At 49.6% G+C, this 137,471-nt stretch overlaps 5 protein-coding genes across 17 annotated transcripts; 3 read left to right on the forward strand and 2 right to left on the reverse strand.

Moving 5' to 3' along the window:
- Positions 1-4,439: 4,439 nt before the first annotated feature.
- Positions 4,440-21,347, forward strand: UBE2L6 (ubiquitin conjugating enzyme E2 L6). 4 transcript variants are annotated; one of them, XM_063671816.1, is made up of 5 exons: positions 4,440-4,941; positions 5,662-5,779; positions 12,688-12,783; positions 18,375-18,561; positions 20,500-21,347. In XM_063671816.1, exons 2-5 carry the CDS (start codon positions 5,732-5,734, stop codon positions 20,649-20,651), a joined length of 483 nt encoding a protein of 160 aa, XP_063527886.1. In that variant the 5' UTR covers positions 4,440-4,941; positions 5,662-5,731; the 3' UTR covers positions 20,652-21,347. The 4 variants fall into 4 exon arrangements, with proteins under 4 accessions (XP_063527886.1, XP_054294292.1, XP_054294290.1 ...); XM_054438317.2 differs by lacking the exon at positions 5,662-5,779 and adding an exon at positions 16,520-16,637 and having other exon boundaries at positions 4,838-4,941; XM_054438315.2 differs by lacking the exons at positions 4,440-4,941; positions 5,662-5,779 and adding an exon at positions 5,057-5,204.
- Positions 21,348-22,715: 1,368 nt separating this feature from the next.
- SMTNL1 (smoothelin like 1) lies at positions 22,716-37,702 on the reverse strand. Its single transcript, XM_054438312.2, has 8 exons — positions 37,666-37,702; positions 29,619-30,367; positions 29,237-29,369; positions 29,074-29,125; positions 26,948-27,103; positions 26,637-26,751; positions 26,333-26,484; positions 22,716-23,020 (listed from the first exon to the last, which is right to left on the reverse strand). The coding sequence occupies exons 2-8, from the start codon at positions 30,363-30,365 to the stop codon at positions 22,876-22,878; spliced, it is 1,500 nt and encodes a 499-aa protein (XP_054294287.2). The 5' UTR covers positions 30,366-30,367; positions 37,666-37,702; the 3' UTR covers positions 22,716-22,875.
- Positions 37,703-40,885: 3,183 nt separating this feature from the next.
- Positions 40,886-44,652, forward strand: TIMM10 (translocase of inner mitochondrial membrane 10). Of its 3 annotated transcripts, none has more exons than XM_054438319.2 (4): positions 40,886-40,971; positions 42,066-42,420; positions 42,844-42,959; positions 44,206-44,652. In XM_054438319.2, the coding sequence occupies exons 3-4, from the start codon at positions 42,889-42,891 to the stop codon at positions 44,405-44,407; spliced, it is 273 nt and encodes a 90-aa protein (XP_054294294.1). In that variant the 5' UTR covers positions 40,886-40,971; positions 42,066-42,420; positions 42,844-42,888; the 3' UTR covers positions 44,408-44,652. The 3 variants fall into 3 exon arrangements, with proteins under 3 accessions (XP_054294294.1, XP_054294295.1, XP_054294293.1); XM_054438320.2 differs by having other exon boundaries at positions 40,887-40,971; positions 41,507-42,420; positions 42,785-42,959; XM_054438318.2 differs by having other exon boundaries at positions 40,887-40,971; positions 41,507-42,420.
- A 12,476-nt stretch (positions 44,653-57,128) lies between these two features.
- On the forward strand, positions 57,129-88,285 carry SLC43A1 (solute carrier family 43 member 1). Of its 8 annotated transcripts, XM_054438323.2 has the most exons (16): positions 57,129-57,153; positions 57,361-57,623; positions 58,938-59,104; positions 71,768-71,945; positions 72,054-72,109; positions 72,242-72,318; positions 75,254-75,346; positions 76,932-77,065; positions 78,963-79,141; positions 80,954-81,100; positions 81,190-81,225; positions 81,454-81,592; positions 83,428-83,569; positions 83,831-83,904; positions 85,603-85,726; positions 87,570-88,285. In XM_054438323.2, exons 3-16 carry the CDS (start codon positions 58,951-58,953, stop codon positions 87,714-87,716), a joined length of 1,680 nt encoding a protein of 559 aa, XP_054294298.1. In that variant the 5' UTR covers positions 57,129-57,153; positions 57,361-57,623; positions 58,938-58,950; the 3' UTR covers positions 87,717-88,285. The 8 variants fall into 8 exon arrangements, with proteins under 8 accessions (XP_054294298.1, XP_063526972.1, XP_063526971.1 ...); XM_054438321.2 differs by lacking the exons at positions 57,129-57,153; positions 57,361-57,623 and adding an exon at positions 57,654-57,967; XM_063670900.1 differs by lacking the exons at positions 57,129-57,153; positions 57,361-57,623 and adding an exon at positions 58,203-58,255.
- Positions 88,286-95,281: 6,996 nt separating this feature from the next.
- RTN4RL2 (reticulon 4 receptor like 2) lies at positions 95,282-112,376 on the reverse strand. The gene is made up of 3 exons (XM_054438327.2): positions 111,970-112,376; positions 104,767-105,248; positions 95,282-96,654 (listed from the first exon to the last, which is right to left on the reverse strand). Exons 1-3 carry the CDS (start codon positions 111,998-112,000, stop codon positions 95,905-95,907), a joined length of 1,263 nt encoding a protein of 420 aa, XP_054294302.2. The 5' UTR covers positions 112,001-112,376; the 3' UTR covers positions 95,282-95,904.
- Positions 112,377-137,471: the final 25,095 nt, after the last annotated feature.

Below are 137,471 nucleotides of genomic sequence, written 5' to 3' on the forward strand. Positions count from 1 at the left end.
ATGCCTGTAGTCCCAGCTACTTGGGGGACTGAGCTGGAAGGATTGCTTAAGCCTGCGAGGCTGAGGCTATGGAGAGTAGTGATCATGTCACTGCACTCCAGCCTGGGTGACAGAGTAAGATTCTGTTTCAAAAAAAAAAAAAATCTGGTAACAAGAAAAGAACCTATTTTAGGAAGTTAGAGAGAAAATTAAGCAAGCATTATTGAATGGATCAATTATGATACTGCATGGCAAGCACTTAGCACAAACCTATGTTATGGAATAAATGTTTGTGTCCCTCAAAATTCACATGTTGAAGCTGTAACCTCCAGTGTGGTTGTATTTGGACATGGGGCCTCTAAAGAGTAATTAAGATTAAATGAAGTCATCAGGGTGGGGCCCCGATCAGACAGAATTCGTGTCCATGTGAGAAGAGACACTGGAGAGCTCACTTTCTCTAATACCAACACTGCCTGCACAAGCACCTGAGGAAAGGCCATGTGAGGACATAGCAAGAAGGCAGCCGTCCACAAGCTGGGAAGACAGCCCTCATCAGAAATCAAATCAGTTAGCATCTTAATCTTGGACTTCCAGCCTCCAGAACTGTGAGAAAATAAAACCTGTTGTTAAAGCCATTTGGCCTGTGGTATTTTGTGATGGCAGCCCAAGCTGCTGATACTTCCTTGCACATCTAATATACATTAGTTATTGTTGTTATCTGTTGTTACTGTTACTTCTCATGTCCAAAGTCCCACAACAAGGAAGACAGCGAGTGGTTGAGCCCCGCTGAGGAAGCAGGTCCTTCACTCATCAGGCCACCTTCCTGCTCTTGTGGCAAGAATACCCCCAGCTCCCCTCCTGGGACTCCCTGACTCCATGATTGCCTCTATCCATCCCTCCACCTCAACCACAAGGGCAGGGCTCATGGTACAGGAGGTGTGTGTGTGTGTGTGTGTGTGTGTGTGTGTGTGTGTGTGTGACTAACCCAGAGGAAGGGGGGTGTGGGGTAAGGGAGGTTCCTTCCCTGATCAAAAGAAGCAGGAAATTCTCTTCTGTCTCTGGTTCCTGGGAACTTCTTCTTCTTTTTTTTTTTTTTTGAGATGGAATTTCCCTCTTGTTGCCCAGGCTGGAGTGCAAATGGCTCGATCTCAGCTCACGGCAACCTCCGCCTCCCAGGTTCAAGTGATTCTCCTGCCTCAGCCTCCCGAGTAGCTGGGATCACATGCATGCGCCGCCACACCTGGCTAATTTTGTATTTTTAGTAGAGACAGGGGTTTCTCCATATTGGTCAGGCTGGTCTTGAACTCCCCACCTCAGATGATCTGCCTGCCTTGGACTCCCAAAGTGCTGGGATTATAGGCATGAGCCACCGCACCTGGCCTGGGAACTTCTTTAAGCTCTAGGAAGATGAGGAGAGCTGGGGTAGTTCTGAGATTAACCGTCCCTACTCCAAATAGGAACAAGCCCAAGGAATGGGCATGGAAGGAAATCAACTGATCCTTCCTGATCCAAGTTCTTCCCTTGAAGATGCACTGAAGGTTCTTGGAGACATTTGAAAAACCTGAAACTCTTGCCCAGAACTCTAGAGGCATTATAAATAGATAACATACTTTCACACCTACAAGGTGTCTCCTCACATACACCATCTCATTTTATCCTCATAAGAGACTGGCAAGCCTTACAGCTGGCAGAGCTCAGTCTTGGAAGAGACATACCTCATATGTGCACGTCACTTAAGAGGCCTTTCTCCTACCACCTTTTGTCATCACACAGATGTGTGTCTCTTCCTCTCAATGGTGAGGACGAGCCAGCCTAACCCATGCCTGAATCCCATAGAGTACCCCATACAGGGCCTTGTATAAGTAGGTGCTCAATAGATTTTGTAGACGGATGAATAAATGCCAGTGACCAGATCAGAGAGAAGTAAAACAGGGTCTCCTATTGGAGAAGATAGTGTTGCTATTGTTCTAAGGGAGCAAGCTCAGGCATCTGTTCCTGCAGCCTGGTACATTCACTCCTAGGCAGGCACCTGACATCATTTTAATATTTATTATGTTATCATTATTATAACTGTCACTTATTGTCCACCATTCAAAGTTAAGTTCTTTGCAAATGTCAACTCATTGTTTCTCACATCCACTATTATGAGCTCCATTTAACAGATGAGGAAGTGGAGGCACAGACAGGTTATGTAATGTGCCCAAGGTTATTTAGCCAAAAATAGTGGAGCTGGGATTCAAAACCTGATTGTTTATATCCTGGACTTACAATTTTCTTGTTTTTCTTTTTGAGATGGAGTTTCGCTCTTGTCGCCCAGGCTGGAGTGCAATGGCGCGGTCTCGGCTCACTGCAACCTCTGCCTCCCAGGTTCAAGGGATTCTCCTGCCTCAGCCTCCCCAGTAGCTGGGATTACAGGCACACGCCACTACACCCGGCTAATTTTTGTATTTTTAGTAGAGACGAGGTATTGCCATGTTAGCCAGGCTGGTCTCGAACTCCTGACCTCAGGTAATCCACCTGCCTCGGCCTCCCAAAGTGCTGGGATTATAGGCGTGAGCCACCATGCCCGGCTTTGGACTTAGAATTTTCTTTTCTTTTTTTCTTTGAGACGGAGTCTTGCTCTGTCCCCCAGGCTGGAGTGCAATGACGTGACCTTGGCTTACTGCAACCTCTGCCTCCTGGGTTCAAGCGATTCTCCTGCCTCAGCCTCCTGACTAGCTGAGATTACAGGCACCCACCACCATGCCCGGCTAATTTTTGTATTTTTAGTAGAGACGGGGTTTCACCATATTGGTCAGGCTGGTCTCGAACTCCTGACCTCAGGTGATCCGCCTGCCTCGGCCTCCCAAAGTGCTGGGATTACAGGCATGAGCCACTGCGCCCGGCGACTTACAGTTTTCAAAGTTCCTCCACTTCCCTCAGCTTAGCCTCACAATGGTCCTGGGAAGCAGATAGGAGTTTCCGCCGACCACCCAAGGCCATAACTGCACGTGGGGGCAGATGTGGAACTAGAACCCAGGTCTCCCTGGGGCTTGTTCTGACACACAAAGGTCTGCATTGTGAAAGGACATGAAAGTCACACCTGTGGGCTGCCCCACTGTGTGGGGACTTAGGACCCAGCTATATCCATGACTGTGAATTCACCTCGGGATGCAGCGTTCCTGTAAGAAAAGAAAAGGAGAGCTACGATACGTGGACAGAGGCTTTTGCTCCATTTTCCATAGACACTGCCCCATTTGCTCATGCTGTTCCCTCTTATTAGAACATCTTCATCCCACGCTCTTACTCTCGCTGACTCATCATGTTTCACAATACACTTGGATTTTTCTCTCTTCCGGGAAACCTCTGCCCCTCCCTGAAGAGGGATAAAGTGACCCTCCTCATACTTCCAGAGTACCAGGTGATTTTCTGTAGCATTATCATTAAAAATCAGGTGCTGCATTCTCTCCCTCTGTCCCAGTAGTCTGGGAACTAACTCCTCAGGAGCAGGGACTCCCCTTTCTCATCCTGGTGTTTCCTATTGGCAATGCCTGCCACTCAATAGTAGGCGCTTGTTGACTGAGACAAGGTCTCAGTCAACAAGGCAGGTTTGAATGTCTTTGTTCCCTCATCTCTACCCCTGTTAAGGGATTACGGAGTGTCCTATTCATTTCGGGCATATAGAAAATGCTGTTAAAGTTTATTGAATTGAATGAAACAATTAATCGTTCTGCAAAATCTGAGCAGAGAAGTCATTTGGTTTCAAAATACTTGGATAAAAACATTACGGTGGCTCACGCCTGTAATTCCAACACTTTGGGAGGCCGAGGCGGGTGGATTACTTGAAACCAGGAGCTCGAGACCCTGACTCTACTAAAAATACAAAAATGAGCCGGTCGTGGCGGCGCGCACCTGTAAATCTCAGCTACTCAGGAGGCTGAGGCACGAGAACAGCTTGAACCGGGAGGCGGAGGTTGCAGTGAGCTGATATCGCCACTGAACTCCAATCAGGGCGACAGTGAAACTCTGTCAGAAAAACAAGAAACAAAAAAACTGTGAGGTACTGAGATCACAAACTGATGCTCAAAATATACTGATTTCCCTTCTCGTCTGGACTAAACGGGGGTAGGGAAGGGTGAGAAGGAGGGGATCGGCCCTCCCAACAAGTCTCATCTTCCCCAGATGCTGCTCGGTGCTCAGGGGCTGCAAGTACTCTGTCCTTGCACAGAGGGTAGGGGACTCCAGCTGTGCATGGGGGCACACATTAGGCCCACAGCTTGTAATGGACCAGTAGTAAAGTAAGGGAGGGGAAGCAGACTTTCTCTTGGAAAGGAAGCTCCTGAGTCCGTCCTGGGGCTTCCCCCACCAACTGTTTCCCAAACCAGCATACAGTAGGCACTTCGTAAATACTAAACCTAGTAAAGGACAGAATGATGGTAGACCGAACCCCCAAAGCAAAAGAGAAAGGGTCCAACAGCGCCTCCTTGCGGTGCTCTGCCCCAAGCCACGGGGAGAAACGTTGCAGCCCGCGCCGAACGCCGGGCAGCACAAAGGATCCCCGACTGCCGGGGAGCGGTGCTCGGAGGGCACAGGTCTACGCCGTCCCCCATGCAGTTTCGGAGATGGAGTGCTGGGCCCATGGAGGGAAGGCAGCAGGCTCGGCGGCTCCGGAAGCTCGCTGGGGCAGGGGCTCAAGGCGGCGGTCTGATGGTGGAGGCCGCCGAGAACTGTCACGGAGCTGCGTCTGCACAGCGAGCATCCCTTATTTATCCAGGGCGAGTGTGTATTTGGGGCGGCGTGCAGGGGGCTGACCAAGACCGGAGAACTCCCGGTGCGGCAGCCGGCAGAGCGAAGACTGGAATCCGTATGAGCGCCCCCCAGCGCCCCTGAGCGCTCGCCGCCGGTGCACGGCGCCCCCCACGGGAGGCAGGGATCAGCAGAGCCGCGCGCCCCGAGGCCCGCCCCCGTCTCCACACAAAGACCGTGAGTCCCGGGTCCGAGCCTTCCGGGCGGGTATCAGACGGTTGCCCGGCGGGTCGTCCCTCGGCGGCCTCCTGGCCTCGCCGGAGCGGGTGCGGGGAGGCCCACGCAGCGACGGCGGGAGGAGGGGTGGGCGGGGCTGCCGGGGTGGGGTCCCCGGGGCGGGGCAGGGCGCACTGTGTCGCGGGTAGGAGCTCGGTCCTGCTGGAGGCCGCCGGTGCCACACACGCGGTCTCGAGATGACGGCGAGCATGCGAGTGGCGAAGGTAAGCGGGTGTAGGATGACCCCTTTCTCTTGGCTCCCCTCGCCCCACGCATTGCCGCCTCCCTCCATCCCCTCCGCGGCTCTCCGAGCACATTTATTTATTTGTCTGGGCACCAGAGCTAGCTGAATCCCTGTCCTCCCCGCCCTCTACTCAGAGGAGGACTGGCTTGCAAGAGTGGCCAGAGCTGGGGTTTGGGGGGTTTGGAGGCCTCTGCTTGAGCTGTTCGCGTGGTGAAGATGAGCCGGCTCCCCCAAAACTGGTTTCAATTTCGCTTTTCCTGCCTGAAACTTGTGATGACAACTGGGTGCATCTCCAGTGCAGGAAACGTCCTTGGCACCTTGGTGCCAGGCATTCTGCTACTGCTGGTGGTGGGTTATGAACACAGATGACCAGGATGAAGTCCTTGCCTTGGAATAAGCCCATGGCCCATCCCGTAATTTGATGCCTGTATTACTAGAGTCCTGAGAAACACGGAATGCTGATTAGAATTTGGGGCAAAGTTCCCTGGGTATTCTCTGGAGGAAAAGATGCGGAGGTGGACCTGGAAGGCCTCCTGGAGTAGGTGGCTTGCATTCGTGAGTTCTACAAGTGTTGAATGCCTGCATGTGCTGGCCCTGTTCTAGGAGGTGGGGGGTGGGGCGGGCAGAGATGAACACAAATCCGGCCCTTGTTGAATTTTATTCCTATCAGGGACACAATTTGAAATAAGATCTGGAAGGATGGGGAAGGGGCAGTTTCCTCCAGAAGGTGGGAAAACCCAGGGTGTTTGGAGATGGATTAGGGAGGAAGGTGATCCTGGTGAAGTGAGTCTGGCGCCCCAAGTCTTTCAGAAGTGCCCCTTCCAGTCTGCAGGGTGGAGGGGCAGGCTCTAGGGGAGGAAGAGGGTGCCTGCTACCCTCAGCTTCTGAGAAGAAAATGGCCTCAGACTGGGATGCCCAGAGCAGGCTTGGCCTAGATACTAAATCTGGAGGTTGGCAGCAAAATGAGGCAGAGGGTCTTTCCAGCCAAGTGGAAGAGAGATGGGAGCCAGAATTTATTGCATTGGAACCGTTACATGCCAAACGGTTTACATGGTTATTTCATCTAATTCGCACAGCAGTTCTGTGAGATAAGTAATATATACCCGTATTTTACAAATGAGGAAATTGAGGCGCAGAGAAAATAACTTGCTTGTCCAGAGTCTTTCAGTAAGGAGCAGTGGGACTGGAATATGAAACCCGGTCCACAGGCCTCCAGCCTGCAGGCTCTCTTAATGGCCTTTCTACTTTCATTTTCTGTTCCTCTGAGTCAGGTGATTTCCTAGTAGGCAGTAGGAAAGAACTGTGTGTTTTAGGTTGGGTTTCAACTTCCTCAGGCTTTGGGAAAGTTTTGGCAGAACTCATCCTAAACAGATAAAGTCCAAGTGTGCCCAGTTGTAAAGTCAGGAAAATGTCTATTCCAGATCTTCTCCGGTCAGCCCTGGGCTTTGTTCTTGCCAAAGAGTCACAGATGATAGAGAAACTCTTACGAGTGCAGATGCGTCTAGTTTGGGATAAAGATAAATGAAGGGCCATTGACTCTGGGTGGAAGGCACCAGAAGCAGCTTATTGGTTGAACAGAAATAGAACACAGGCTGATAGATAGGAGGGGGGCATGGGATGTGTTTATATTATATGTTGGGGGTGGGGGGAAGGCAGAGAAAGTTCAAATGGTCCACAGTGTTAAAGGACCCCTCCCCACTTGTGCACTGGGTTTGGAGAGCTTCAGTTTCTCAACCTCATCACTATTGACATTTTGGGTCACATAACTCTTATGTATCCATTGTATGTTTTTAGATTTGAGGTTACTACAAGGTTTATAAATAATATCTTATAACCTGCTATTTTAAACTGATGACAAGTTAACACTGATTACATAAACAAACAAGCAAAATGAAAACTAATAAAGGCCAGGCGTGGTGTCTCACTCCTGTAATATCAGCACTTTGGGAGGCTGAGGTTCGCGGATTGCATGAGCCCAGGAGTTAGAGACCAGCCTGGGTAACACGGCCAAACCCCATCTCTACAAAAAGTACCAAAATTAGCCGGGCATCGTAGCACACTGCTGTAGTCCCAGCTACCTGGGAGGCTGAGGTGGCAGGATCACCTGAGCCCAGGAGGTTGAGGCTGCAGTGAGCTGTGATTGCGCCACTGGACTCCAATCTGGGTGACAGAGTGAGACACTGTCTCAAAAAAAAAAAAAAAAAAAAAAAACCTAATACAAACTGTATACTTTAACTTCGTCTTTCCGCTTTTTAACTTTTTGTTGTTTCTATTTCTTTCCTTCTTTCTTTCTCTCTCTCCCTTTCCTTCCTTCCTTCCTTCCTTAAGATGGAGTTTTGCTCTTGTTGCCCAGGCTGGAGTGCAATGGTGCCATCTCAGCTCACCGCAACCTCCGCCTCCCGGGTTCAAGTGATTCTCCTGCCTCAGCCTCTTGAGTAGCTGGGATTACAGGCAGGCACCATCACACCTGGCTAATTTTGTATTTTTAGTAGAGAGGGGGTTTCTCCATGTTGGTCAGGCTAGTCTCGAACTCCTGACCTCAGGTGATCCACCTGCCTCGGCCTCCCAAAATGCTGGGATTACATGAGCCACTGCGCCCGGCCATTTCTATTTATTTCTTATTGTACTGTCTACCTCTTGAAAAATTGTTGTAGTTATTATATTTAATTGGTCATCTTTTCCTCTTTCTGCTTAAGATATGAGTAGTGTACACACCATAAATACAGTGTTATACTAATCTGTGTTTTTCTTTCTTTTTTTTTTTGAGACAGAGTTTCACTCTTGTTGCCCAGGCTGGAGTGCAATGGCACGATCTCAGCTCACTGCAACCTCCACCTCCCGGGTTCAAGTGATTCTCCTACCTCAGCCTCCCAAGTAGCTGTATTTTTAGTAGAGACGTGGTTTCACCATGTTAGCCAGGCTGGTCTCGAACTCCTGACCTCAGGTGATCCACCGGCTTCGGCCTCCCAAAGTGCTGGGATTACAGGCGTAGTCACCGTGCCCAGCCCTAATCTGTTTTTCTGTGCACTTACTATTGCCAGTGAGTTTTGTACCTTCAGATGATTTCTTTTCTTTTCTTTTTTCTTTTTCTTTCTTTTTTTTTTTTTTTTTTTGAGACAGAGTTTTGCTCTTGCTGCCCAGGCTGAAGGGCAATAGTGCGATCTTGGCTCACCACAACCTCCGCTTCCCAGGTTCAAGTGATTCTCCTGCCTCAGCCTCCCAAGTAGCTGAGATTATAGGCATGCGCCACCACACCTGGCTAATTTTGTATTTTTAGTAGAGATGGGGTTTCGCCATGTTGTCCAGGCTGATCTCAAACTCCTGAGCTCAGGTGATCCACCTGCTTCACCCTCCTAAAGTGCTGGGATTACAGGTAAGCCACCGTGCCCAGCCCAGATGATTTTTTATTGCTCATTAAAATTATTTTAAATTTCTGATTGAAGAACTCCTTTTTAGCATTTCTTGTAGGACAGGTCTGGTGTTGATGACATCTCTCAGCTTTTGTTTGTCTGGGAAAGTCTTTATTTTCTCCTTCATGTTTGAAGGATATTTTCACGGGATATACTATTCTAGGGTAAAAGATTTTTTCGCTCAGCCGTATTTCATTTAAATATGTCATGCCACTCTCTCTTGGCCTGTAAGATTTCCACTGAATAGTCTGCTGCCGGACATATTGGAGCTCCATTGTATGTTATTTGTTTATTTTCTCTTGCTGCTGTTAGGACCCTTTCTTTATCCCTGACATCTGGGAGATTGATTATAAGATGCCTTGAGATAGTCTTCTTTGGGTTAGGTCTGCTTGGTGTTCTATAACCTTCTCATATTTGGATATTGATAATCTTCTCTAGATTTGGGAAGTTCTCTGTTACTATCTGTTTGAATAAACTATCTAGCCCTGTCTCTCTCCCTACCTCCGATTTAAGGCCAGTAACTCTGAGATTTGCCCTTTTGAGGCCATTGTCTAGATCCTGTAGGCATACTTCATTCTTTGTTCATTCTTTTTTTTTTTTTGAGATGGAGTCTCGCTCTGTTGCCCAGGATGGAGTGCAGTGGCACAATCTTGACTCACTGCAAGCTCTGCCTCCTGGGTTCACACCATTCTCCTGCCTCAGCCTCCTGAGTATCTGGGTCTACAGGCGCCCACCACCACAGCCGGCTAATTTTTTTTTTTTTTTTTTGTATTTTTAGTGGAGATGGGGTTTCACCGTGTTAGCCAAGATGGTCTCGATCTCCTGATCTCATGATCCACCCGCCTTGGCCTCCCAAAGTCTTTGTTTATTCTTTTATTCTTTTGCTTCATCTGACTGTATTTTCAAATACCCTGTCTTTAGGCACTCTAGTACGTCTCCTTGATCAATTCTGCTATTAAAAGACTCTGATGCGTTTCAGTATGTTAATTGCATTTTTTTCTTTTTTTGAGACGGAGTTCCGCTCTTGTTGCTCAGGCTGGAGTGCAATGGCGTGATCTCGGCTCACTGCAACCTCTGCCTCTCCAATTCTCCTGCCTGAGCCTCCCAAGTAGCTGGGATTACAGGCATGCATCATCATGCCCGGCTAATTTTTGTATTTTTAGTAGAAACGGGGCCTCACCACGTTGGCCAGGCTGGTCTCGAACTCCTAACCTCAGGTGATCTGCCCGCCTTGGCCTCCCAAAGTGCTGGGATTAGAGGCATGAGCCACTGCACCCGGCCTCAATTGCATTTTTTGACTCCGAAATTTCTGCTTGATTCTTTTTAATTATTTCAATTTCTTTGTTAAATTTATTGATGGGATTCTGAATTCCTTCTCTATGGAGGAAATATTGAATTTATTTGAGTCTCCTCAAAACAGCTATTTTGCTTTCTGTCTGAAAGGTCACATATCTCTGTTTCTCTGGAATTGGCCCCGTGTACCTTATTTTGTTCGTTTGGTGAGGCTGTGTTTTCCTGGATCATCTTGAAGCTTGTGGATGTTTCTTGGTGTCTGGGCACTGAGGAGTTAGGTATTTATTATAGTCTTTGTAGTCTGGGCTTCTTTGTACTCATCCTTCTTGGGAAGGCTTTCTAGTAGGTATTGGAACGGGCTTGGCTGTTGTGATCTAAGTTTAGGTCACTGCAGCCATGTCTACATTAGGGGGCACTCCAAGCCTAGTAACACTGTAGTTCTTGCAGACTCTTAGAGGTTACTACCTTGGTGGTTTTGGATAACATCAGGAAGAATTCTCTGGATTACCAGGTAGAGACTCTCATTTTCTTCCCTTACTTTCTCCCAAACGAATGGAGTCTTACTCTCCGTGCTGAGCTCCCTGGAGCTGGGTGAGGTGTGACACAAGCATCCCCACAGTCACCAGAATTGGGACTGCACTGGGGCAGGCCTGAAGCCAGCACAACACTAGGTCTTGTTCAAGGCCCGCTATAATTACTACTTGGCTATGCCCTACGTTTGCTCAAGGCCCGAGGGCTCTACAATCAGCAGGTGGTGAAGCCAGCCAGGCTTGTGTCCTTCCCTTTAGGGCAGTTAGTTCGCTGCTGGGCCCCAGAGAGGTCCACAGTTGCTGTCCACGGGCCAGGGCCTGGAGTCAGAAACCTTAGAAATCTATCTAGTGCTCTGTTCTACTGCAGCTAAGCTGGCACCGAAACCACAGGACACAGTCCTTCCCACTCTTCCCTCCCCTTTCCCCGGATATAGGAGTCTCTCCCCTTGTCCACCACCACACGGGTCTATGAGGAGTACTGCCAGGGTACTACTGCTGATGTTCACCTAAGGCCCAAAGGCCCTTCAGTCAGCTTGTGGTGAATGTGAGCAGGCCTGAGACTCACCCTGCAGGGCAGCGGTCTCCCCTCTTGTTGGGCCAGATAATTCTTTGTTAGGATGTTTATCAGCATCTCTGGCCTCTTCCCACTCTCCTGATTTTTGACAACGGAACAATGTTCCCAGATATTACCAAATGTCCCTGGCTGGGTAAAATCGCCCCTGGTTGAGAACCACTGATTTGTACCAATTCATTGTTCCAGAGAAATGTAACCTGGCCTTGAGTGTCTTTTTTTCTTCCCCAACAAGAAAAGGCCTATAGTCCCACAAGATGGACCCTAAAAGAGGGGCAGCATTCCTTTGTCAAATACATTTGAGAAGTACTGCATGCCGTGGGCCCACAGCTTGGTCAATCACCATACACGAGAGCATATTAAAGCCTCTGGGAAGTTCTCCAGTGAAGAAACCTCTTTACCCTAGATTTCCCAAATGTACTTGACCTTGGAACCCTTTTCCTGTACTACCTATTAACCTTCTGCAGGACATACTGTACATATGTGCCCCATCTGGGCCCTGTGCCCTGGTGCTTCTCGCCTTCTCTGCATTATGGATTCCTGTTCATTCTGCATGGCCCAGCTCACAGAGTGCTCCCTCTGTGAAGCCTTCCTTCTCCCCTCTCATCTCCTTCCCTGCTGTATATCCATACACATTCACATAATCACATCCATGTTTCGTCCATTACTCTACTGAAATTCTTGAGGACTGGTCCTGTCTCAGTTAAATGTCAGTAGAAGATGCTCAGTAATGGCTGTTGGGAGAATTCAAAAGGGATATTCAGGTGCTTGGGCCACAGTTCTGGGAAGATGAGTCACTCCTTGCCCCCTTGTTTCCCCGCTTGGTGTGTAGAGTTCTTCTCTGCTATGGTCTTCCGGAGTCATTTCGCTTCTCCAGCCCTGATCTGGCAGAGTTTGAAGCGGTGGGGTCATGTCTTTGCTGTAGATGCTCAGTCGATGCTTATGGAAGGAAGAAAGGACGAGAGGAAGGGAATTAGAACCTAGTGACTTTCTAGGAAGAAGGCTAGAGAGCAGAGGTTAAGTACCCTGCTTTCAGGAAAAAAGCCTCCTAAGAGCACTTACTCCCAAGTTTTCATATCTGGGAGAAGTGATCTATTTTTCCCTGCACCTAGTACCTAGGTGTACCAGAGTTGTGGTGAGGCCACAGTCAGAAAATTCACTTAAAGCACCAGCACTGGCTGGGCGCGGTGGCTCACGCCTGTAATCCCAGCACTTTGGGAGGCTGAGGCGGGTGGATCACAAGGTCAAGAGATCAAGATCATCCTGGCTAACACGGTGAAACACCGTCTCTACTAAAAATACAAAAAATTAGCTGGGCGTGGTGGCGGGCGTCTGTAGTCCCAGATACTCAGGAGGCTGAGGCAGGAGAATGGTGTGAATCCAGGAGGCGGAGCTTGCAGTGAGCCGAGATCGCACCACTGCATTCCAGCCTGGGCAACAGAGCGAGACTCTGTCTCAAAAAAAAAAAAAAAAAAGAAAAAGCACCAGCACCATGCCTGATACATACTAAGTGCTCAGTAAATGTAGGCTTTGACTTTACCAGCTTCTGCCCCTAAGATGGCCAGTTTTGAACTTGGGGCAGCTTGCTGCTGGGGCAGGGGGAGGGGGCTGAAATAGGGAGGACTAGGCCAACTGCCTACTCACTTGTGTCCCCTGCAGGAGCTGGAGGATCTTCAGAAGAAGCCTCCCCCGTACCTGCGGAACCTGTCCAGCGATGATGCCAATGTCCTTGTGTGGCACGCTCTCCTCCTACCCGTGAGTATCCATGGGGACCATGGCTTTGGATTGTGGCCAACTTAGGCCAGGGACATGGGCAGGGAGGGTTAGGACTAGGCAAGAATTTTCCCTGCTTGAGATCCTTTCACTGGAGGTTATCATTGCTGGAGGGGGCCTCTCTCTGAATTGATTGCTTCTGAGATCCAGATACTTCTGAGGTTCATCTTCTGATAAAGATGCCAAAGGACTTTTGACTTAGTAGGAGACCCCTTCCTTAAACCAGTAGCCACCAAGCCCACTACAGAACTTCAGGAGACAAACAGCATCAAAAAGAAGAAGAAATAAAGATTTCTTGGACCTTTGTCAAGGGATAGGGATAAACTTCCAGGCTCTCACAGTTGGTAGAATTTGCTCCCACAAACCTAAATTGTATTTTGTTTTTCTTTAGTCTTATTTCAGAAAATTGTTACATATGAAAACACAAATAGCTCATTTCTACTGTTCTTATTTTTCTCTGTTTATTATTTGGTATTTTCTTGATAAAGTCTCTCTGAAAGCAGTATTCCAAAATAGTTTTCAGAGTGCAAGATCTCTCTTTTTTTCATCCGATTATTAGTGACTACAGATACTTTGAGAAATTAATCTACACTTTCTGTTACTTGGAAATAAAATTTAAGACATTGAACTTTTTGTTAGTCAAAGCTCTTTGGAATATCGAGGGAACAGTTCATCTTATTATTTAGGATTTCGACTTTTTTTTTTTTTTTTTTTGAGACAGAGTCTCAGTGTCGCCCGGGCTGGAGTGCAGTGGTACGATGTCGGTTTCCTGCAACCTCCACCTCTGGGGTTCAAGCGATTCTCCTGCCTCAGCCTTCTGAGTAGCTGCGACTACAGGCATGTGCCACTATGACCAGCTAATTTTTGTATTTTTAGTGGAGACAGGGTTTTGCCATGTTGGCCAGGCTGGTCTCAAACTCCTGGCCTCAAGTGATCTGCCCACCTCGGCCTCCCAAAGTGCTGGGATTACAGGTAGAGCCACCACACCCAGCAGGATTTACTTTTTATTGACAATGCAGTGGCATAGGTTGTGTCATCTTCTCTTTAAACTGACCTTTAGTCCAGAAAAGTAGAGAAAGGCCTGAGTCAGGTCAACATGGGAACCTCTGTCAAGTCCCTTGGGTTACTGTGTTGAAACGATCCACTTACCTGGCTTAGAGTGAGGATACCTGTTCTAGGCCTCAGGTGCCGGGAGAAGATGCTCAAAGGAGCTCCAGGGACTGATTATATCTCCAAGGAGACCAACTTTGAGATGATGAAAGCAGGGGTGATAGGAAAACCTAGGAAATGTCTCGTTTGGCAGAATACTATGAAATCAGAGGACCTCAATGGTTGGCAAGACCAAGGTGGTTAAGTGTGCCCCAGGAACTGGCCACAGACCTTCCAGCCATATAGGAGTCCTGAAGAAACATGATACTTGGGAGGAATCCCAGAGCTGGAGGACCAAAGCTTGATGTAAGTCATCAGCTAAGGGGGCCTGAAGGTGCCTGGTGAGGCCATAAAGGAGGGGATGGCTGACTGGCAAAGGAAAGGTCCTTTGGAATAGCAGACAAATTCCTCCTCAAAGGCTCAGTCTCAGTTTATGTATTCACCAAAGTGGCCCCACTTGGAACATCTTGGTCATGGAAGGATTCAGCTCGATGAGTCTTTCGAAGCTAATAGTAAAATTCTCATTCCTTGAGAGTCTCCCGTGGACCAAGTGCTGTTTTAAGTACACAACATACGTGGTCATATTGAATCCTCTCAACCATCCAATGAGGAAGGTTGTCTTCCTCTTAAAATTGCAGAGATGGAAACCAAGGAGGTTAAGTAACTGGTCTGTGGTCACTCAGAATAAGGTGGCAGTAGTGGAATTCAGCGGACTCCAGGGTCTCCTCTTTTAACCACTCCATGAAAAATGAATAGTTTTCAAAATTTTTTAAAAAGTAGCAGGCCGGGCATGGTGGCTTACACCTGTAATCCCAGCACTTTGAGAGGCTGAGCTGGGTGGATCACCGGAGGTCAGAAGTGTGAGACCAGACTGGCCAACATGGTGAAACCCTGTCTCTAGTAAAAATACAAAAATTAGCTGGGCATGGTTGTGGGCGCCTATAATCCCAGCTACTCAGGAGGCTGAGGCATGAGAATCACTTGAACCTGGGAGGCGGAGGTTGCTGTGAGCTGAGATTGGGCCATCGCACTCCAGCCTGGATGACAAGAGCGAAACTCTGTCTCAAAAAAACAAAACAAAACAAAAAAAAGTAGCAAAATGCTTTATTTAACCTAGAACTTAGAAGGTAGTGGGACTTTCTCAACTGACTGTAAGATACAGCGTGGAATCCTCTGGTCCAACTTCTCCATTTTACAAACGAGGGAACTGATCCTCAGAGAAAGCTTAGTCATACAGCAAGCCCGAGGCAGAGCTGGGACAGGTCCCCAGAGCTCTCAGCTCCATGGCTCTGCTACCTCCTTCCTCTGTTAAGTCCTATGAAGCCCAGAAAGAAGCCCCTTCAGGCAGGACACACTGATACCCCTGTCTTAGTCCATTTGTGTTGCTGTAAAGGAATGCCCGAGGGTGCATAATATATAAAGAAAAGAGGTTAATTTGGCTCAAGCTTCTGCAGGCTGTACAAGAAGCATGGCACCGGGCGTGGTGGCTTACGTCTATAATCCCATCTCTTTAGGAGGCTGAGGAGGGCGGATCACCTGAGGTCAGGAGTTCAAGACCAGCCTGACCAACATGGAGAAACCCTGTCTCTACTAAAAATACAAAATTAGCTGGGTGTGGTGGCGCATGCCTGGAATCCCAACTAGTTGGGAGGCTGAGGCAGGAGAATTGCTTGAACCTGGGAGGCAGAGGTTGCGGTGAGCCGAGATCACGCCATTGCACTCCAGCCTGGGCAACAAAGTGAAACTCCATCTCAAAAAAAGAAAAAAAAAAAAAAAAAAAAAAAGCATGGCACCAGCATCTGCTTCTGGTGAGGCCTCAGGAAGCTTCCACTCATGGTGGAAGGCAAATGGGAGCCACGTGTACAGATCACATGGCAAGAGAAGAAGTGAAAGAGAGAGAGAGAGCGAGCAGGTGCCAGGATCTTCTAAACAACCAGCTTTTTCAGTAAGTAATAGAGTAAGAACTCTCTTATTACTGTGAGGTTGGCACGCAGCCATTCGTGGGAGATCTGCCCCCAGGACCCATACCCCTAGGCCCCACCTCCAACATTGGGGATCAAATTTCTTTTCTTTTCTTTCCTTTTTTTTTTTTTTTTTTGGTGACAGTCTCGCTCTGCACTCCAGAGTGAGACTCACTGCAACCTCTGCCTCCTGGGTTCAAGCAATTCTCATGCCTCAGCCTCCTGAGTAGCTGGGACGACAGGCGCACGTTACCACGCCCAGCTACTTTTTTGTATTTTGGTGGAGGCGGGGTTTCATCATGTTACCCAGGCTGATCTCAAACTCCTGAGCCCAGGCAATCCATCTGCCTCAGCCTCCCAAAGTGCTAGGATTACAGGGGTGAGCCACCGCCGTGCAGGTCTTGGGGATCAAAGTTCAACCTGAGATTTGAGGAGACAAACATCCAACCACAGCACCCTCCCATCCTGCCCTGAGGCCTCAGCTGTTGGCCTTCTCTGACTGATAGGCGCAGCCTTTTCTTCTTACTGAGACCATAAAAATGAGATATTTTCTTTATCTTCCTACTTTTTTTTACTCCATCTCTTTTTTTTTTTTTTTTTTGAGACAGAGTTTTGCTCTTGTTGCCCAGGCTGGAGTGCAAGGGTGTGATCTCTGCTCACCACGACGTCAGCCTCCCAGGTTCAACTTCTGCCTCTCAGTTCTTGCCTCAGCCTCCCGTGTAGCAGGTATTACAGGCATGCGCCACCACGCCCGGCTAATTTTGCATTTTTAATAGAGACAGGGTTTCTCCATGTTGGTCAGGCTTGTCTCGAACTCCCGACCTCAGGTGATCTGCCCACTTTGGACTCCCAAAGTGCTGGGATTACAAAGGTGAGCCACCGCGCCCGGCCTAGTTAGATCACATGGCTAGTGAGTGTCAGAGTCTGATCACACCCAGGCAGGGTGGCTCCGGAGTCTGTGTGACCCCTACTCTGTTGCACAGGCTAATGCATGTCAAGCCTTAGCGCAGGACAGCACAGATAGGTGCTCAGAAAAGTGTTCAGGTGGCTCAAAGTCTAGAGGGTCTTCTGCTGGCTCCTTGCAGCTCCCAACCCCTAGGTCACTCCAGACCCTGAGTTTGTTTGTTTTTAATCATAGTAAAATAAACATAACAAAATTTACTATCTTAACCATTTTTAAGTATATAGTTCAGTGTCATTAAGTAGGATTACAGCTGGGCATGATGGCTCATGCTTATAATCCCAGTAATCTGGAGGCCAAAGCAAAAGGATTGCTCAAGGCCAGGAGTTCAAGACCAGCCCTGGCAACATAGTGAGACCCTATCAAAAAAAATTTTTTAATTAGCCAGGTATGGTCGTGGGCCCCTGTAGTACCAGCTACTCAGGAGGCTGAGGTGGGAGGATCACTTGAGCCCAGAAGTTTGAGATTACGGTGAGCAATGATAATGCCACTGCACTCCAGCCTGAGTGACAGAGTGAGACCCTGCTTCAGTAAACAAACAAACAAACATTGTTGTACAGCCATCACCACCGTTCATCTCTAAAACTTTTTGTCTACTTGTAATGAAACTCTGTACCCCTTCAGTAACTCCTCATTCCTTTCTTTCCCCAGCACCTGGTGACCACTTTTGTATTTTGTTTCTATGAATTTGACTATTCTAGGTACTGCACATAAGTGGTATTTTGCAATATCTGTCCTTTTTTTGTCTAGCTTATTTCCTGTAGCATAGTGTCTTCCAGGTTCATCCATGTTGTAGCATATATCAGAATTTCATTCCTTTTAAGGCTAAATAATACTCCATTGTGTATATATGCCACATTTTGTTGATTGATCCATTGATAGACACTTGGTTTGCTTTCACCATTTGGCTGCTAGAAACATTGGTATACAAATACCTGTTTGCTTTCAGTTCTTTGGGTATCTACCCAGAAGTAGAACTGCTGGATCATATGGTAATTCTGTGTCTAATCTTTTGAGAAATGACCATACTGTTTTCCATCACAGCTGCACCATTTTATTTTCCTAAGCTCCCGAGTTCTTAGGATTTCCTCATTTTCTCCGTTTCCTCACCCCCATTCTAATGTTTTAAGAAAGGATGTTCCATCCTTTTCTTCCATAATCTCAGAAAGTCTTGAAAGCTGAGATGGCCCTTAGAGCTCATCTAATCCATCTTTATCCACTTTTCAAATGAGGAAACTGAGGCCTAGAGGTGGGAAGTGGCTCACCCGTGGTCACACAGCAAAAGCCGGGATCAGACTTCTCTGCCTCCCAGGCCAGTGCCCTTTGGTGATTTCACATTTTCACTAATCCATGACTCAATTGTCAAATGAATGCAGAAAGCTGTGTGTATCCCGGCTCATGATTCTTCCTGGGAGTGAAGCAGAGGATGCCTAGGACCCTCGAATTGGGGCAGGAAGGGAGGAAAACCAGACTGGAGCTTGACCCCTTTTCTCTCTGCACAGGACCAACCTCCCTACCACCTCAAAGCCTTCAACCTGCGCATCAGCTTCCCGCAGGAGTATCCGTTCAAGCCTCCCATGATCAAATTCACAACCAAGATCTACCACCCCAACGTGGACGAGAACGGACAGATTTGCCTGCCCATCATCAGCAATGAGAACTGGAAGCCTTGCACCAAGACTTGCCAAGGTAGGGCTGGGCTTTGCCTGGAGGAGGGACTGATACTGGGTAGAGATTACTGGAGAGGGGGTTCACAGCTTATTCTGAGCTTGAAAAGCCCCAAAGAGAGGAGATAAAAATTGTGAGTCTTGGCTGAACTTACTATGAGATAGAAGGGATGCTTCCTGGACAGACTGACCTCCTCCTGCGTCTGTTCTTATACCTGTGCAGTTGTGACAGAGGAACATTGCTGCGATTCATGGGAGAGACAGCTTGACTGCACAGGGAAGGGGTTGGGATAAGAAAGCCCACTGTTTCCTCTGTGGACTTCGGGCAAGTTTTTGTTCCTTTCTGGGACTCGGTGTCCTAAATGACAGTGGAGGGAACTGGCTTCATAATGATAATACCTGTCACTTGACTGAGCACTTTCGGCACTGTGCTAAAAACATCACATGCCGACTTCATTTTTATTTCCTCCACAAGCCTGTGAGGTAGTGTTGTCATTAGCCTTGTTTAATAGACCCGGACATCTGAGGCATGTGAGAGGTGAAGTGGTTGCCTAAGGTCATACAGATGACAAACGGCAGCACTTGGCTGACTTGCAAGCCACATGTGGCTGTTGCAACTGAGGAACTCAATTCTTTTTCTTTTTTAAGACGGAGTCTCTCTCTGTCGCCTAGGCTGGAGTGCAGTGGCGCGATCTTGGCTCATTGCAACCTCCACCTCCCGGGTTCAAGCGATTCTCTGGCCTCAGCTTCTCAAGTAGCTGGAATTACAGGCGTATGACACCACACCCAGCTATTTTGTATTTTTAGTAGAGAGGGGTTTTGCCATGTTAGCCAGGCTGGTCTCGAACTCCTGACCTCAGGCGATCCGCCTGCCTCGGCCTCCCAGAGTGCTGGGATTACAGGTGTGAGTCACCGCGCCTGGCCAGAACTCAATTCTTAATTGTACTTAATTTTAATCCTTTTTGTTTTTTCTACTGAGACACGGTCTGTGTCTATTGCCCAGGCAGTTAGTTCAGTGGTGCAATCTTGGCTCACTGCAACCTCCACCTCCTGGGCTCAAGCCATACTCCCACCTCAGCCTCCCGAGTAACTGGGACTACAGGAGCGTGCCACTACACCTGGCTAATTTTTGCATGCTTTGTAGAGACCAGGTTTTGCCATATTGCCCAGGCTAGTCTCAAACTCGTGAGTTCAAGCCATCCACCCATCTTGGCCTCCCAAAGTGCTGGGATTACAGGCGTGAGCCACCGTGCCTGGCCTGATTTTAATTCATTTAAATTTATATGCCTGCATGTGGCTAATGGCTACCATATTGAACAACGCAGCTCTAGAGCCTGTGGCTGAATCAGTGTGCAATCCTCCACCTGGACCAGCTCAGGAGTTTTTAACTCAGGAAACGAAAGTCCTTAGGTTGGTGGGAGTGGGAGCAGGGAGAGGAGTGGTCCTTGGATGAGCTTCAGGGGGTCTGGGAACTGTCTGTTTTGCATGTGGATGTGCGCATCTGTCTCAGGAGATGGGCTGCTGCCTTCACTAGGTTCCCAAAGGCATCTGTGAAAGATGAAGAGCCAGGGGGCAGTGGTGGTTTTCAGTCTTTAGCCTTAGACCCCTTTTGCCCAAGGAAAAGTTTATTTGGACTATCAATATAATGGAGGAAAACAGAGTAGTTTTTGTTGAAATGGGGATAAGACCCAGAAACCTCACTTATCTCGTGGCCCCCGTGATGAGGAGCTTCTCTGAAGCCATGGAATGTAGTTGTTTGAAAACCACTGATGTAATCAGTCAAGGTCTTGGGTGTCACCAACCAAGAATGAGCGGGGCGTTTGATCTGGTCATAGAGTAACCCTAAGCGATGGAACCTTTCCCCCAAGGAGTGGGTGTGGCGTGTCAGGACACTGGGAGTGGGCAGCCATGACTCCCTTCCCTCTGCCCTGATGTCCTGATCTGGCCTGTCTCTCCCCAGTCCTGGAGGCCCTCAATGTGCTGGTGAATAGACCGAATATCAGGGAGCCCCTGCGGATGGACCTCGCTGACCTGCTGACACAGAATCCGGAGCTGTTCAGAAAGAATGCTGAAGAGTTCACCCTCCGATTCGGAGTGGACCGGCCCTCCTAACTCATGTTCTGACCCTCTGTGCACTGGATCCTCGATAGCGGACGGACACACCTCATGGACTGAGGCCAGAGCTCCCTATGGCCCATTCCCCATTCATTTTTCCCTTCTTAGGTTGTTAGTCATTAGTTTGTGTGTGTGTGTGGTGGAGGGAAGGGAGCTGTGAGTGTGTGTGTTGCGTATGGACTCACTCCCAGGTTCACCTGGCCACAGGTGCACCGTTCCCACACCCTTTGCATCCCCCAGAGCCAGGGGAGTTTAAGTTTGCAGAGTTACAGGCCAGTTCTCCAGCTCTCCATCTTAGAGAGACAGGTCACCTTGCAGGCTTGCTGGCAGGAAATGAATCCAGCAGCCAACTCGAATCCCCCTAGGGCTCAGGCACTGAGGGCCTGGGGACAGTGGAGCATATGGGTGGGAGACAGATGGAGGGTACCCTATTTACAACTGAGTCAGCCAAGCCACTGATGGGAATATACAGATTTAGGTGCTAAACCATTTATTTTCCACGGATGAGTCACAATCTGAAGAATCAAACTTCCATCCTGAAAATCTGTATGTTTCAAAACCACTTGCCATCCTGTTAGATTGCCAGTTCCTGGGACCAGGCCTCAGACTGTGAAGTATGTGTCCTCCAGCATCCAGTCCAGGGGGAGCCACAGAAACCATGTTCTTGCTTAAGCCATTAAAGTCAGAGATGAATTCTGGAGTGCAGCTGAGTCTTTGATGAGGGGATGGGGTGGTTTCATCAGGACCAGAGAGGACTAGGGATTTAAGCATAAATTTCTGACCTTGCTTCCCTTGGATGTTCCCCAAACATCATAAGGAATGTTGGTCATGGAAAAATAGGCCATCCTTGGACAGAGGAGCTTTCAGAAGGTCCACAGGGATGACGTCCCCATTTTATTTAATTAATTAATTTATTTATTTATTTAAGACAGAATCTCACTCCGTCGCCCAGGCTAGAGTGCAGCAGTGCGATCTCGGCTCACTGCAACCTCCGCCTCCTGAGTTCAAGCGATTCTCCTGCCTCAGTCTCTTGAGTAGCTGGGATTACAGATGCCCGCCACCACGCCTGGCTAATTTTTGTATTTTTAGTAAAGATGGGGTTTCACCATATTGGCCAGGCTGGTCTCGAACTCCTGACCTCAGGTGATCCACCTGCCTCGGCCTCCCAAAGTGCTGGGATTATAGGTGTGAGCCACCATGCCCGGCCAACACCCCCATTTTAAAGATGAGGCAATTGAGGCACAGAGCACTTCAGTGAATTGCTGGGGTCCACTCTGCCAATCGATACCCCTGCAGGTGAACCAGGGTTATGGCTGGGGTGTGTTTTGTTTTCTGTATTTTTCATGAGCTGCTTTCATCAGCACACATGCCCCAAATGGCTGATAAAGCCAGACTGGATAGTTAGCAGGAAATTGTAATCAGCTCAGGGGTTTGTATCTCATGAGCAATGGAAAAACAAAAACAAGCCAAAACTTCAGCCAGATAGAGGGATTAACTTAACCCAGAAGAAGAACTTTCTGGTTGCAATTGTTTTAAGCTCCTGGAATGCTGCTGGCTTTTCAGAGATAGAATATGGGGTGATTTGAGTCAAGGAAGTCACTCAGATCCCACTAGTTTCTAGAGAATCTTCTCCAGCTCCTGCCCTGGAGTCCCCTAACCTGAGAAAAAGTGTGGAAAGAGGGGAAGATAACCAGAAGAAGTGCCACCAGAGTCAAAATGTAAGTTTGTTTTTTATTTTTGGCGACCACTTACTGAACACTTGAGTGGCAGGACTGGGCAAAAAGCTTTGCCCATTTCATTATGTCGTTTAACTCTCGCAACACCTTCATAAGGTTGGAACTCTCATTATCCCCTTTCAGACTGTAAACTGAGGCCCAGAGAGGTTAACTGTATGTGTCACACAGCTGGTTAGTGATGGGACCCAGGCCATTGTCCTTTCCCAAACACCTTGCGCAGTTATTGAGACCTCAGTAGGTGAGGAATCCCCTATGGCCAGAGTTTATTATCCCAGAGTGCAGAGGTTGCTGGGCCAAGTATGGAGAGAGCACTGAGGGGCCGACAGGATTTTACAAAAGTACTTTTAATGCAGTTAAAACCAACGCCACACACCCTTGCTTAAGCCCTGGGCTCTGGTGCCTCCATGGAGCAGAAGGGAGCTCCCGGGCCGTGGCTGGTGAGCTGGGCACCCTGCCCATCTCTACCCACAGAGCCAGTCACCTCCTCACTTCTTCTTGGTCTTCACCAGTCCTTTCTGCACAAGGCTGCGGTACAGTTCCTGGATGTAGGTGTAGACGCACTTGGAGTCAGGCACAGCCAACCGCACCATGTCATCCACATCCAGCAGCTGAGCACAGTCAGCCAGTTTCCTAAGGAATGGGGTGGAATGAGGAGCAGAAGGTCAAAGGTGAAGGATATGGGAGCCAAGGGGATGGGTGCAGGCAGCCCAGCAATGACGAAGCCCATAGGATGGGCTGGGATGTTGGAGCTGGGAGATCATCTAAGCCATTCATCCCATTATATATCTAGATGAGATAACTGAGGCCCCAACAGAGTTAAGACAAACCCAGGCCAGGTGCTGTGGCTTCCTTTAGGTAGGTCACAGGATGTTGATAGGTAACCCCAAAGCCAACACCAGTGAATACTTCAATAATGAGTTTTAGGCCAGGCACAGTGGCTCACACCTGTAATCCCAGCACTTTGGGAGGCCAAGGCAGGAGGATCCCTTGAGCTCAGTAGTTTGAGACCAGCCTGGACAACCTAGTGAGACCTTTTCGGAGAATGGGAGCTTCTCCAAAAAATAGAAACAAAAATTAAAATAAAAAAAGACTCAAACCCAGCTGGGTCTGATTCCAAAGCCCACATTTTCATTGCACTTATTGTCCTCACATGGAAGCAGGACCCTCTGGTCTCTAGTTCTGCATTAACCCACCACTTTCACATGCGTGTGTATCTGTCCTCTGGAACCGGGGAGCTTCTGTTAGACCAGGCCCCTCAGGAAGAATTTAAGGGGCCAGGTGCGGTGGCTCATGCCTGTAGTCCCAGCACTTTGGGAGGCTGAAGCAGCTGGATCACCCGAGGTCAGGAGTTTGACACCAGCCTGGCCAACATGGCGAAATTCCATCTCTACTAAAAATACAAAAATTAGCTGGGCATGGTGCCAGGCACCTGTAATCCCAGTTACTCGGGAGGCTGAGGCATGAGAATCACTCGAACCCAGGAGGCGGAGGTTGCAGTGAGCTGAGATCATACCACTGCACTCCAGCCTGGGTGACAGAGTGACACTCTGTCTCAAAAAAAAAAAAAAAAAAAAAAGATAAAGGACAGAAACCAAACCCTAGCCAGAGTCCTGGCTTGCAGCTGCAGCATCTCTAGGAGCATCACTCATTCAGTCTCTATGTATTTATCAGGAGCCTATTATGTGCCAGGCCCTCTTCCAGGCTCTGAGAATTCATCAGTGAATAAAACCAAAACTTCTGCACTCTCATGGCATGGAAATTCTTGTGGCAGGAGACAGTAAGCAACACACAAAGTAGATGGTACATCAGAAGGTGAGAGGTGCTAAGGAGGAAAATAAGGCAGGAAGGGAGACAGGGTATATTCTTCTGTTGGAGGAGATCTGGTATTTTTTATTTATTTTTAATGTATTTATTTATTTATTTTTGAGACAGAGTCTTGCTCTGTTGCCCAGGCTGGAATGCAGTGTCGTGATTTCGGCTCACTGCAACCTCTGCTTCCTGGATTCAAACGATTCTCCTGCCTCAGCCTCCCAAGTAGCTGGGATTACAGGTGTGTGCCACCACGCCCAGCTAGTTTTTGTATTTTTAGTGGAGACAAGGTTTCACCATGTTGGCCAGGCTGATCTCGAACTCCTGACCTCAAGTGATCCCCACGCCTCGGTCTCCTAAAGTGCTAGGATTACAGGTGTGAGCCACTGCACACAGCTGTGGTATTTTTTTAATAGGGTGCTCAGGGTAGGCCTCTTAGAGTAAGTCATGTGCACATCTGGGGAAAGGAGTCCAGGCAGAGGAAACAGCAGGTGCAAGGGCCCCGAGGCAGAAATGCTTGGTGTGTTTCAGGAGCTGCTGGCACTTAGCAACAAGTCCTCTTTTTCTAACTTCACAGCTGCCCTTTGGGGCTCTGTGGCACCACTGGCTTTGCTGAGGCCAATAATCTGAGCTAATCAGTGTTGGGACCTCACTCCCACCTCATGCTTTATGAGATGCTTCCCCTTGGACGTTCTCATAGACTCCTCCCCTCCATCCTCAGCCAGCAGAAGAGGAAGCGGAGACTCAGAGTGTTTTGGTGGTTTGCCCAAGGCCAAAGTGAGCAACACAACCCTGAGGGCCTGTCTGACACCTCTGGCACCCTTACTCTGAAGCTGGGTCTCAGCAGTCCCTGCCTACCAAAGCCAGCCATAGGTGCTGGCATAGGAGAAACCAGGGCCCAGAGGAAATCCTGCCTTAGGGCTGAGACTGCAGGGCCAAAATCCACGTCAGACTGGGAGCTGTGGGAAGGACACACACTGGAGGATTTTGGAGAATGGGACAAGCTCCCTGCAACCAATGCAGTGCCCCATGGTTGTGGGTTAGGGTGCTGTCCCTCTATGTGGTAGAGGCAAAACCTTCATTCTCATTGAGCCTGGGGAGTGGGTGGGGAAGGGCTCCGCCACTGGGGGCTTCGGCATTGGCCACTCCCTCCCCTCATCCCCGGACTCCATGGGAATCGGAGGAGAGTTCTGGAATGGGCAGTGGGGTATGATGGCTGTGGCAGACATTCTTTCCTCTTCACACTTAATCTTCACAACAAGCCCTGTGATGTGGGGCCTCTAGAGAGGTTAAGCCAGCTGGGGAGGGTCACAGAGCTAGGGAGAAGGAGGCAGGATTCAAACCCAGGCACCTCAGCTTCTATTCTCCTCTCTCCTTCTCCACACATCCCCACGACCTCCTGGGCTTTCAGCTGCCTGATGCCTCCTGTCGGCCTGTCTTTGTCATCTGATGACTCCTTTCACCTTCCAGTAGCTCTGCCTGACTCAGAACCAGAGTCCAGGCAGCTGCAGGAGCAGGACAGTTGGTTCACAGCCTGCAGGTCAGGAGCACTTGGTGAGAGCAGAGCTGCCTGCCCTTCTGATATTCACTTAGAGCTGTAAGTCCAGACTGCAAGTTTCCCTTTCATTTTTTAAAATTGTACTTTTTTTTAAAGACAAAGTCTTGCTCTGTCACCCAAGCTGGAGTGCAGTGACTCAATCATGGCTCACTGCAGCCTTGACTTCCTGAGCCCAAGTGATCCTCCCATCTCAGCCTCCCGAGTAGCTGGGACCACAGGTATCCACCACCATGCCCAGCTAATTTTTTGATTTTCTTGTAGAGATGGGGGTCTCACTATGTTGCCCAGGCTGCTCTTGAACTCCTGGCCTCAAGCGATTCTCCTGCCTCAGCCTCCCAAAGTGCTGGGATTATACAAGTGAGCCACTGCGCTTGACTCAAGCAGAGATTTTTGTCTTTTTCACCCACTGCTGTATCCCCAGGGCCTGAAACAGTGCCTGGCCCTCAAAAAATGTCTGTTGGATACATGAACGTGTGGCACCAGCATCAGTATAACTGCCTCACTACTCAACCCCTGTGAATCCAGTCCTTGCCTAGGCTCCCATCCAGCTTTGCCAGCCCATGGCTATGGCTTACTCTGCTGTGGAGAAAGCCAGGGTGAAGTTGTGCCGGCGCTTTGCGGGGTCCAGCTCTGCGTAGTCAAAGGCGTCAGGGAAGAACTTGTGGATGAGGGCACAGAAGGCCATGCCACTGCTCCAGCTGGAGGAGAAGTTCTGGATGTCCACATGCTATGGCAGGCAGGGCACAGAGGAGGCCTCAGTGAGCCTCAGCCAGATGGCCTGGACTTGGCCCCCTTCCCACCCTCCTACCTTTTGGGGTTTGCACCACTTGGACCCTCCGTGGACCCCTGCCCCACCCATGCAGCTCTGTTCCTTCCCACCTCGTATTTTTTTGTCATGGCTCGGCACCACTCCAAGAGCATGTTCTTGACACCACCAATGGCTGCCCCGGCTGCCTTAGTGTTCCGGAACAGGGCCGTGGGGCCGGACGCTGCCCTGTGAGGGGAGAGGGGTGCAAGGCCAAGCCAGAGAGGCAGGAGGCCATGAAGGGCCCCACTGGGAGGATCCCCAGCCCCCAGGTGTCAGTCCTCCTGCCTTGGCCTGGGCTGTTCCCACCGCCCCTGAGGCCACCCTCCCACCAACCCAGGGTTCCTACGGGAAAGCCCAGCCCAGCCCCTGGCCTGTGTCCTACCCGCCAAACTTGTCCACGATGGCTTTGCGGTTCTGTGCCCGGGGCCCCCGGGGCCGAGCAGGGGCTGATACCCTGCGCTCTGGTGCCTTCTCCTTCTTCTCCCCTGAGGGAGGGGACTCAGGAGGAGTCTGGGGCACGTCGCTGGGTGAAGACTCACTATATGGAGAAGTCCAAAGAAGTGTGAGAGAGGCTGGGACCAGCACTGCAGGACACAGGGAGGGGGCTGTGGGGCTGGAGGGTGGGCGGCACTGCAGTCTAAAGGGTTGTGTGCAGCTGTGCCCAGCACTGGGAGGACATTGAGAAGGAATCGTGAGTCTCGGTGTAACTTGGGGGAGCATGTGGTCTGGTGAGGACATGTGGGTAGAGCTAGGACACCTCTGAGGTCTGACCTGAGTTTGGAACCTGGTTTGCTTCTCTTTTTTTTTTTTTTGGGACGGAGCTTTGCTCTTGTTGCCCAGGCTGGAGTGCAGTGGCGTGATCTTGGCTCACTGCAACCTCTGCCTCCCGGGTTCAAGCAATTCTCCTGTCTCAGCCTCCTGAGTAGCTGGGATTACAGGCACCCACCACCACACCCAGCTAATTTTTGTATTATTAGTAGAGATGGGATTGCACCATGTTGGCCAGGCTGGTCTCAAACTCCTGACCTCAGGTGATCTGCCCGCCTCAGCCTCCCAAAGTGCTGGGATTATAGGTGTGAGCCACTGCACTTGGCATGGCTTTGCCTCTTATTTGCTGTGTGATCTTGGGACTGTCACATCGTTTGAGCCTTAGCTTCCTCATTTGTAAAATGAGGACAAGAATACCTACCTGCCCTACATAAGAAGGTGAATGTAAAGCATCCATCTGTGCCTGCTCGGTGACTATTCACTGGTTATCTTTCCCTAAGAAGGGGACAAGGAGGCCGGGCACAGTGGCTCATGCCTGTAATCCCAGCATTTTGGGAGGCCAAGGTGGGTGGATCACCTGAGGTCAGGAGTTCAAAACCAGCCTGGCCAACATGGTGAAACCCCGCCTCTAGTAAAAATACAAAAATTAGACAGGCGTGGTGGCGCGCGCATATAATCCCAGCTCTTGGAAGGCTGAGGCAGGAGAATCGCTTGAACCCGGGAGGCAGAGGTTGCAGTGACCTGAGATCACGCCATTGCACTCCAGCCTGGGCGACAGAGCAAGACTCCATCTCAAAAAAAAAAAAAACAACAAAAAACGGGGAGGACAAGGAAGCAGATTTCAGCTCCAGATAATCCTTCTAATGACTGAAGTTGTGCAATGGCAAGCATAAGCCTCTTATTTTATCCAGCACCTGCCATGGACAAGGCACTGGGCTAAAGTGCTTTGCACTTGTTACTCATTGAAGCCTGAGAATAATCCTACGAGGTAGATACAATTGCTACACCCACTTCACAGATGAGAAGAGGTTCAGTGACATGGCCAAGGTCACACAGCTGGTACATGGCAGAACCATTGTCCCAACTCAGGCTTTCTGATCATGCTTTTTGGATGACTGGCACCATGGAAACATGTTCAGCTGAAAGATAAGGAGCTCCTGTGAAGTGTCAGGGATGCCACAGGGCAGACTTCAGCCATGGCATGGGAAGTGGATCAGGTATCCTTTGCGCTCCTTTCTGGCTCTGGTTTTTTGTTGTTGCTGTTGTTGTTGTTGTTGTTTTGAGACGGAGTCTTGCTCTGTCGCCCACGCTGCAGTGCAATGGCACGATCTCGGCTCACTGTAACCTCCACCTCCCGGGTTCAAGTAATTATCCTGCCTCAGCCTCCCGAGTAGATAGGATTACAGGTGCCCACCACCACGCTCAGCTAATTTTTGTATTTTTGGTAGAGACGGGGTTTCACCATGTTGGCCAGGCTGATCTCGAACTCGTGACCTCAGGTAATCCACCCACCTCGGCCTCCAAGAGTGCCGAGATTACAGGAGTGAGCCACTGCGGCCGGCCATGCCTCTGGCTTCTTTGGCTTCCTGGGCTCTGCCCTGGGATAGGAAGCTGAATGCCAGGAATCCTGGAATATCTTGAAATCAGGTGCTGGGGGAGCCCAGACTGAGTTGATAGTGGATGCTGAGGGAAGCAGGAGGTAGGGGGAATTGAAGCTGGAGCCCCAGAGTTTGATATTACCTGGCTGAAGGACTGGTCTGTCCGGAAGCTACAGAGTCTGGACCCAGCCCATCTGGAGGAAAGTGAAAGGAGGGAGGGAAGCTGGGGCTATCCGTGCATGCTCCTTGCGCCCCTCCCCCAGGTGGCCCCTGCAGCATCCCGTGGGCTCTGGGCTCTCACTCACCTGTGCTGAGGTTGTGCCTCTCCCCAGTGGGGCTCTCAGGCCACTCCTCCGGGGAGCTGGGAATCACCCCTGCCCCTCCCTCTGGTTCTTTTTCCACATCCTGCTCCTGCTCTTCGCTGGGACCGCCTGGCTCCTGGAATGAGCATGATCTGCATGAGCTCATGGTCACACAGCACCTGCCCTGGCTTCATGAGGACTTCAGAAAGATCTGAAACGCAGCCTGGGACTACGGTGCTTCACCCCTTACTCCCCCTCCCCCACCCCGGGCTCTGGAAATCATCGGGAGGAAGACTGGACTTTCCCAACTGACTGAAGCAGAGGGGGCTTGCTTCCAGGAGCAGGAGACGACAGAGCCTCCTTGCCCCTTTCCTGCCTCACTCACTGCCTCCTCCGCCTCCTCCACCTCCTCCGCCTCCTCCTTTGCATCAGCCTCCTCTTTTGCATCATGTTTGGCCTCCTCTTTCCCATCGGGCTCCTTGGGTTCAGCCTTAGCCTCATCCTCCGCAACAGTCTTCTTCTGCGATTCAGCCTTGGCCTCTTCGTCAGTAGCCTTCTCCTTGGGTTCAGTGCTGCGCTCTTTCTTCTGGCCTGTCTCCTCCTGAGAGGCTGTCTTGGCCTCCTCCTCCTCAACCATTGCCTTAGGTTCAGGCTTGTCTCTGTCGTTGGCATCGGCTTTCTGCCCAGATTCAGGTTTGGCCTCTTTCTCCTCAGCCTTCTGCTTCTCAGAGGCCAGCGTGCTCTCCTCCTTTTCCTCAGCCTCCTTGGGTTCAGATTTGGTCTCTTCTTTCCTGCCAGTCATCTCCTGAGAAGCCACAGTGGTCTCTTCCTTCTCACCATCCTCCTTTTTAAGTTCAGCCTCAGTGTCCTCTTTCCCACCAGCCTCCCTCTGAGATTCCACTTTGACCTCATCTAATCCATTTGCTTCCCCCTGGAGTTCCGCTGACATGCCATCCTCGGCTGGTGCCTTTTCCTGCTTTCCTGACTCAGCGGGAGGCCCCTCATTGATGGCCTTTCCAGCTGTGCCTTTGGTCTCCTCCGCAGGGGCTCCACCTCCTGACATCTCCGGGTCGTCTGCAGCTGGGGAGACGGTGGTCCCATCCTCAGAGGGCTTCCCTTCCTTCTGCTCCATCTCTGGAAAGAGAAGACAAGCAGACCTGGTCATGCCCCATCCCAGCATGAGGTGAAGACCCCACCCTCAGAGAGCTCTGGCCTGGGAGTCAGGAAGTCCGTGGTTCAGTCTTAGCTCCTACTTGGACACGGGGCCCAAGCACGAAGGACAGAGAAGTGCTTCCCCAAAGCTGGGATGGTTGGGCTACGTTGACATGATGTCAGATGGTGTTCACCTGATGCCCCTCTGTAGGTTCTGGTTTTGGCTTTAAAGAACATTGAATCACATAATGCCTTTTCAGTCATGTTGCCTCTTTTTGATTAAGCAACTGAGGTGGTCACAATTTTATTGTATTATTTATTTTTTGAGACAGAGTCTCGCTCTGTCATCCAGGCTGGAGTGCAGGAGCACAATCTCAGGTCACTGCAACCTCTGCCTCCTGGGGTCAGGTGATCCTCTAACCTCAGCCTCCTGAGTAGCTGGGACTACAGGTGCTCACCACCACACCTAGCTAATTTTTGTGTGTGTGTTTTTTTTTTTTTTTTTGTAGAGATGGGGTTTTGCCACGTTGCCCAGGCTGGTCTCAAACTCCTGAGGTCAAGCGATCCACCTGCCTCGGCCTCCCAAGGTTCTGGGATTGCAGGTATGAGCAGCGCCTGGTCACAATTTTATACTGGCATCCTAGAACACCTGTGGAACAACTGCTACTCTCCCCTGAGAGCCTAGGCAAGCAGAAGTATCTAGATAGAATTGAATAACACCATTTTGTTTCCATTGTATTTATTTTTACAGTTACTTTCTATTTCTGGTAAGTGATATTGAGTTTCCATTTCCAACAGTGATACAGTGTCTTTTAAAAATACATTTACTGAACTTAAAAATAAGTTGATTCAAAGGAAGTAATTCAGGAAACTGGAATATAGGCGGTGCAGATGTAGCAAAATCATAGAGGTGGTGTATAAAAATGGCGGAAATTTGGGAACCCCAGGGCCAACTGGTCTCTGCAGCTTTGCCAGCTCTGCCAGCCTGTGGTTTTTGGAAAAGGTGGGCCTGGGCAAGGAAGCGTTTCCTTGAGTGAAGAATGGAGCCGTACTCTCCCTGGCCTCTGCTGGGCAATCTGACTCTCCGACTGCCCCCGGGAGCATGGGGGTAGATTATGACATCTTAACTCGGAGTTTCCTATTTAAGTACTGTATATACCAGAGGATCTACAAAAACAGGTGTGTGGGGGCCCTGGGTTAGCTGCTTCATGCTCCTGCCCTACTTGGGGGGTGTAGTTACAAAGAAAACAATCCCCAAATAGGGCTCAGGGCATGACTCAGGCAGGAAGAAAAGTGGACACTCCTGTCACACACTAAAAATACCCCCTGCCCTTGGCAGTACCATCTTTCTCAGTGATAGTACCGAAGGCACCTGGGTAATTGGGCAGAGGACAGGAGGCAAGAAGATAGGGACAGGGCTCTGTTCCCACCACCCACTCGGGTCTTACCCAGAGTCCTGGGGTTCCTGAATTCGATGCCCTCACTATTTCCTAAAAGTAGGCTGGGATTTGTAAAGATGCTCACACTGTCCTCTGATTCCTGCTAGAGCCCCTTCCTGGTTCAGCGGCTCCAGCAATGTCTTAAAGTAAGAGGGAAGATGACGCCCGGCATGGTGGCTCATGCCTGTAATCCCAGCACTTTGGGAGCCCGTGGTGGGCAGATCACAATGTTCGAGACCAGCCTGGCCAATATGGTGAAACCCCATCTCTACCAAAAATACAAAAATCAGCTGGGTGTGGTGGCAGACGCCTATAATCCCAGCTACTTGGGAGGCTGAGGCAGGAGAATCGCTCGAACCCGGGAGGTGGAGGTTGCAGTGAACCGAGATCGTGTCACTGCACTCCAGCCTGGGCAACAAAGCGAGACTCTGTCTCAAAAAAAAAAAAAAAAAAAAAAAAGAGGGAAGATGAGCCGGGGGGATGGACGCACATCAGCAGAGATGCTGGGAGCTGGGAAGTTGTGGAGCTGGCTGTGACCTGCATCTTCCAGTCCCCACTGAGACCTGAGCAAGTCGTTTTCCCTCTCTGGGCCTCAGTTTCCACTGACAATGATGGGTTTCATCTGGATCAGGTTCTCCACACTGTGTTCTGTGGAAAACTAGGGTCTCCCGTGACATGGAGAGGGTTTTCTGTGGGGTTGGGAGAAAGAATATTCTCTGGCTAAGGTTGCTCCACAAAAAAGCCTACTCTTTACCCTCTTAGAGATATACAGTTTCAGCCAGGCACAGTGGCTCACGCCTATAATCTTAGCATTTTGGGAAGCCGAGGTGGGAGGATTACTTCAGCCCAAGAGTTCAAGACCAGCCTAGGCAACATATTAAATTCTGTCTCTATAGTAAAGAAAATAAAATTAAACAAAACAAACCAAAACAAAAACAGATATACAAATTCATTAGCATTTAAATAGATTTTAGAAACCAGATAGTCAAGAAACCTAAATCTTGTTTAAACTTCATTTAACTTGCTTTTCTCCAAACCTATTTGACCATGACTTTTTTTTTTCCTCCCTTTGTTTTCTTTTCTTTTTGCTTTGTTTTTCCTGAGGAGCATCTACTACTCTCTCTAGCAGCAGAAGAAAGCATGGCAAATGCTGGTCTAACACAATCCCTTCCCCTCTTGCTCTCTGCTCTTGTTTGGAAGGTGACATGGACTAGTGGTGAAAATCATTGATTCTGGTGTCTTCCTGTGATGGGATCTCAGCTCCCATGGGTTACTAATTGTGTTAACCTTGAGCAAGCTATCCATCCTCTCTGTGTTTTGATTTCTGCCGACAACAATAGGTCCCATCCCATAGGGATGGTGGAGGATTAAAGAAGCCCATGCTTAGAAAATATTTGGAGGATTAAGGAAGCCCATGCTTAGAAAATATTTGGAGGATTAAGGAAGCCCATGCTTAGAAAATATTTGGAGCCAGGCGTGGAGGCACATGCCTGTGGTCCCAGCTACTCAGGAGGCTGAGGCAGGAGGATCATCTGAGGCCAGGAGGTCAAGCTTGCGGTACTCTATAATGATGCCTATGAATAGCCACTACACTCCAGCCTGGGCAACAAAGTGAGACCTCAGCTCTTAAAAAAACAAAACAAAACAGGATTCAGAGGCATGCTTGGCATGAATGAGTACTCAGCACCCATCAGCTTGTATGGTGTGGGTTGGCTGTGCCCAGCCCTGTGCCAGGGCAAGGTCCTGACCCAGCCTTGAGGGCATTTATCAGTGAGTCAAGGCAGAGAGAACTGAATGCCAGTAGGATGATAACAAGCCCTTTTTATACCTCAAAGTGTGACACTATTTGGCTAAGACATAGCTGAGTGCTCCAGTCATCTTTTATTTTTAAGAGACAGGGTCTTACTCTGTTGCCCAGACTGGAGTGCAGTGGCTCAATCATAGCTCACTGTGACCTCTACCTCCTGGACTCAAAGGATCTTCCCACCTAAGCCTCCGGAGAAGCTGTGACCACAGGTGTGCGCCATCACACCTGGCTAATTTTTTTTTTTATTTATAGAGATGGGGTCTCACTATGTTTCCCAGGCTGGTCTCAAACTCTTGGCCTCAAGTGGTCCTCCTGCCTCGGCCTCCTAAAGTGCTGGGTTTATAGGTATGAGCCACTGAGGCTGGCCACTCTAACCATCTTTCCTTCTGTCTACATGCTGCATACTTAGGGTGGTGGAGGGGAAGGTAGGTGCACGCACATGCACACACACCTCAGCTATCCTGCGTGTTTATCACCTCAGCTTTCCACCCTCCAGGCTTGTCACAAATAGAAAAGGAGTGAAGATGCTCAGAATGCTGAGAAACCAGGACGCCACCCCCACCCCCTGCCCCCAGCATTCACAGCCCTGCAGCAGTTTACAGCTTATGCTGCGGGGGCCCTGCTTTCTCTTGGTCGTTTCTTGTTCCCACCCTTCAGAATAGGTTATTGGCCCCATTAGGGAGCCAGTAGGAATTTCAGGCTCAGGGAGTTGAAGTCCCTTGACTAAAGTTATAGGACAAATGGCCTGGCCCTATCTAGAATCCAAGTATCCCAACTTCCACTCCAGAGCTCACACCAAATATATGCTCCCACTAGCTCCTCAGCTCAGTGTCCCTCCAAAAGCCCTGGCCCAAAATGGGGGCACCCCACCAGTTGGGAAGGGCAGTCAGATTCAGCCGAGGAGTTCCTCTCTCTTTCTTCTAGGTGCACAGTAGGCCCTTCATGAAAGTTTCTCTGCCCCCACCTTCCTTTCTTACTCTCTCCTTTCCTTCCTCCTTCCTTCCCCAGGAAGTCTCCAGACCATCCCTGTTTTGTGTCCAAAGCAGCACTGCAGATATCTCCCCTCCCTCTCTCTTCCTGTTTCTTCTGGCAGACCAGGAGGAAAGGGACTCAGGAGCCCAAGATCCAAACCCCCAGTAGTATAAACACTGGATGTTCTGTGATGCGTCTGCCACCCACTGCAGCCTCATCTGTCATCTGGTTGTCCTAAGGCTTCCACCTTCCCCACTCAGCCAGGGGCCCTCCCTTGGAGAGGCCAACCTCAATTGCTTAGACTAGGGGTATCCAATCTTTTGGCTTCCTTAGGCCACACTGGTAGAAGTAGAAGTGTCTTGGGCCACATGTAAAATACGTTAACACTAACGATAGTGGATGAGCTAAAACAAAAATTGCAAAAAAAAAAAAAAAATCTCATAATGTTTTAAGAAAGTTTATGAATTCATGTTGGGCCACATTCAAAGCCATCCTGGGCCACAGGTAGCCTGTGGGCTGGACAGGCTTGGCTTAGACAGTCTACCCCCCAACCCAGCTTGACTCTTGAGACTCCCAAGGTCCCTTCCCCTGCTCTGAGGCCTCCTCGTGGATGGCCACTTGCAGTCTGCTCTGTAGGTGCTCTGGTGCAGGGCTGAGACCCCTGGCATCTACAGACAGTAGACATCGTGGTGGAGAGAATTAGAAAGGAGCCTGGATTTCTCCAACTGGGGGGCCCTCCTGGGAGGTTCTGGCCCTTGGACGGTGGGAGTGAGAATTGGCAGATGGGGAGGGACCCTTAGAAAGGGTCCCAGGGCTTCTCCTACCTGTGGTGCTTCTGCCTGTGGCTCGGGAGCTGTCTCTTTCCTCCAGCTGAGTGGCCTCACTCCCAGGCTGCCTTTAAGCCCTAGTGGCCTCTAGCCCCCAGCTCTTTGGTCCCGCCTCCCCCCTTCCTCTCCCTCTTCCACCCCACCCCCATTTCAAGAGGCTTGGGCTGCCTGAAAAGCACTGTTTACTGGCCTGTTGGTACAACACTTTACCCTAGACTGGGAGGCTCGGATTTCCCGTGGAAGATCTGACAGGTGGCACCTTTCAATCACGGCACGTCCCTCCCGCCCTGAGCCTGGCAGCATCCGTCCTGTGGTCACCTTTCTCCCCAGTGGACTCTCCTAACCCTAGGGACCTTGACAACCATCTTCAGGGCCCATTTGGAGCACGGCCCTGGCCTCCACTGCTCATCCAGAGCCCAGGCGAGGCCTCTTGTGCTCCCTTCACACCCGCCCCGCCACGTTCCTTACATAGCCCCTTTCCCTCGTCCTCAGACAAAAGCAGCTGCTTAAGGCTGGGCTAAGGAGGGGGCGAGTAGGGCAGCTGCCAACACAGGGGATGTGTCTTGGGGCTCACAGTTGACTGAGAGATTTGGAGGGGGAGGGGCAGAGAGGGCAAAAGTGATGGGACAAGCTGACGGATCACTGGACGGAGCCTGGAAAATACAAAACTCCTGAGTTCTATTTTGAGCTGAAGTGACAGGTACACAGTAGGCTCTGAACACATTTTTATACTGAACTGACATTTTGCTAAGAAAAAAACAAAACAAGCCTGGGCATGGTGGCTCATGCCTGTAATCCCAGCACTTTGGGCAGCCGAGGCGGGTGGATCACTTGAAGCCAGGAGTTCAAGAACAGCATGGTCAACAGGGTGAAACCCTGTCTCTACTAAAAATACAAAAATTGGCCGGGCTTGGTGGCGCATGCCTGTAATCTCAGCTAGTTGGGAGGCTGAGGCACGAGAACCACTTGAACCCGGGAGGCAGAGGTTGCAGCAAGTCACTGCACTCCAGCCTGGGTGACAGAGATTCCATCTCAAAAAAAAGTCTTCACTTTCTCTGTGTGTTTTACGATCTAAGAAAGGCACTGCTCTTGGAGAATGGGTGCAGGGGACACTCCTACGAAGCTTGGGACCCCCCAGTCCTCCTACCCCAAGCCCCACCACTGGGCCACACTGGCCTCCTTCCTATTCCTTAAATAAATCCATCCCTTTTCAGACTCAGGACTGGTTTTTCCTTCTACTCTTTGTAAGACTGACTCCCTCTCATTCTTCTGGACTCAGCTGAAATTTCATTCCCTCAGAGAGATTTTCCATGACCTTCAATTCCTCTCCATCATTTCAGCTGGTTTTATTGCCCTCATAATACTAAATCTAAAATTACCTTATTCATTTCCTCATTATCTGTCTCTCTCACTAGGCTTTAAGCTCCATGAGGGCAGGGATTTTATCTACCATACTCATGGCTGTATGCCTAGAGCCTAGCAGAATTGCCTGGCTCATATTAGGTACTTGATAAATACATATTGAATGAAATAACTAATTAATTAACAGAAATATGACAGGAACTTGGAGGTCTTGCCTGGGTTGACCTGAAAGAGAGACCTTTTTGTGCATCTAGGTTTGGGTACTAGTCATTAAATAGTCTAATATTAATGGTTGCCAGCCGGCTTTAGTAATACTTGAAACCCAGCTGGGATTATAGGCATGAACCACCATGCCCAGAGTATTTTGCTCTTTTCAATATCTAATGACAGTAGGATAAGAGAAATGAATTTAAACAAAAAACCAGCAAGCCAGAGAGAGATGTGGAAGAACTCGCCAGTCTTGGGCAGATACACTCTGGATGGGTGCTGTTTTGAGAATAAAGTGAAGAAGCATGGATAGAAGTGGGGAGAGCAGTCCAGAGACAAACTCAGTGACCCTGGTGCAGGATGGTGGTGGCTTGGACCAGAGTATCAGCCATGGAGGTGAGAAGAAGTGGTGGGAAACGGTAATAGTACCGACAGTGATTAAGCCAGGGTCAGTTTTTTCTTCAAGCGAATGGAATGATGTAAGCCATTTCATCACAAGGAAGGTTACAGGAAACCTCTGTTTTTGTATTCTCTGCACCTGTCATGAGTGGTCAGGGCCCACTTGAAGAGATTCTAGATGAAAATTCTGCATCTCTTCTTCTGGGGCTGGGGACCCACCCAAGAGGACAATACTGACCCACAATGAATGACAAATATACAACTCACCTTTGCGAGGTTGGGAAGGAGTAGAATGCAGGGTAGATTGAGGAGCCAGAGTTTCAGCATGGTGTTGACCGAGATCAGTAGCTTTGGATGACATATCTGGAGTCTAAGGATATCTTCAAAGTCTGAGGCTATCTAAACTGTCTTCTACAAGAAGCAACTCAACTGGGACCATTGGAGATTCCTACCTGTAGGTCCCCACGTAGAGGAAAGACACAGTCTCATAGTAAATAATCATAATAACAATAGCATCATCATCAATAAGAGCAATGGTTTTCCAGAGGCTGAACAGCTGGGGAGATGGGGAGCTGCTGTTCAATGGGTATAAAATTTCAGTTATACAAGATGAATAAGTTCTAGAAATCCGTGTACAATATGGTACATATAGTTAACAATACTATTTTGTGCACATAAAAATTTGTTGGCTGGACGCGGTGGCTCATGCCTGTAATCCCAGCACTTTGGGAGGCCAAGGCAGGTGGATCATGAGGTCAGGAGACTGAGACCATCCTGGCCAACATGATGAAGCCCCATCTCTACTAAAAACACAAAAATTAGCTGGGTGTGGTGGCATGCGCCTGTAGTCCCAGCTACTTGGGAGGCTGAGGCCGGAGAATCCCTTGAACCTGGGAGGCAGAGGCTGTAGTGAGTGGAGATCGTGCCACTGTCCTCCAGTCTGGTGACACAGCGAGACTCCGTTTAAACAAAAAATTTTTTTTGTTAAGCAGGGCCCAGTGTGGTGACTCATGCCTGTAATGCCAGTGCTTTGGGAGGGTGAGGCAGGAGGATCGCTTGAGGCCAGGAGTTTGAAACCAGCCTGGACAACATAGCAAGACCCTAACTCTACAAAAAATTTAAAAAACCACTCAGGCATGGTGGCCTGTGCCTGTAGTCCTAGCTATTCAGGAGGCTGAGATGGAAGGATTGCTTGAGCCCGGGAGTTTAAGGTAACAGTGAGCTATGATTGGGCCTTTGCACTCCAGCCTAAGCGACAGAGTGAGACCCTGTCTCAAGGAAAAAATAGATAAATAAAAGGGCTTTATCTGTTAGAGATAAAAATAGATGAAGAAAATATGGACAAATGTTAACAATTCCTAAGTCTTGGTGATGAATATATGGAAGCTCAATGTCCTGTTCTCTCTGCTTTTCTGTATGTTTTAAATATTCCATCTGGGCATGGGGTGGCTCATGCCTGTAATCCCAGCACTTTGGGAGACCAAGAGGAGGATGGTTTGAGCCCAGGAGTTTGAAACCAGCCTGGGAAACATAATGAGACCCTATCTCTTAAAAAAAAAAAAAAAAAAAAAAAAAATTAGCCAGGCATGGTGGCTCACGCCTCTAGTTCCAGCTACTTAGGAGGCTGAGGTAAGAGGATTGCTTGAGCCAAGGAGTTCGAGATTGCAGTGAGCACTGATCATACCACTGCACTCAAGCCTGGGTGACAAAGCAAGATCCTGCCTCAAAAATAGTAAGTAAAAATAAAAATAAATTTGCCCTAACGAAAGTCTAAAAATGAAAAAGAATGAAAACGATTTATTTTTATTGAGCATCTACCATGGACTAGGTACTTTACTTACACAATCTTTTATATAAATATTTTTCTTTCTTTCTTTATGGCCAGCTCTTACTCATACTTGTATAATCTTATTTCTTTTCTTTTTTGTAGAGATTTTTAAAACTTTTTATTTATAAATAATTATAGGTTCACAGGAAGTTGCATTAATAGTACAGAGAGGTCCTGTACACCCTTTAGCAACTGCCACTCAAGGTTAAATCTAACATAACTACATTCAATATCAAAGCCAGGTAATTTATATTGGTACAATGTGTGTGTGTAGTAGTTCTATGACTTTTTTTTTTTTTTTTTGACCGAGTCTTGCTCTGTCGCCCAAGCTGGAGTGCAGTGGTGCGATCTCGGCTCACTGCAACTTCTGCCTCCTGCCTCCGGGGTTCAAGGGATTCTCCTTTCTCGCCCTCCCAAGTAGCTGGGACTATAGGCGCGTACCACCACACCTGGCTGATTTTTTTTTTATTTTTAGTAGAGGCGGGGTTTCACCGTGTTAACCAGGATGGTCTTGATCTCCTGACCTCGTGATCCACCTGCCTCGGCCTCCCAAAGTGCTGGGATTACAGGCGTGAGCCACTGCACCTGGCTTTTTTTTTTTTTTTTTGGAGACAGAGACTCACTCTGTCACCTGGGCTGGAGTGCAGTGGCACAATCTCGGCTCACTGCAACCTCCACCTCCCGGGTTCAAGCGATTATCCTGCCTCAGGCTCCTGAGTAGCTGGGGTTACAGGTGCCTGCCACTACACCCAGCTAATTTTTTGTATTTTTAGTAGAGACGGAGTTTCACCAACAAGGCTGGTCTCAAACTCCTACCCTTGTGATTCGCCCGCCTCGGCCTCCCACAGTGCTGGGATTACAGGCATGAGCCACCGCACCCTGCCAGTTCTATGACGTCTTATCACCTGTGTAGATTCTTGTAAACACCACCACAATCAGGATACAGAATTATCCATCAACACAAAGATTTCTCTTGTGCTACCCTTTATAGGTACACTTCTATCTCCCCATCAACCCTAACACTAGGCAATCAGAAATCTCTTCTCCATCTCTATAATTTTGTGATTTTGAGAATGTTACTTAAATGAAATCATACAGTATGCAACCTTTCATAAGGCCCAGTAAATATTGCAAGATTCCTCTTGTAAGAAACCATCTCCTTTTCCCATGCAGTTTCTTAACTTTCCATAATGTTTCTTTTTTGTGGGGGGCCGGGGGGGTGGTCAGAGTTTCACTCTTGTTGCCCAGGCTGGAGTGCAATGGTGCGATCTTGGCTCACTGCAACCTCTGCCTCCCAGGTTCAAGTGATTCTCCTGCCTTAGCCTCCTGCTTAGCCTCCTGAGTAGCTGGGATTACAAGCACCCGCCACCACACCGGGCTACCTTTTTGTATTTTTAGTAGAGATGGGGTTTCACCAAGTTGGCCAGGCTGGTCTCGAACTCCTGACCTCAGGTGATCCACCCGCCTCAGCCTCCCAAAGTGCTGGGATTACAGGCGTGAGCCACGGCACCCGGCCAATGTTGACTATATTTTCAAAGGCAAAAACCAAGGCAAGATATGTCCACCTGTACAAGAGTATCATAGCAGCATTATTGCATAATAGGCAAAAACTGGAAACAATCCAAACATCCATCAACAGGAGAATGGATAGATGAATTGTGGCATACTCATACAATCAAACACTAGACAGCAATAAAACAGAAGGAATAACAGATGCACACAACAATATGGAGGAAATCTTACAGGTACATTGAGCTAAAGAAGTCAGGCACAAAATAGAAAATAATGTATAATTCCATTTACATGAAGTTCAAGAACAAGGAAAACTAATTGATGGCGATAGAGGTCAGAATAGTGGCTAACTTCGAGAGGGGGTATTGATGGGGAAGGAACACAAGATAACTTTTTGGGGTGCAGGAAATATTTTATATCTTGATCTGGGTGGCAGTCATACAAATGTACATATATATACATATATATTTAATTAAGCTTAACATTCGTGTATTTTATGCACTTTATGAATGTTATACCTCAGTCTTTAAAAATTAGGGCACAAGTTTGGCAAAGATGAGTCTTCAAAGCAGTAGAAAGGTCAATGGTTTAAAATCAGGATGGTCTTGGACAATTAGGGAAGCATATGATGACCACACATAAAATGTCTAGCCCACCTTTTCCAATGGGCAATGTGCTCTTGCGTCATTAATTTACATCTTGTAAATTTATTTTACCAGGAAATTGTGTGACAAATCAAGGGACTGAGTGTTGTTTCCTTCTTTTTAGTGGGGAATGAGTGAATGGTGCAGTTTGAAGAACACATTAAGTCTTGAAAGTTGGAAAGTTCACCAGTACCCTTCTTTCCCTCACCCAAGATTAGCCCTGGTGGCAGCCGAAATTGCTTTTATTAATCTCTTTGTGGCTCAGGACCTCTAACTGTTGAAGAAAACATATTTTACACGTCTTGTCTTTCTGCGAGCAGGAAGCCTATCTCGCTTATCTTTGCAACCCCAGACGGGGCTTAGTGTGACCTACACACAGCAGTCCCGTGGAGCACTGCTTCTCAAATTTGGCTGTACATACGAATCACCTGGGGAATTTTATATTGTATTGCTGCCTTAGGAATTTTAAATTGTACTCCCAGAGATTCTGATTTAACTGAAATGAGGTGAGTCCTGGGCACTAGGATGTTTAAAAACGTTCCAGGTGATTTTAACGCGAAACAAAAACAGAACCGCTGTTTGGGGGCGTTCTTCCTTCTCCACGCCTGATTTGCGCTCAGGAGTCGGCTGTCCGGAACGGGGTTGAGGTTCACAGGTATCTGTCGCCACGCCTCTTCCTACAGAACCAATAAACTGAAGCCGCTCGGTGACATCTCAAAGGACTTGAATTCTGAACGGGCTGCAGACGCTCTGCACCCCGCCCAAGCCTCTATGGTACTTTGGCGTCCCCTCTAGCACTCGCAAGTCGCCTTCCTCTTCGCCCGGCGCCAGCCCCTCCCTCCCTATGATCGCCGAGTTCCCGGCGCCGTCTCGTTGGTATTTAATTCCGGAAGCGAGTTTGAATCAAAGAAGAGGCGGGACTTTCCTCCCGGGAGTAACCCACGTGCTTCCGCTGGAGCCTCTCGGGAGGCGGGTAACGTTATAGTATTTGTCAGAAGTTGGGGTCTCCGTGGGCATTGTGATCCGTCCCAGGCAGTGGTAAGTGACACATGACCTCTGAATTCTATGTGGCCCTGATGATGGCGTCGCCGTTTCAGAGGTGTAGCCTTTGGACTGGGTCCCGGTCGCCTCTGTTCAGCGTATGATCTCATTCCCAGGGCCCTGGAGGTTCAGGTTCGTGGGTTAGAGCGTTCTCCTCCGGTCCTCGATCTCCTGAATAGAGGTGACCTCCAGGGACTGGGGCATCAGAGATCCGGGGCTCGATTTCCAGGCTTGCCATGGACGTCCTGTGCGACCTTGGGCTAGGCCTCAGTTTCCACATCCGTGAAATGGGGTGGTTAAGCTCACTGAGGTTAGTGGCCCGTGGTGGTCTGGCGCCCTGTGAGTCCTCTGTATCCTCTAGCCCCAGGGGTAGGAGAATGAACGGCGGCGGTGGGTGCTGATGGTGATGTCTGCTCCCAGGATTAGGAGGCCAGAAGGAAATCCCTTCCACGGTGCTAGGCTGAGATGGATCCTCTCAGGGCCCAACAGCTGGCTGCGGAGCTGGAGGTGGAGATGATGGCCGATATGTACAACAGGTAAAGAGAACTATGTGCTACCCTGTCTTGGAAAATAAGTCTTGGTCACCCTTATCGAAGGTGAATGACTTATGACAAATTCCTTTCTGAATGTAGGGGAGCCTGAGGCCCATGCTTACCCTCCCCACACCCACCTTCAAGGTTGATCCTAATGTAGATGCAGTAAAGGGTCACTAGAATGAGTTGGGCATTTAGATGGGGATGGAACTGGCAATGCAGGAGCCAAGCAGGAAGAGAAACTCCAATCCAGGCTCTGGTTAGGTTCCAAGAAAAGCTGAGTATTTGCCTCCTGACAAATAGCACATAGCCAGCCCATTTAGTAGTTAACATTTTAGAACCCTTTATTCTGTGTCAGGCACTTGTTAATCTTCAAAATAACCCAGTGGGTTAATTTTATTAGTCCCGTCTTAAAATGAGGAAATTGATGCTTCTAGAGGTTAAGTAACTTCCTTAGGGTCCGCAGCTGGTCAGTAACAATGCCAGAACTAGCACCTCAGTCTGATTCTGCAACTAGTGCTCATAACCATTTGGCAAATTTGGGAACAAATCCTGGCTCCACCAATCACCAGCAGTATACTTGTACATGTTACTTGCACTGTTTGACAATTGGTTTCCTCATTATGAAAAAGACATAATGAAAAAAAAATATAAAAAAAAAAAAAAAAAAAGAAAAAGACATAATGATACCTACCTCATAGGACATCATAAATATTAAATCTAAAAATATATGAAAGCCCTTAGCCTCAAGCCCAACACTTAGTGAAATGTCTGCTATTTTTATTGGCTTAAGCTCTCTTGATTGGTTGGTTTATCCTGAAGGCTATAAATTAGAAGGATTTTTAAGTGTAGACTGTGAGGTCAGATGACCTGGGTTCATATCCCAGCTCTGTGTGATCCTTAGAAAATTACTGAGCCTCTGTTTGCCTTAATTTCCTCATCTGTAAAATGGGGATACGTATCTCTTAGGGTTGTTGTAAGCATTGCATAACAGAATGCAGGTAAAGCACTTAGCATGATGCCTGGCACATAGCCAGTCCTCAACAAATGATTTCTACTTAGTTAGTCATATACATGGGCTTAGGCAAGTTTCCTACTTGCAAGGACCTTCCAGTGGTTGAGGTGTAAACTGAGGATTTGCACTGCTTTCTTGGGGAAGGTGAAATCAATATAGCAGGGCTGGAATGGTCGAGGTTCCTGGGGTGTCACAGGATGCTGCTGACATGAACTTGCCCCTCCCTCCCTCCAGAATGACCAGTGCCTGCCACCGGAAGTGTGTGCCTCCTCACTACAAGGAAGCAGAGCTCTCCAAGGGCGAGTCTGTGTGCCTGGACCGATGTGTCTCTAAGTACCTGGACATCCATGAGCGGATGGGCAAAAAGTTGACAGAGTTGTCTATGCAGGATGAAGAGCTGATGAAGAGGGTGCAGCAGAGCTCTGGGCCCGCATGAGGTCCCTGTCAGTATACACCCTGGGGTACACCCCACCCTTTCCCACTTTAATAAATGTGCTCCCTGTTGGGTGTCATCTGTGAAGACTGCCAGGCCTAGGCTCTCTGTAGAGAGTCTTCAAGATCCCGGAGTGGTAGCGCTGTCTCCTGGTGAAGGAGTATTTGTCACACTGGAATGTGACTATGTGTGTGTGTATGTGTATATATATATATATATATATATTAAAACAAGTTTGTTGACACCTACTATATGCAAAGCAGTGTGCTTGGCATTTGAGAGTAAAGAAAACAGACACAGCCCTTACCAGCAGAGGGAGACTAATGTAGTGTTTAAGAGTAAGACAGGCCGGGCACGGTGGCTCATGCCTGTAATCCCAGCACTTTGGGAGGCTGAGGTGGGTGGATCGCTTGAGGTCAGGAGTTCAAGACCAGTGTGGCCAACATGGCAAAACCCCTAAAAATACAAAAATTAGCTGGGTGTAGTGGTGGGTGCCTGTAATCCCAGCTACTCAGGAGGCTGAGGCAGGAGAATCGCTTGAACCCAGGAGGCGGAGGTTGCATGAGCTGAGATTGTGCCACTGTACTTCAGCCTGGGCAACAGAGTGAGACTCCATCTCAAAAAAAAGTAAGACAGCTTAGGTTTGCCTGCTGTCTGCTGCTTTTTGTGTGGCCCTGCACCTGTCACTTTTGTGTGCTTTAGCTTCCACATCTGTAAAATAGGGTTAGCCCCCTGACTAGTCCTGTTTTACAGATGAGCAAGCTGAGGATTTAAGAAGTAAGTTGCTTGCTACAGGTCACACAAGCAGAACAATAACATGGAGGCCAGACCCGACTGCTGCGTTTGCTGTCTCCAGATGGGACTGTGGTTGACACCAGTGCCACTGTGACAGCAGTACCTTCAAAGTGGTCCTTCCTGGTAGAAGTGTCTGGGATGTAACTAGGTCGTTGGAGTAAAGGAGATAGAATAGAGGCAGTGAGTTTGGGGCTTGTGAGTGGAGGTTCAAGCCAGACTGCTTATCTTTGAGTTTCTACTGAAATTTTCTAGCAGTGTGATCTTGGGTAAGGCATTTTAACTGCTCCGTGCCTCAATTACCCCATCATAAAACGGCAGTAAGGTTACCCACTTCATTAGGTAGTTGCAAAAAATTAAAACATGTTAATAACCAAAGCACTTAGGAGAGTGCCTAGCATACATTAGCTTTTTTCATTGCTAGTTTGGTGGGAGGTGAAGATACCGGATGTACTGCAAAACTTCAAAGCCTTTACTAGTCTTAGGGGTAGAAAGCAATAAAGCTCCTTTCCAGGTACTGAAGTGCAGATTTTGGTCAACAGGTGGCGCCGTCTGCTCATGGTCAGCGCTGCTGTGGACAATTCCGCACATTTTATCATTTGCCTATTCTTTGCTGGCCTTGTTCTTGAAAGAGAGGACAGGTGAGGAAAATCGATATTGTGCATGCCCTCAGGTTTAGCAAGAAACATCAAGAATTCTTTGTTAGCACATAGCCAGAGCATCTAGAAGGGGTGGTAGGAGTGGGGATTAGAGGTTCCAGCTGGAGGCAATGGCACTTGCAAAGGCTTCGTTGAAGTGGTGGTAAGTGTGGAGGTGGAGCACAGGAAAGGAGAGCTTCAGCTTCAGTGTGGCTGGAGTGCTGGGTGTGAAGAGAGGTGAAGATGAGGCTTGGAGACTGGGCAGATTTCGCTCCAAAAGAGCTTGGTGAGCTGTGGTAAGGAATTTGGATTTTCTCCTACTAAGGGCAACAGCAAACTATTGAAGAGTTTAAATCGTTCAGTGACAATGACAAGTTTGCGTTTTGGTGGCTCACTCGAGCTGCCAGCCAGGTAGACAGTGGCAGAAGATGGAAGATAAAGCACTAAAGGGTGATGAGGCAGGAAGCCAGTGAGGCGAGAAAGGGGATGATGTGAGTGACAGTAAATCATTTGTTGGGTTGCTGTTGTGTGCTAAGCTCTGTGCTAAATTCTTCACATGTATTATTTCAGCTAATTGATCTAACAACTCTGTAAGGCAGGTACAATCGTTCCCAGCTGAAGAAGCTGAGGCTCTCAAAAGCTAGTAACTTGCCTAAGTTCCTGCAGCATGCAAGTTGTCCAGCCAGGATTCTAACTTAGACACCAGAGGCCACTTTTAACCACTACTTTAGGACTGGGGGAAATGGTCCCTAGTGAGATATGTGTCGAGTTTCATATTTCATTCAACAATATTGTTGGCCTGCTACATGCGAAGAGCTGTGGAAAGTGCCCAAAGTGAGTTAGATCCCTATGAGCAAGTGGGATGGGGGTGGAGTGGACAGTAGGAGGGCTGGAACACACATAAAAGGGTATAAGAAATAACAATTAGGCCGGCCAGGGGTGGTGGCTCATGCCTTTAATCCCAGCACTTTGGGAGGCCGAGGAGGGTGGATCACTTGAGGCCAGGAGTTTGAGACCAGCCTGGCCAATGTGGTAAAACCCCATCTCTAGTAAAAATGCAAAAATTGGCTGGACTGGTGGTGCACGCCTGTAATCCCAGCTACTTGGGAGGCTGAGGCACGAGAATCACTTGAACCCGGGAGGCAGAGGTTACAGTGAACTGAGATTGCACCACTGTACTCCAGCCTGGGAGACAGAGTGTGACCCTGTCTCAAAAAAAGAAAACAAAACAAAACAATGAAGTAGGTACTTTCTGCCACAGGGAGGAGTCATAAACTGCTAGTCCTCAGGTGCATTTTTGCTTATCAGTTTTAAAAATCAGAGAATGTCTCAAAAAATTAGGATGTCAGCTTCTTTTGAAAATTTGGGCCACAAGCGGTGGCTCACGCCTGTAATCCCAGCACTTTGGGAGGCTGAGGTGGGTAGATCACCTGAGGTCAGGAGTTGGAGACCAGCCTGACCAACATAGCAAAACCCCGTATCTGCTAAAAATACAAAAATTAGCTGGGCTGGTGGTGCATGCCTTTAATCTCAGCTACTCAGGAGGCTGAGGCATGAGAATCACTTGAACCCAGGAGGCAGCGGTTACAGTGAACTGAGACTGCGCCACTGCACTCCAGCCTGGGAGACAGAGCAAGACCCTGTCTTAAAAAAAAAAAAGAAAGAAAGAAAAAGAAAATTTGGAAGATCTGACAACAGTTGACCTGCATTCCTGCTCGGCATCAGCCTGATGGTGGATGGGCAGAGGCTCAGTTGTCTGCCAAACCTCCCATCACTGATGTCTTCCCTCCCTGTCATCATCTGCTTGACATGTAGGCATTTGGTGTGTGCCTTCTGCTCTGGGTGCCCAGATGAATCGGATGCTATATGAGAAAAATGTCTTGTGGTAGGCAACCTCAAAGATCACTGGGGCCTCCAGTGATCCCTCCTTCCTGGTATTCATGCCTGTGTATAATCCTCTCCCTTGAGTGTGTACTAGATCTAGATACTTGCTTCTAATAAACAGAACACAGCAAGGGTAATGGGATGCTACTTCTAAGGTTAGATTACAAGAGTGTAAAGTCTGTCTTGTTTGTTTCCCTCTTTTGATCTTCCTCTCATTCTCTCTCTCTGCCTCTCTCTCACTCTCTTACTGTCTTGTTCTTCCCTTTGTTTACTCTGATGAAGCAAGCTAGCAAGCATCCATGTTGTGACCTGACCTATGAAGAGGCCCATGTCGTGGTAAGGAACTGAGGGCAGCCTCCACCCAGCAAGGAACTGAGTCACTCACCATATGGGTGAGCTTGGAGACAAATCCTTCCCCACTTGAGCTTTCAGGTGACGGCAGCCCTGGCCGATGCTTTGCAGGCTTGTGAGAGACCCTGAGACAGAACACTCAGCTAAGCTATACCCTATCTCCTGAGATAGGGTATAATACATGTAGTTTTAAGCTACTATGTTTTGGGATAATTTGTTACTCAGCAATAGATAACCAATACATATACCATCTACATAACTGTTTCAGTTGTCTGAGACTATATTTAGTCATTTTACACCTACATCAAGAATGTGTTAGGCACGATTCCAGGTACTTGGAATACATCAATTAACAGAATAGGTAAGAGGCCAGGCATAGGGCTCACATCTATAATCCCAGCACTTTGGGAGGCCCAGGTGGGAGGACTGCTTGAGCCCAGGAGTTGAGACCAGCCTGGGTAAAATAGTGAGACACTGTCTCAACTAAAAAAAAAAAAAAATTAGTTGGGCATAGTGGCACGTGCCTGTGGTGCCAGCTGCTCAGGAGGCTGAGGTGGGAAGATCGCTTGAGCCCGGGAGTTTGAAGCTGCAGTGAGCCACGGTCACAAAACTGCACTCTAGCCCGAGCAACAGAACAAGACCCTGTCTCAATTAAAAAAAAAAAAAAAAAAAAAGGAAAGAAAGAAAAAAGTAGGTAAAGATCCTTGATTCTTGCCCTCTTGGAACTTGTATTCTAGAGGGGGATGGTTTTTCATAGAAGAAGTCTGTGTTGACAGCGCTGTTTAAAGCTCCTTCAGCATCTGGGGAAAAGGTTCTTCTTTCAGATCTTAGGCCTCTTTGAAAATCTGACAAAAGTCACAGCCTGTCTCCTGCACATAGAATTTTGCATGCAATTTTAGAGATTTTCTTTTTTTTTTTTCTTTTTTCTTTTGAGACAGAGTCTTGCTCTGTCACCCAGGCTGGAGTGCAGTGGTACAATCTCAGCTCAGTGCATCCTCCGCCTCCCAGGTTCAAGCAATTCTCCTGTCCCAGCCTTCCAAGTAGCTAGTATTACAGGTGCCTGCCACCATGCCCGGCTAATTTTTGTATTTTTACTAGAGACAGGGTTTCACCTTATTGGTCAGGCTGGTCTCAAACTCCTGACCTCAGATGATCCACCTGCCTTGGTCTCCAAAAGTGCGGGGATTACAAGTGTGAGCCACTGTGCCCAGCCACAATTTTAGAGATTTTCATAAGAGCTCTTGTGGGCTGACCTAAGAGGAGTCTTGTGACAAGCATTGTTTTAGGTGCTGGGGCAAAGAAGATAGAAAATCTAAACCAGTTGTGGTCAGGTATAGTGGCTCACGCTTGTAATCCCAGCATTTTGGGAGGCCGAGGCAGGAGGATCGCTTGAGGCCAGGAGTTTGAGGTCAGCCTGGGCAGCATAGTGAGACACTCATCTCTACCCGCCCCTCAAAAAAGAGATGTTCAGCAGGGTGTATAAAGGAATGTGTCCCATTGTCTTAGTGCTCAGGGAAGACTGCCTCCCAGAAAGTAATAGGTGAGTGAGATTTGAAGGATGGTTAGGAATTTGTCAGGCAGGAGGCATGGTGGGTGGTGAGTTCTGTGTTAAGTGCTGAGAGGATAGTGGTGAGGAAGGTGGGCAAAGGCCCATGCCCTCTGAACTGTCAGAGGAACAAATATATGACGAGTTTTATCAAAGGGAAACTCAGATGTCATATAGGTTAACATTGCAAAAGGATTCATTGCTGGAGTCAGGCTAGTTACTACAAGAGGTCAGGCACTTAAAGGAAATGACCATTAAGATCTGAAGGGTTGCCTGGGCACAGTGGCTCATGCTTGTAATCCCACACTTTGGGAGGCTGAGGAGGGTGGTCATTGGAGGCCAGGAGTTCGAGACCAGCCTGGCCAACATGGTGAAAACCCACCTCCACTGAAAATACAAAAATTAGCCGGGCATGATGGTAGGTGCCTATAGTCTCAGCTACTCAGGACTCTAAGGCAGAAGAATTGCTTGAACCCGGGAGGTGGAGGTTGCAGTGAGCCGAGATAGATTGCACCATTGCACTCCAGCCTGGCAACACAGTAAGACTGTCTCAAAAACAAACAAACAAACAAAGATCTGAAGGGTTAGTTGGCTAGGCTAGTGCAGAGAATGTTCCAGCCCAGGAAGAACTTGAGGTAGGAGAGAGCATGGAGTATTAATGGGTGTGAAGGAGGTTACCATGGCAAAAACACAGAGGGCAGAGGGCAGACCCAGACGGCACAGGACTCAGGGGCCATCACTGGGAGTTTGTGCATTTCCCCGAGGGTCACAGGAAGCCGTTCAAAGGATGTGGCCTGATCAAATCTACATCTTGATTCGTCCATTCCGAGAGGCTAGTGGGGTCATGTGCAGGGGTTAGGATTGGGAAGACCAGGTTAGAAGGGTTGCAGGAGTCCAGGCCTGAGCTGATGGTGATCTGGGCTTGGGGGACGGTAGTGGCTGGAAATGAGAAGTCTTTACGTGGTAGGACCCACAAGCTCGCTGATAGGCTGGATGTGGAGAGTGAGGTGGGGAGAAAGTCTGGGATGACTTGAGTTTCGTGTCTTAAGCCACTGGGTGGAAGAGGGTGGTGCTTTTATGATACGGGCAACAGTGGAGGCAAACAAGTTAGGGAGGAGGAAGGTCAGTTTCGGTCGTTTGAGATTATTGCATACTCTTTATTGTCTCAGAAGATCCAATGCAATTAGTGTGTTACCTTTCCAGCTGCAACCTCACACCACAGGCTCTGCATCCTATGTGCTTTGTTCACACCGCCCCTTGTTCAGCTCTCAGAATGTCTCTGCATCCTCCTGTTGTAAGATTTTTCATTTGCTGTTTCCTCCTCTGGAGGATTGATAAATTCTACTGATTCTGACATGGAAAACTCTTAACACAAGCATCACCCTGAAAGATTCCTCCCTGAGCCCCAGTCTAGATGAAATCCCCTTCTCTAAGCATATGTTCTCTTGGCACCGCGCCTCTCTTCCATGGCACTTCCTATAGATGACGTAACACTTGATTCATCTGTGACTCTGTCCTGCTGGGCTCTGTGTTCTCTGAGGATAGGGTCTGTGTCTTATTCACCATTGAATCCCTAGTGCCTGACACACGCAAAGGTTTTTTTTGTTTGTTTGTTTTTTTAATTGAGATATAATTCACACACCATACAATTCAGTCTTTTAAAGAATACAATTTAGGCCGGGAGCGGTGGCTCACACCTGTAATCCTAGCACTTTGGGAGGCTGAGGTGGGCAGAGCACTTGAGTCCAGGAGTTCAAAATCAGCCTGGGCAACATAGCGAAACCCTGTCTCTACTAACAATACAAAAATTATCCAGGCACGGTAGCACACGCCTGTAGTGTCAGGTACTCAGGAGGCTGAGGCAGGAGGATTGCTTGAGCCTGGGAGGCGGAGGTTGCAGTGAGCTGAGATCGTGCCACTACACTCCAGCCTGGGTGACAGAGCGAGACCTTGTCTCAAAAAAAATAAAATATAATAAAGTATACAATTCAGTGTGTTGTATATTCACAAAGTTTTACAATGATCACCATTATCTAACTGTACAACATTTTCATTACCCCAAGAAGAAACCCCATACCATTAGCAGTCATTCCACATTTCCCATTATCTCCTCCCTCCAGTCTCTGGCAACCACTAATCTACTTTCTGTCTCTATGGATTTGCCTATTCTGGGCACTTCATATAAATGCAGTCATACAATATGTGGTCTTTTGTGTCTGGTTTCTTTCACTTAGCATAACATTATCAAGGTTCATCCATGTTGTAGCATGTATCAGTATTTCCTTTTTATGGCCAAATAATATGACTTTGTATGGGTATACCACATTTTGTTTCTCCGTTCATCAGTTGATGGACTGCTGGGATGTTTGCACTTTTTAGCTGTAATGAATAATACAGCTACAAACACTTGTGTACACATTTTTGTGTTAACAAATATTCTCAATTCTCTTGGGTGTAGTATATTTAGGAGTGGAATTGCTGGGCTATAGTGGTAACTCTATGTTTAACTATTTGAGGACCTGCCAAACTGTTTTCCGAAATGGCTGCACCATTTTATGTACATTCTTCATGCAGAGATTTTTTTTTTTTTTTGAGACGGAGTCTTGCTCTGTTTCTCAGGCTAGAGTGCAGTGGCACGATCTTGGCTCACTGCAGCCTCTGTCTCCTGGGTTCAAGCATTTCTCCTGCCTCAGCCTCCTGAGTAGCTGGGATTACAGGCACATGCCACCACACCTGGCTAATTTTTGTATTTTTAGTAGACAGGGGGTTTCACCATTTTGGTCAGGATGGTCTCAAACTCCTGACCTCAGGTGGTCTGCCCACCTTGGCCTCCCAAAGTGCTGGGATTACAGGTGTGAGCCACTGTGCCCAGCCTAAAGATTTATAATAGCTATTTGTTAGGCTAAATAATTCATTAAATAATGAATTGAATTGGATACTTTTATTTTCAGCACTTAACAGACTAGAAGAGTGAGGCTCATGAGATGGAGTGATTTGGACAAAATCACACAAATAATCAGCTGCAGAGCCAGGATTTAGACCCACCCTGTCTCAGTGCTCTTGTCCACTAAGCTGTGAAGCAGCCTCTAGCCAGCAGCCCACATGACAGCCAATGTGATAATGCTGTTATACTTAACCTATGAGTAGTGTCAGGAGAACAGAGTTTAGGAAGAAATTAGTTTTGGGGGCAGAGGAGAAGGTTGATAAATCCTATTGATTCAGATATGGAAATATATCTTAGGTCTCTTTCCTCTTCTCTGTTTTTTATTATTTTACTTATTTATTTAGAGACGAAATCTTGCTCTGTTGCTCCGGGTGGAGTGCAGTGGCATGATCTCAGCTCACTGCTACCTCCGCCTCCCAGGCTTAAGTGATTCTTCCACCTCAGCCTCCTGAGTAGCTGGGATGACAGGCATGCACCACCACTCCTGGCTATTTTGTTTGTTTCTTTTATATTTTTTGTAGAGACAGGGTTTTGCCATGTTGCCCAGGCTGGCCTTGAACCCCTGGGCTCAAGAGATCTGCCCACGTTGGCCTCCCAAAATGTTGGGATTATAGACCTGAGTCACCATGCCGGGCCTATTTTTTATTATTTTAAATGGGAATTATTTTTGTTTGTTTCTTCTTCTTCTTTGTTTTTTTCTTTACTTCTTCTTAAAACAAAACAGGATCCACATGCAGCATGTGCAGGTTTGTCACATATGTATACGTGTGTCATGGTGGTTTGCTGCACCTATTGTCCCGTTCTCTAAGTTCCCTCCCCTCACCCCCCAACCCCACTCCCCAATAGGCCCTAGTGTGTGATGGTCCCCTCTCTGTGTCCATGTGTTTTTGATGTTCAATTCCTACTTATGAGTGAGAACATGCGGTGTTTGCTTTTCTGTTCCTGTGTTAGTTTGCTGAGGATGATGACTTCCAGCTTCATCCATGTACCTGCAATGCAATGGCGCGATCTCGGCTCACCGCAACCTCTGCCTCCCAGATTCAAGTGATTCTCCTGCCTCAGCCTCCTGAGTAGCTGGGATTACAGGCATGTACCACCACACCCAGATAATTCTGTATTTTTAGTAGAGACGGGGTTTCTCCATGTTAGTGAGGCTGGTCTCAAACTCCAGAGCTCAGGTGATCCGCCCGCCTCGACCTCCCAAAGTGCTAAGATTACAGGCGTGAGCCACCATACCTGGCCTCATTCCTTTTTATGGGTGCAAAATGTGAACTATTATGGTGGTCTCCTAACTGCTTTAAGGTCTCTGTCCTTTCCAATATATCCTCTGTTAATTAAACACAAAAACCTGACGATAACTCTCTTCTTCATTAAAAACAAACAAAACCAAAAGAAAACAAAATCCAGGAGTTTCCTGTTACCTACCCTGCAAGACTGAAAGTCCTTGGCCTCCCAGGGGTAATTCCAAACTGACTTTAGCCTACCTTTTCAGCTTCCTTTCCCACCATTCCCTTTCATTTATTCAACAATAAATGGCCGCAAGCTTATTAGGCGCCAGGCCCTGTGATAGGCAGCAGGCACACAAATCACCTACCACCTGGTGGTTTCTGCCTCCACGAGATGTATATCTCATGGGGCGGGATGGGGGCAGAAAACTAAGCTGATTATTCTAGATCGGTGTGGAGACTTCCACAGAGGTTAGCAGAGTATTTGAGGGGGTATGTGGACAAGGCCCTGAATCCAGCCTAGAGTAGAGCTTCCGGAGAGAAGTGAAACTTGAGCTGAGTTGTGAAGGATAAGTACATTAGAAATGAAGGAGGCTGAGCGCAGTGGTTCATGCCTGTAATCCCAACACTTTGGGAGGCAGAGGTGGGTGGATCATGTGAGGCCAAGAGTTCAAGACCAGCCTGGCCAACATGGTGAAACCCCATCTCTACTAAAAAAATACAAAAACTGGCCGGGCACAGTGGCTCACGCCTGTAATCCTAGCACCTTCGGAGGCCAATGTGGGCGGATCACGAGGTCAGGAGTTCGAGACCAGCCTGTCCAATATGGTGAAACCCCGCCTCTACTAAAAGATACAAAAATTAGCCAGGCATGGTGGTGCGCGCCTGTAGTCTCAGCTACTTGGGAGGCTGAGGCAGGAGAATCACTTGAACCCGGGAGGTGGAGCTTGCAGTGAGCCGAGATCTCGCCACTGCACTCCAGCTGGGGCAACAGAGTGAGACTCTGTCTCAGGATAAAAAAAAAAAGAAAGAAAAGAAAAAAATATCAGCCCACAGGTGGTGGTGTGCACCTGTAATCCCAGCTACTTGGGAGGCTGAGGCATGAGAATTGCTTGAACCTGGGAGGCAGAGGTTGCAGTGAGTTGAGATTGTGCCACTGTACTCCAACCCGGGCAACAGAGCTGGAATCTGTCAAAAAAAAACAAAAAAAACAAAAAAAAAAGAAATGAAGGAAATCTGTCATTCCCACAAGAAGGAATAGCAGGTGCAAAGACTGGGAGGTGTGAAACCAGCTGGCTGACTCTTCATTGCACATGTGCTGAGTGCCCCTTAGGTGCGGGTGCTGTTCTGGGTGCTGGGATACACAGCAGTAAATGAACACACCAAATGAGGCCTGTGTCCTCATGCAGCAGACAGTCCAACGCCATGGAAATGTGGGTTGGGATGAGGAAGAGCAAGTGTTCCAGCCATGGGGGTCCATAGACCACTGCAGTCTCATGGAAAGGGCCCATGAAAACCTTGAAATGTGAATGTCGATGAGTGTGTGTGTCCATGTTCATGCAAGCATTTTTGTTGAGAGTAGATCAATAACATCTTTATTCTTTTTTTTTGTTGTTTATTTTGAGACAGGGTCTCTGTCACCCAGGCTGGAGTGCATTGGCGAGATCTCGGCTCACTGCAGCCTGGATCTCTCAGGCTCAGGGATCATCCTACCTCAGCCTCCCCAGTAACTGAGACTACAGGCACATGCCACCATGCTCAGCTAAATTTTTTGTAGAAATAGGGGTCTCACTATGTTGACCAGGCAGGTCTTGAACTCCTGGGCTCAAGTGATCCTCCTGCCTCAGCCTCCCAAAATGTTGGGATTACAGGCACGAGCCACTGCCACTGCGCCCACTGTCTTTTGTATTCTCAAAGGGATCCATGACTCTCCTAGCTTAGAAAGTTGACTCTAGGGCCCCCTGTGCAGAGCTGAGGAGTTTGACCTTGATCTGGAAGTTCTGGGAGGCAGTATTGCATTTTAAGAAGTTAAACCATCAGAGCCTGACATGTGCTTTGGCCAGCGAGAACTCCTGTGCCTTTCCCACTGCTAAGCCTTTGCTCTTGCCATTCTCCTTCTGGGAGGAATGGAAGGAGCCGTACTTATAAATGCCAGGCCGACCTGACTCGGCATCCTACCTCTAACCGTGCTCCAGCTGCAAGCCTACAGTTTCTCCCTCTGTGAAAAGCTATGAGGTTTAAATGGGACCCTGATGTCTTGAGGAATTAATAACAATATTTTTATTTTGGAAAGTGCCCTGTCTATGGTAGCCATTAGTTCCTCTCTTGGCTTGGTGGCTCATCTGTTCAGGGGTTCCCTTTTATCTGAGGCCTTCTTGGAGCTTTCTGTAGTCACTCTTGTTTTGTTTTTGAGACAGAGTCTCACTCTGTCACCCTGGCTGGAGTGCAGTGGCATGATTTTGGCTCACTGCAGCCTCCATCTCTCCGGCTCTAGTGATCCTCCCACTTCAGCCTGCTGGGTAGCTGAGACTGCAGGTGCACGCCACCATGCCTGGCTATTTTTTTTCTCTTTTGTACAGACGGGGTTTCACCATGTTGTCCAGGTTGGTCTTGAACTCCTGAGCTCAAGCGATCCTCCTGCCTTGGCCTCCCAAAGTGCTGGGATTACAGGCATGAGCCACCACACCTGGCCACCAGTATCACTCTTTTTTTGTTAATTTTTATTTTTATTTTAAGTTCTGGGGTACATGTGCAGAATGTGCAGGTTTGTTACATAGATAAATGTGTGCCATGGTGGTTTATTGCACCTATCAACCCATCACCTAGGTATTAAGCTCAGCATGCATTAGCAACACTCTTAACACACAATTAAGCTCACATGTAATGAGATTACTTCTCATTACTCCACACCATAGTAGTCTATTTTACAGATGAGGAAACTGAGGCTCAGGGAGGCTGAGAGATTTACCTGGAGTCAATCAATTGTTGATCTGGAAGCATCCGATCACCAGGTCTTCTGAAATAATGACAGCAGCAACAATTAACATTATGCTTACTATGCCAAATGCTATGCTCAGCATTTTACCTGCATCACAATCCCGATTCCTAAGGGCAGTTAGGTAGGTTCCATTTTAACTGAATTTAGGGAGGACTTGCCCTAGGTAACCCAGGGTAGTCAGTTGAAAAGTCAAGACTCAGACCTCGATCTGACTAACTCCAAAGAAACCCGTGCCACTCTGCCTCTCGGAAAACACTGCTTCCAGCTGCACAGTTCAAAACCCCACCCAAGGCGGCCCTGAATCGCGGTCAGTCGGCTTCAGCCGAGTCGCACTTTGTTTTGAACAAGGATACAGAGGGCGCTGCCTGACGTTAGTCTGGGGGCTTGGGGGAGAAGATGGGGGTCCAGGGTGGAAATGTAGGTACCGGGGCTGTGCCAGAGGGAGAGTGTCCGGGACCAGCGGGCAAGTCACGTGCGCGTGAAACTCGACCTAAGGGGAGGGGAAGGGAAGGGAGCCCCCGCCCCCACCTCGGGGCGCAGCTCCGGACGCGTGTAAATACAACTATCAACTCCGCAGATCCACTTCATCCAAGCCCAGCTTCGCAGACCTCTGGCGCCCGGCGGGTTCCCAGTTCCCCCGCTTCTTCCGAGGAGACAGCGGAGGCGAGGCCACCGGGCTGTCAGGCTGAAGCTCCGTGGCCGCCGGGTCCTGCACGCAGAGAAGACCCCAGCGCGGGCGCGGCTCAGGGCTGGGCCCGCGGGACTCCGGACGCGCCGCGAAAGCGTTGCGCTCCCGGAGGCGTCCGCTGCTGCTGGCTGCTCATTTGCCGGTGACCGGAGGTGAGCAGCGTGGGCGGGGAGGGGGCGCGCGTAGGGTCTCCGGCTGTGCGTCGGCTGAGAAACACCGAGGCCGGCTCCCGCCGACACAGCCAGGCTTCCCAAGGAAAGCCTGTTACTTGCGCCCGCGGTTTCGCGGCACAGTGTCCCATCTCGCCAAGCGCGTCCTTCCGTTTTTTTTTCTCTGACCCCTCCGACTCTTCTCTTCCTCCCGGGCCCCCGCTCGCTGCACTTCCTCTGCTTAGAGCTGCGCGTTTGCCAGAGTTCCAGCGGACCTCCTGGAGCGCTTGAACCCAAAGCCCCATTTCACAGATGAGAATACCAAGTCCCCCTGGAAGAAGTGACTGGTACTTCCTCCCCTCTCTCTGGGTCTTTCTTGCCCTTCTCCTCTCCGCTTTCCTCGGTCTCATCCCGGTTGTCGCTCCCCACCCCCGCGCCGCCCGCTTTCCCTCTCCTCCCGCCGACGCTGCAGCGGCCGCGGCGGGGGGAGCTGGGGCTTCTTCCCTCCCTTTGGTAAACACACCCGCCCGCCAGCCCATCCGCCACCGCTGCCCTTATAAAGTCAGCAGCCGCCAGACTTCCTGCCAAAGTCCGAGCCCCCTCCCGAGGCTGGAGGGGGGCAAGCGGGTTCCCAGGTGCAAAGCCTGGTGCCCCGAGCCCTGCGGAGTGAGGGGCGCGCGGGGGAGGAGGGAACCGAGGAGAGCCCTTCCTGGGTCTCCCTCCACGTGGCAGCTGTTGGCTTGGCCCGAGAGACTGTAGGGTCGTGGGTCACCTGATATAGAAAGGGGAGGACTTGCTGTTGCCCGGCCCCAGAGGGAAGGAGAGGTCTTGGAGGGGCAACTGGAAGATGGGGTCGTAGGGTAGCCTTGAACTTGCCCTTCTTCCTGCCAGCTTCTAGGGGTCTTTCCTGGCGCGAGAGTCCGGACATGGTCCCGCGGTGCTTCAGAGCGCGCTCTGCCCCTTGCTGTCCTCTGGGGACCTGGGCAAATGCGGACTTGCTCCCCAGCAGCCCGGCCCTGCGCGCCCTGACCTGGGTGGGAGAACCCGGCAGCCTGCCAGGAAGCTGCAGTGCGCAGACAGGACCTTCCTTGTTTCCGATAGTGGCTCAGCGGGAGCCTCGTGCCGCGTGCACCTCTGGCACTGCTAGTGCGCGCGGAGCCAGCTCTGTGGCACCGGCTGGGAAGCCCAGGGCTCTATGGGGACTCCATGAGGGGCTCCTCGCGGGCTGGCCCGAGAGGTCTCGGGTGCCACCATGATACAGGACCCTTCCCTGGGGCCACTGGGGGGCCCTTCACCCAGCGCTCTGTTTCTGTGCAGGCTCGCGGCCAGCATGGCCCCCACGCTGCAACAGGCGTACCGGAGGCGCTGGTGGATGGCCTGCACGGCTGTGCTGGAGAACCTCTTCTTCTCTGCTGTACTCCTGGGCTGGGGCTCCCTGCTGATCATGCTGAAGAACGAGGGCTTCTATTCCAGCATGTGCCCAGGTATGCCTGAAAATGGGCTGGGTGGGCTGTGGGGAGGGATGGCAAAGGGGTAGGTAGAAGCCAGAGAAGGTTAGGTGGCCAGGTGGACAGAAAGCAGGGTCAGCAGTTGGACAGCCTCACTTCTCGACCTCTTCAAACTTCAGGGGGAGAATGGGTGGCACTCTGCCCACTATCTCATTTATCTAATCCAGTGGTCACTGAATGCCAGGTGTCCTGCTGGTCATCGAGACCCTGGAACTAATAGGCAGAGTCCTAAGCCTCTGACAGCCTCAGGTCTAGAGCTCTTTGAAGGAGACATGCTGGGGGAGGAATTTCTTAATAGGGTTATCATAAGACAAGGGAGAGCTGCACAAAGTGGAGTATGAATGTAAAGGGCCCCACATTCTTCCCTTTTCAGGACCTGAGAGCCCCCAGGTTTTCAAATTACTCATTTGGACAAAGTTACATAGCCTTATTTCCTCTAGGAGGGCATTGTGGAGGGTCTGTCGTTTCCACTTCAATCACCTTGTGTCAGTGGCCCCGAACCTGGGAGTGGGAATTCTAACACTCTTTGGGAGCAGTAACTACAGCCATAGGCTGTCTGCAGCTGCCTTGGGGGAGGGAGTTACCACTGCTGGTGTCTAGGACTTGCCTCTGATGGGTATGTTCCTATTCTGGGAAGGAGAGAGCTGTGCTGACAAGCTCCGCCTAAGGAGCTGGGTGGAAATGGAATTGGGCGCCCCTCTCTTTTTATCCCCTTTCCCCAACCTCTGTGTTGTGGAGTAAGCTTGGAAGGAAGGTTAGCTTGGATTTGAATCCCAGCTTCCATCACTTTTATCAGTTGGTGACTTCGGTGAGTTCCTTAAACATTGAGCTTCAGTTGCCTGGTCTTCAGAATGGGGATAATAATATCGATTCCATGGGAGTGCTGTGAGAGTCCGCAGTGCTTAATAAATGTTAGTGTCCTTCTGGTTGCTCCTGGCTTCTCGTTTCAACTCCTTGCTGCACAGCACCTGATGTGGCTATGGGAGAAAACCGATTCCTTGAGGGGTGGTGATGGAGAGGTCTTGATCACTGCTCTGAACAGCAGCTGCTCCACCCCAGGATCTGCCGCATCCAGCCATGGTTATCTGTAAAGATGCAACAGATGGCACCGAGAGATGGCGACTCTCCCATGCCTCCTGGCCCCAATTATGGGATGATAGGGGCTGGAGGAGGTGGGGTTGGCAGCCAGGCTGGGATGGCTGGGTGGGTCGGGAAGAAGAGGCCTGACATGAAATGATACACATACCAGGGTGGCTGCGAGAACCAAGTGGAGGGCTATTAGGGACCCACATGGCATCTAAGTCCCCTGTAAGTTTGTCCTGGAGATAGGAGAGACCTTGCCTGCCCTTGACACCTGCCACTGTCCCCTATGTAACTTCTTTTTTTTTTTTTTTTTTTTTGAGACAAAGTCTCATTCTGTCACCCAGGCTGGAGTGCATTGGCATGATCTCGGCTCACTGCAACCTTCTCCTCCTGGGTTCAAGTGAGCACGTCTGGCTAATTTTTGTATTTTTAGTAGAGACGGGCTTTCACCATGTTGGCCAGGCTGGTCTCGAACACCTGACCTCAAGTGACCCACCCGGCTTGGCCTCCCACGGTGCTGGGATTATAGACATGAGCCATCACTCTTGGCCTACCCCTTGTGTAACTTCTTCCTGCCTTCTCCACCTGGTGCTGGTGGTGTTTCTTTAAAATCAACTTTCTTGAAGATTACATCATACATTTTGATGAGGTCTGATAAATTTATATGCCTCAGTACCCACCACACAATATTTGGAACCTCCTCAGACTCCTGCTTCTCTTTTGAGGGCTCATCCCTCCACCTGCATTTTTAAATATGTAAAACAGCTTTATTAAGATATAATTTCCATGCCTCACAAGTCACCCATTTCAAGTATATAATTTAACAGTTTTAGTATGTTCAGAGTAGCGCAACCATCACCAGAGTCCATTTCAGAACAGACTCTTTATCCCCAAAAGTAACTCTGTACCAATTAGCAGTATTCACTCCACTCACCCCCACCTCCGCCCCCAAGCACTAGGCAACCACTCATCTATTTCCTGTCATAGCTTTGCCTGTGATAAAGGTTAGATTTACCTATTCTGGACATTTCATTTAAATGAAATATTGTAATAGGTAGCCTTTTGTGATTGGCTTCTTTCATTTAGCATAATGTTTCAAGGTTCATCCTTGTAGCATGTATCAGGACTTCTTTTTATTGCTGAGTAATACTCCATTGTATGGATCAACCACCATTCTATTTATCCATTTGTCAGTTGATGGACATTTGGGTTGTTTTCACATTTCGGCTATTATGAATAATGGTCTTGCTGGGTGTGGTGGCTCATCTGTAATCCCCGCTCGTTTCAAGGCCAAGGCAGGAGGATCACTTGAGGCCAGGAGTTTGAATCTGCAGTGAGCTATGATTGTGCCACTATACTCCAGCCTGGGCCACAGAGTGAGACCCAAATGTTCTTCTGGACTTTTTTTTTTTTAATTTTTTTGAGACAGGGTCTCTCACTCAGTGACCCAGTCTGGAGTGCAGTGGCACAATCACAATTCACTGCAGCTTCAACCTCCTGGGCTCAAATGATCCTCCCACCTCAGCCTCCAGAACAGTTGGGACTACAGGCCCGCATCAACACATGCAGCTAATTAAAAAAAATTTTTTTTGTAGAGACTGGGTCATGCTATGTTGCCGAGACTGGTCTCGAACTCCTGGGCTCAAGTGATCCTCCCTCCTGGGCCTCCCAAAGTGTTGGGATTATAGGTGTGAGCCACCGCGCCTGGCCCTTGTACAAGTTTTTAATGTCGAGGTATGTTTTCATTTTTCTTAGGTATTGCTGGTCAGTTGCAAGGGTAACTATGTTTAACATTTTGAGGAGCTACCAAATTGTTTTCCAAAGAGGCTACACTGTTTCACATTCTTAAAAATTTTTATTTTTATTTTTTTTGGCACAGTTTCTCTCTTGTTGCCCAGGCTGGAGTGCAATGGCGCTATCTCAGCTCAGGGCAACCTCCACCTCCTGGGTTCAAGCGATTCTCCTGCCTCAGCCTCCCAAGTAGCTGGGATTACAGGCGCCCGCCACCATGCCCGGCTAATTTTTGTATTTTTAGTAGAGATAGGGTTTCACCATGTTGTCCAGGCTGGTCTCGAAATCCTGTCTCAGGTGATCCACCCCCCTCGTCCTCCCAAAGTGCTGGGATTTACAGGCGTGAGCCACTGTGCCTGGCCTCCTTTACATTTTTTAAATTTAAATTTAAATTTTTTAATTTTTAATTTCTCATGTATATATTTTTAAGACTAGCCAAGTGAAGCAGTGGGAGTGGAGAAGGAACTGGTTTTGATCAATTAGGTGTAAACACCACTGTACTGGGACCAGCCTATTTTACATTCCTGTTAGCAGTGATGAGGGTTCACTTTCTTTGTAGCCACAACAATATGTGTCATTGCCCATCTTTTTGTATTTTTTAATCTTTTTTTTGAGATGGCGTGTCACTCTGTTGCCTAGGCTGGAATGCAATGGCACGATCTCGGCCCACTGCAACCTCCGCCTCCCGGGTTCAAGTGATTCTCCCGTCTCAGCCTCCTGAGTAGATGGGATTACAGGCATCCACCACCACGCCCAGCTAATTTTTTGTATTTTCAATAGAGATGGGGTTTCACCATGTTGGCCAGGTTGGTTTCAAACTCCTGACCTCAAGTGATCCGCCCACCTTGGCCTCCCAAAGTGCTAGGATTACAGGCGTGAGCCACTGCGCCCAGCCTGCCCATCTTTTTTTTATTATAGCCATCCTAGTGGATGTAAAGTTTTTTTGTGATTTTGATTTGTGTTTCCCTACTGACTAATGATGTTGAGCATCTTTTCATGTGCTTATTGGCTTTTGGTATATCTTTGGAGAAAGGTCTATTCAGGTCCTTTGCCCACTTTAAAATTAGGTTATCTTTCTATTACTGAGATGTAAGAGCTCTTTATGTTCTAGATATAAGTCTCCTATATATGATTTGCAAAAATTTTCTGTCCATTGTTGGGTTGTCTTTCACTTTCTTTTGGTGTCCTTTAGTGCACAACAGTTTTTAATATTGAAGTCCAATTTCCTATTTTTCTCTTTTGCCACTTGTATCTTGGTGTCATGTTTAAGGAACTATTGCCTAATCTCAGGTCACAAAGATTTACACCTGTGTTTCCTTCCTTCCTTCCTTCCTTCCTTCCTTCCTTCCTTCCTTCCTTCCTTCCTTCCTTCCCTCCCTCCCTCCCTCCCTCCCTCCCTCCCTCCCTCCCTCCCTCCCTCTCTCCCTCCTTCCTTCCTTCCTTCCTTCCTTCATTCCTTCCTTCATTCCTTCCTTCGTCCTTCTGACGGAATCTTGCTCTGTCACCCAGGCTGGAGTGTAGTGGCGCGATCTTGGCTCACTGCAACCTCTGCCTCCTGGGTTCAAGCAATTCTCCTGCCTCAGCCTCCTCAGTAGCTGGGACTACAGGCACACACCATCATGCCCAGCTAATTTTTGTATTTTTAGTAGAGACGGGGTTTCACCATATTGGCCAGGATGGTCTCGATCTCCTGACCTTGTGATCCACCCGCCTTGGCCTCCCAGAGTGCTGGGATTACAGGTGTGAGCCATCATGCCCGGCCTGTGTTTTCTTAGAGTTTTGTAGTTTTAGCTCTTATAGTTAGATCCTTGATCCATTTTGAGTTGATTTTATATATAGTGTGAGATATCCACCTGGTGTTGTAAATTGCCCAGAAGTGGATATGCTTCTAAATCTGGCTGTTAGGGATTACTAGAGGTGACCAAAGTGAATTCCTCTCTTTTTCTCAGAATTTCTTTCTTTCTCTTTTCTTTTCTTTCGACAGAGTCTCTGTCACCCAGGCTGGAGTGCAATGGCTTCATCTTGCCTCAGTGCAACCTCTGCCTGCTGGTTTCAAGCAGTTCTCCTGCCTCAGACTCCTGAGTAGCTGGTATTACAGGCGTGTACCACCATGCTTGGCTAATTTTTGTATTTTTAGTAAAGATGTGGTTTCACCTGTTGGCCAGGCTTTTCTGGAACTCCCGGCCTCAAGTGATCCATCCACCTCTACCTCCCAAAGTGCTGGGATTACAGGTGGGAGCTACCATGCCCAGTCCTTTTCTCAGAATTTATTTGTCGTTTTTTTGTTTTGTTTCATTTTTGAGACAGGGTCTTACTCTGTCAGCTAGGCAGGAGTTCAGTGGTGTGATCATTGCTGCAGCCTTGAACTTCTGGGCTCATGTGATCTTCCCACCTCAGCCTCCTGAGTAGCTAGGATTACAGGCATGTGCTTCCACACCTGGCTAATTTTTTAAGTTTCCAGAACTTATTTGTCCATTCTTGCAAAGTAGGGTACAACATGCCTAACTCTACCTACCTCTCTTCCCTTCAAGGGACCCCAGCCTAAATCCTTGAGGCTGTCGGGCTGACTGTGGATGCTGTTCCCTGATCTGCCTCAGTCATGCTGCATGATCAAAAGTGTCTGCTTTCTGCTTCTTGGAACTTTATTCACTTTGGGTGTCAGTCTTCCTCTACAGTGTCCCAAGAACACAGAATCAGAACAGGAATCTGTGTTGCCATAGTGTGTAGAAAGAGGCAGGCTTCCAACTCCGCTATGTGCTGTTGGGTGATTGAAGCCAGTTACTTAATTTTCTTTTCTTTTCTTTTTCTTTTTCTTTTTTCTTTCTTTCTTTTTTTTTTTTTTTTTGAGATGGAATCTCGCTCTGTTGCCCAGGCTGGAGTGCAGTGGTGCGATCTCACCTCACTGCAACCTCCGCCTCCCAGGTTCAAGCAATTCTCCTGCCTCAGCCTCCCGAGTAGCTGGGACTACAGGTGCCCGCCACCATGCCCAGCTAATTTTTGTAATTTCAGTAGAAATGGCATTTCACCATATTGTTCAGGCTGGTCTCGACCTCCTGACCTCAGGTGATCCACCCGCCTTGGCCTCCCAAAGTGCTGGGATTACAGGTGTGAGCCACCGTGACTGGCACTTAATTTTCTTAATACCTCAATTACCCCATATGGTAAAATGGGACTAATAATCCATACCTTATAGCGCTGTTGTGAAAATGAAATGAGGGTAAGCAGATAAAATTTCAGACTACAGATGGGATTGTTACTACATTCTAGGCCTGGCTTTGCTGTTATTTGCTATGTGACCTTATCTTCTCTGGACCTCCATTCTTTCCAAGTCTATAAAACAAAGTGGACAGCTGTCAACCTTTCTTCCAAAGAGCAATGATGTAAGGATCAAATGATGTCATTTAACAAAAATATAAAGAGCTCAACAAATGAGGAACTCATTATTATTATTACAACTATTATTATTTTAGAAATAGGGTCTTGTTCTCTTGCTCAGGCTGGAGTCCAGTGGTATAAACACAGCTCAATGCATCTTCAGCCTCCTGGATACAAGTGATCCTCAGGTCTCATCCCCCTAAGTAGCTGGGACCACAAGCATGTACCACCACGCACGGCTAATTTTTTATTTTTTATTTTTATTTTTTGAGACAGTCTTGCTTTCTCGCCCAGGCTGGAGTGCAGCAGCACAATCACCGCTCACTGCAACCTCCACCTCCTGGGTTCAAGTGATTCTGCTGCCTCAACCTCCCAAGTAGCTGGGATTACAGGCCTGTGCCACCATGCCCAGCTAATTTTTTTGTATTTTTGGTAAGGATGGGGTTTCACCATGTTGCCCAGGCTGGTCTTGAACTCTTGGCCTCAAGTGATCCCCCTTTCTTGGCCTCCTAAAGTGCTAGGATTACAGGCGTGAGCCTCTGCACCTGACCTCGGCTAATTTTTTATTTTTTGTAGAGACAGGTTCTCATTATGTTGCCAGGGCTGGTCTTGAACTCCTGGGCTCAAGTGATCTTCCCACCTCAGCCTCCCAAAGTGCTGGGATTACAGATGTGAGCCACCGTGCCTGGCCTGGAACTCATTATTGAAGCATTCACTACTATCAGCTTTGGGGTTACCTGGCCACATCCTCTGACCTACCTATAAGGGTATCACAGTAACGGAGCCTCTGTTCTCAGAATTTAGGCAGAAGCAGTTCAATTTATCACAAACTACTCTATATCCAGCATAAGTGCCCAAATAAAACAATTGCTAAAGTTCTTTAGGCATTTACTATTTGTTAGTTAGATATTTAGTCCTCACTACAAATCTGTGATACAGGTATTATTTTTATTAACACCATTTTATAGAAGAGAAACCTGAAGCTCAGAGATGCTAAGTAACTTGTGCAAGGTCACACAGCTAGTAAATAAAGGGCAGAGTAAAGATTCAGTTTCACATTGGACTCCAGAACCTTTCTACTGGGACTCATGGGAATAGTGTGGATGTCCCTGACCTCCAATGGCCCAGGGCTCTCCTGGGGGAATCCAGCCATAGACAAGACACCAGCGAGAGCCCAATCCTAAGATGTTTTTCTGTTTGTTTTTGAGACAAGGTCTCTATCACCAGGCTGGAGTGCAGTGGCATGATCAATGCTTACTGCAACCTTGACCTCCCAGGCTCAAGCAATCCTCCCACCTCAGCCTCCTGAGTAGCTTGGACTACAGGTGCACACCACCACACCTGACTAATTTTTAAATTTTATTTAATTAATTATTATTATTTTTTGAGACAGGGTATCACTTTGTCACCCAAGCTGGAGTGCAATGGTGTGGTCTCAGCTCATTGCGGCCTCCACCTCTCAGGTTCAAGTGATCCTCCCACCTCAGCCTCTGGAGTCACAGGGACTACAGGTGTGCACCACTATGCTCAGCTAATGCTTTTATTTTTTGTATAGATGGGGTCTCACTATGTTGCCAGGGCTAGTCTCAAACTCCTGGACTCAAGCGATCCTCCTGTCTTGGCCTCCCAAAGTGCTGGGATTACAGGCATAAACCACCACACCCAACACCTAAGGTGTTTTTGCTGAATGTGACCATGTCAGAGGCAGGAAACGGAAGCATCATGGGGTCAGGAAAGGAATGCTAAGCAGGGAGACAAAGAAAATGGGATCATTTTGTGAGTGTTCGCTGTGTGTGTATGTGTGACAATTCTCAGAGCCAGCCTCTCAGGTGGTTGAGACCACTGTCCCCATTTCCCAGATGAGATAATGGAGCCTCAGAGAGTTTCTGCAGCACAGCTAGTGGAATTAGAATTTGAACCCGGCTCTTCCAGACTCCAGATGCTTCTCAACCATCCCATTTTCCAGTGTTTCCTAGACCTAGTCATTTGCAGTTCACCTTCATGATTTTACCATTTCTCTGTGCCATAGCTAGTGTTGTTTACTTAATAATTCCTTTTGAATCAGTCTACTTAAAAAAAATAGCTTCATTCTAAAGTGTAATATTCTTGGAATATCGGGTTTGCTGTTACCCACCCCCTCACGTTATACATATACATGTATGTTTCTAATACATATATATGTACATATATACGTGTATCTTTTTTTGTTGTTGTTGTTAGTTTTTTTTAGATAGAGTCTCTCTCTGTAGCCCAGGCTGGAGTGCAGTGGTATGATCTCAGCTCACTGGAACCTCTGCCTCCTGGGTTCAAGTGATTCTCCTGCCTCAGCCTCTGGAGTAGCTGGGATTACAGGCACCCACCACTACACCCAGCTAATTTTTGGATTTTTAGTAGAGACAGGGTTTCACCATGTTGGCCAGGTGGGTCTTGAACTCCTGATCTCAAGTGATCCACCTGCCTTGGCTTCCCAAAGTGCTGGGATTATAGGTGTGAGCCACTGCGGCTGGCCAATGTATGTTTTTAATACACATTCAAATAATGAATAACTATGAAACCTCAAAAACTGCTCCATGTTACTTCCTGAACCCATCTTGAGTGCCCACTTGCTGTGCATACCACATATTGGGAAACACTGCTTTCCCTGGCTTCCAAGCCCAGCTTAATCACTGTCCCATCCTATGCTTCGTTTTATTTGTCTATAAATGTTGGGGTTGGGGGTTGATGCCAAAGACCTTTTCTGTTGTCATTAATATGGACACAGCTCTAAGAGGTCTTGGAATCTTGGGCTGGCTCCCCTTTTAGTTCAGAATTTGGATTTTTATCCAACTACTCAGAGTGATCAAGCCTTATGAATGAACTCATTGGTCAAACTCATAAAAGGCTGATCGATAAAACAGGAATGAGTGTATGAATTGACACTAAGTCATTAGTTCACGGGACTGGATTCTCCATTAGTGGAAGAGCACATGTCCTTTCTGGCACCGACGTGTGCTTGGGAAACTTACTAAGCTAACTGGCCCACGTAACACAGAGGCCCTTTGGTGCAGTGGAAAACTGTTGACTTTGGAGATTATCTTGAGTTTGAATCTGAGCCTGCCTATAAGAAGCTGGCTAACTGAATTGCTTTGCTTCTTGGACCCTTACCGTTTATAAAATGGGGACCATTGTACTCACCTTTTAGGGTTGTTGCATGGATTAAATGGGATTCGCTATAGAAAATATTGGCACAAAGTAGGTGTAAATTTGCATGCTAGTGGGATTGTTTGTGAGGGAAATTGTCATTTGATTATCAAAGACTTAGGAGCAGGAACAGTGTCTAATTCAGGGACTGCAAATGGAAATGCCAGTTGAGGCCAGGCATTTGCTAATAATTGGGTAAAGCAGGGCAGGTGTAGGATAGCAAATGTCTGGGAATTGAAAGAGAGGTGAGGACGTGTATGACCTTGAGAAGGCAAGCCCTGGCAAAAGGGGATGGCCTCCACTCAGCTACAGTCATGCCCAGATCTTCCAACTTTTTAGTTTTATTTTTATTTTTTGAGACAGAGTCTTGCTCTGTCACCCAGGCTGGAGTGCAGTGGCGCGATCTCGGCTCACTGCAAGCTCCGCCTCCCGGGTTCGCGCCATTCTCCTGCCTCAGCCTCCGGAGTAGCTGGGATTACAGGCGCCCACCACCATGCCCAGCTAATTTTTTTTTGTATTTTTAGTAGAGATGGGGTTTCACCGTGTTAGCCAGGATGGTCTCGATCTCCTGACCTCGTGATCTGCCCTCCTCGGCTTCCCAAAGTGCTGGGATTACAGGCTTGAGCCACTGCACCCAGCCAATCTTCTAACTTTTTAAAGAGAAGCAAGAACTCTGGATTTTTGTGATAACTCCTGATTTTAAACTGGCACCCAATTATAATTTATAGCACTATAAGGGTCAACATTGCCAGCAAAGCAAAACATGGGTGGGGGCAACTGCTAGTCACCGGTGTGCAGCCTCTGGTCTAAATCATCTTTGTACTTCTTCTTGCTTTATGCATTGTCCCAACACAGTACTGGTGTATAGTAAATATCCACTAAGTGGGTGTAGAATGAATAAACCAATGCAGATAAACCTGTAGAGAGGCTGGGCACAGTTGCTCGTGTGTCTAATCCCAGCACTTTGGGAGGCCCAGGCAGGCAGATCACTTGGGCCCAGGAGTTTGAGACCAGCCTGGGCAACATGTTGAAACCTCATCTCTACAAAAAATACAAAAAGTAGCCAGGTGTGGTGGCATGCACCTGTAGACACACCTACTCAGGAGGCTGAGGTGGGGGTATCACTTGAGCTCGGGAGGTCAAGGCTACAGTGAGCTGGGAAGTCAAAAGTGCAGTGAGCTGTAATTGCACCATTGCACTCCAGCCTGGGTGACAGAGTGAGACCCTGTCTCAAAAAAAAAAAAAAAAAAAATCAAAAAACCTGTAGAGAAATGACAGTGATCATAAAGATCACTAAATTATAGGGCTAGCCTGATCCCCAAAGGCTGTGTGGTCCAACCCCTTAAGTGCTTCCTGGAGGTGTCTGAGCACTTTCCCCACCTCCTTGGCAGCTGGTACTGAAGAAGACTCTCTGTTGTCCACGACAGTTCCTTCCATGGCTGGTCAACACTCAGGATCTGCCAGGCCTTTGTGTTCTTCCTTATGTTAACATGCAGATTCCTTTATCTTTACTCTTCTGCCACCTGCATGCCCTTTGGATATGTAAAGTCAGGGGTCATTTTCACTACTGAGGGCAGATGTCCTATACCACCCCCTAGTATCCAGGCATTATCACATCCCCTTGTCTCCTTGTTGGTTTTTTTGTTTTGTTTTTCTTTTCTTTTGAGACAGGGCCTTGCTCTGTCACCCAGACTGGAGTGCAATGGTGTGATCATGGCTCACCGCAACCTCGACCTCCTGGGCTCAAGCAATTCTCTCACCTCAGCCTCCCGGGTAGCTGGAACTACAGACGTGCATCGCCATGCTCGGCTAGTTTTTAAAATTTGTTTTGTAAAGACAAGGTTTCCCAATGTTGCTCAGGCTTGTCTTGAACTCTTGGGCTCAAGAGATGCACCCACCTTGGCCTCCCAAAGTCCTGGGATTACAGGTGTGAGCTACTGCACCTGGCCTGGTTTGTTCTTTTAGCAGCACCTGTCACTCTAGAGCTGAGAACTTCCTGTCTCATGTAGTGTGGATGCCCAGCTCCTAGAGTACGTGCTTACCACATGACCCACCAGGAGAGTCAGCTACCCCTTCCTTAGATCCTTCAGGAGCACTTTCTCTGGGCCAGGCACTGTGCAAAGCTCTTTGTTTACTGTCTCCAATTTAATCCTCCCAAGGAGGTCATGGGTTAGGCATTCTTTGGTCCAGTTTATAGACAACAAGGAAGTTACTTGGTCAAGGTGCACAGCTAGTAAGGCTGGTGGTGGGAATTCAGACCCTGGTCTGTCTGCCTGCTCCAGGTGCACCCTGAGTTTGCCCTTGGCAGTGCTGCCAAGTGACAACTTGGAGGCCTGGGGGCAGCCACCTCATGACTCACTGAGCATTGAGTAAAGCGAAGCAACCCTTTGTCTCCTATCACTAGCTTTTCTCCTTAACTTGTCACAACTCCAAGTTGGCGGTTTACTGTCAAGGACAAGTCCTCCAAGTGGACTTCTAGAGGGGCTGGAGGGCAGTGCCTGGTTCTCATTCTGTGCCTCAGCTTCATCACCTGGGGAACGGGATACTTTATTAACTGACTTATGGGGCTGTTGTGTTTAGGACAGTGCCTGGAGCATAGTTAAGTGCTCAATAAGTATTAGTTATTATTTTATCAGACTATCATTTATTGGGAAAGCTTCCTCTAAGTTTTAGTGTTCTTCCTAAATTTCTTTCCTTTTTTTTATTTAGGGATGGGGTTTTACCATGTTGCCCAGGCTGGTCTCAAACTTGTAGGCTCAAGCGATCTGCCTGTCTCAGCCTCCCACAGTGGTGGGATTACAGGCATGAACTACCACGCCGGGCCATTTTAATGAATTCTTGTTATAGCCGTTAGAGTACCACTCACTGCCTTTGCCTTTGCCTGTAGATATGGGGGCACTTCTTGTTGGGGGTCCACAACCCCCTAAGCTTGGACACTGAGTGCATATTACAACTTAGTAAATACTTTTATGTCCAGTATTTCATTTGAGCTAGTTGAAGCCTCAGGCTGTGTGTGCACAAGACTCTCCCAGGGTCAGGTACTAACGGCTGCCATTTCTGGAGCAGCCCTATCAGAGGAGACGTGACTCTAGGGTACCCCCAAAGGCAGTTGGCATGGGATTTGAAAGCAGGCTGCCTGACTGGGCTGCTGTCTCCTGTGCCCAGCTGTTCCTGCTGTCATGTGCTGAGCCCTCCCTTCCCCCTCCTCAGCTGAGAACAGCACCAACACCACCCAGGATGAGCAGCGCAGGTGGCCGGGCTGTGACCGGCAGGACGAGATGCTCAACCTGGGCTTCACCATTGGTTCCTTCGTGCTCAGTGCCACCACCCTGCCACTGGGGATCCTCATGGACCGCTTTGGCCCCCGACCCGTGCGGCTGGTTGGCAGGTGAGGTGGCTGGGCTATGGGGAACGGGAAGACAGGGACCATGCTGCAGGGGGAGGGGAGGGGTGGCGCTCACAGGCCAACCCCTCGCCCTTCCCTGTGTCTCCACAGTGCTTGCTTCGCTGCGTCCTGCACCCTCATGGCCCTGGCCTCCCGGGACGTGGAAGGTGAGCTGTCTGTCCTCTTGTGGCCCCACAAGAAAAGAATAGGTGGGACGAAGGCAGATGTTTACCCCAGCTCCTGCCCTTGGCTTCCCACAGCTCCCCAAATGCCCTCATCTGCTGCTTTCCCCTTTCCAGTTCTGTCTCCGTTGATATTCCTGGCGCTGTCCCTGAATGGCTTTGGTGGCATCTGCCTAACGTTCACTTCACTTACGGTGAGTGTCACAGGCCTGGCCTGGCAGCAGAGTTCCCCCAAGTAGGGTGAGGGCAGAGTGAGTGGGGTGAGGGCAGTATGAGTGGGCTAGGGGAGGGGCCTGTGGACGCAGATCACTAGATCAAGTGAGTGTGTGAGAAACTGCAGGTGGCTGCAAAGGGCAGCTGTGAGGCTGTGTGTGTGTGTGGATGAGACTGTGTGTCGGGGTGTATGTTAATGTGTGTGTTTGTGTGTACAGAGCCCATGAATGTCTATGGAGCTCTGTTCTAGGTCCTGGACTACAGCACAATCAGGACTGACCACGTCATCCTCCCTGCTGGAGGTTACATTTTGGGGGTGAGGGGCACAGATAACCCAATAAACAAGTAAACTAATAAATTATGTCAGTTGTCATAGGTGCTGGGAAGAAAATAAAACTGGGTAACATGATCGTGAGGGGGAGGGAGCAGCTTGAGACAGCGTGTGCACGCCTGCCATGTCGTGGGAGAGTGGGTGTGTGACCCCGTCCCTGTGAAAGCCATGAGTTGGTAGGTGTGTTTGTGAGTGTACTAGGTTGAACCATATGAAATTGTCGACACCTCGTCGTGCACATGGCTTGACCTATTACATGTGGTGAGTTGTGTATGTGTGTTGCTCTAAGTGTGTTTATTTATGTGAGTGTGTAAACGCGTTAAAGGCTTAGGAGTGTCGGGAGGGTGGAGGGGAAGGTTCCTGGCCGGGCTGGCTCGGACTGTTTATCTCTGAGAAGGGCTGCCTGACTGGGTGGTTTTGGCTGAATTTCACCTCGCCCCAGCAGCCGCCTTTAATTCCAACCGGAGACATTTCACAACTCTCAAGGAAGGAAGCGGATCCCTTTCTCCCCGCCCCTCTGCGCAGCCCCTTCTCCCTGCTGTGCAACTTGGCCCAGGGCCCTAAATCCCTTCTCTCCGGGGCTTGACCTCAGACCCTCCCTGGCGGCCTGACGGAACTTGTCCAGCGGCTCCTCCCCGCTATATCCCCGCCTCCTGTAATCCCCAGCCAATGGCAGGGACCGGCGCTGGCACCGCCCCTCAGCCACTCCCCGCTCCCTCTGGCCGGCCCCGCCCCCTGGGCCGCTGCTCTTGGCCCAGACTTGGACCAGGACGTCCCGTGCTGCGTCCTGCGGGCCCAGCTGCTGTTGCCACGCGTGCTGCAAGGCCGCCAGCCCGGGGTTAGCCGGCCGGCTTCACCCTACCCACGGTACTGGGCAGAGACAGCGTTTGTGGCCCCTTGGAGGGGAGAGGGCCCTGCCCCTCTCCAGGCCTGGCAGCCTTCCCTGGCGTCCTTGGCAGTGGTGCCTCACAGATGCAGGGTGCAGGAAAACCTCTGCCTGAGTGGGTAGAGGTTTTTCCTGAGCCAGCCACTTCAGGGGAAGGGGGAAGGATAATTTAGTTATATGTGTTTAAACACCTTTCTTTTTTTTTTTTTTCGAGACGGAGTCTCGCAGTGTCGCCCAGGCTGGAGTGCAGTGGCGCGATCTCTGCTCACTGCAACCTCCGCCTCCTGGGTTCAAGCAATTCTTCTGCCTCAGCCTCCCGAGTAGCTGGGACTACAGGTGCACGCCGTCACGCCCGGCTAATTTTTTTGTATTTTAGTGGAGACGGGGTTTCACCGTGTTGCTTAGGCTGGTCGCGAACTCCTGAGCTCAGGCAATCCACCCGCCTCGGCCTCCCAAAGTGCTGGGATTACAGGCGTGAGACACCGCGCCTGGCCTAAACGCCTTCTTTACCAGAGCTATTGAGGCCTCCCTTCAGAGTCTCAGTTTCCCCCTCTGTGGAGTGTGTTTGGGCTTTGTATGGATCCTAAGGTCCTTCTCAGCTGTGGGATCTAGTGACTTGGGGAGGATGGTGGGGCCAGAGGAGGGTGTGTGCGAAGGGCATCCTGACTTTGCCTTCCTGTGCCCTGAGGGCTTGGCTGAGGCAGGTGAGCGGAACACATGATCAATTAAATTCTCTCCTGGTGTGGGTTGTGACCCTGCTCTGCGTCAGAGCCACCTCCTCTGGAGACTGTGTCTGCCCTGGCTCAGTTCCCTCCCTTATTTCCACCCTCACCTCCCAGGACATGATTTGTCCTGATTAAGCAGAAACTGGGCTGGGACATCAACTGAGAGGGTTAAGAGGCACCGCCTATTACCGGGACACAGCCATGGTCACAGCCTTGGGTTAGGGCTGGGACAGTGACAATGGGGAGAAAGCTGTTAATGTGCTCTGTGAACTTGAGTACACTTTTCCTCCCTGGGTCTCAATTTTCTCATCTAAAATGAGTTGGACAAGATCACTGTTTCTTTCTTTTCTTTTCTTTTTTTTCGGGGATGGGAACATAGTCTCGCTCTGTCACCCAGGCTAGAGTGCAGTGGTGCGATCTCGGCTCACTGCAACCTCCACCTCCCAGGTTCAAGCGATTCTCCTGCCTCAGCCTCCGGAGTAGCCGGAGTAGCTGGGATTACAGGCGCACGCCACCATGCCTAGCTAATTTTTGTATTTTTGGTGGAGATGGGGTTTCACCATGTTGTCCAGGCTGGTCTTGAACTCCTGACCTCAAGCTTCCCACCAGCTTCGGCCTCCCAAAGTGCTGGGATTACAGGCATGAGCCACTGTGCCCAGCCAAGATCAGTGTTTCTTAAGCACCTATTCCATGTGTTGTTCAGAGGTGTTACGTAACAAACTTGGGAAACCTGGGATTAAACAAAATTAACAAAATGTCTCTCTGAGGGGTGTCTGGGAGCCTTTTTGAAGCTAAAGGGCACTGTGACTGTGTAGGCAGGGGGCAGAGTACAGTTTCCCACATTGATTTTTCTGTTTGTTTTGCCTTGGGGCTTTGCTGCTGCGTCTCCTGGGGCTGTTGTATGGAGCAGGGCTGGGAACGCTGGGCGAGGGTCACGGTGTCCCCACCTCATGGGTGCTGCTTTCCCTCCTCAGCTACCCAACATGTTTGGGAACCTGCGCTCCACGTTAATGGCCCTCATGATTGGCTCTTATGCCTCTTCTGCCATCACGTTCCCAGGAATCAAGGTATGAGGCCACCTGGGTTTTCTTTTTGTCTTGACACAAGAACTGGGTGGGGCCGAGTGAGCAGCAGCTAGTGCTGACCCACGGGTCTGACTTCTTCGCTCTCCTTTCTCTGTCATCATCCCAGTGCAGGCCTTCCCCCTCTTTCCTGGGCCACAGCAAGCTTTCTCAGCTGGTCTCCCTGCCTCTGATTCTTTTTCTCTGTACTCTCACTCACGTGACTTCCAGAAAGATCTCAGATGGGGAACTGGCTCACACACTGCTGAAAAACCTTCAGTGGTTTAGCTTCACCTACAGAATCAAGTTCAGCCCCTTCACATGCATTCAACGTCCCTGACTCTCTGGCTTTATTCAGCCTTTGGGGCCACATTTTTCCACACCTTCCAGAGAGGATGGATGGTTTGGTCCAAGGTCACAAAGTGAGTTTATGCCAGGCTGGATCCTGGACAGGTCAACCTGGTGTACCTGGAAGCCAGGAGGCCAAAGTTTTAGCTCAATGCAAGATGGGGTCCTCTATTTCCTCTGTCAAATATCAAAGGACCCTTTGACTGAGCCATGCCATGCTCCTCAACCTCCATTGTGGGCAGTACCAAACTGCATACCATTTTGCACTTTACAAAGAGTACTAAAGAAGGTACTTTTGCTCAGTGTCTCCAAAGGAGTTTGAGAGAGCGCATGGGTGGGGGGGCCATCAGTTGTTCTGGTGGGCAGGCATGGAGAGTGGGCAGTTCTCCCTTCTTTTCAACTGAAGTAGTGTTTGAGGAGACAGATCTTACCTCCACACATTTGGGGGTGTGGCCCTTTGAAGCTCTGTCCTGCCCCTAGGGAGGAAAAGGCACCAAGGTCCAAGACTGCAGAGAAAAAGGTTTGAGCAGGAACCTGAGGGGAGAGCAGACACTAGTCATCCTGGTCAGATGGTATGGGGAGGACAAGAGGACAGATGGTGCACCAGCTTCTTCCATAAGAGGGGCTGACACATTTGCACAGAATCTCATTCAATTGAGAACTTACCTGCCCTGGGGTTGACAGCCCTTGGGCAGAGCATTTGCACCTCCCTCTCCCCAACCCCCTAGTTGTTGCACATGGGAGGACCTGGGAAAGGTGAGAAAAGGCTGAGCATGAGCAGTCTGGGTTTGCCTTTTCCCCTGGGGAACGTGCCAGGAAGGGGCAGGATAAACACGGTTAGGCCTGGTAAACCTAGAGCACTAAGTTTCCTTTGCACATACTATGAAATGGACATTTTTGTGTGAACATGAACATGAATGTTTGTGGAGTCATAGGCAAAAATGTATGTATCTTTTTAAGATAATGGAAATTTCAGAGGTATTTTGAGCCAGTGGCCAGCAACTTCAGGCTTTGTGGAAACTATTTCATAGCTCTCTAGGGGGCCTCAAGTGAAAAAGAAAAAGGAATGATGGGTCTTCTGAGTCTGACTCTAAACTTCCGGTCTTGGTTTCCTCATCTGCAAATTGGGCACAAGGACAAGGGGAGGAGAGAACTTCTTTAAGGCCTCTGAGGCCTGGGATCTACTTTGGTGGGGTCTGGGGCCAGGCAGTCTCCCCCACGGGCCTGCCCCCTCCTCTCACAGCTGATCTACGATGCCGGTGTGGCCTTCGTGGTCATCATGTTCACCTGGTCTGGCCTGGCCTGCCTTATCTTTCTGAACTGCGCCCTCAACTGGCCCATCGAAGCCTTCCCTGCCCCTGAGGAAGTCAATTACACGTGAGTGGCTGGAGTGGGCAGAGACTCTCCCTGGGGCAGAGAGGGCTGTGGTGATATGATAGATGGAATTAACTTTGGATTCAGAGAGACCTCGGCTTGGACCTCTGCTTGGCAAATCGCTTGAGCCCTCCAAGCTCTGCTTTCTCATCTGTAGTATGAGCCTATTCCTACCTACCCACAGGTCGCTTTTGTTTGTTTGTTTTTTTAGAGGCAGTGTCTTGCTCTGTCACTCAGGCTGGAGTGCAGTGTCTTGGTCCTGGCTCACTGCAACCTCAAACTGCTGGGCTCAAGCAAACCTCTCCCTCTGCCTCCTGAGGTGCTGGGGTTATAGGCACACACCACCATGACTGGTTAATTTTTTTATTTTTTGTAGAGACAGGGCTTACTGTGTTACCTAGGCTGGTTTTGAACTCCCGGCCTTAAGGGATCCTCCCCCCTTGCCCTCCCAAATTGCCCGATTACAGGCGTGAGCCACTGTGCCCAGCCTCCCATGGGTGTTTTTTAAGTAATAGAGTTGGCACATAACAGGTGGTCAAAACATGGTAAATATTTATTTATTTATTTATTTATTTTTGAGACAGAGTCTCATTCTGTCGCCCAGGCTGGAGTGTAGTGGTGTGATCTCAGTGAACTGCAACCTCCGCCTCCTGAGTTCAAGCGATTCTCCTGCTTCAGCCTCCTGAATAGCTGGGATTACAGGCACACGCCACCACACCCAGCTAATTTTTGTATTTTTTAGTAGAGACGGGGTTTCACCATGTTGGCCAGGCTGGTCTTGAACTCCTGGCCTCAAATGATCTGCCTGGCTCAGCCTCCCAAAGTGCTGGGATTGCAGGCGTGAGCCACCGTGCTCAACCCATGTTAACTATTTATGTGAGTGCAAAAGTAATTATGGTTTTTGCCATTAAAAGTAATGGGCCAGGCACAGTGGGTCATATCTGTAATCCCAGCACTTTGGGAGGCCGAGGAGGGTGGATCACCTGAGGTCGGGAGTTCTAGACCAGCCTGACCAACATGGAGAAACACCGTCTCTACTAAAAATACAAAATTAGCTGGGTGTGGTGGTGCATGCCTGTAATCCCAGCTAGTCAGGAGGCTGAGGCAGGAGAATCACTTGAACCCTAGAGGCTGAGGTTGCGGTGAGCTGAGATCATGCCATTGCACTCCAGCCTGGGCAACAAGAGCAAAAACTCCGTCTCAAAAAAAAAAAAAAAAGTAATGAGAAGTACTGTTTTCATCCTTTCTGGGTTTGGAGGAGGAGATCTGAGTAGGAGGCACCTCAGCAATGGCACTCGATGCCATGTGGTCCCAAAAAGAGGGACATAAAAGAATCAAGCACCCCATCTTTTGTAGGGCCACCAGAATGCCAACTTTTTCCATCCCCCTGTCAGTTCAGCAGAGGCAAGAGGTGATGCTCCACACCAAGCACATAAGGTGACATTACAGAACTGACAGTTATGCCAGGCACTGTACTTAGGCCCTATACCATCCTCAAACAGCTGTATGATGTAGATTGGGTATTAACTCCATTAATAACAAAAGTGCAGGGAACAAAGTGACTTTCCAAAGGTCATGCCATTCAAAGGAGGGTGAATCTTAGGTTGGACGCAGGCTGTCTGACTCTGGAGTCTGAGGTGTTAATGCTGCCTCCTCCATGGGAACAGCCCAAGTGAAAAACAGCTGATCCACTCTTCATTTACTTGGCGTCTGTGCTAAGCTGGTCCCTGAGCCAAGCTCTGAGCAACAGAAACAGGAGCTCTGCATTAGGGAGCTTGTGAGCATGTCAGTGCCGGGTAAAGGAGTGCTGGAAACCACTGGGACGGCTGCCGAGCGCTAGGCCGTTGAAGGTGGGCTCTGTGTGACTGGTTCCCCTACACTCTGGCCTGGCTGCCTGCAGGAAGAAGATCAAGCTGAGTGGGCTGGCCCTGGACCACAAGGTGACAGGTGACCGCTTCTACACCCATGTGACCACCGTGGGCCAGAGGCTCAGCCAGAAGGCCCCCAGCCTGGAGGACAGTTCGGATGCCTTCATGTCATCCCAGGATGTTCGGGGCACCTCAGAAAACCTTCCTGAGAGTGAGTGTCTGCTCAAGGTGCCGGCCTTGGGGGATAGGGATGGTGGGTCCTCATATTCAGTGAGCACTCATGGTTGAGTATTTATTCGCACCCCTCTTCAGTCCTTACAACACCCCATGATGGGCACATCAAAGCTCAGCTAACGCTGGGAAGTTCAGATTCAGGGTTACCCTGCTGGATTCCTGGGATTGGGGAGGGAGGAGCTTCCAAAATGGGGACAAGGTCTCTGGGCCTGTCGGGTAGCTGTTTTCCTCAGGGCCCCTTGCAACCTCTGAGCTTATTGCATCAGGTGCAGCCAGGCCTGCGAGCCTCCTGGCAGGGGTCCTCCACACCTGGCTGTCTTTTGCCTCCTGCTGGTCACAGGAGGAGCTGCACCACCTGCCTGGGCTGCTTCTCAGGAGGGTACATGAAGATCCCAGGACCGTCAGCTCCATGATAAGTGGAAGGAGCTCCTTGGAGTCAGGAGTGGGAATTGAGGGCTTTGAGTCCTGCTCTCCAGTTATAGGCTGTGTGACTTGGGTAGATCTCCTAACCTTGCTCTTGATTTCCTTACCTCTTAAACTAGCACTAAAAGCACCCCACAAACTGTAAAGTTAGTTGTGATGATTGAATGACACCATGGATGTGGAAGCTCTTTGTAAAGTGCAAAATGGTGTGCAGTTTGAGGGTGGTTACCCCCAGTGCCGATTCTCAGAGGGCAACATGGCTAAGGGCATGAGCTGGAGTTAGGCTGACCTGCTGCTTCCAGCCCTGTGAGCTTGAGCAAGTCATTTAACTTGCTGAGCTGCAGTTTCCTCATCAGTAAAATGTGATAAGGATAGGGTTGTTGTAAGATTTTATTAAATGGGATGATAAATGTCAAGTATGTAGCCCATAGTGAGTGCTTCAGAGTTTTTTTTTTTTCCTTTTCCCCCCCGATATGGAGCCTTGCTCTGTTGCCCAGGCTGGAGTTCAGTGGCATGATCTTGGCTCGCTGCAACCTCTGCCTCCCGGGTTCAAGCAATTCTCCTGCCTCAGCCTTCCAAATAGCTGGGACTACAGGCGTGCACCACCATGCTTGGCTAATTTTTGTATCTTTAGTAGAGACAGGGTTTTACCATGTTGTCCAGGCTGGTCTTGAACTCCTGACCTCATGATCCTCCTGCTTCAGCCTCCGAAAGTTTTGGGATTACAAGTGTGAGCCACCGTGCCCTGCCAGGTTTTTTTTTTTTTTTTTGTAAAATAGAGACAGGGTATTGTTGTTATCTGGGCTGGAGTGCAGTAGTGCAATCATAGTTCACTGCAGCCTTGACCTCCTGGGCTCAAGCGATCCTCCTGCCTCAGCCTCCTGAGTAGCTGGGAATATAGGTGTGTACCACCATGCCTGGCTTATTATATATATATATATTTATATATATAAATGTTATATATGCATATTTATATGTATAAATATATATAATTTTTGCATATAAATAAATAAATATATATATATATATTTAGAGATAGGGTCTTGCTGTGTTGACCACCAGGTCTTGAACTCCTGGGCTCTGCCTTTCACAGTGTTGGGATTACAGGCGTGAGCCATGGTACCTAACTGAGTTATTTTTTACCACGTGAAGCATAGGACATACATCCAGAGGGCACCTAAAAATGTTCTGAGCTGAGCAAGAGCCTGGAGGCAAGTGAATCTGAACTTTCCATTCTTTGAAGAAACCAGTCCCTCTCCAAAGTCACATAGTTAGTGTAACTCCCCCCCAAGAACTGCATGAGCTGAGACAATCAGAGGGCAGTGGAAGGTCTGGGGCTCAGGGGCGCCCCCTGCTGTCTCCCCAGGGTCTGTCCCCTTCCGCAAGAGCCTCTGCTCCCCCATTTTCCTGTGGAGCCTCCTCACCATGGGCATGACCCAGCTGCGGATCATCTTCTACATGGCTGCCATGAACAAGATGCTGGAGTACCTTGTGACTGGTGGCCAGGAGCATGGTGAGGCACCGCTGAGGCCCCTGGGGGTTGGGGGCACAGGAGGGTCACCCTGGCTGAGCTCCCCTCACCATACCTTTCCCTACCCACAGAGACGAATGAACAGCAACAAAAGGTGGCAGAGACAGGTAGGGTGATGAAAGCAGGGCCCTGGCCCACGCCCACCCCGCTGCAACCCGCTTCTCAGGGGGTGGGACTCCTCTAGGCCTGGGCCCACCCAGGTAACCCTTTTGGGGGATGTAAGAGTCTGGGTTCAGAGGAAGGCTATTTTGGTGCTCTCTGGCCTCCGCTGGAAGGGGTGGTAGTGTCCACTGAGTGCCAGTTCCTGATCCCACTGCCCTTCCCATCCTGCCCAGTTGGGTTCTACTCCTCCGTCTTCGGGGCCATGCAGCTGTTGTGCCTTGTCACCTGCCCCCTCATTGGCTACATCATGGACTGGCGGATCAAGGACTGCGTGGACGCCCCAACTCAGGGCACTGTCCTCGGAGATGCCAGGTGACCTGCCTGTACAGGGATGGTGACAGCAAGTGGTCAGGCAGTGCTTTTCATTTTCTCTGCACGTTTACATCCAGCAGCTTGTTGCTTTCTCCCAAGAACCCTAGGAGATCAGGGGTACCTCCCCATTTTACAGATGAGGAAACTGAGGCTAGGAAGGGACCTGGCTTGCTTAATAATAAGAATAGCTAATGCAGAGTGCTGACTGTGCACTCGGCACCTTGCCTTGTTTAGTCCTACAACACCTCTCTGAGGTAGATACATTAATATCTTCATTTTGCAGATGAGGAAACCGAGGTACAGGGTTGCACAGTTAGGTCATTCACCCAAGATCACACAGCTTTCAGTGGCAGCCTCCAGAACCTGTGTTATAAGGGTACACGCTAAAGTCTTGTTAGGGCTAGAATAGGTAGAGTTGGTATATTAGATATTTATTGCTGTATAACAAATCACCCCAAGGCTTGGCATTTTAACACAACAAATGCTTCTCATCTCATACAGTTTCTGACAGTCAGAAATCAGGGAGAGACTCAGCCGGGTGATTCTGACTCACAGTCTCTCATGAAGACATAGTCAGCCTGTCAGCCAGGGCTGCAGTCATCTGAAGGGCTGACTGGGGTTGGAGAATCTATGTCAGTTCAGTTACCCCCATGGCCTCTCCATAGGGCTGCTCAGGACACAGCACCTGCTTTCCCCTTGAGCAAGAGGGCTAAGCGACAGAGACCCCGTATCTTCTCTCACATAATCTCAGAAGTAGCATACCATCACTTCTGTTACATTCTATTATATGTACAGAGTAACCCTGATATACTGTGGAAGGAGACTGGACAAAGCAGGGGAATACCAGGAGGCAGGATCCTTGAGGGCTGTCTTGTTGGCTGAAGACCACCACTGAGGGTTTTTTTTTTTTTTTTTTATTGAGACAGAGTCTTGCTCTGTCGCCCAGGCTGGAGTGCAGTGGCATGATCTCAGTTCACTGCAACCTCTGCCTCCCAGGTTCAAGCGATTCTCCTGCCTCAGCCTCCCGAGTAGCTGGGATTCACCATGGAGTCTTGAACCCAGATTCTGTGACTGTTTTTGTTCTTTTTGTGTTCATCCAAACGGTCCCTGTTTATCCTGAGAGGATGGGAGAAAGAGACTGGGAGAGAAGGAAATCCAGTGGCTTCACTCCCTGCTAGCAGAGCCTGGCCCTGGCACTGAACCTTCCTCCTCTACCCTCTGCTCCTAATGGCGAGGGTCCCCTAGCAGGGCCCTTCTGTCCAGGACACATGGGCCACCTGTCCTCACCCCAGCCTACTGACCTCTCTCCTGGGCTGGCCTCAGAGTCCTTGATTGTGCCAGAGAGAGGAAGCGCTGGATAGTCAGGCCAAGCTGCTGTCCCCAGGAGGGCATCTGCTTTTGTCTAGGGCAGGGACAGCTTCCTGAGGACTTCTGATGAGAGACGGTGTGAGAGCTTCCCACTCTCCACCTTCCTTCCCATCCTTGGTTCTCAAACCTTCAAGTGTGCATGAGAATCACTTAGTGGGGGATATTTGTCCAAATGCAGATTTGCAGATCTCCCCGCTGAGATTCCGAGGGCCGAGATGAGGCCTGTGAATCTGCATGTTAAGAAAGCACCCCCTTTGATGCGTGTGTCGTTGGGTAGGGGAGCAACACTTTGAGAAACATGGAGCTAGAGAACATGGGTTTCTATGGGTTTCCCATAGAAACATGGATTTCTATGTTTTCGGCTGCCCTCACATCAAAGGCACATCTGAAGGGGGAGGGGCCAGGCCAAGAACCAGGGAGTCTTGGGAACGTAGAGGCAGCAGCCAGTGACTTCCCGTTCTCCTCAGGGGTGGGGTTGCTACCAGATCCATCAGACCACGCTACTGCAAGATCCAAAAGCTCACCAATGCCATCAACGCCTTCACCCTGACCAACCTGCTGCTTGTGGGTTTTGGCATCACCTGTCTCATCAACAACTTACACCTCCAGGTACCCACCTCCATCCCTCCCCTTTCCCTGCCTCCTGAGGCTCCTCCAAAGGGATGGTCCATCCAGCACCTGCCTTCCAGGAAGCACAGTTCTGGTCTTCTGATCTGGATCTATATTCTGGGTTCTCCAGGAAGTGTTTCTAGTAGATTGGGTTGGTGAGGGGGTATGAATTGAGGCCCAGTTGGCCTCTTCGCCCTACCCCTCCTTCCTCCAGCCTCCACACACTCTCCTAACCTCTTCAGTCTCTCTTTTTGGTTTTAGTTTGTGACCTTTGTCCTGCACACCATTGTTCGAGGTTTCTTCCACTCGGCCTGTGGGAGTCTCTATGCTGCAGTGTGAGTCTGTTGGGCTGAAATGCCTTCCTGAGCTTTGCAACCGTGATCAGAGAACCCCAGGGAAGGGTTGGGAGGGCCCCAGGCATCCCCTAATGCACCCCTCTCTGAGCCCCTCTGATGGCAGGGAGCTCACTTCCTTAAAGGCAGCCTATCCTGCTGTAATTGACTCCCCCTGTTGGAGTCTTCCCTTAGAGGAAGCTGAAATACCTGGCTTGATGACACTTTGGTTTTATGTCTGCTGTTTGAAACGGCCCCCAGAATGGCCTCCCCTCCATGCCCACCCCGAAGAGATTTCCCAAGGGCAGCCATTTACCTTACAATTTTCCTCTTCATGTTGGACAGTCCCCACTTGCATCTCTCTCCTGGTTTCCCCTGCTGGGCGCTGCTGAGGGACTCTACCCTGTGTATGTGATGGAGTAGCAGGACATTACGATAATGATGACAAAATCACAACCATTATCAAGTGCTCCGTTGGTGCAGGCAGCAGGCAGGATCCTTGACCATCACTCCCTGAGTTCAGCCTCACCGCAGCGGTCTCGGCAGAGGGCAGCTCTGTTTCCTTCATCTGCTGAAGCCAGAACCCTGGAGTTTCCTTGATTCTTCTCTCCCTCACCCTCCATGTTCACTCCGTCCTCGGTACAGCCAGCAGCAGCTTCTACACACCCCAAATCTGACCCCTCCTGTCACCTCCACTGCTGCCTCTCCAGTCCTAGCCACCAACATCTCTAGCCTGGATTATTGCGGCAGCCTTTAGTCTCCCACATCTGCCCTGGCCCCGCCGCCTCAGTCTATTTTTAACACAGGGGCTGCAGTCACCTGTCAGGACATAAGTCTCTTCACATCACTCTGGTGTCCTGTCTCATCTGTCTCAGAGTCAAAGCCAAAGGCTTTACTATGGTCTAAAAAGCCCTGTAAGTTCTGGTCCCAGCACTTCACTCCCCTCTAGCTCCCCCTCCTCCCTTGTTCACTCTGCCACAGCCACAGTGCTTCCTAGTGCTCCGGAAGTATCAAGTGTGTTCCCTGCTTGGCATCTTTGCATGTACTAGTCCCTGTTTCTAGAACATTCTTCTCCAGATATCTGCAAGGCGCCCAGTCTTACCTTCTCTCCTTCTTCAGGTCTTTCCCTGACTATCCTCTTCTCAGTGAGGCCTCCCTTGGCTGTCCCATGTACAATTGCAACCTCCCTACTGCCCGCTTCTCTGCTTGGTTTTTCTCCTTAGCGTTTATCACTAACACTGTGCGTTTCTCTTGCTTATTGTCTGACCGCCACCTGCTCCATGGGAATGCCACCTCCTCGATGGCAGGCATCTGTTGACTTGCTTGATCGCGGTATCTCCGGCACCTAGAGCAGTGCCTGGCACATAGTAGGTGTTCAGCTAAATATTTGTTGACAGAATACAGTGGACAGTCCTGCGAGGTCAATGCCATCCCTGTTATTAGTGGAGGAAGTGGGGCTCAGGGAGGTTGAGCCACTTGCTAATATCACACATACAGGAGGTGTGAGAACCCAGCTCAGTGGCCCTGAAGTTGCAGCATTTGCCCTCAAGGCTGGGGACCAAAGATCCCATGCAAAGAGCCTGAACGCTCAAGCACCACCCTGCCTGGCCAGTGGGGACCATGGTGGGGAGGGGATAGGAGAGGTGCTGGCCTGGGCTGGAGAGGACCACACACCCCTGATGCTCCCCGTCTCGTGGACAGGTTCCCATCCAACCACTTTGGGACACTGACAGGCCTGCAGTCCCTCATCAGTGCTGTGTTCGCCTTGCTTCAGCAGCCACTTTTCATGGCGATGGTGGGACCCCTGAAAGGAGAGCCCTTCTGGGTGAGAGCGAGGGTTGGTGTGGGGGGAGCAGGAGCCACTCTCCTGGGGGCAGGGGTAGGGCCTTGTATGTGGTGCCATCCCTCACTCATCTCAGCCAGAGGCACCTCAGAGGTCTCTAATCTGCAGGTTTCAAAGTTGTCTGCCTTTTAGAACCCCTCATGGAGTGTTAAAAATACAGATTCCCCAGGGCCCTGAATCAGGATATCTTAGCCTGACCTTAGGAGTCTGTTTTTGTTTTTAATTCATTGTTTTAGTTTATTTATTTATTTTTATTTTTTGAGACAGAGTTTCACTCTGTCGCCCAGGCTGGAGTGCAGTGGTGCGATCTGGGCTCACTGCAAGCTCCGCCTCCCAGGTTCACACCATTCTCCTGCCTCAGCCCCTCGAGTAGCTGGGACCACAGGTACCCACCACCACACCCAGCTAATTTTTTTTTTTTTTTTTGGATTTTTAGTAGAGACGGGGTTTCACCGTGCTAATCAGGGTGGCCTCAATCTCCCGACCTTGTGATCCGCCCGCCTCGGCCTCCCAAAGTGCTGGGATTACATGCGTTAGCCACCACGCCCGGCCCTATTGTTTTTTTTTGTAGAGAAGGTGTCTTGCTCTGTTGCCCAGTCTGGAGTGCAGTGGTACAATCACAGCTCACTGCAGCCTCTGATTCCTGGACTCAAGCAATCCTCCGGCCCCAGCCTTCTGAGTAGCTGGAACCACAGGTGATGGCTACCATACCTGGCTAATTTTTTTTAAAAAAAATTTTGTACAGATAAACAGGGTCTTGCCATGTTGCGCAGGCTAGTCTTAAACTCCTGGCCTCAAATGATCGTCTCACCTTGGCCTCCCAGAGTGCTGGGGTTACAGGCGTAAGCAACAGTGCCTGGCCTCCTAGGAGTCTGTTTTTAATAAACTCCAGGTGCTTTGTGAAGTGGCCAGTCCTGACTCTTGGGCCTGTGTTCAGGCACCATTGGTCCAATCCAGTTCTACATAGTGTGGGATCCTGTCTCCAGCACCCGTGAAAGGGGACTCTTCCCTCTTAGCTTAGATACCCTCAGTGGTAGGGCACCCACTCCTGCACGAGACAGCCCTGCTGCTGTTAGAAAGTCTTTTCCTTACATTGAACTCATCTGCCTCCCTGACGGCTGATCTTTCATTTGCCCTGTGGGGCCACCCACACGTAAACCCTCCTCCCACAGAATTGTGATGAAATAACTGCTTCTATTTACCGAGCACTCGCTACGTGCTAAGCATGATGCATACTTTTTTTTAACTTACATCTTCGCCACGACAGCCCTGAGAAGGAGGCACTCAGTAAGAATTGCCATTATTTGCCCAAAGTCACACAGTGAGTAATGCAGAGTGGGATGTGAACCGAGTCAGAGCCCGTGTGTCCTGGGCCTTCCAAGCCTTCTGTCCGCCAGGCTGTGCATCCCAGCTCCTTGAACTGTGTCTGAGAGCCTCCTCTCGCCACCCTGAACAGGATCCCATTGGTTAACATCTCCAAAGGTCAGAGGGGTGAGCCCAGAAGGCCCCATTTCAGGAGCAGCCTGACCAGCCCAGACTCCTACAGTGCTGTGCCTTCCTCATACCTACCTAGAGAGTGCCATATGGTGTGGGCACCCACCAGGCCCTGCCACTTGTTATACCCGAGCAGTCTCATCTCAGCCACTTTGCAGAATTGCTGAACATTAGGTGACATACTAGTGGAACAATGACTACACATAATAAGTACTAGCTGTATTTATTCTGGCTCAGGACCTGGAGAAAAATGGCCGCCTTCTCCTTCCTGTGGGTGGCTAAGGGCAGATGAGTACCTACTTGACTCTGTTTCTCTCTCCTTGCCCTAAAGGTGAATCTGGGCCTCCTGCTATTCTCACTCCTGGGATTCTTGTTGCCTTCCTACCTCTTCTATTACCGTGCCCGGCTCCAGAAGGAGTACACCGCCAACGGGATGGGCCCACTGAAGGTGCTTAGCGGCTCTGAGGTGACCGCATAGACTTCTGAGACCAAGGGACCTGGATGACAGGCAATCAAGGCCTGAGCAACCAAAAGGAGTACCCCATATGGCTTTTCTACCTGTAACACGCACATACAGCCATGGCCGTGGATTTATAAATACCAAGAGAAGTTCTATTTTTGTAAAGACTGCAAAAAGGAAAAAAAAAAAAACCTTCAAAAACGCCCCCTAAAGCAACGCTCCATTGACTGAAGATAGTCCCTATCCTAGAGGGGTTGAGCCTTCTTCCTCCTTGGGTTGGAGGAGACCAGGGTGTGGAGCTGCCTCTTATCTCCTTCTAGGGGTCTGCCTCCTGGTACCTCTTGGGATCGGCAAACAGGCTACCCCTAAGGTCCCATGTGCCATGAGTGTGCACACATGCATGTGTCTGTGTATGTGTGAGCGTGAGAGAGACACAGCCCTCCTTTCAAAAGGAAAGGGGCCTGAGGTGCCAGCTGTGTCTTGGGTTGTGGGTTGGGGGTCGGCCCCTTCCAGGGGCAGGAGGGCAGGTTCCCTCTCTGGTGCTGCTTCTTGCAAGTCTTAGAGGAAATAAAAAGGGAAGTGAGAGACTTGCTGGTGTGCGCCTGTCTTTGGCGGTTGGTGGGGGGTGTCTTCCCACACCCCCATCCTTCTTCGCCCAGGCTCAGCTGGGCATTAAGTAGGACGCTTGGCATGCCAGCCCGTTCGCCTCTGGCTGTCTGGCTCACCTACCTGTTCCCAACCATGCCCTGCCCTTAGTGCTTGGAGGGAGTCCAGCTCCTGCCCGCTACTTCCCAGGATTTGGGGTACATCCAGGAAGCTGGCTTTTCTCCATACAGAGGATTAGGACAGAATGCTTTAGAAAGAATGCTAAGGTATGACTCAAACTTTCCCACCATAGCATCCCTAGGGCCTGCTGAAAGTAACACTTTTTTGGAGTCTCCTATTTTATCTTAAAACTTTATGCAGATTTTGAGCTTCCTTGTCATACTATATTTACATTTACCTTTAACATTAAAGTGAGGCTTTAAAGTAAATAAATAACGTGAGGCTTTAAAATTATCTACATCAAGAGAAGACACCATCAGTGAGGACAAGAGATCTTGCAGAAAGACATACCTTATTTATCCAGCCCTGCACCTGCTTGTGCCCTGCTCTAACCTGGGACATAAGCCCTGGAGGTTAGAGCAAGTCCCCAAATGAAGGGAAAACTAACATTGGTTTAGGATCTGTCTATTCTACACAGCTATCTCATTTTATCCAAACTATAGCTAAGGTTGGTGTTGTCATTCTTGTCGCTGTAGGAAACAAGCCCAGAGAGGTTAAGGCACACACCCAAGGGCACACAGTGTTAGGTGGTGGAGCTCAATTTGGAACCTCGGCAGTCTGTGGAAAGGACAGCTCTGCAGAAAGGAGGTCCCAAGCTTCTTTCCGGTTCTCAGCTGCTCCTGGGGCTAAGAGTGACCTCAGAGGCCTTGGCCATCCCCCCCACCTCCAAAGGTTGGCTCTGTAAGACAGCATTCCAGATAAGCCATTTTCCCTCCCTTTATCTTTGTTTCTCTTGAGAAGTTAATAAGAGAGACTGACCCCTCCATTTTCAGATAGGAAAACCTGCCCTCAGGGGTCTGGAGACTTGGCAAAGTCACATCGCAGATCCCTGCTGCTCTGAGCCCAGACTCCCGACTTCCAACACTGACTTTTTTTGTTTTTGCAAAGTACAAAATCAGAATTGGACAGCACCCACCAGCGGGTTCGGCTGGCTTTCAGTGGGCTTGCCGGGGTCTCTGCACTCTCTGTCCGGGATCCTCAGTTTGCGAATAGTCTGGGGAGGCTGAGCGCGAGCCAGGAGCGGACCCTGGGGGAAGCGCCACGTGCGCGCCAGGACCTTGGTGTGCCCGGCAGGCGGCGCTGCGTGGCTGCGGCTGGCGCCGAGGGTGCGGGGGGCGGCGACCCGGGAGGGAAAACCTCTGCCTCTTCCCGGGTCTTGGGCTGCAGAGCCCCTACCCGGGTCTTGGGCTGCAGAGCCCCTACCCGGGGCTTGCTCTGCCCGTCCTTTAAACTCTCCCTACACCCTCCCCGACTCCCGTCCTTGCAAGCGTTATTTGCAGCCTCACCGGCCCTCGCAACGGTGGTGGTGGTTGGTGGGGGGTCTCGAAGCTTGCCGCTGGCCAGCCGGACCCCGGTGGGAGATGGAGGCAGAAATTCCGGCCTCGTAGGAGAAGGGCGTCTGCTCACTCCCCCACTTCCCGGGGCTTGGGGAGGGGGCTGGGCAGGGGCGGAAGCGAGCTGGAGCCGTGTTTGTCGCGGCGCTGCGGAGTGGAACAGATGGCTGGGGAGGGGAGAGGGTGCGTGGCGGGGAGGAGGAGGGGTGCGGGGGCCGGAGGATAGGGAACGAGGAATTTCGAAGCCCGGAGTCTCCCAGGAGAAGCCCCCCTCCCCATCTTTTCCCAGAAAGAGGGGCGGATATGCGCCTGCCTCTTTCCGGAGAGCCGTGGCCTCTGGCCTGTGGCAGACCCTGCCGCGCAATCCTCCGCCCCAGGGCGCGCCCCTCGCCCCCAAACCCCCACCGCGGGACGGGGTGGCGGGGTCAGGACCGCCGGGAGCGGCCCGGGTCGCGAGGGTTAATGGGGCCGCCCTCCCAGGGGCGAGGGAGCGGCGGGAAAGGGGCTCGGGGTGGGGAACGAGTTCTGGGATCGCAAATAGCAAAGGAAAAACATGTTAATTGGAGCTTTATGCAGATGAGCTAGGACTGGGGACTGTGGGGTAGAAGGAGGGACAAGGTCGGACCTCGAGGAGCGTTGGTAGGCTCTGGCCAGGGGAGTGATGGACGCCTATCCAGGTATCTGCGCGTTGAGCCTCCGGGGAAGGCCGCTGGTGCCCGGGGATGAGAGGCTTCCTCTCTGACCCCCGCCCCAGAAACAAGGTGGGGGGCTCTCCAGGGTCTCCACGTCCTGGATCTCAGATCGCCACGAAGAGAGGGCGGGGTGCACCCTGTAAGTGTCTGCTTCGGTTTCTGGCTGCTGACCTGTCTCACCTTGGCTGTGCCCCCCTCCTCCCCGGTCTGGCTTGGTCTCCACTCACTTTGCCTCCTCTATCTGTTATTCCCCACACCTGGCACCACCCTTGCCACTCAGTATTGTCTGAAACCTTCCCTAAGTGTGACCCCTTCCCCCTTTGCATTTTCCTGTCTGCCCCCCACAGAACCACTCCACCTTTGAGGCGTATCTCAAACTTTGGAGTGCTTCATAACCCACCTCCACTTGCTAAAATGCAGATTCCAGGGCCCCCTTAGCTATCTGATTCAGCAGATCTGAGGGGCTCAGGAATCAGCTTCCTACTTAAATCACATGCAAAAGGCCCTTATTTTATAGAAACACTGGGCAAGGGATTGGTGGGCTGGAAAGACTGGGCAAGTCTCCTTTGACAGCCCCCACCCCTTCCTCAATGCTCACCTCTCCACAAACGAGAATTGAAACTTTCACCAAGTGTAGTCCTCTCTGCTTCTGTATGATGGTACCAGGTGTGGAGAAGATGGAGGGAGGGAGGGAGGGAAGGAAGGAAGGAAGGAAGGAGTCTCCGCCTAGCTGTTCTTTCTCTGAGCAGGGTCTTCCCTTCCTCTCTCCACTGCCCACTTCCCTCCCCTCTGCTAGGGCTTCGCCGTCTATCCTCCTCTCTCACTCCACCAGCCTTGCCCACTTTCTTATCTCCCTGCTGCCTCCTCACTTGAAGTTTCTACAAAGGCCAAAGGATCTTGAGGCGGGGAGTTTGGGCCTGAAGAGAGAGGGAAGAACCAACCAAAGCTCCTCCCTTCGAAGCAATAGCCAGAGACATCTTTGGGGTTGGAAGAAAAGCTGGAAGAGGGAGGCAGAACTTGAGGAAAGAGAATAATAACAGCAAGCATGTAGGTCATCTTGCCATGGGCTATTGTACTGAGTCCCCACAACAAATTGATTTAGGCTGGCACTATTGTCCCCAGCTTACAACAAAACAAAACAAAACAAAAAACAAAAAAAACCCAAAACCCACAAAACTCTAATGTTCAGAGAGGTTAGGTAACTTGCCCAAGGTCACACAGCTTACCAGTGGGAGCATAGCTAGGTCATTTACCCTTCTACTGTCCCAAAACCATTTCTCCAGAGGCCACTGAATATCTGTCCCAGGCCTGCCCTCCTGCAGGGGCAATGGGGTTGGAGAAGGGCATCATGTACAGAGATGAAAGGAGATGCTCAGGTTTCAGAACATTTGACAGGTCTATCTGGAAGCATTAAAAATTCATATAGAAACCTGACCCCAGCTGGACCTTGGGCCTGCCACCTGGTCTATCCCTGGCCTCCTGGCCTCTCAGAGTCTGTTGGGAAATTTCCCTTCTACAGTGTCCTGAGAGTCCCAAGTCTGTATTTCACAGGAGAGGAGTTCCTCTCGGATTAGGGATCGAAAATTGGGAGCCCGCAGCTAGGAAAACAGGGCTGAGAACCGTCCCCCCTCTACTCTGGGTGTAAGAACCTTAGAGGCTTAAGGGCTTATAAACCTTATGATCTGGTGTCCTTCTATTCCTCTCCCCAGGCGGTTAGATGCTCATTCTCAGTTCCGGACGACTGAAGCCTAGCTGTGCTTCCCAAGGAGGCCAGTCGGGGGCAGCCGTCTGCTTGGAGGGAGCCAGAGCCTGAGCCTCTATCTGCTGCTTTGAAGAACCCCCCCTATATGGTCAGAGAGGTGCAGTCTTGGCCTTGGGAAAGGGCTGTAGAGTCTGAGATCTGAGGAGGGGGGAGAGGTTTCCTACTTCAGGGGAGACAGAAATTTTAGGGGGCACTCAAAGTCAGTTGGTGGGTTTCACATACATGATAACTGGTGGCCAGTATGATACAAACGTTCTAGCTGGAGTGAAGGTTTGGGATGAGATTGTGAGAGAAAAGGCTAGAAAAACAGCTGGTACCAGACTCTGAGGGATCTTTGATGCTTTGCTAAGGTGTTTTACCTTTACCCTATAGGCATTAGGAAGCCATTATAGACTCCTGAGTGACATCATAACATATGCAAATTTTGATCAGATGAACCTGGTCACCATGGTATGGCTGGGTGGGAGGGAGGGAGAGATTCCATGTAGGAAAGCAGCGAGGAGGTTATCGCAGTTTTCTTTTATATTCCAGGCATGAGGTAATGAGTAGCTGGAGCAGGGAGGTGGTGGGGAGAATGGGAAGGAAGGGATAGACTGTGGCTGGGTGGGGGACTGGGTAACTGAATAGATACAGGAAATTAGAGAAAGGGAGGAGTTAATTACAACTAGGCTGGGTGTCTGGCAGACGAAAATGCAGAATGGGGGTACACTCACAGAATGTGGGAGGTGAATGAATTTTGCTTTTTTCAGGGGATAGAGGAATCTTAGACAAATCCCTTCCTTTCTATGGCCTCAGTTTCCCCATCAGAGTGTTGGTGGGGGTTGGGCTGGATGGCCTTGAACATCCGTCCTATTTCAGGGTGTGTGGGTCAAGGTGGTAAATCTAGGTTGTTTGGAGAGCTTGGGGGTCTGTGCATGTGAGATCGCTGGAGGTGATCTCTGTGCTGGGTCCTGATTGAGTGGGTGTGCATGTCAGTGTGCATGTCAGAATTTAGGGGACACCTGCCTGTTTGTGGGACCCGTGGGTGGTTGGTGTGCTTGCACGTGCTACATGGCTCTGATTGGTGCGAGTGGGTGTGAGAGCTCGGGAGTGTGGGTGTGCACGTGATGGGCGTCCGTGGGTCTGTCTGGGCTGGTGGTGGGAGGGGTGGGGGTTGGTGGAGAGTGGCTTTGCTTCAGCCTTCTTCCTGAGGCTCACACACTCCTCCTGCTTTCACTGTTCTGAAATAGCATCTGGACTGAAGGCCCATGAATATTTCACAATGATAATTCTGTGACCTGGACAGCCTGCCTCTAATTTACCAGCAGCCCCCCTCCCCCTGCCCAGGCCCCAGCAGCCCCTCCTCCACCAGAGCTCTTGCCTGGCTGTCCCCCCCAATCCAATCCATTAACCTCCTCACAGCCAGCCTGACACAAGCCCCTGCAAGACCCCAGACTCCGAGCTCCCTGGATTTCTGACCAGCTGCTCTCACTCTCCCCCAACCCACCCCACACCCTTAACCGGGAGTCTACCTGCCTCAGGCTTAGATGCTGATTTCTTCTCATTTCTTCCTCCTCTTCTCAAGATCATTTGACCTCTCCAGCCAGAATCACAGAACCTCAGCCTGCCTCCTCAAGCCCTAGCATCTAGGCCCCCTCTGTCTTTCTATTCCCACCTCCCAAGCTAGATTTTTTTTTTTTTTTTTTAAGACAGAGTCTCTGTCACCCAGGCTGGAGTGATTCTTGTGCCTCAGCCTCCTGAGTACCTGGGACTACAGGCACCCGATATCATGCCTGGCTAATTTTTTTGAATTTTTAGTAGAGACGGGGTTTCCGCCATGTTGGCCAGGCTGGTCTTGAACTCCTGACCTCAAGTGATCTGTCCACCTCAGCCTCCCAGAGTGCTGGGATTACAGGCGTGAGACATCACACCCCGCTCCAAACTAGATTCTTAAAAAAACATTTTTAAGAGACTCAGTCTTGATATGTTGTCCAGGCTAGTCTCAAACTCTTGGCCTCAAGTGATCCTTCCACCTCAGCCTCCCAATTAGCTGGGATTACAAGTGCAAGCCACCACACCCTGCCCAAGCTAGATTCTTAGCTCCAAATTCAAACTACCAAACTTCTCTCCTAGTGCTCAGTCTGATGAGACTCACCCCTAAACCCCAACGCAAGTCCTTCTTAGCCTGAGCTCTTCCCAGTCCCCAGCCTCTCTTCCACACACCAGAAAGATGAAGGTTCTGATTGTACCTCAAGCCAGTAATGCATCCCAATTTGGGATTCCTGTCCCTCTGATCACCCTAGTTCCTTGGTCCCTCTTCTAGCCTGTTTGGAAACCTGCTTCTCCGACCTGGTTCATCCCTGATGGCTTCTACCTCACAGGAGCGGAGAGACCACATACCCACAGGGTTGCTGTGTGCAGGTGTGTAGGCTGTGCACTGCACAAGGGCACTTAGCCAAGGAGGCAAGTGTGTGCCGAAACCCAGCCTTGGTCTCTGTTTGCTAAGGTGTTTGCTCTGGCATGGGGCTGTGTTTCCCTGAGGGAGCAGTGCCTTTTTCACATTTACCCAAAGCCATGTTGGGGCTGTCTGTGACCAGGAGTGTGTACGTGACTCCTCCTTGCAGGAGAACTGCTCTTGTTTCCTGAAGGAACAGGGTCTGGAAGAGGGCTGTTAACCAGACAGCAGGTCTTCCCCAGGCTTAGTTCCTCAGGCGCCAGACAACTCAGGGTTGGCTGCAGCTCTTCCCCTGGACACATGAAGAGAAGAGGTGCCACCAGCACCCACTCTTGGTTGCCAGATTGCGCCTCACCTAGAATGCAGGGCTTCAGCTCCTCATCATGGCGGGGGAGCGCACACCACCTCCAGCCACCAGGAAGCTCTTTGATGGCGGGGGACGGCTCCCCTTCTCCAACCCTCCTGGCCCTGAAATCCTTACATTCTGAGACCTCATCCCGCTTTCGGCGTCCCAAGTCAACAGATCTTACAGTAGATAAAATAATAGAATTTTTTAATAAATTTTCTTTTCCCAAACAACTTCTTTTGATCTTCACCACGCAGGGGCCACAGTGGAGAGGAAAGTTCTCTCCAGGTGCCCTAAAAAGTGTCCAGGGTAGACTTAGGAGAAAAGTTTTCCTCCAGTGTCAGGAGGTTGAGGGGACTAGGGTAAGCAGGGTTCAGGGTCAGCCTGGCCCTGACTGAGGCATCCCCCAAAGGGTCCTGGGTGGGGCTCCCTGGGGGAGCTTCCAAAGGCTCTGCTGGTGGAAGATGCTCTGCAGACAAAAGCCCCTCTGGTGTCCGCTGTGGGCCCTTAGGAGTGCGGGTCAGCGGCTGCCTGGGGGGCCCCACCCCAGCCTTGGGATGGGGAAGAGTTAATGGCCAGAATTGGGGAGGGCAGGGCTGAGCCACCACACACACCCTCTTGGGGCTGCCATAAGTCAGGACAGCCCAGGGGGCAGGCAAGGAGAGGCGGCCTGGTCCCCGGGGAGGAGAGGAGCTGGGAGGGGAAAGGGAGGCAGCAAGGCCGGGGCGGGGGCGGGACTGGGGCCGGAGCCGCAGCCCCAGCTGGACAGGAAGCGGGGATCGGACACTGGCCTCTTCGATCTCAGCACCGCAGTCAGAGGTGGTGGGGCACCAGGAGCAGGAGGCAAAGCAGAGGGCTGGGGAGCCCGGCCGCGAGCGCAGGGCCTCGGGAGTCCGGGGGCGCCTGGCAGGCAGCGCCGGGGCACGTCTGCTCCCCTCGCTGGTCCTCACCCCCGTAGCCCCCCCAGTAGTCGTCCTCGGTAGGCGCGTCCCCGCCCTGGCGCCCCCGCGAGTCTTCGGCAGGCAGATCTCGGTAGAGGGTGGAGGGGTCGGCTGGGGGCGCCCCGGCCTCGGCCACCCCGTACAGGTGGTTGGAGGAGCTGTTGCCGCGGGCGCGGCTGCCCGGCCGCGTGGGTGCCGCGGGCGGACACGCCTGGAAATCGGCCTCGCGGAGCGCGCGCAGGTCTCGGCCCTGGCGCTCCGGGGGGGTGGCGCAGGTCACGTCGGAGCTGGACACGCGCGCGCGCTGGAACCAGGCCCAGAGCGGCCGCGCGCGGCAGTCGCACGCCCAGGGGTTAGCGTTGAGCCGCAGGAACTCGAGCGAGGGCAGGTCGGCGAGCGCCTCGCCGGGCAGCGAGGCCAGGCTGTTGTTGAACAGGTAGAGGATGGTGAGGCGGCTGAGGCCGCGGAAGGCCGCGCGGTGCACGCCCTGCAGCCGGTTCCCGTGCAGCAGCAGCCGGTCCAGGCTGCCCAGGCCGCGAAACACGTGCTCTGTGAGCAGCCGCAGGCGGTTCCCGTGGAGGAAGAGGTGGCTCAGGTTGGCCAGGTCCGCGAACAGGTCATCCTGGGTGGGGTGGAGTGGGACACAGAAGAAGAGAGTGGGCCTGAGGCAGGGTGCAGACCCCGCTGGGGCCTGGGCCGGGGGAGGGAAGGGGATGCACCGTGGCAGAAGAGAAAGGGTTGACCTTTTGATTCATAGCATCCTGGATTTGGATTCCGCCTCCTCTAACCTATTTGCTGTGGAAAAAGTGGTATTGGTGAGGTCAGTGGTTCCTAAACTTTCGGGTGTATTGGGATCCCCTGCGGATCTCTGAGCGGGGTAGGGCCGGGGGCAGAGTTTCTAATTCAGGAGGTTTGGGGTGGAGCCTGGGAATCCGCATGTCTACAGGTTCCCCAGGGAAGCCAGTGCGGCCATGGCAGGACCACAGTTTGAGTTTCAGAACTTCTGGTTTGGTGAAGTATGGAGACTGGGGAGCTAGCCTTTCTGATTTCAAATCTTGGATCTGTCATGAACTGATGCCACCTTGGGCAAGTCACTCAGGATATCTGTGACTCAGTTTCCTCATCTGTATAATTTAGAGATTAAATGAAGCAGCATGTATGAAGGTGCTTAGAACACCTTTCCTTGTGGAGTTCTATGAGTTCCATGAGTTAGCCATTATTCTTTTTTTTTTTTTTAATTTTTGTTTTTGTTTTTGTTTGTTAGCCATTATTCTTAACTTGGCCAAGCCAGTCATCTCTCTGTGCCTCGTTCCTCATCTGTAAAATGGGGATGAGTATACCTACTTCCTGGGTTTGTTCTGAGGATTCCAGAGGATGGTTCACATAAAGATCATATGAGGGAAGTGCTGGACACGTGCCCAGCACACAGGGATTTGGTCCAATGATGAAGCCCACAGGCTCAGCACTTAGAGCCCTGGTTCAAAATCCAGCTTGCCTTTTCCCTAGCTGTGTTATTTTAGGCAAGTTTTAACCTCATGGAGTCTCAGTTTCCTCAGTACGTGTAACATTCCTTATTATGTATAACCCCCTCAGCAGGCTAAAGGAGGGTTGGATGATAAATGCTGTTAAGGGTACAGTATCTGGCAGGTGCATAGTCAATCATCAATAAATGGTGGCTACTACGACAATAGGGGCTCAGTTAGAATTGGGTCCCGTCCCTTTTCTTTAAAAGAGGAGCTCCCTGGGGGAAACCAAAGTACTGCTACTAGGCTGGGTATTGGGGTGAGGGGCATCAGCTCCACCCCCAGAGGCGGCAGGAGAGGAGAAGAAGGAAGCCGCATTGCATTACTGCTTCCCTTAGAGGCGCTGTCCCACCTGCCTGGTGCTAGGGAGTCACCTAATCAGGCCACATTAGCGCAGAAAGGACCTTGGAACTATGGTTCAGAAGTAACAGCAGGGAGCGGGGTGTGTGTGTGGCCCATGGCCAGTGGGGATTCCTGGACTCTGCATTATAACCAGCTCACCAGGGGATTCTGATGATCAGCTGACTTGGGAGCTAATGCCTTGGCACCCATCAGCCCAGCTCACTTTTTTAGAGGACAGCACTGGGGCTCAAAGAGATAAGGGCTTGCCAGAGAGGGAAGCAGGACTTCAACTCCCTGACCTCACTGCCTTGAGGTCCTCCCCTCTTGTGCAGAGCATCACTGTGGTCAGCAGGTTCCAGGAGGTCTGGGTCTCAGAACAGGAGCATCCACTCTGCTCAGGCCAGTTCACCCGGGGGCTTGTTCCCTGACTGTTGCTCTCCCTCCCTCACTGCCTGGAGAGATGCTCCCCTTCCCATGCCTGCCACCCAGGAGCCTGGTCGGAGGCCTCAGGTTGGGGGAGGGCATCGACTCCCAGCCCACACCCACAGCCTCCACCTTCCTGTGCTCCTGCCTGTTCTCGCCCCCTCCCATCTGGCTTCCGCCCTCTTCGCTACAGGAACTGAGCCTGCCAAGAGCCCTCCTCTTGGCCACATTGAGATCCGTCCCCCTCAACCTTCTCGGCTGCCTCTGACACCAGCATTCTCCGCCCCCTGCTGCCAGCACCCCAAATCCTGGTTCAAGCCTCCAGCTGGCTCCTTGCACCTCCCTGGCCTCGGCCTGGCTCACCATGGCCTGGTGCTCTTGTTCTCTTCCAGGCCCATCCAGGGGGTAGGCTTGGAATCCCTGCCACTCAAAACACCTAAATGGGGTTCCTATTTTTATGGAGTGTCAGCAAGAGTAGGACACACCCAGAGATGTATGGTCAGAGGATCGATAAGGGGCCGGGGGTGGGGGGAGAGGGAGCAGGGGTAATCCACATTTTGGGGGACCTCAGGAGGTCAGGAAGAGTAGACCAAAGGTCCAGAGATCCTAGGGAATTCAGGTGCCTTTGACCCACAGCCCCAGGTTTTGGCCCACAGAATTTCTTGATTCCAACCTCCTCTCCTCTCCTTTTGTTTCTCTGCAAAAAGTCCTGCCCCTCCCTTCTCTGAGCCTCTGCCTTGGGGTCCATTGCCCCCTCCCCCCATCCAAGCTGTTGCCAAATCCCGTTGCCACTTCCTTGACTGTAGCTTTCAAATCTGGTCCTTCCTCTCTCCACTGTTAAAACCGTTCTCTATGCATTAATAAGCTCTTGACTTTCACAGCCCTAGCCCTCCCCCCGCCCCTCCCTGTCTCCCCTCCCTCTGGTCTGAGAGCTTCTGCTAAAGTCATCCTCTTCCATTTCAAAAACCACATTTCCCTTGCCTCCCCACTGGCCAGTTCACAGCTCTCTGCATCCATTTGGAATCTTAACACAGCATCCCTGCCTGCTTCCCTGACAGCATCCTGTTCTTAACCTTGCCTCCCTCCAAACTCCCAGCTCTTGGCTCTGACACTAATCAAATCAGCTGCTTGGCTGTGTGACCTCGGACAGCTCCAAGCACCTCTCTGGGCCTGGATCTTTTCATCTGTGAAACAAGGGACTTAGGATAGGTGATCTTTAAGATCCCATCTGCATCTGATTTTTATGAATTGGTGAGTTCTGGGATGTGCCTCATTCATTCCACAGAGCTGTACGAGTGTCTACTCTGTGCCAGGCACCCCCGCTCACAGAGCTCATCAGTCTAGGATGGGTATCGTCGTCATCATCAGCGTCAGCATTGTCAAGCAGGTAACTTATTGAGCTCTTACCATGTGCCAAGCTCTGTGCTATACAGATCCTATATAGTAACTTAATTGTCACAACCCTATGAGGTGGATACTATTATTATCACCATTTCAGAGATTAGGAGAGGGCACCTCAGAGAAGTGAAGTGACTCGCCTAGGGTCCAGCAGCTAATATGCAGTGGAACGTGGCTTCCAACTCCAGAGACCTCTGAACAACTGCACTCTGGATTCAGACAGTCCTGGGCCAATTCTAGGTCATTTTCCTTACTAGCTGGGTGACCCTGGACTGTGCTTTTATTTTGTTGAGCTTCAGTTGGTGTCCTCCCTGGTAAATGTTAATGGAGAGCTACCATTCATTGGATACTCACTTCGTAGCAGACATTGGGCTGAGCTCAGTAGTATCTCCTTTAATCCTCACAACCCCTGCTCGCCAAGGTACAGGTTATCCCCATTTCACAGATGGGTCCATCGAGGCTCAGAGTGGTTAAATAACTTGTACAAAGCCGTAGAGCAAATTGGAGGTGTGGCTGGGATTCAAACTGAGATCTGATCTGCTTGAGCGTAAAGACTATTTTTAAACCATTCAGGCCAGCTGTGTACGGTGGTTCATGCCTGTAATACCAGCACTTTGGGAGGCCGAGGCGGGTGGATTGCTTGAGTTCAGGAGTTCGAGACCAGCCTGGGCAACATGGTGAAACCCCGTCTCTATAAAATACAAAAATTAGCTGGACATGGTGGCACATGTCTGTAGTTCCAGCTACTGGTGAGGCTAAGATGGGGGAATTGTTTGACCCCAGGAGGTGAGGCTGCAGTGAGCCAAGATTGTATCACTGCACTCCAGCTGGGTGACATAGTGAGACTCTGTCTCAAAAACAAAAACAAAACAAAACAAAAACCATGCAGGCCACTGTAATGATTGAAAGAGAAAACAAGTGTCGGCGGGTGCGGTGGCTCACTCCTGTAATCCAACACTTTGGGAGGCCGAGGTGGGCGGATCACCTGTAGTCAGGAGTTCAAGACCAGCCTGGCCAACATGGTGAAACCCTGTCTCTACTAAAAATACAAAAATTAGCCAGGCATGGTGGCACACGCCTGTAATCCCAGCTACTTGGGAGGCTGAGGCAGGAGAATCGCTTGAACCTGGGAGGCAGAGGTTGCGGTGAGCCGAGATCGTGCCACTGCACTCCAGCCTGAGCAAGAGAGCAAGACTTCGTCTCAAAAAAAAAAAAAAAAAAAAAAAGGAAAGAAAAAAAAGAAAACAAGTGTCTTTATCATCTGGCTACATTTAAGTAGGGAATATGCTCTGGGAGAACAGGGCTGCTGTTTCTGTTCTTCCCTGAATCCCTGGCACCTGGAACATTGCCTGGCATGTGGTAGGTACTCAGTAAATATCTGTTGATGAATGAACTCACCTGGCACAGTGCCTGGCCCTTCCCCATTCTGAAAAGCTGTGGTCCTCTGGTAGAGTTTCCTCCAGAGCTCCCCTTCGGGGCGGGCCTGGCTCCATCTTGGGTCACACCTGCACCCTGCAGATCTCACCCCAGCCCACATGTTTCCTCACCTGCCTGTGGCATCTCCCAGCCCAGCCCCACCAGGCAGTTCACAGGCAGAGGCTGTTTTTTCCATCTCCTCTATAAAAGGCCAGGTGTGAAGTTGCTTCCTTCCCATGATGCCTGGTACCATTCATGCCAGGGGCGTAGAGAACAAACACTTCCCATTTCAGAAGACCCCAGTGTCCACCTGAGGTCCCCTCTGCCCAAGCCTTTGCTGATCTCAGGTCCTGATTGCTGTTCTTGGCCTGAGAGTCAATGGAGGATGGGGTCATGATAACATGATTTCTTCAGCACTGAACTATGGGCTTTTTTTTTTTTTTTCTTTTTTGAGACAGAGTCTTGCTCTGTCACCCAGGCTGGAGTACAGTAGCACGATCTCAGCTCACTGCAACCTCCACCTCCCAGGTTCAAGTGATTCGCCTGCCTTAGCCTCCCTAGTGGCTGGTTTTACTGACACCTGCCACCCCGCCTGGCTAATTTTTGTATTTTTAGTAGAGACGGGGTTTCACCATGTTGGCCAGGCTGGTCTCGAACTCCTGACCTCAAGTGATCCACCCACCTTGGCCTCCCAAAGTGCTGGGATTACAGGCATGAGCCACCACACCAGGCCTCAACTATGGGCTTTCTATACACTAACTCGTTTCCTATTTACAACCATTCTTGGTGGAAGGTATTATTTTCATTATTCCCAGTTTGCAGATAAGGTAAGTGAGGTTCAGAGAGGGTTAGCAACCTGCTTAAAGTTAAATAAGTCAGAAAATAGTAGATTGGGGATTCAAGCTCAGGCCCTCTGACTCCAAATTCCTCCTAAATAGCTAATATATATTGATAAGGAGATTTTGAAAGCATTAAATGCATGATCAATTTGTAGTAGTATTTGATCTCAGTATTAGTATTAGTAGTAATTACTATTATAGTGCCCATATGTGCTAAATGCCTTACATTTTAATCCTTACAAAACTTCTTAAATAAGGATTATTATTGGCTAGGCATGGTGGCTCACACCTGTAATTCCAGCACTTTGGGAGGCTAAGGTGAGTGGATCACCTGAGGTCAGGAGTTCAAGACCAGCCTGGCCAACATGGTGAAACCCGTCTCTACTAAAAATACAAAAAATAGCTGGGTGTAGTGACACATGCCTGTAATCTTAGCTACTCAGGAGGCTGAGGCAGGAAAATCACTTGAGCCTGGGAGGCAGAGGTTGCAGTGAGCTGAGATCGCGCTACTGCACTCCAGCCTGGGCAATAGAGCAGGACTTCGTCTCAAAAAAAAAAAAAAAAAAAAAAAAGATTGTTATTAAGTACTATCCTGATTGCCGTTTTAGAGATGAGGAAATGGAGATTGGGAGAGGTTAAGTAATTTGTCCAAAGTCATATATATAGGAGCCAGGATTTGAAACTAGGTCTTGCTGAGTCCAAACTGTGTGCTTTCAAAAATGAGCCTGCTCAATTGTACTCCAGAGTACTGTCCCCTTGTAGCCAGACCATGAGGTTCAAGCACCAGCTCTTCCTGGGTGTGTGGCCTCAGGAACATTCATCCGATGTCCCTAGTGCCCCTAACTGTCCCTATCACCAGGTTGTTGTGAGGCCCAACATGATGGTGAGAAGACATAAGCCTCCGGTCACACCGACAATGATTGAAAAGATTTATGATTGGAGGTGACTATATCTCTATAGAGTCTTCAGGGCCCCCAGTCTCAGCTTCTCCGTTGTTAACAAGGAGGTGAAAATAATCTCCCAACTGGGCTGTAGAAATGAGATGAGGTGGCTGAGTGCACTTCATAAACTGTGAGGCTGAGTGCCCTTCATAAACTGTGAGGTGCAATTTCTGGGACTCACTCATGACTTCAGTATAATCCTTGAAGTTGACCCATATCTTCAGGATGGAGTCCAAGTTGGGCCACTTCACTGAAACCAATGTTAAATAAGGCTCGTTTCTTTTTTTAAAATAGTATTTTAACAAGCATTTATATAGCACTTACCGTATGCCAAGCACTATTCTAAGTGCTTTACAAATTATTCATGCATTTAATGCTTTCAAAATCCCTAGGAGATGGGTGCTCTTGCTACCCCCATTGTACAGATGAGAAAACTGAGGTCTGAGGAGGTAAAAAAAAAAAATGCCACATGCTTGTAAATGGCAGAGTGGATACCTGTAAAGTGCTGGGCACTGTGGCTGGCCCTGTGTACCCACTAAGTGGTGGCGGCTACTGCTATTACTGTCACTATTTTGGCAACAATAAGAATAATATAAGACATATTTCTTCAATATACCGTGCATTTTACTTCTTTCCCTCCTCATGGGAATGGTATCTCTGTGAAGGCAGGGGGCTTGGTCTGTTCTGTTCACTACTGTACTCTTAGCATCTAGCTCGTAGTGGGTGCTCAGTATGTTTGTTAGATTGTTATGGCTATTGTTATTATCATTAGCATCATCAGCACTGACCTGATTTTCCAACCAGCAGATTGGTAACTAGTTAGGCACTAGCCCCGGAGGAGGCAGAGGAAGCACCTTCCAGGTTCAAGTAGGGAGAGGGCAGAATTTGGATATTCTCACCCCCTTCCAGCCAGAGGCTCTGTAGCCAAGGGAAGATTTTCTCTCAGGGTGGTTTGGAGGGTGTGTTATTGCTCCCTGGGGAAATGGAGTGGGATGATTTGTGTGTCAAACAGTCAGCATAACAACAACAATAAACAATAATTAGATCAATAATAATAACAGTGAATAACAATTACTGGTATTCCATTTTCCGAGCATCCATTCTCCAGCTGCATAACAGAGATTTACCCTTTTCTTTCTTCCCCTGCATTGAGATGACAGGTTTGGAAAACGGGAATCTAGAAGGGGTGTGGGCTTCTACCATCCCATTACCCAGTGAATTGGAGAGAAGCGCAACTTTCTGTGGGATGCCAGTGGCTGTGGCTCTGCCTTCTCTCTCTACTTCCCTGTGATGTGGGCAGACTTGAGGGTGGGTGAGAAAAACAGCTGCAAAGGCCTTTGGGCAGGGGACCCTGGGGGAAGGCAGAGTGCCCTGAAGGCAAACACGTGAGATCACAGAAAGAGACAGATACACACACGCAGACAGACATGGGGGTGTATGCAGAGTGGGTGTGTGAAGGGAGACAGACAGAAGAGGCAGAAGACAGATGGGGGAGGCAAGTTAGTGAGAGAGGCAGTGATGGATGGAAAGGGATAGACAGACAGACAGGCAGAGGCAGAGAGGTGAAGGTTGTGGAGTTGGAGAGAGAGAGAGAGAGGGAGAGAGAGAGAAGAGCAGCAAGGGACCTAAACAGGTAGAGAGACAGAAGGAAAAAAGTAAAGCCCCTGGAGAATGTAAGAGAGACGGAAACTTAGAAAAGAGACAGAGACAGAGACAGAGAGAAATGGAGATGCTGAGGCAGGAAGGGTGGCCTGGGGAGAGAGGAGGGACGCACGCCAGGGTCGGGGAGCAGAGGGGTCCACAGAGAGAGGAAACCGGAAAGGAGTTGAGGGTGGGCACAGGGCAGGCTCACCTGTAGGTGGAGCAGGCTGTTCTCCTGGAGGTAGAGGTACTGCAGGCTGACCAGGCCTCGGAAGATGTTGCCGGGCAGGCTGCTGAGCTGGCAGCGGTACAAATGCAGCGACTGCAGTCGCTCCAGGCCCTGAAAGGTGTCGGGCTCCAGCGAGCGCAGGTGCCGGTTGTCACCGAGGTCCAGCTCCTCCAGGGCTTGCAAGTGGCGGAAGGTGCCCGGGTAGATGGTGGAGAGGTTGTTGGAGAAGAGCCACAGGGTGAGCAGGTTGGACCCAAAGGTGCCTGGCCGCAGCGTGCGGATGAGGTTGTTCTGCAGGAAGAGTCGCTGAGTGCTGGGTGGCAGGGACAGCGGCACAGAGGAGAAGTTGTTGGCCTGGCAGCTCACGGTGGGCGGGGATGAGTAGCAGGTGCAGAGCATGGGGCAGCTGGGGGCCGCCAGGGGCAGGGCCAGGAGCATCAGCAGGAGGCAGGCCAAGGCGGGAGCTGTGGGGAGGGGAAGCAGAACTTACTAGGTGGGCTTCCAGGGCAGGAGTGCCAGCTGGGGGCCAGCCCCCCCACTTGGTAAAGGCCTAGACCCGGCCGAATATGGTGGCTCACACCTGTAGTCCCAGCACTTTGGGAGGCCAAGGCAGGAGGATTTTTTGAGGCCAGGAGTTTGAGACTATCCTGGGCAACATAGAGAGATCCCTGTCTTTACAAAAAAAAAAAAAATTAGCCGGGCATGGTGGCATGTGCCTGTAGTCCTAACTACTTGGGAGGCTGAGGCAGGAGGATCACTTGAGCCCAGGAGTTTGAGGCTGTAGTGAGCAATGATCACACCCTTGCACTCCAGCCTGGGCAACACAACAAGACCCTGCTTCAGGGGGAAAAAATTAAAAAATAAAAATAAAGGCCTAGAGCCCTGGTGCTCCCATGTCTGGGGGCTCAGGGGACAACATTATAGCTTCAAGTGGCCTGGCCACTTCCACTTTCTGAGGCTTCTCATATATTAAAAAATAATGCCAAAAGGCCATTGTAGAAAGCACTGCAAATTGTTTGAAGAATGATCATCTCTTCATTCCTGTTTTCAGTATTGCATGTTTGACCTTGTCTAGAGATTAATGTCAAAAGACTAACGTCAGGGTTTCTCTGCCTCAGTATTGACAGTTGGGCCGGATAGTTCCTTGTTGTGGGGGCAGCCCTATATAAGGCATTTAGCAGCATCTCTGTCTTCTACCCACTAGATGCCAGCAGCACCCTGCCTCCAGTTGTGACAACCAAAATGTCTCCAGACATTGCCAAATGTCCCCTGGGGGGCAAAGTCACCCCATTGGAGAATGACTGGAAGTGACTTGGGACCCTTTGGAGATCTGAGGCTCGTGTGAAATGGACTCACCCTGGGGTCTGGTCTTGCCAGCCCACTGGTGCCCAGTGCCCTTACTTTCCTGTACTTTTCACCCTTGCAGAGTCAGAGCCTCTCTGCCGGGAGGGGCCTTAAGGGTCAGGGCTCAGTGGGTCTCTAAGTGAGGCCACCAGCCAGTCCTAGGAACGATGCAGAATTCCTGGGGGGACAGCCTGGGAATCTGCATTTTACACTCCAGGCTCTCCTCGTTCGCAGTTACTTAAAAACTTTTTTCTTTTTTTTCTTTTGGAGACAGGGTCTTGCTCCATCGCCCAGGCTGGAGTGCAGTGGTACAATCACAGCTTACTGCAACTTGGATCACTTGGGCTCAAGCAATCCTCCTGCCTCAGCTTCCTGAGTAGCTGGGACCACAGGCCCGTGCCACTGCACCCAGCTAATTTTTTAAAAATTTTTGGCCAGGCGTGGTGGCTCACTCCTGTAATCCCAGCACTTTGGGAGGCCGAGGCGGGTGGATCACGAGGTCAGGAGATCAAGACCATCCTGGCTAACACGGTGAAACCCCATCTCTACTAAAAATACAAAAAAAAAATTTAGCCGGGCATGGTGGCGGGCGCCTGTAGTCCCAGCTACTTAGGAGGCTGAGGCAGGATAATGGTGTGAACCCGAGAGGTGGAGCTTGCAGTGAGCCGAGATCGCACCACTGCGCTCCAGCCTGGGTGACACAGCGAGACTCTGTCTCAAAAAAAAAAAAAAAAAATTTGTAGGCATGGGGTCTTGCTGTGTTGTTCAGTCTGGTCTCAAACTCCTGGCCTCAAACAATCCTCCCACCTTAGCCTCCCAAAGTGTTGGGATTTCAGGCATGAGCTACCGCATCCAGCCAAAGCTTTTTTTTTTTTTTTTCCCAAAGTAACTTTTGAAGGTTGGATATGATCCATCCTTATTATGATACTGATGGAAAAGCAGGCCCAGAGAGCCTGGGGGCTACAGAGTGGAGTGCAGGTGCCTGTACTCATACTTTAATAGGGGTGCAGTGCCTCCCATTATCCCTGGCCTTTGCCGTCACTATAGCTGATCAAGTTCTAGGTTGGAACTAGCTTGACCTCTACACTTTCTTATGATTTCCAGGTGACTCCTGGGATTTTCTTCTGGCAGTTTTGCCTGGGGAGAAAGGGAGCCTGCACCCCCAAAGCCAGGCAGTCATTCCCTGGGCACACAGTGACTGAACACCTTCTGCTTCAGGCAACATCCTAGGCTTTTGAAGGCAGAGGGGAGGAAGACCTGTTTCTGCACTTGGAGATCCTGGGGCTCCTTGGGGTTCAGAGACCCTGGGAGAGACTTGAGGGGCTGGTGATTTTCAGTGTGGGATCTCCAAGGCTGCGAATTGCACATGCTTAGTGGTTGTTTTGTGTGTGATGTGTCACGATCCTGAGGTTGCCGTGTGTGTGAATGTGTGTATGTATCTGTGATTTTGGATAGTGGTGTGAGCCAGGTGCTCACCAAATGCAGTGCTGCTGAGCCAGGTGTGCACGCATGGGACTGACAGGCCCCGAGTGTGGCGCTGGCATCCCAGCTGCCCTGGTGTTCCTCCTTCACAGGGGGGAGCACACAGGTGCGGGGTGGAGGATCCACACTCCCAGTGTGCTGCTCCTCGCTTTTGGGCCCCACCGTGAGTGTCCCCGGCCCCTCCTGGCGCTGCGTCGGTGCTGCGTCGGTGCGTGCTGGCTGTCCTCCGCGTGTGTGTGAGCGCCGAGCCCCGTGCGTGTGTAGGCTGGGTGTGATGTAATACTCAGTGACACAGCGGCTGCTGTTCCATTCGTTCACACCACCTCCGCGTTTCTCGGCCCTTCTCACCCCTCCCCCGTGCGGCGTTTCACGATTACTTTCTCCTCCCGAGTTTCTCAGACCCACGTGGGGTGGAGGAGCAATGTCTCTCACCCCTCATCTGAACCAGGCAGAGGTGGAGTGTGGAAGCACAGTGGGGACCCTGAGTGGGTTTCATGAGGGTTGAGGTTTGGGGCTTAGAACTGGAGATTTCAAAGCCGGAAAGGTCCCCTCGATTCCTCTGGTTCAAGCATCTGTTCTATTGAGGTGATGGTTGGAGCTCAGAGAGAGCAAGCGACTTACCCAAGGTCACACAGCAAAGTGTTGGCAGGGAAAGGGCCAGAAAAGTCTCCTGGTGCCCAGCCAGGGCACTTTTCTTCCTGTCAGAGTCACCCTCTGATCTCCACTTCCCTAAGGACTTGACACCAAAAGAAGCCAAATCCTTCTCTGATCCCTTAATCCTACCCCTTATCCACAAGCTCACCAGAGTGTGAGCCCTGATGGCCGCCAGCCCCTGGAGGATTACAGAGCTTTCCCCCAGCCTCCGGACTGACCGCTGCCCCAGGAGAGACAGAGGGAAGGATGTGCAATCTCAGAGGGCCCCAGAGGCAAGGCCCATTCCCCTGGCACCAGCGTCCCTTCCAGCCTTGAGGGTAAACTCTGCAGGAGCTGGCAAGGGTGCCTACTCCTCTCTCTCCCTAGACTCTCCTGTTCCCCACCTGCCCACATTAGACTACTTCTCTTCTCTTTCCCCACGCTCCTTCCGTCTTGTTCCCATGTCTCCCCCAGCCCGGGCTCACCTCCCCCAGCCCGTGATAGTGGTCCCTGCAGGCTCTCTGAAGAGCGACCCCGTGCTGGGGGCCCCTCCGTAACAGCTGCTGCATAACAGTGACTCTGTTGCCATTTCTGGCCCTTGCCACTGCCGTGCAAAGCAGCTGTAACCCAAGGAGCTCATCCATAATTCACGCAGCCGCTCTCACTGGAGGCAAGGAGGAGGGGAGGGTCGGAGGCTCTGGGCTTCACTGCCCCCAGGCCTGCTGGGGCTGGAGCGAGCACTCCAGGGCAGAGGTGGCGGGACTGGGGGGTTGGAGGACTAGAGAGCTGTGCCTTTCCCTCTCTCCCCCACCCTCAGTCCCTGCCCTGCCCAGTGTGTGCCCTTTTCTTTCTTGCCACGTCCCTTCCCCACCCCCTGTTCTCACGCCTCCTCACCACCACTCCTTCCCTCCAGGCCCAGGCTTCCTCTCTCTTCCGAGGACCACAGCTCCACTCCTGGCCTTCATTTTGTGAATTTCCGGTGGAGACTGGGGCAAGATGCACAGAGTGTCAGAGCTGGAAAGGGGGATACCTCAGTGGCCACCTAGAGCCGACCCCTCACATCACAGGTGACACCGCTGAGGGCTGGGGAGGGGAAGTGTCAGTTTCTGAGCACCCCAGGTCTCTACAGCTCGCCTTCATTGTCTTTCTCAGAAGCCTTCATTTTACTTCGTGGACATAGGAAAGCCCTTTGTAGCAGCCTCCCCCACCCTCTCTGCTCACCCCCTCCTCTAAGGTCAGCAGGGGATGGCTAGAGCTGCAGGGCAGAGCACAGCAGGGTAGGAGGGAACCAAGAAGCACCTATTTTGTCCCAGGCCCTGCATTTGTACATGTTAACTTCTTTATACATTGAACACAACACACAGAATCCCCTGGAGGTCAATATTGTGGCCCCCAATTTGCAGATGAAGGAAGGGAGCCCCAGAAACATGACACAGTGGCCTCAGGTCATGCAGCTAGTACAAGGTGGAACCCAGATTGGAGAAGCGGGGCATCAAACCCATGTCAGAGAGACTGTCTGATCTTTTTTTAAGAGGTCGCCACATCCTCCGCAGAAACCACGCCTGAATGTGTGAGACACTGCCCTTGAGGTAAAGACAGGAGAGAAATTGCACCCAGGTGCCTAGGGCTGGGCCAGCCACAATGCTGAGTCTGTTTGGCTATTCAGGGTCAAGGCAAGGAAGGGACTCCAGCTCTCTCTGCAACTTTCATCTCCTAGGCTTCCAGTTGCGGTTGCTCTAGAGTAGTGATTACATTTGGGAGTCAAGAAGAGATCACCCCTGTCCAGAAGATATGGCCAGAACTGACCAGGGGAGGGAGCCAAGAGAGGCCAGAACATGGTATTGATCCCGGAAGGCTGAAGCATCCAGAGCCAAAAGTATCCGTTCACTGAGGGACCACTGTCCAGGACTCTGGCTATCAAACCTTGGAGTACCAAGGCTCAGAAACAAAGTTCTCAGCCCACAGGCCACTCTTTGGGCCAGAGGCCCCTGTAGAAGAAGGAACTTGAGGAGAAGAAAACTGGACCCAAAGTAGGGGGCAGGATCCAGGCTACCCACCCACAGGGCAGAGTCGCGGGTGCAGAGTGGTCCCAGGAAAGGATGCTCCCTGGAAAGGCAGCGGAGGCCTCTCGCTCTGGAAGGAGGGGCACAGGGTCCCAGACGAGAAGCAAGGGCTCCACACCCAACAGGCTGCTTCAGGGAAGGGCCGGGGCCTGCGGGCAGATGCTGAGGGGGCAGGGGCTGAGGAGGTGGGAGCTGAGGAGTGGGATGGAGGTGGTGGTGATGCCAGTGACGCAGGGGCCTGGGGAGGCACTGACGCGGGTGACGGAGGTTTAGAGCTGCTGCAAACAGCTTCTCACTCTGCCAGAATGTAACACCCCAAAATAAGCAGCCACCGTGGTGGCGGCGGCGGCTGCAGAATCCAACGTCCGGGCCGGATAAATAAATGGCAGCACAGGAGCCAGCCTGGTTGCCCACCCTCGGAGGCTGCCACTCCCCTTCCAAAGTCCTCACCCTCTGTCCCTCACAGCCACCCCCAGGGCTCTGAGCTCAAAGCACCCCCCATCTGGCCCACCGGCCACTCCCTGAGAGAAGAAATGTGGCAGGCAGGCGCTTTGGGAATGGAGGGCTTCCCACGTGGAAGTGGTTACCAGAAGCCTCTTTGTCTCATCCCTGGGCAGCACCCCCAACCCCCAGTCCCTCTCTCTCAGCCTTTCTCTTCCTCCTCCTCTTCCCTCCTCCCCAGCCCCTCTCCCATCCTCCCCAGCCCCTCTCCCATCCATGGTTCCCTGTCTCCAACCCTTTTCCCCGGTTCCTGATACCCCTTCTCTAGTCACCATCCCCATCCTTCTCTGGTTTCTGATCTTTCCATTCTCCTTTTCCATTCCAGTCCCCAGGGTCCCAGTCCTGATTCTCTTTCCCGCTACCTCCATCCCAGGATTCTGGGTCCCTGACCATAGTCTTCTTCCCATCCCTCCCCTGATCTGGTCTTTCCTCTCCTTCCCTCTTCCTTGGTCTTCACCTGGGTCCCACTTCCTTCCACGCTTTTCCCGTCTAACCTTTATTCCTTCTCCCCCTCCCTCTCCCCCGCTCCATCTCCCTCCTCCTTTGAGCTTCCCTCACCACTTTCTCCATCTTTGACTTCTCCTTCCTATCCCTCTCCCCCTGACCCCTCCCCACCCCACCCCCAATCTCTGGCCCACACCCTTATCTGTCACTCAATCAGTAGAACTATCCTCTTTCTAGCGCCCTCCACCTGTCCTACCAAGGAGGGCCACTTGGATTTCCCTCTGAGCCTCCTACCTCCCCAGACAGCCCCCTACTCACATCTCCTGTCTTCCCAGGTGGCCAGAAAGTGCTGAGGCACCGGGCAGGAGGAGTTGCTGAGTCGGCGCTTCCCCAGCCGGCCCGAGTCCTCAGCGTCCCCCGGAGCAGGTGGAGCCGGGACAGCGGAACCTGAGCCTCTCTCCCCGCTCCGGGCCGGGTCCACCTGCCCCCTGCGTCCCACCTCGGTCACGAGCTCCTCGCACGCACCCGCAGCCTCCCAGCCAAGTGCCCTCCTGCTGAGAACAGCCCTGGCGGCGGGGGCGCGGCCCCAGCGCTGAGCTTTTCCCCTTCCCCAGGTTACCCAACCTCCCTAACTGCCCCACCCTCAATCCCTGAAAGAGGGGACGCCCTGCTTCTCTCCCCAGGATGCCCTCCGCTCTCCCGCCGCCGGCGTTCTTACCTTGCAGCAGGCGCCTGAGCCCGGGCAGCATCTTGTCTCGATGCTCGGGGGAGGGGGCAGCGGGGGGAGGGCGCTCCCACTCGCTCCCTGAGCCCGCCGGATGCACGGCGGGGACCCCGCGGGGCTCCGGGAGGGCCCGGGAGTCCCCGGGCTGAGTGGCCGGGCCGCGGCGCTCTACCCTGCGCCCCCCGGGCTGCGGGCCTCGGGAGGAGCCATCGGCCCCGACGGGACGGGGCGGGGCGCGACGGGGCGGGGAGGGCTGGGGCTGGCCGTCAACGCCCAGCGCCCGCGCCCCGCTAGCTGCGCTGTCCGCTCGAGAGTCCGTCAGTCCGTCGGTCCTTGTGCCCAGGCTGCTAGCCGAGGGAGAGTGGGGACAGCGAGGAAGCTCTTCCCAACCACCCCCACTCCTTCCCGCACTCGCTGGCTCCTCCCTCGTTTGTTGGCTTGCCGACTTAACCCTTTCTCGACCACTAGGAGGCGGGAGCGGCTTTCTAACCCCCCTCCACCCCGCCCCCCCTTCCCCCGCTTAAGGGACCCGGAGGACTGTGTTCGATCGTCCTCGCGGCGCCACTCTTCTAGAGAAATCCCTTCTTGGGGGAATGCGGTAGTTTAGGGGAACCCAGTGGACTTGTCCTGTTCCTCCCTCCCAACTTTCCAGGAGAAGATGAGCTTCTGGGTCACCCCCTCCCCCGCCCCCAGCCGCGTCCCTGGCGCCAGTGTCCCAGCCTCCAGCGTTTCTGTCCCCTGGGACAGCTCCAAGATTCCACTTTTCTTCCGTTCCCAGACCTCAAGCCCAGTGTGCGACTATAAGAATAGTATATGCAAGAGTTTGTGCGTGCAAGATCGAGTGCATATGAGCGTGCACGTGCGCGCAAGGATGCTTGTGCAGGTGTGACTTAGGATGCTTGCCCGTTACCCTTTGTACGGGCTTGGGGAAGCGGGGGGCACGTGAGTGTGCACACGGGTGAGCCGCTGAAAGTCCGCCAGCGTGCATGTCTGAGCTGGTGGGAAACGTGAGGCTGTGCGAGATTTTGCGCTTGCGATCTTGGGGATGGGTGGAGAAGAAATATGTGCCCGGTATGTGTGTCTTCCCGGTGTGTGTATGCCCCTTAGTGCATTTACAAGCGGGTGCGAGATGGGCGCGCGTGCGAGTGTGTGCGTTTTTTTGTGTATGTGTGATGTGTCCGGGAGGGGAGACCTTATCTCCCGCGGGGGTGCAGGAGAGGACCCAAAGCTAGGGAGAAGACTGTTGGCTTCGCGTGAACTTCCTCTACCCCCTTTTAAAGAGGGGCGGATTATGGTCTCACTGGAGCCCCTCTGGCCCTTCATGGCCTGGTCACAGGCGGTATCAGCAGACCCATCACCTAGGCACTTCCCTACAAAGGTTGCAGGGCGGTTGACCCAGGTCTTGACTCGGCCTGGCGCGTCCGCGGAGCCGCCCCGGCGTAGGATAGGCTCGGGGCCCTCGGGGGAGCCGCTTCGGGTACGGTGGCCAGGCAGCGCCGGCGGGGTTGGGGCTGCTGGAGCCGCGGGTGCGGCCGTGCCGGGGCTGCTGAGCCCCCTGGGCTGCCGCTCCCGCGAGCACAGAAGCCCCTCGCCCCGCTGCCCGCGCCGCGGCTCCTCCTCTCCTATCCTTGCCAGGGTCCAACGCAGTGCCTGGCATACAGTCGGCGCTTGATAAATGTTGGTCTTATTCTTCCCATTAATTCTCTGCTCCTTCCACGGTCTCTCGTTCTTCTGGCGTTCTCATTCGATTTCTCTGGTTTTCTCCCCCGACTGTTACTCATATTTCCTGCTCTCTGTCTCTTTGTTCCCTCCCTCCCTCACTCTCTCTCGGACCTTTTCTGTCTCTACTCGTCTGTTTCCCTGCCCGGTCTTCTGTCTTTCTCACTGTCTCTCTGTGTCTTCGTCTCTCTCCTCCTCCCCCCGGGGCTCCTTGCGTCTCTGTCTCTCGTCTCTGTGTGTCTGGGTGTCTCTGCCTCCCTTTCTCTCCCCCTCTTCCCCAGTTTCATTCGCAGGCTCCCGGCCCGCGGGCACCTCGGCTCTCGGGCGCCCCCTGCTGGTTCCATTTTCGGACCTTCTGGGCCCCCCAGCTCCTCTCTGTGCCCCTAAATTTCCTCTCCCGCCCCTCTCGTTTTCGGATCAGGTAGAAACAGAAAGGAAAGTCTCTGGGGCTCCCGTCTCCCCTCACCTCGGGCTCCCCCTATCTCCAGGAAGCAGGACAGGCCCCTGCGTTTCCCCAGGACCCACCCCGACTAGGGCCTGCGCCTGGGGGGAGGGCCTGGAGGCGGCGGTGGGGAGGGAGTGTTGGGGGTAGCAGGGTGGGGTTTGGCGTCCTTCCCCGGAATGAGCCGCGGCACAATCTGTCGCTGGGTTTGTTTGCCGAGCTGCCTCCGGAGCGCAGTGGGGCTGGCTCCCGGGGAGCGAAATATCACAAGATGCGGAGACAGACGCTGAGGGGCGGGTGGGCGGCGGGCTGACTCAGGTGTGCTGTCATCGGTTCCCGGGGCCCGCGCTCTTCGGAGAGGGGTAGGAGGGGACCCCGGGCCCCCAACGGAGGCGGAACCCCGAAGCTGGGAGGGGAGCTTCCCCTCCTGGGACGAGCTGCGAGGAAAGGGAAGCCCCATCCAGGAATCCCTGGCTCTAGGCAGTCGCAGCCCCTCGCTCATCCCCGCCCCTTATACAGGTGTCACGGTTTCCCATAATTATCTGCTGACTCACCCCCTCCACCCCCAACTAGACTACCAGCTTTTTGAGGGCAGGGAACTTGTGTCATCCATTGTCGTGTTTCCAGCAGGTGCCCACTGAAGACTTTTAGGTGGCTGGCTGGTGGGTGGGTGGCTGGCTGGTCTGATTTTACAGTAGGTGCCACAATGCATTTGGTCTTCTCTGTAGAGAACTCTGACCACTCTTATCTCCCCCCATCCACATTTGCTGTCCCCACTCCACCCAGCCCCGGTTAGGGTTGGGGGGAGGGGGGACGAATTGGAAACTTGAGTCTGGAGATCAGAGTTCTCCAGGTGACCCTAGACAATGTACTCCCCTTCCTTGTGCCTCAGTTTCCTCATCTGTACGGTGAGGCTACCTGGTCATCGCGAGGCTGCATTAAGTCTCCAGGCACTCCAGGTATGAGAAAGTGCTTGGTAAAATGAGGTGTGTGTGTGTGTGTGTGTGTGGAGGGGTGGTAGGTAGCTGATGTCGTTACTATTTCGGCAGTAATTCTTTGGTGGCAATGGTTGTCACAGTAGAATCAGGCACATCATGCCTGAACATGAGTTGGGCTTCTGCAGTTAGACATTTTGAGATCCGAGGAGTAAGCTGATGGCAAAGTGTAATCGAGGACTCGGCCTCTGGCTGGACTCTTGGACACTGGGCTGGAGGCTTGGCCGGGCTTTGGGGTGCTGGGTCTTCAAGCCTTGGTCGCAGTGCTGGCCCGCCCTCTGGTGGCTCTAGGTGGATCTGCAGCCCCACGGGAAGCCAAGATCTCCGGAGATGGGCTCAGCGTCGGATTTTCCCTGAGAAAGAGGAGGACCCCGCCCCCCCCACCCCATTGTCTGCAGAACAGCGGGCTTTGGAAAGGAGACCAGGTAGAAGGAGGGGTATATTGGCACAGACTGGATGAGTCTGGACTTCCGAGTTCCCATTTACTAACAGCGCAGCTACTCTCAATGTGCCACCCAAGATCCCCCTTCCCTCTGGGCATACGCACCGAGTGAGTCCACAGAACCTCCCTGGCTCTTCCCTTCACCTCTTTGGCACCTTCACTGTGTAGAACGCTTGGCGGTTAGTGTACGAGGTGCGGTGGCTCAATGGGCGAGAGCACAGGCTTTGATGGGCTTGTGCTCTGGCTCTGCAGCACTCTTGCTAGGGAGGGGACCTTGGGCAAGTCGCTTACCTTTTCAAACCTCAGTTTTCCCATTCAGAAGATGGGAGGGGCCGGTCATGGTGGCTAGTGTTGGTAATCCCAGCACTTTGGGAGGCTGAGGCGGGAGGATTGCTTAAGACTAGGAGTTCAAGACCAGCCCTGTCGACTTAGCGAGACCCCTTTCTCAAAATTAACCAATCAATCAATCAATAAATAAATAAAAGAAATTGGGGGGTGGTGACACTAGTTCCTAACTCAAGTTTGAGGCCATCGCTGGTGACTTAGCAGGACCTTGTCTCAAAATAAATAAATAAATGAATAGACAGATAAATAAATAAATAAATAAGATGGGAGGAAGGAGGGAAATACTCATTCCCAGCTCATAGGGTTGTTTGAGGCTTAAAAGAAACAAAGCATGAAAGAACATAACAGAGTAGCTGACCCTGTATTTGATAAATGCTGATATTATTTTTACTTTTAGCCTAGTGACAACCTGGAGAAATAGGCGTTGCAGTCTAGAGGCAGAAAGAAAAATGATGATCTGCTGTCATTTATTTATTTTTTTTGAGACAGTGTGTCATTCTGTCTCACTCTGTCATCCAGGCTGGTGTGCAGTGGCATGATCCTGGCTCACTGCAACCTCCGCTTCCCAGGCTCAAGCAATCCTCCCACCTCAGCCTCCCAAGTAGCTGGGACTGCAGGCAGACACCACCACGCCTGGCTAATTTTGGTAGAGATGGGGGTCTCACTATGTTTCCCAGGCTGGTCTTGAACTCCTGGAATCAAGCAATCTGCCTGCCTTGGCCTCCCAAAGTGCTGGGATTGCAGGTGTGAACCACTGTACCCAGCACCTGTGGTCTCATAAGGAGTGAGTGGCAGAGCCAGGTCTGGGGGTCAGTTCTTAGATATGACTTCCCACCCACGTGTACTACCCCTCAGATGACCTTCACAGTTCCACCCTACCTGGCACTTGCCAGGGCTGCCCACTGTGGTAAAAGGGATCCTGGCCCAAATTAAAAGCCCTGAGTTCTAGCCTGGTCTCTGCCTCCGAACAGCTGAGTAACTGGGACAGACCTCTCCTCTGTGGGCTTCAGGGTCCCATCATTGAAGGGAATATCTTGGACTCTATGTTCTAGAGAGTCCTGCAAAGCTACATCTTCGTATCATCCAGGTGTCTCTGTGACTCCCAAACTAGAAGCTACCAAAAATGGAGCCTCTCAGCTAGATCCCATGCTGCCTCCACTTTCCCGGCCCTGGGTACGTGATGTGGGCCCTGGGAGAAAATCAGATTTTCTAGGGATTCCTTCAGACCCCACCCTGGGCTCCTCAGCTCTCCCACTGGTCAGCGGGCCTGCTCCTGAGCCAGTCAATGGCGACACGTGCTGCCTATTGTGCTGGGAGGTGGAGGGACGGGGCTGCACTTGTCACCCGGAACCCTTCCACAATGAGTTCCGCGCCCCGTTCTGCCTGGCCTGAGGGGAACAGGGCTCCTTTCCAGGCCCTTTCTAAAACAGGGAAGAAAACCTAAATTAGTATAAAGGGCAAGGTTGTCAGAACATGTTTTTCTCTTTCCCTGTCTCTTTTTTAGGGTCCCTGTCCATGTATTTTATTTATGTATTTATGTATTTATGTATTTATGTATGTATGTATGTATGTATGTATGTATGTATGTATGTATGTATGTATTTCGAGATGCAGTCTTGCTCTGTCGCCCAGGCTGGAATGCAATGGCGAGATCTTGGCTCACTACAAACTCTGCCTCCCAGGTTCAAGCAATTCTCCTGCCTCAGCCTCCCAAGTAGCTGGGACTACAGGCGCACGCCACCACACCCGTCTAATTTTTGTATTTTTGGTAGAGATGCGGTTTCATCAGGCTGATCTCAGACTCCTGACCTTGTGATCCACACTCCTCGGCCTCCCAAAGTGCTGGGGTTACAAGTGTGAGCCACCATGCCCGGCCTATTATTTATAATACAATGGGTATATATTAAGCCCTTGCTTCATGTCATGAACTTACATGTGCTGGCTGATGTAGAGTAACTCTAGGGGGGGAAGAGTCTATTAATGTCCCCTTCTTACAGAAGGAGAAACAGGCTCAGAGAGGTAGTGCTGCTCTTAGATCTGGGCAAAAAGAGTCCTTCCCTGAGCCCTGTGCTTTAAAGGGCTCTGCTCTGGCCCTCATCTAGCCAGTTTCCCTCCATGGGGCAAGAAGTCCCTAAGACCAAGGGATGTGCCTCCCAGAGGCTGCATCTCTCTTCTAGACCACACTTGGGGTATCCTGGACCCTGGAATCTCAAAAAGCCCAAGTGGACTTCCCGGGCCTTTGTGGGCTTCTTCTCTGAACTACCTTTCTGCCAGTGCATGAACCCATGGCCAAAGGGTGGCCAAGGGGCAGATGTTTGGAGAGGGTGTGGTTGGGCCTTAGACGTGTGGGTTGGATATTCATGTGCATGGACATGAGGCCCCTTGTTGTCCGAGATGGAGCTGTGGTTGGGAGGTGGAGGGAAGCTGGGTGTGTGTTTTTTTTTTTTTTTGAGATGGAGTTTCTCTCTTGTTGCCCAGGCTGGAGTGCAATGGCACGATCTTGGCTCACTTCAACCTCCGCCTACCGGGTTCAAGCAATTCTCCTGCCTCAGCCTCCCAAGTAGCTGGGATTACAGGCCTGGCTAATTTTGTATTTTTAGTAGAAACGGGGTTTCACCATGTTGGTCAGGCTGGTCTCTAACTTCTGTCCTCAAGTGATCCACCCACCTCAGCCTCCCAAAGTGCTGGGATTACAGGCGTGAGCCACCGGGCCTGGCTGCTGGCTGTATTTCTATATAGAACTTCAAGGAGCTGGATCATTCTAAATTTGAACCTAGATTTCAAAGGTCAGGTTCCTTTCTAAGTGCAAGAGTGACGCTTGCAGTTGGGAAGCTAGGGATGCCTTGTGGGCAGGGGTTGCCCAGCTTGTACTAGTGGGGTGGTGCCTCCCAGGCTGTGGTACCAGTGCCTCCCTTTGCACTCCAGCCCTGCCCCTGCAAGTGTTAGGGGCAGCTGGGTGGAGAGGTCACATAACTTCATCAAAGTTTACATGACTTAAAAAGCTGCAAAGCCAGGCTATGAACTCAGGTCTGGGTGAATCTTTTCTTCTTTAATGAAGCTCCACACCAGTCATAACCAGAAGTCAGGATTTTAGCTCCCTGGAGTTCTCTTGGTTAGAAAGTTGAGTCCCATTGTTTCTTGGAGTTACCTTCCAGTGAAGAGAGCCTCCCTATCCCACTTGACTCTGAACTTGCTGAGTTCGGGGTCCATGTTTTCTTTGGCTTTGTTTATTTCGTGCACCTGGCACAGCCCTGGCTCAGAGTAGGTGCTCAGCAAATGTTGCTGACCTATCAGAAACATAGTCTACTGTGGGAGGTGATAATCAAATAATCATGATGCAAGGTGCTATGGGGTCACATCTGTGTTCAGCAGAGTGGGTAAAGTCTAGGATGGAGGTGGGGTTGGGGAAGCATTGGGAAGCCCTGCCCAGAGTGGCCTTGAGATTAGTTGCTGTAGACTCTCTTAATCTGAGAATGCTCTATCATGGGACAAGAGACTCTGATGATTCCCTGTTGCATTTTGCACAACTCTCCAACCCTCCCCCATTTCCTTATAAGCACCGCTGGGGATGGCATCCCTTCATTAGGTGATCCCACGTGGACAACACTTTTCTCATTTCTACAGTAAGTGAATAGGACAGAACAATTCCTTTCCCCTTAAATTCTGTGGGTTGAAGCCACTAGATTTGCAAGGAAGAGTGAGTACATGTATGTGGGGTATTGTAGGAGGTGGGGCAAATGGAAGTGCCGCAAGCTCTAATGTGGGGGACATGGAGCCTCCTGCTACTGATAGTGGGGGACTCAGGCCGTTGCCCCAGTTCAGGCCCCCACTATAGGATCAAACACAGTAGGCCAGTGACACATATCTCTGCCTCTCAGCCCATTTTCTCCAATTAATTTAAAGTTAATCTGTCCAGGGTGTAGTTTTGATCATGCATCCCCCTGCTCAGGAGCCTCAATGGCCAAATCTGGCTGGAAGCGATTAATGTCTATTGACTCCGAAGTGCTCGCTCACATTTATAAGACAAGCCTCAAGACTTCAACAGATAAACAGATGAAGGAAGTGGATGACTACTTCACCCAAGAGGATATGCAGAGAGTAAACAAATACTTGGAAAACAGTTCAACCTGTTAGTGATCAAAGAGATAGAAATGAAAGCCATGTGAGGATAGCATTTCATACTTATTAAATTAGCAGAAGTTTATAAACACCAGCACCCAGCACTGGCAAGGTTGGATGATGTCTGTGTTCCTACATCTCTGGGAGCAGTGTGCAAAACTCTGGAAAACAATCTAGTAAAATATAACAAGAGCCTTGAAAATATTATTACTTTTTGACTGACTAATCTCGCTGCTGGGATTTGATCTTAAGAATATAATGCAATAGACAAAAAAAGCTCCAGGCATGACCCTGGCATTATCCTCCATTTCCCCAGACAGTGAAATGGTTAAGAAAACCGTGGTTAACATAGTCAATGCAATATTATGCAGCCGCAAAATGATAATTATAAAGAATATGCAGAAACATGGAAACCGGTTTATAACATCATATTTGTTTATAAAAGTCAGGATAAAAAATTTTCATGAACACTGATTGCGACCATGCAAAGTAAGTATTCATGTTGAAAAAGTCTGGAGAATATGCAAAATTGAAAATTATTGAAGGTTGGGAGAATGATGCATGGTTTTCCTTTTACTTGAAGAATGTTCTTTGTTAATGTTGAAAAATTATTTTCACAACATAATGAGTTCTGTAAAAACAAATCCTCTTTTATTGCTTATAGAATAAAGTCAAGATGCTTTAGCCCGTGCTTACTATGATGATTACAATGATCACATTTATTAGGTACACTTACTACATTCCAAAGAGAGAAGTGAGCACGTTGCACAGGTGATTTATTACTATTATTATTCTTTTCTTTCTTTCTTTCTTTTTTTTGAGACAGGGTCTCACTATGTTGCACAGGCTGGTCTCAAACTCCTGGGCTCAAGCAATCCTCCTACCTCAGCCTCCTGAGTAGCTGGGATTACAGGCTCATGCTACCAGGCACAATACAATCCTGTAATTTTATCGAGAGCTCCTTTGGAGATTCTGGCAGGAGAGAACAGGTGCTCATATACCCTTGACTGAAGAATGGTCTTCCTCTATCAGGAAAGGTCTTCCTCTTTGACCAAGTGTGCGGTTTCGGGAGGAGTGCATGTGGATGGTGAGGGAGAAAGGGGACACCTGCCCAGCCAGCCTGATCAGCCGAATCAACTCTGGAGATCAGTGGGGTGACAGATGTCATGGCCAGATCGTCCTCACATTTTGTGATTTTATTGAATCTTCACAACAACTCTGTGAGATAAAAACTAATATTATCTTCAATTTACAGATTAGAAATCTGAGATTCAGCGAGGTTAGCTCTCCTGCCTAATTTTACACAGTTAGCAAAAAAGCTGGGTTTCAACCCCAGCCTGTGTAATTGCAGAATTTGAGCTGAATTCTGGAATTGGCATTGTATGTTGATGTTTAAAGAACTTCAGTCATTAATGTATCGCTATCATGATTTTGGGGATAACTGTGGCTCACACATTATGTACTATGATTTAGTAATTTTAAAATTTAAATCAACTCACTTTTTAAACATGTGAATGCCTACTTTAGCATTTTTTGTAAAAGCAAGAATCTCCTTGGAATCATTCATTAAATGTGTTGATTTTATTTTTCAGTGCACAATAAAATGAAAACATTAACAGTATAAAGGAGTCATACGAGATCGTCTTGTACACTACCCTTTGGGAAAAACTGCAGCCTCCCATTCCTGTCTTATCAGCACCTGCCTTGTCTGTCTCCTAGAGCTTTCCCAGCCTCACTCTGCTGGGGAAGCTCAGACCACCCTATACCTACAGTTGCCCTCAGTCTCGGCACTTGCCCAGGTCTTGCCTGAGCCAAATCCAGATCAAAGCCATTAGTGGGCAAAAAGGACACAGATTCAGAAGGCTGCCCACTACAACAATGAATTTCTAGTTATTAAACTCCTACTGTGTGCCAGGCATTATTCCAGAAGCTTTATATACATTATCTCTATTGGCTTTTTATAATGACCCTTGAAGGGGGTATGATTTTTACTTCTATTTTATATGGTAAGAAAGTGAGGCACACAGGGGTTAAGGCATTTGCTTATCACACGATGGGTAACAGCCAGGGTTCAAGGCTAGTACTGTTGAGCCCCAAAGTCCTTTCTCTTACCACTCTGCTGTTCAGTCTTTTTATTTTTATTTATTTTATTTAATTTATTTCTTTTAGAGACAGGGTCTTCCTCTGTTGCCTAGGCTGGAGTGCAGTGGTGCAGTCGTAGGCTCACTGCAGCCTCAGACTCCTGGGCTCAAGCAATCCTCCTGCATCAGCCTCCCAAGTAGCTGGGACTATAAGCACGCGTCACCACGCCTGGCTAATTCATTTTTATTTTTATTTTTTGTGGAGACAGAGTCTCGTTACGTTGCCCAGGCTGATCTTGAACTCCTGGCCTCAAACTATCCTCTCACCCTGGCCTGCTAAATTGCTGGGATTACAGGTGTGAGCCACCGTGCCCAGTCCTCTCTTTACTGATACATTATATTTGTACATATTTATGGGATACGTGTGATATTTTGTTACATATACAGAATGTATAATGTTTGACAGGGTATTTAGGATATCTATCACCTCAAGCATTTATCATTTCTCCCATCCAAATACTAACCAGATTCAACCCTGCTTAGCTTCCAAGAACAAACAAGATCTGGCACATTCAGGGTGGCATGGCTGCAGACAAGCATTTATTATTTCTTTTTTTTTTCATTCATAAATGTATTTATTTAAAAAATTATTAAACACTAATGATAAGAGAAAAAAAAGCAAGAAATTCTGTCACTTGCAACAACATGAACCCAAATGACATTATGCTAAGTGAAATAAGCCAGGCACAGAGAGACAAATACTGTATGCTCTCACTTATATGTGGAATATAAGAAAGCTGAATTCATAGATGTAGAGAGTAGAATGGTGATTACCAGAGACGGAGAGGAGGGTGGATGGTAAAAGAGAAGATATTGATCAAAGGGTAGAGACTTTCAATTAGATGGGAGGTATAAATTCTGGTGACCTATTGCACAGCATGGCGATACTAGTTAATAATAATGTATATTTAAAAATAGCTAAAAGGGGAAATTTTAAATGGTCTCACCAAAACAAAATGATAAGTATGTCAGATGATGGATATGTCAACTAGCCTGATTTGGTCATTCCATAATGTATACCTGTATTGAAACATGACATTGTACCCCATAAATATATGCAATTATATATATATATAAAATTACAAATGAAATAAAACTTCAAAAAGCAAAGAACTTTTTGAAGATGTAATAGCTGAAAATTTTGTGGTACTAAAAGCAGCTTCTTTTTATTTTATTTTATTGTTATTATACTTCAAGTTTTAGGGTACATGTGCACAATGTGCAGGTTAGTTATATATGTATACATGTGCCATGCTGGTGTGCTGCACCCATTAACTTGTCATTTAGCATGAGGTATATCTCCTAATGCTATCCCTTCCCCCTCCCCCCACCCCACAACAGTCCCCAGAGTGTGATGTTCCCCTTCCTGTGTCCATGTGTTCTCATTGTTCAATTCCCACCTATGAGTGAGAACATGCGGTGTTTGGTTTTTTGTCCTTGCGATAGTTTACTGAGAATGATGATTTCCAATTTCATCCACGTCCCTACAAAGGACATGAACTCATCATTTTTTATGGCTGCATAGTATTCCATGGTGTATATGTGCCACATTTTCTTAATCCAGTCTATCATTGTTGGACATTTGGGTTGGTTCCAAGTCTTTGCTGTTGTGAATAGTGCTGCAATAAACATACGCATGCATGTGTCTTTATAGCAGCATGATTTATAGTCCTTTGGGTATATACCCAGTAATGGGATGGCTGGGTCAAATGGTATTTCTAGTTCTAGATCCCTGAGGAATCGCCACACTGACTTCCACAACGGTTGAACTAGTTTACAGTCCCACCAACAGTGTAAAAGTGTTCCTATTTCTCCACATCCTCTCCAGCACCTGTTGTTTCCTGACTTTTTAATGATCGCCATTCTAACTGGTGTGAGGTGGTATCTCATTATGGCTTTGATTTGCATTTCTCTGATGGCCAGTGATGGTGAGCATTTTTTCTTGTGTTTTTTGGCTGCATAAATGTCTTCTTTTGAGAAGTGTCTGTTCATGTCCTTCGCCCACTTTTTGATGGGGTTGTTTTTTTCTTGTAAATTTGTTAGAGTTCATTGTAGATTCTGGATATTCGCCCTTTGTCAGATGAGTAGGTTGTGAAAATTTTCTCCCATTTTGTTGGTTGCCTGTTCACTCTGATGGTAGTTTGTTTTGCTGTGCAGAAGCTCTTTAGTTTAATGAGATCCCATTTGTCAATTTTGGCTTTTGTTGCCATTGCTTTTGGTGTTTTAGACATGAAGTCCTTGCCCATGCCTATGTCCTGAATGGTAATGCCTAAGTTTTCTTCTAGGGTTTTTATGGTTTTAGGTCTAACGTTTAAGTCTTTAATCCATCTTGAATTAATTTTTGTATAAGGTGTAAGGAAGGGATCCAGTTTCAGCTTTCTGCATATGGCTAGCCAGTTTTCCCAGCACCATTTATTAAATAGGGAATCCTTTCCCCATTGCTTGTTTTTCTCAGGTTTGTCAAAGATCAGATAGTTGTAGATATGCAGTGTTATTTCTGAGGGCTCTGTTCTGTTCCACTGATCTATATCTCTGTTTTGGTACCAGTACCATGCTGTTTTGGTTACTGTAGTCTTGTAGTATAGTTTGAAGTCAGGTAGTGTGATGCCGCTAGCTTTGTTCTTTTGGCTTAGGATTGACTTGGCGATGCGGGCTCTTTTTTGGTTCCATATGAACTTTAAAGTAGTTTTTTCCAATTCTGTGAAGAAAGTCATTGGTAGCTTGATGGTGATGGCATTGAATCTATAAATTACCTTGGGGAGTATGAACATTTTCACGATATTGATTCTTCCTACCCATGAGCATGGAATGTTCTTCCATTTGTTTGTATCCTCTTTTATTTCATTGAGCGGTGGTTTGTAGTTCTCCTTGAAGAGGTCCTTCACATCCCTTGTAAGTTGGATTCCTAGGTATTTTATTCTCTTTGAAGCAATTGTGAATGGGAGTTCACTCATGATTTGGCTCTCTGTTTGTCTGTTATTGGTGTATAAGAATGCTTGTGATTTTTGTACATTGATTTTGTATCCTAAGACTTTGCTGAAGTTGCTTATCAGCTTAAGGAGATTTTGAGCTGAGACAATGGGGTTTTCTAGATATACAATCATGTCATCTGCAAACAGGGACAATTTGACTTCCTCTTTTCCTAATTGAATACCCTTTATTTCCTTCTCCTGCCTAATTGCTGTGGCCAGAACTTCCAACACTATGTTGAATAGGAGTGGTGAGAGAGGGCATCCGTGTCTTGTGCCAGTTTTCAAAGGGAATGCTTCCAGTTTTTGTCCATTCAGTATGATATTGGCTGTGGGTTTGTCATAGATAGCTCTTATTATTTTGAGATACGTCCCATCAATACCTAATTTATTGAGAGTTTTCAGCATGAAGTGTTGTTGAATTTTGTCAAAGGCCTTTTCTGCATCTATTGAGATAATCATGTGGTTTTTGTCTCTGGTTCTGTTTATATGCTGGATTACATTTATTGATTTGCGTATATTGAACCAGCCTTGCATCCCAGGGATGAAGCCCACTTGATCATGGTGGATAAGCTTTTTGATGTGCTGCTGGATTTGGTTTGCCAGTATTTTGTTGAGGATTTTTGCATCAATGTTCATCAAGGATATTGGTCTAAAATTCTCTTTTTTGGTTGTGTCTCTGCCCAGCTTTGGTAACAGGATGATGCTGGCCTCATAAAATGAGTTAGGGAGGATTCCCTCTTTTTCTATTGATTGGAATCGTTTCAGAAGGAATGGTACCAGTTCCTCCTTGTACCTCTGGTAGAATTCGGCTGTGAATCCATCTGGTCCTGGACTCTTTTTTGTTGGTAAGCTATTGATTATTGCCACAATTTCAGAGCCTGTTATTGGTCTATTCAGAGATTCAACTTCTTCCTGGTTTAGTGTTGGGCGGGTGTATGTGTCGAGGAATTTATCCATTTCTTCTAGATTTTCTAGTTTATTTGCGTAGAGGTGTTTTGATGGTAGTTTGTATTTCTGTGGGATCAGTGGTGATATCCCCTTTATCACTTTTTATTGCATCTATTTGATTCTTCTCTCTTTTCTTCTTTATTAGTCTTGCTAGCAGTCTATCAATTTTGTTCATCCTTTCAAAAAACCAGTTCCTGGATTCATTAATTTTTTGAAGGGTTTTTTGTGTCTCTATTTCCTTGAGTTCTGCTCTGATTTTAGTTATTTCTTGCCTTCTGCTAGCTTTTGAATATGTTTGCTCTTGCTTTTCTAGTTCTTTTAATTGTGATGTTAGGGTGTCAATTTTAGATCTTTCCTGCTTTCTCTTGTGGACATTTAGTGCTATAAATTTCCCTCTACACACTGCTTTGAATGTGTCCCAGAGATTCTGGTATGTTCTGTCTTTGTTCTCATGGGTTTCAAAGAACATCTTTATTTCTGCCTTCATTTCGTTATGTACCCAGTAGTCATTCAGGAGCAGGTTGTTCAGTTTCCATGTAGTTGAGCGGTTTTGAATGAGTTTCTTAATCCTGAGTTCTAGGTTGATTGCACTGTGGTCTGAGAGACCATTTGTTACAATCTCTGTTCTTTTACATTTGCTGAGGAGAGCTTTACTTCCAACTATGTGGTCAATTTTGGAATAGGTGTGGTGTGGTGCTGAAAAAAATGTATATTCTGTTGATTTGGGGTGGAGAGTTCTGTAGATGTCTATTAGATCCGCTCTGTGCAGAGCTGAGTTCAATTCCTGGGTATCCTTGTTAACTTTCTGTCTCGTTGATCTGTCTAATTTTGACAGTGGGGTGTTAAAGTCTCCCATTATTATTGTGTGGGAGTCTAAGTCTCTTTGTAGGTCACTCAGGACTTGCTTTATGAATCTGGGTGCTCCTGTATTGGGTGCATATATATTTAGGATAGTTAGCTCTTCTTGTTGAATTGATCCCTTTACCATTATGTAATGGCCTTCTTTGTCTCTTTTGATCTTTGTTGGTTTAAAGTCTGTTTTATTAGAGACTAGGATTGCAACCCCTGCCTTTTTTTGTTTTCCATTTGCTTGGTAGATCTTCCTCCATCCTTTTATTTTGAGCTTATGTGTGTCTCTGCACATGAGATGGGTTTCCTGAATACAGCACACTGATGGGTCTTGACTCTTTATCCAACTTGCCAGTCTGTGTCTTTTAATTGGAGCATTTAGTCCATTTACATTTAAAGTTAATATTGTTATGTGTGAATTTGATCCTGTCATTATGATGTTACCTGGTTATTTTGCTTGTTAGTTGATGCAGTTTCTTCCTAGCCTCGATGGTCTTTAAATTTGGCATGATTTTGCAGTGGCTGGTACCGGTTGTTCCTTTCCATGTTTAGTGCTTCCTTCAGGAGCTCTTTTAGGGCAGGCCTGGTGGTGACAAAATCTCTCAGCATTTGCTTGTCTGTAAAGTATGTTATTTCTCCTTCACTTATGAAGCTTAGTTTGGCTGCATATGAAATTCTGGGTTGAAAATTCTTTTCTTTAAGAATGTTGAATATTGGCCCCCACTGTCTTCTGGCTTGTAGAGTTTCTGCCGAGAGATCCGCTGATAGTCTGATGGGCTTCCCTTTGTGGGTAACCTGACCTTTCTCTCTGGCTGCCCTTAACATTTTTTCCTTCATTTCAACTTTGGTGAATCTGACAATTATGTGTCTTGGAGTTGCTCTTCTCATGGAGTATCTTTGTGGCGTTCTCTGTATTTCCTGAATCTGAATGTTGGCCTGCCTTGCTAGATTGGGGAAGTTCTCCTGGATAATATCCTGCAGAGTGTTTTCCAACTTGGTTCCATTCTCCCCGTCATTTTCAGGTACACCAATCAGACGTAGATTTGGTCTTTTCACATAGTCCCATATTTCTTGGAGGTTTTGTTTGTTTCTTTTTATTCTTTTTTCTCTAAACTTCCCTTCTCACTTCATTTCATTCATTTCATCTGCCATCACTGATACCCTTTCTTCCAGTTGATGGCATTGGCTCCTGAGGCTTCTGCATTCTTCACGTAGTTCTCCAGCCTTGGCTTTCAGCTCCATCAGCTCCTTTAAGCACTTCTCTGTATTGGTTATTCTAGTTAAACATTCTTCTAAGTTTTTTTCAAAGTTTTTAACTTCTTTGCCTTTGGTTTGAATTTCCTCCTGTAGCTCAGAGTAGTTTGATCGTCTGAAGCCTTCTTCTCTCAATTCGTCAAAGTCATTCTCCGTCCAGCTTTGTTCCGTTGCTGGTGAGGAACTGCATTCCTTTGGAGGAGGAGAGGCGCTCTGCTTTTTAAAGTTTCCAGTTTTTCTGCTCTGTTTTTTCCCCATCTTTGTGGTTTTATCTACTTTTGGTCTTTGATGATGGTGATGTACAGATGGGTTTTTGGTGTGGATGTCCTTTCTGTTTGTTAGTTTTCCTTCTAACAGACAGGACCCTCAGCTGCAGGTCTGTTGGAGTTTGCTAGAGGTCCACTCCAGACCCTGTTTGCCTGGGTATCAGCAGCGGTGGCTGCAGAACAGCGGATTTTCGTGAACCGCGAATGCTGCTGTCTGATCGTTCCTCTGGAAGTTTTGTCTCAGAGGAGTACCCGGCCATGTGAGGTGTCAGTCTGCCCCTACTGGGGGTGCCTCCCAGTTAGGCTGCTCGGGGGTCAGGGGTCAGGGACCCACTTGAGGAGACAGTCTGCTCATTCTCAGATCTCCAGCTGCGTGCTGGGAGAACCACTGCTCTCTTCAAAGCTGTCAGACAGGGACATTTAAGTCTGCAGAGGTTACTGCTGTCTTTTTGTTTGTCTGTGCCCTGCCCCCAGAGGTGGAGCCTACAGAGGCAGGCAGGCCTCCTTCAGCTGTGGTGGGCTCCACCCAGTTCGAGCTTCCTGGCTGCTTTGTTTACCTAAGCGAGCCTGGGCAATGGCGGGCACCCCTCTCCCAGCCTCGCTGCCACCTTGCAGTTTGATCTCAGACTACTGTGCTAGCAATCAGCGAGACTCCGTGGGCGTAGGACCCTCTGAGCCAGATGCGGGATATAATCTCCTGGTGTGCCTTTTTTTAAGCCCGTCAGAAAAGCGCAGTATTAGGGTGGGAGTGACCCGGTTTTCCAGGTGCTGTCTGTCACCCCTTTCTTTGACTAGGAAAGGGAACTCCCTGACCCCTTGCGCTTCCCAAGTGAGGCAATGCCTCACCCTGCTTCGGCTCGCGCACAGTGCGCTGCGCCCACTGTCCTGCGCCCACTGTCTGGCACTCCCTAGTGAGATGAACCCGGTACCTCAGATGGAAATGCAGAAATCATCCATCTTCTGCGTTGCTCACGCTGGGAGCTGTAGACTGGAGCTGTTCCTATTCGGCCATCTTGGCTTAGACTGTGCATTTATTATTTCTATGTGTTGGAATATTTTAAGTCCTCTCTTCTAGCTATTTTGAAATATACAATACATTGTTGTTAACTATAGTCACCTTACTCTGCTATCGAACATTAGAACTTATTGCTTCTATCTAATTGTATGTTTGCACCCACTAAGCAACCTCTCTTTCTCCCCCCAACCCCCAGGCTTATTAATGATGAGGATTATATAACGGCCAACAGCTTCCTCCACCATGCACTCCAAAGTGGGCCTATAAATTTTTTGTCTCTCCAGGGTGTGGGGAAAAAAGGCACTCTCATTTATTACAGGTGGGGGTGTTAATTGGTACGACCACTTTGGAAGACAATTTGACAAATAGCTATTAAATGTAAAATGCATATCCTCTTTGACCCAGAAATTCTCATTTTAGGAATTTATCCTGCAATTATTCTTGAAATGTTCAAAAAGACATTTATAGATGGATAGTCAATGCAACCTTGTTTGTAAGTTTCATATGATGCTGAAGACATAACTTAAATATTATCAACAGGAGATTGGTTACATAAATTTTAGAACATCCACCTACAGCCATCAAAAAGAATAAAGAAGGTCTATACATTCCTTTTTATTTTTTTTATTGAGACGGAGTCTCACTTTGTTGCCTACCCTGGAGTGCAGTGGCACGATCTCGGCTTACTGCAACCTCTGCCTCCCAGGTTCAAGCAATTCTCCTGCCTCAGCCTCCTGAGTAGCTGGGATTACAGGTGCCTGCCACCACACCTGGCTAATTTTTGTATTTTTAGTAGAGATGGGGGTTTCACCATGATGGCCAGGCTGGTCTAGAACTCCCAACCTCAGGTGATCCGCCCACCTCAGCCTCCCAAAGTGCTGGGATTATAGGTGTGAGACACCGTGCCCAGCCAGGAGGCTTATTTTCTTGATAAATTACCCAGTCTCAGGTATTTCTCTATATCAATGCAAGAACAGCCTAATACATCCAGGCTCAGCATCAGTGGACCCAGGTGGGAGAGGTTAAGATGTCAAGGTCTGAATGCCACTTCCACACACATTTGGGACCTAGGGACTGCCTCTCTTTGTCTCTTTTCAGTAGAAGATATTATCTTCTCCTTTCTCTGACCAGTAGTTGGTGATGGTTTCAGAGATAGTTTTTCAGTCAAGACATATTTCAGTGGCTTCACTGAGCCCAAGTTCCCTCACCTCTCTAGGACTTTATTTCCTTGTTTCTAGAAGAGGGATAACACATACTTCCTAAGGTGGTTGTGAGATGAAGGGAGCTGGTACCGGGTGGTTCATAAGGACAGGATAGAGCAATGGTGAGACCACTCAAAAAGCAAAAAGTTGACCTGTGAGGGTGACACTTATCAAATCAGCACACAGTGGGAGTAGAAGGAATGTCCCTCATCAGTTACAATATTTGGAGGGTGCAAGTTATAGAAAACCCAGCCCTGGCCAGGCGCGGTGGCTCACGCCTATAATCCCAGCACTTTGGGAGGCTGAGGCGGACGGATCACGAGTTCAGGAGTTCAAGACCAGCCTGACCAACGTGGTGAAACCCCACCTCTACTAAAAATACAAAATTAGCTGGGCTTGGTGGTGTGTGCCTGTAATCTGAGCTACTCAGGAGGCTGAGGCAGGAGAATCACTTGAAACCGGGAGGCGGAGGTTGCAGTGAGCCGAGATCGCGCCACTGCACTCCAGCCTGGGCAACAGAGCGAGACTCCATCTCAAAAGAAAAAAAAAAAAAGAAAACCCAGCTCTAACTGGCTTAAACAGTAAGAAGATCTATTATATTATCTATCTCAGGCAGCAGCAAGCCCAGAGGTAGGGGACTCCAGGGTTGTTTGATCCAGGGCTTAACGATGTCATCAAGGACCCAGGTTCTTTCTGTCTCGGCACCTCTGTCTGCAGGGCCAGCTTCATCCTAAGCCAGATTGTTCTTGTCTTGATTACAAGTTGGCTGCTGGGCCAGCCGACGCTGCATGCCTCCCTGTTCATCTTCAGAAGTAGAAAGTGGCCTTTCCCCAGTCATGGAATGAAAGAGTTTCCTTTCTGTCTGGGATTGCGTAGGTCCACCCACCTGAAGCCAATGACTGTCACCAGGAAGGTAATATACACTGATTGTCTTAAGTCAGCGTTCCTGATCCAGTCTTGGGCAAGGAGTGTGATACTGTCATGATTGTCCTGGGCTCATCAGGGCAGCTCTGCTGATGAGATCAAACTCCAAGCCGCATTATTCTGAACAGTGGGAAGTGGGAAAGAGACATTTTGGGAGATATAAAACACAATGTCTACCCCAGATCCCTAGGTCCAGGTCACAGCGTCTTGGTTGGACATCAAATGTAGAAAAAGAAAGACTGTCCATCCATTTATCTACCTATTCATCTGGTTTTTGATTTTTTTTTAAATTTTATTTTAAGACAGAGTCTCACTCTGTCACCCAGACTGGAGTGCAGTGGTTTGATCATGGCTCATGGCAGCTTCAACCTCCCAGGCTCAAGTGACCCTCCCATGCTCAAGTGATCCTCCTACCTTAGCCTCCCAAGTACCTAGAACTAAAGGTGCATGCCACCATGCTCAGTTACTTTTTGCATTTTTTGTAGAGACGGGGTTTCGTCATGGTGCCCAGGCTAGCCTCGAACTCCTGAACTCAAGCAATATGCCTGCCTTTGCCTCCCAAAATGCTGGGATTATAGGCATGAGCCACTGCTCCTGGCTCATCTGTTTAATAATTTATGAAACAACTACTGGGTGCTGAGCACGGGGCCAGGGGCTGGAGATCTAGCAGGGACCAGGCAGATCTCTGCCAAGTCCTTGGTTTCTTAAAGGTTTTGCTCATAATTCCCCTTTTCTTTTCTTTTTTCTTTCTTTTCTTTTCTTTCTTTCTTTTATTTTTTTTGAGACAGAGTCTCCCTCTGTTACCCAGGCTGGAGTGCAGTGGTGTGATCTCAGCTCACTGCAACTTCTGCCTCCTGGATTCAAGCGATTCTCCTGCCTCAGCCTCCCGAGTAGCTGGGACTACAGGCGCCTGCCACCATGCCCGGCTAATTTTTGTGTTTTTAGTGGAGACTGGGTTTCAACATATTGGCCAGGCTGGTCTTGAACTCCTGACCTTGTGATCCGCCCGCCTCGGCCTCCCAAAGTGCTGGGATTACAGGCGTGAGCCACGGCGCCCAGCCAATTTCCCTTTTCAATGAGGCCTCCCTGACCTCCATACTCCACTCCTCCACCTGGCCCACTCAGCTCTACTTTTTCTTCCCCATAGCACTCACGACCTCCTAAAACACTATGTAAGTTATTTATTTACTAGGTTTACTGTGTATTGTCTGTCTTCCTCTACTAGAATGTAAACTCCATGAGAATAGAAATTTTTGCCTTTTTATTTAGTGTGGTGTCTGCAGCCCCTGGCTTAGTTCCTGGCACACAACAGTCACTCCACCCACGGTTGTTGAATAAGTGACTAAAGGTCCCTGCCCTCATATTGTTATGAGGGAGGGTGCATGTTGTTAGAGAAAAATCTGAGGCACAATACAATTTTATAGAGTTTAAGTTTTCTTTTTTAAACAATCCATGAATTGGGGTAGTTTCAGAGGTAGTTTTTCAGTCATGACATATTTCATTGGCTTCACTGAGCCCAAGTTCTTTCACCTCTCTAGGACTTTATTTCCTTATTTCTAGAACGGGGATAACACATAGTTCATAAGGCAGTTATGAGAGTAAGGGAGCTGGTATGGGGTGATGCGTAAGGACAGGATAGAGCAGTGGTGAGACTGCTCAGATGACAAAGCATCAGAAACCAGTATTTACGAGGGAAATGTGGACGCATGATAAAGAAATTATTTGGGCTGGACACGATGACTCACAACTAATAACAAAACTTTGGGAGGCCAAGGTGGGAGGATCACTTGACTTGCAGAAGGTCAAGGCTGCAGTGAGCTGTGATTTTGCCACTGCACTCCAGCCTGGTCAACAGAGTGAGACCCTGGCTCGAAACATTATTTGATTGGTTACAGTTATACAGTTGCCTTATTTGGTCCATTCCAATTGAAAGTTCCCAGTTCTATAATTTTAAGTTTGTTGGCTGTTTCTGATTGGTTAAGCTTAAGTTTTGTTTTCCTTTAACACAGTTAAGTGCCCCATAATGACATTTTGGTCAAGGACAGACCACATACACAATGGTGGTCCCATAAGATTATAATGGAGCTGAAACATTCCTGTTGTCTATGGCGTAGCGGTCCTGATGTTGTAGCGCAATGCATTGCTTATATGTTTGTGGCAATGCTGGTGTAAACACACCTACTGCACTGCCAGTGATATAAAAGAATAGCACATACAGTTATATATAGTACATAATATTTGATAATGATAATACATAACTATATTACTGGTTTATATATTTACTATACTATTTATCTTTATTTTATTTTTGAGACAGAGTCTCGCTGTGTCACCCAGGCTGGAGTGCAGTGGCACGATCTTGGCTCACCGCAACCTCCGCTTCCTGGGTTCAAGCGATTCTCCTGCCTCAGTCTCCTGAGTAGCTGGGATTACAGGCGTGCACCATGACACCCTGCTAATGTACTTTGTATTTTTAGTAGAGATGGGGTTTTGCCATGTTGGCCAGGCTGGTCTTGAACTCCTGACCTCAAGTGATCACCCCGCCTCGGCTTTCCAAAGTGCTGGGATTACAGGCGTGAACCACCATGCATGGCCTATTTATCATTATTTTAGAGTGTACGCCTTATACTTATAAAAAAAGCTAACTGTAAAACAGCCTCGGACAGGTCCTTCAACAGATATTCCAGAAGAAGACATTGTTATCATAGGAGATGACAGCTCCGTGCATATTATTGTCCCTGAAAACCTTCTAGTGTGGAAGCAGAAGACAGTGATATTGATGATAGGACCCAGTGTAGGCCTAGGCTAATGTGTGTGTTTGTGTCTTTGCTTTTAACAAGAAAGTTTAAAAAGTTAAAATAAAAAAATTTTTAAATAGAAAAAAGCTGCCCAGGAACAATGGCTCACACCTGTAATCCCACCATTTGGGGAGGCCAAGGCGGGTGGATTTCTTGAGTTCAGGAGTTCAAGACCAGCCTGGGCAACATGGCGAAACCCCATCTCTACAAAAAATACAAAAATTAGCCGGGTGTGGTGGCATGCGGCTATAGTTCCAGCTAATCGAGGGGCTGAGGTGGGAGGATCACTTGACCCCAGGTGGTTGAGGCTGCAGTGAGCTGTGATTGTGCCACTGCACTCCAGCTTGGGTGACAGAGTGAAACCCTGTCTCGAAAGAAAAAAAACATCTGAAAGAATAAGGATATAAAGAAAGAAAATATTTTTGTGTAGCTGTTCAATGTTTGTGTTTTAAGCCAAGTGTTATCACAAAAGAGTCAAAAGTTTTTAAAAATTTAAAAGTGTATAGAGTAAAAAAGCTAAGTAAGCTAGCGTTAATTTTTTATCGAAGAAAGAAAAATATCTTTGTATAAACTTAGTGTAGTCTAAGTGTACATTGTTTTTATTTTATTTATTTTTTATTTTTTTGAAATGGAGTTTCACTCTTGTTGCCTAGGCTGGAGTGCAATGGCATGATCTTGGCTCACGGCAAGCTCTGTCTCCTGGGTTCAAGTGATTCTCCTGCCTCAGCCTCCCAAGTAGTTGGGATTACAGGCACCTGCCACCACGCACGGCTAGTTTTTTTGCAATTTTTTTTGAAACGGAATTTCGCTCTTTGACCCAAGCTGGAGTGCAGTGGTGCAATCTGGGCTAACTGCAACCTCCATCTCCCGGGTTCAAGAGATTCTTCTGCCTCAGCCTCCCGAGTAGCTGGGATTACAGGCATGTGCCACCACACTTGGCTAATGTTTGTATTTTTAGTAGAGACAGGGTTCTCTACTAAAGAGAACCATGTTGGCCAGGCTGGTCTAGAACTCCTGACCTCAAGTGATCCACCTGCCTCGGCCTCCCAAAGTGCTGGTATTACAGGCGTAAGCCACCATGCCCAGCTGTTTTTTTTTTTTTGTATTTTTAGTAGAGACGGGGTTTCACGATGTTGGCCAGGCTGGTCTCAAACTCCTGACCTCAGGTGATCCACCCACCTCGGCCTCCCAAAGTGCTGGGATTACAGGCATGAGCCACCATGCCCGGCCAGTATACAGTGTTTATAAAGTCTCCAGTAGTGTACAGCAATGTCCTTAGACCTTCACATTCACTCACCACTCACTCACTCACCCAGAGCAACTGCCAGTCCTGCAAGCTGCACACATGGTAAGTGCCCTATATAGCTGAACCATTTTTTAATATTTTATACTATATTTTTACTGCACCTTTTCTATGATTAGCTACAGAAATGCTTACCATTGTGTTATAACTGCCTACAGTAATCAGTACAGTAATATGTATGGGTTTGTAGCCTAGGAGCAAAGTAGCATAGGCTATACCATGTTGCCTATGTGTGTAGTAGTCTATATTGTCTAGTTTGTGTAAGTACACTCTATCATGTTTGCATAAAGATAAAATCACCTAATGACACATTTCTCTGAGAGTATTCCTGTTGTTAAGCAACACATGTATAAGCATTTACAAGAAATAGCTCAATTTTTTTTTTCTTTTGAGACAGGGTCTTGCTTTGTCACCCAGGCTGGAGTGCAGTGGCGCAATCTCGGCTCACCGTGACATCTACCTCCCTGGTTCAATCAATTCTCCAGCCTTAGCCTCCTGAGTAGTTAGGACTACAGACATGCACCACCACGCCCGGCTAATTTTTTTGTGTTTTTATTAAGAGATGGGGTTTTGCCGTGTTGGCCAGGCTGGTCTCGAACTCCTGACCTCAGGTGATCCACCCGCCTTGGCCTCCCAACATGCTGGGATTACAGGCATGAGCCAGCGTGCCCAGCCGTTATGTTTTTTTGGTTAATTTTTTTTTTTTTTAAGAGACAGATTCTCACTCTGTCATCAAGGCTGGAGTGCAATGGCACAACAATAGCTCACTGCAGCCTCCAACTCCTGGGCTCAAGGGACGCTCCCGCCTCAGCCTTCCCAGTAACTGAGACTACAGGTGTGAACCACCATGCTCAACTAATTACTTTTTATCTTTTATTTTTTATAGAGGTGGGGTCTTTCTATGTTGTTCAGGTTTGTCTCAAACTCCTGGGCTCAATCAATCCTCCTCCTTTGGCCTCCCAAAGGGCTGGGATTACAGGTGTGAGCCTGAAAACCTTCTAGTGTGGAAGTGGAAGATAGGCCCAGGCCACTTATGTTTTCAAATTAAGCAAGGTTTAGGTCATTTATGAAGCCTGACTAGTTTCGCTTGCTCAAGGGATCTTCAGGCCTGGCCTCGGTTTTCATTTGTTTTAACAGTATTTATGTGTATGTGTGTGTGTTTACGGATGTGCGTGATGGGGGGAAAGCTCAGAAATCAAGTAAGCCAAACACAAATATGTGATTCTAAGCAGGGATAAATTCTATGATGAAGAAGTATGGGCCACGGGAGAGTACTTGTGCCAGTCTGGTGATCAGGAACAATGTCCTTTGGGAAGTGACCTTCGAGCCATGCCCTGAAGTATGATAGGAGTTGGTTAGGGGTGAGGCAGTGAGACCCAGAGTTGGGGCTTCCTGCACAAGCTCAGCTGGGCACTGAGGACCCAGTGAACTCTCCTACAGGGCAGTGAGGAGCAGAAAGGCTGAGGAGGGCTGGGTTTGTGTGGTGGCTCACACTTGTAATCCCAGGGCTTTGAGAGGCTGATGGGGGAAAATCGGTAGAGCTCAGGAGTTTGAGACCAGCCTGAGCAACATAGCAAGACTCCATCGCTGTAAAAAGCTTTTAAAAATTAGCTGGGTGTGGTGGTATGCATCTGCAGTCTCAGCTACTCAAGAGGCTGGGGTAAGGATTGCTTGAGCCTAGGAGGCTGCAGTGCGCCATGATTGTGCCACTGTACTCCAACCTAGGGGACAAAGCGAGATCCTGTCTCAAAACTGAATGAAT

Source organism: Pongo pygmaeus, chromosome 9 (genome assembly GCF_028885625.2).
Source record: "Pongo pygmaeus isolate AG05252 chromosome 9, NHGRI_mPonPyg2-v2.0_pri, whole genome shotgun sequence".
Lineage (NCBI taxonomy): Eukaryota > Metazoa > Chordata > Mammalia > Primates > Hominidae > Pongo > Pongo pygmaeus.

Bases quoted from the DNA above. Each gene is read 5' to 3' on its own strand.
- UBE2L6 (XM_063671815.1), top strand. From the start codon at position 15,737: ATGGCACCAGCATCTGCTTCTGGTGAGGCCTCAGGAAGCTTCCACTCA. The intron at 15,896-18,374 runs GTAAGTAATAGA...CTCTCTGCACAG, and splicing joins CTAAACAACCAGCTTTTTCA to GACCAACCTCCCTACCACCT. The intron at 18,562-20,499 runs GTAGGGCTGGGC...GTCTCTCCCCAG, and splicing joins TTGCACCAAGACTTGCCAAG to TCCTGGAGGCCCTCAATGTG.
- SMTNL1 (XM_054438312.2), bottom strand. From the start codon at position 30,365: ATGGAGCAGAAGGAAGGGAAGCCCTCTGAGGATGGGACCACCGTCTCC. The intron at 26,752-26,947 runs GTAGGACACAGG...CTCCCCTCACAG, and splicing joins ATCGTGGACAAGTTTGGCGG to GGCAGCGTCCGGCCCCACGG. The intron at 23,021-26,332 runs GTAAGCCATAGC...CCCATTCCTTAG, and splicing joins CTGGCTTTCTCCACAGCAGA to GAAACTGGCTGACTGTGCTC.
- TIMM10 (XM_054438319.2), top strand. From the start codon at position 42,889: ATGGATCCTCTCAGGGCCCAACAGCTGGCTGCGGAGCTGGAGGTGGAG. The intron at 42,960-44,205 runs GTAAAGAGAACT...CCCTCCCTCCAG, and splicing joins ATGGCCGATATGTACAACAG to AATGACCAGTGCCTGCCACC.
- SLC43A1 (XM_054438321.2), top strand. From the start codon at position 57,933: ATGAGAATACCAAGTCCCCCTGGAAGAAGTGACTG. The intron at 72,110-72,241 runs GTGAGCTGTCTG...TCCCCTTTCCAG, and splicing joins GGCCTCCCGGGACGTGGAAG to TTCTGTCTCCGTTGATATTC. The intron at 81,226-81,453 runs GTAGGGTGATGA...CATCCTGCCCAG, and splicing joins ACAAAAGGTGGCAGAGACAG to TTGGGTTCTACTCCTCCGTC.
- RTN4RL2 (XM_054438327.2), bottom strand. From the start codon at position 112,000: ATGCTGCCCGGGCTCAGGCGCCTGCTGCAAG. The intron at 105,249-111,969 runs GTAAGAACGCCG...CCCTCCCCACAG, and splicing joins GCTCAGGCGCCTGCTGCAAG to CTCCCGCCTTGGCCTGCCTC. The intron at 96,655-104,766 runs GTGAGCCTGCCC...CACCCCACCCAG, and splicing joins ACAGCCTGCTCCACCTACAG to GATGACCTGTTCGCGGACCT.